The sequence below is a fragment of the Ursus maritimus genome, unplaced genomic scaffold, assembly GCF_017311325.1.
Source record: "Ursus maritimus isolate PB19 unplaced genomic scaffold, ASM1731132v1 scaffold_9, whole genome shotgun sequence".
Taxonomy (NCBI): Eukaryota; Metazoa; Chordata; class Mammalia; order Carnivora; family Ursidae; genus Ursus; species Ursus maritimus.
This window is the reverse complement of record NW_024427107.1, coordinates 52,739,440-52,876,965: the sequence shown is the minus strand read 5'-3', so window position 1 is coordinate 52,876,965 and position 137,526 is coordinate 52,739,440. Positions and strand designations below refer to the sequence as shown.

The window sequence follows — 137,526 nt, the reverse complement described above, 5'->3', positions numbered from 1 at the left end:
ACCTTGGAATTAACTTAACCAGAGACGTAAAGGACCTATATTCTAGAAACTATAAATCACTCTTGAAAGACATTGAGGAAGACATAAAAAGATGGAAAAATATTCCATGCTCGTGGATCGGAAGAATTAACATAGTTAAAATGTCCATGCTACCCAGAGCAATCTACACTTTCAGTGCTATCCCAATCAAAATACCGAGGACATTTTTCAAAGAACTGGAACAAATAGCCCTTAAATTTGTATGGAACCAGAAAAGGCCCCGAATCGCCAAGGAACTGTTGAAAAGGAAAAACAAAGCTGGGGGCATCACAATGCCGGATTTCAAACTGTACTACAAAGCTGTGATCACCAAGACAGCATGGTACTGGCACAAAAACAGATACATAGACCAATGGAACAGAATAGAGAACCCAGAAATGGACCCTCGGCTCTTTGGGCAACTGATCTTTGATAAAGCAGGAAAAAACATCCGGTGGAAAAAAGACAGTCTCTTCAATAAATTGTGCTGGGAAAATTGGACAGCTACATGCAAAAGAATGAAATTTGACCACTCTCTCACACCATACACAAAGATAAACTCCAAATGGACGAAAGACCTCGATGTGAGACAGGAATCCATCAAAATCCTAGAGGAGAACGTAGGCAGCAACCTCTATGACATCGGCCAAAGCAACTTTTTTCATGACACATCTCCAAAGGCAAGAGAAACAAAAGATAAAATGAACTTGTGGGACTTCATCAAGATAAAAAGCTTCTGCACAGCCAAGGAAACAATCAAAAAAACTAGGAGGCAGCCCACGGAATGGGAGAATATATTTGCAAATGGTGCTACAGATAAAAGACTGGTATCCAAGATCTACAAAGAACTTCTCAAACTCAATACGCTAGAAACAAATAAACAAATCATAAAATGGGCAGAAGATATGAACAGACACTTTTCCAATGATGACATACAAATGGCTAACAGACACATGAAAAAATGTTCAAAATCATTAGACATCAGCGAAATTCAAATCAAAACCACAAGTGGTAAGATACCACCTTACACCAGTTAGAATGGCAAAAATTGACAAGGTAAGAAACAACAATTGCTGGAGAGGATATGGAGAAAGGGGATCCCTCCTACATTGTTGGTGGGAATGCAAGTTGATACAGCCACTCTGGAAAACAGTGTGGAGGTCCCTTAAAAAGTTAAAAATTGAGCTACCCTATGACCCAGCCATTGCACTACTGGGTATTTACCCCAAAGATACAGACATAGTGCAGAAAAGGGCCATATGCACCCCAATGTTCATAGGAGCATTGTCCACAATAGCTAAATTGTGGAAGGAACCGAGATGCCCGTCAACAGATGACTGGATTAAGAAGTTGTGGTCCATATATACAATGAAATATTACTCAGCTATCAGAAAGAACGAATTCTCAGCATTTGCTGCAACATGGACAGCACTGGAGGAGATAATGCTAAGTGAAATAAGTCAAGCAGAGAAAGACAATTATCATATGATTTCTCTCATCTATGGAACATAAGAACTAGGAAGACCAGTAGGGAAAGAAAGGGATAAAGAAAGGGGGGTAATCAGAAGGGGGAATGAAGTATGAGAGACTATGGACTCTGAGAAACAAACTGAGGGCTTCAGAGGGGAGAGGGGTGGGGGAATGGGATAGGCTGGTGATGGGTAGTAAGGAGGGCACGTATTGCATGGTGCACTGGGTGTTATACGCAACTAATGAATCATCGAACTTTACATCGGAAACCAGGGATGTACTGTATGGTGACTAACATAATATAATAAAAAAAATTTTTTTAAAAAGAAAAAAAAAGAAAAGGTAAAAAAAAAAAAAGGTGCTTCCTCGATTGTCCTCTTCTAGCACCTGCTGAGTAGAAGAGTCTGAGAGCACTGTAACTGCACGCTTCTGTCCAAAACGCACTTGGTTCTTTTCCTTCCTGGATTAGAGGCCTTGGCGATTTAGTGGCTCCATGCAACATCCTCATTTTTTTTTTTTTTACCATTTTAGTTTCCCTTTCTCCTTTTAATCACTTTAGCTTCAGCCTTCTCCTGTTTTATCTTACAGTTCTTGGGATATGATGTTGAGAATTTTGTAATTATTCTCAGAGTAAGCCTCTATAGATTTGTATATGGATGGATCTATAGTCTCTATGTTTCCAAAATCTCCTTTGAGAATACCCAGAAATTCATGTCTTTTTCAGCTCCGCTCAATGTTAAATGAGTACCTCCCTTTTATTTATCAAAATTTAAAGTAGCGACAGAGTCAGAATTTCTCAATAAACATTTGCTCAGTGAGAAATAATTTGGAGATTAGAGTGAAATGATAATGTCAAAAATATTTACTAATCCTTGTCAGGTGAGTAGAAAATAATATCACTTAAAATGTCTTATTTTAGTTTTATTTAGATTATTGCTTTTATCTTATTTTTAATTTCTGTTTTTTCCTGTTGATCATTTTATTGTTTTCTTTAGCCTTGAATTAAAGGTTTTCCTACGCTTGGGCAGATAATCTCACAAATAGGCTGGCCATGCTACACTTGGAAATATATTCTCATTTGAGCCATAGAAAATAAACCTTAGCTTTGAAAAATGGTTAAGTGTGAATATTCAGATATCAGACAATAGCTGGGAACCTCAATTGGATTATTTGAAATAAGACACAATCTTTTTTTTTTTTTTTTAAAGATTTTATTTATTTATTTGACAGAGAGAGAGAGAGACAGCCAGCGAGAGAGGGAACACAGGCAGGGGGAGTGGGAGAGGAAGAAGCAGGCTCATAGCAGAAGAGCCTGATGTGGGGCTCGATCCCACAACGCCGGGATCACGCCCTGAGCCGAAGGCAGACACTTAACCGCTGTGCCACCCAGGCGCCCCTGAAATAAGACACAATCTTGACATAGTCAAGTACACAGTCCAGAAAGTGTCTGATATACTTATCTTTCCAATATATGTAAGTAATTAAACAGATGTTAAAATAACTTGTAACTTCTACCATAGTTCTGATGGAAGCCATTTATTATAACTGTCAATGGGAAAAAGTTAAAGAATTTATAAATAACTGTGGACCAGCTTTCTTCCTAGCCTATCAAGAAAAAGAACTTTTACTTTCTGATTTGCAAACAAAAATTATGGTTTTGATTTTACTTTAAACTCAAAATCAGTGTGGAAAGACATCTTTCTATATATTTCTTATTGAAATAAATGAAGCCAAATGGATATTGCCGCAAAATGGCTCAGAATTAGGTCTATTTTAGTCATTTCAGCAGAGCTATTTGGCTAATTGGCTAATTGGCTGCTTGATTCATAAACATGCAGGTTGATACAGGAGCAAAATTAACTTCTTTGTCCTTTCCATGCAGCATTTGTATTTTCACATGACAGATGTACTTAGGATCTTAGCAGCATAATTTTTAAAAAACTGACTTGTGAAACAGTTTTACAAGAACACCCACCTCTGTTTCTAAAACAAATTAATAATAGTAAATATATATTTCTCCCTTCTCCTACTGACAGTCACTAGATTGCACCTATTTACAGGATACTGCAAAAGGGCTATGAGATTTGGGAGAAGAAGTAAGTGAAGAACAGTAGAAGGGAATAACAGAATGGCACTTAGTATGGGAGGAGTTTAAACATGGCAGGCAGGAGTCAAGAGCCCCTGTGAACCTGGCAATGGAGCTATGGTTGGTAAAATGTATTGTTTTCTGTACAAAAGAAAAAATTCAGATTGAGCTACTGTGAAATACAGTGCTGCTTTTGTCAACAACATTCTGGGTTCCTCATTGAAAAAGACAGCGTAAGTAAGGACGTAGGCAGTGATTGCCACAAAGAGCTATCAGCTTTGAAAAGTCCCTACTCTGTTACACTGGAGAACTTCAGTTTGACAGTCATGAATAGAAGCCTTACAGGAGCTGGGGCAAACAAGAGGCAGCGATTGTCACGTTGTTTGCTATTGCCCATACAATAGCCCAACTGGAAATTCCCTTGGCTAATTTTCTCTCGTTGCCCAACTAGAAGTCCATCATGGAGCAAGCAGACTTGGGACAAGACTACCTTGCTGAAAGTAAACATAAGGCTCACCCACATTGTTGGAAAAGCCGTCAAACATGACCTAATGATCACTGTTCAGCAAACCCAGTACTTTTCCATCCTTATTAGTTGGTCTGAAAACACAAGGGCTAATGCCTTTGAAATGAAGTGTATGTTCTACATGGGTAAGACTCCCTTGCCAAATGTTAAATTACTGAGCTTAAAAGAGGCCAAGTAGATGAATACGGAAGGTTTGAAGAGTAATTCTTTTTTTTTTTTTTAAGATTTTATTTATTTATTCGACAGAGATAGAGACAGCCAGCGAGAGAGGGAACACAAGCAGGGGGAGTGGGAGAGGAAGAAGCAGGCTCATAGTGGAAGAGCCTGATGTGGGGCTCGATCCCATAACACCGGGATCACGCCCTGAGCCGAAGGCAGACACTTAACCGCTGTGCCACCCAGGCGCCCCTGAAGAGTAATTCTTAACACAGTTTCAGAACTTGGAGTAGATATAAAGACAAATGTATTAGTGTAATGGGTGACGCTATTAGCTCTAATTTCTAAATGAAGAGAGAAGTTTCTGACCTGCTCAAGTAGGAAATGCCATTCCTAGTTTCAATACTTTGTCTTTACCACTTAGAAAGCTAACAGCTGTGAACACATTGAAAACACTGGCTTTGTTGACATTTTTCCCACACTTCTCTTTATAACTTACATCAAATAGCCCCTGTTTGTCTTTGTACATTGAAGACTTCAGCAGAATTTGTGGAAGACTAATAACACTAAAAAAAGCAGATGGGATTCACTAGTTACAACATAGAAAAACAGAGCAGGCAAAGCCCTTATTTCCTGTGTTAGTGCCTCAGTTTATTTTTTTAAAGATTTATTCATTTATTTTGAGAAAGAATTCACACATGAGTGGGGAGAGAGGCAGAGAGAGAGAACCTTGAGCAGACTCTTCTCTGAGCACGGAGCCCGATGCAGGGCTTGATCTCATGACCCATGAGATCATGACCTGAGCTGAAACCAAGAGGTGCTTAACCAACAGAGCCACCCAGGTGCCCCAGTGCCTCAGTTTAAAATCATGGTCATTGAGATCACAAGTCCAGTCCTACAAGTGAGAATCCAGGGCTGCCTGAAGATATTGCCTAGTCTAAAATTTGTACAACATTTTCTACTTATCATTGAGATGTTAGACCTATTCTCCAAACAGAGCTGCCTTCCAGAGGGACAGTGTGATTGGCTCTTTGTCACATCATTTCTTGAGAAGTGCTGCCTTACCCTGAGGATCAAGAAAGGGATCTTATATGGTGCACTCATTGATTTACCGATGAATGCAGTTAAGAAACGCAAAAGTAGCATCTTTCAGTAGGATCAGACTAAATGGGGGATAGCATTGTGATTAAAACTTTTAGGGAAAGAGTNCTCATTTATACTAATGCAATTCAAAATTGTGTGTATCACGTTTTAGAGGGCTCCATGCAGGAAGCTGCATCTCAGTGTTTAAAATTATTGGATATAAAACTATGACCCACAAACGAGCAAGCAGTCAAAGATGTCAAAGTGTTTATTAATCCCTTTGAAGGGCTACTACAATTAAATCATGTGGATGCTTCCCAGTTGGCTAGAGAATGGGATTGCTCAAAGGTTTCAGGTTGAAAAGCTTCCCACAGCTCTCTAGGCCAGAAATTTGGCAGTGACAGTGAAAAACTACAAAGACAAATTCCCAAATATTTATCATATGATTTGTATTCTGCAGTCATTTCCAGTTTCAATGGCAACAGTGGAGAGGAAAGGATGAAGTCAGGTTACAGGAATAAAATGCTCGAGAAGGGCCTTGAATATCTAATGCCCATTTCTGCAGAAGGCCCAGCATCAGGACTATGTAACTGCAGACCTGCTGTCGACCTTTCCTTACTAACGCTCACCAGAACAAGCAAATGAACCTTTTGGCAAAAGACCCTCAGAAAACCTCAGTTTTGAAGGAGAACCATATTCTTCCAATAAAAAAAAAAAAAAAAAGCAAAATTTTCTACTCAAACTCCCTGTGTAAATCACCATTCTCCCTGGCTCTATTTGTAAATTGTGGAGAAGTGACTGGTTTGTAGTAAAGTGTAATAATAGAGCTACTCTAGCAAAATAGAATGAAGAAGTGAGTACATTTCTTATCATTAAGGGGTTGTTTTGTGTCTATTTAGTTTTTAATGTTTATAGAAACAGTAGCGCTTTCTGGAAAAGGAATTCAAGGGATTCAGCCAAGGGAAAGACTTGCTTGTTTGATTTTCACTTGACCACATTTCTTAATTATGAAGAAAAAAATACACATATGTCCTGTATTAATAAATAGCATTCTTTTGTCATGTTTATGTTTGCATTTTTTTCACGCTATCTTCAAATGTAGTTTAAAGGTAGAAATTGAAGTTATCAGCATTTTAAAAAGATTTTTAATTTATGTATTCGAGAGAGCGGAGTAGGAGGGGGAGCAGAGAGAGAGGGACAAGTGGACTTTGTGCTGAGCACAGAACCCAACGCAGGGCTCGATCTCAGAACCCTGAGATCATGACCTGAGCTGAAACCAAGAGTCAGATGTTTAACTGACTGAGCCACCCAGGAGCCCTTTGACGTAATTATATTAAGTAGGTGATGCCATTATCCTATAAGTGTTAAAATGATCATATTTTTATGTTATTATTTAGAAATTGCCCAAAAGGATGCAGCATGGCTTAATAGTTGGGTGGAGTTCATTATTCTGCTTTTATTCTCCATGGCCATAAAACATGTCCAAACACCGCTGAGGGCACAGAGTAAAATTTAAAAATCACACCTATTCCTACTACCAAGCCAAGCTACTTAAATGTCCCCTAATATTTACCAGAGTTCTTGGTACCTACCAAGGAAAGGCTCAGTTAATATTTGTTGAATAAATAAAATCGGTTAGTTGTAAATAGTCTGGAATTCACAGAATAGGATTTGTGGCAATGAAAGTATAATTCTGCAAGGCAGTTTTTAGTTGAGCACTACAGAAACTGCCTAATTATTATTTGCTTCACCTCCATTGTGATATTTAAAAAATATATCATTTCATATATCTATTATTGCATAATTAAAAGCCAAAAATGGAAAAACAGAAGATTCTTAAGTCTGTATTTATTCCCCATTTGCAACATTTCATAGTCCTTTCATAGAGATATTTCTGAATTTGGAACTCTATGCAGAGAACTATGGCCTTAACATATTGGTGTTAACAATCTCACACTTCTGTACTTAGCATCTCAAGAATTAGGAAATCGGCTGCTCTCAAGTGTATTTAAAAAGGGTTGGTAGTGGGGTGCCTGGATGGCTCAATCAGTTGAGCTCTTGCCTTCGGCTCATGTCATGATCTCGGGGTCCTGGGATCAAGCTCTGCGTGGGGCTCTCTGCTCAGCAGGGAGCCTGCTTCTCCTTCTCACTCTCCCTCTGTGTTCTCTCTTTCTCTCTCAAATAAATAAAATCTTTAAAAAAAATGGTAGTGTGGAGTGTTCTAATATTGTCTTGCCCCAGTAACTATTTATTATAAATTTTCCAAGTTTCAGAATAGATCTACTGAAGTAATGTATACAATTGAAAAAGTTAAACATTTTCTTGGTTTATTACAACAAAAAATACAGCAGTGCAACCATATGAGTATTTAAAAATATAAATGCCAGTGTCTTTTTAAAAATTAAATCCTCCTCTAGAGTTGTTTTCTATTTTAATACTAAAAGTCAAATAGGTGGTAGGGGAAAACAGGAGGAAAAACTATAACAAGGAGTCATGGGAATACTTTTTCAAAGAGCATTCTTTGAATTCTCACTCAAGAGAAGTGAGTCTATTAGAATAATGAAGCTAAGATTAATATTTTATAATAAATAGGATGAAACGTATGTATTTTCTCTGGCAGAAGCTTTTCAAGTTACACCAATTTGGAAGTCATTATTTCACTTGATCACTAAAAAATTCTTTTGAATTGCTCTTCAATTCATGTTATTAGCCCAAAAGCTAACACAGCTTCTGTGTTCATCTTATCTTTAATATCGCTTTATCTTTCCCTAATACTATACACCCCTACAGTTACAACAGAAAGCATTTTCAAAGTCAGAAATTTTTCTCTTCTAATTCACACTCGAAGACTGGAGTAAATTCATGACTCTTAGAAGTCATATTTTCCAGGGAGTCTGTCTGGAGGGCAGTAGGAACCAGATGGTGGTGGTGGGAGGTGGAGGTTGGAGATTAGGAAGTGTTCTAGGTAGAAGAAACAGCATTTGTGAAAGTCAAAGGTAGAAAGATCATGAGAGACCTTGTAAACCATATGTTAGTGTATGAATGTTATCTTCAAGGCAATGGTGAACATTGAAGGTCTTCCACTGGGGCAGGGAAGTGCAGCATGGGGTGGAGGGTGGACAAATTTGCACTTTAAAGAGATCATTCTGTCTACTGTACTGAAGGGGAACAAATCTGTAGGCCAGATTAGAAATCCAGGCAGCAAGATATGCAGAGAAATGAACATGTTTTAAAGATAATTAAGAGGTAGAACAGATATGACTTAGGTTCCAATTAGTTGTAAAGGTGAAGGAGAGCGATATCTCCAAGTGTCACCCAGCTTCCCAGATCTGTAAGACAGTAGCATTTATTAACTTAGAGAACACAGAAGGAATACGAGCTGTTAGAGGAACTATGATAGATTCAGTTTGGAATATAATGAGTTTGTGGACCCTACGGGTCGAGATATCTGGATGGATTATGGCATAATCAGGGAATAGAGATGATGTGAATTTGTAGAATTATGGAAGATCTGCCTATAGGTAGTAATTGAAGCAATTAAAAGAAAGATATTACCTAGGGAGGGAAGGTAAGATGAAGACATGAGAGGGTCAAGGCTAGAAACTGAGGAACATGAACATTTAAGGAATGTCCAGAAAAGATACAGAGAAGGAGGAAAAAAACAGGAAGGCTGAGTTAAAGAAGGAAAGCAATGTTCAGAAGTATGGGAATGTTTATCTTAAAGGTTGATGAGAGGTCGAGATTAAGATAAAAACTAGTCATTAGACTAAACCATATGGAGGTAATTTTTGACTTTGGGCCTGAGCTCTTGATAGAATTGTGGGTGCACGTACATCAGTGGATTGGGTTGGGTGAAGGGGCAGGAAGAGTGCGAGATATGTGAACATAGATTCCTTTTCAGAAGTTTGGTGATGAATGGGGAGAAGCCACTGGGTAGTACTAAAGAGATACGAGAGTTTGAGTCATTTATTTAGTTGGGAAAGGACTCAGCATGTTTAAATGATGGTGTGAACTCGCTGATAGAAAAGTAAGTTAAAGTTAACAACAATAACAACAAAGAAATAGCTAATAATCACAACGAACACTTCTTAAGTGTGTGATATACACTAGACAGTCTTCCAAGTTCTTCACATATATTAACTCTTCTGATGTTCACAATAACCTTATGAGATAGGTACTGTGATTATTCCATTTTACAGATAAAGAAATAGAAACCTGGAGTCTTAGAAGGACTAACTGATAGGACAACTTTCTTTAAGAGGTACAAAGGGTGGGATCCAAAGCCCAAGTAAAGGATTTACCTTTGTACAGAAGAGGGATAACTTCCATCCTAAAGGACCAGAAATAGGATGGGGTGGAAGCAGATAAATTTGTAGGTTTGGAGGCAAGAGATTGAGTTCTCTTAATAGCCTTTACTTCATCTGTCAATCAGGAGGTAAGGGCATGGCATAGCGTGACGGTGAAGGTGGTAGGCTAGTAGATTTGAAGTGTGGGAGTTTCAAGTAGACCCTGTGGAGAATAGGAGAGCAGGCTGACAAAGGGGCGTACAATGATTGCCAGGCAGTACTGAGGTCCCACTGCAGCTGGAGAGCAAGTGTCATCCACCTGCAGGTATGTGGGGCTTACCTGATGCTCGGCTTCAGGGCAGAGGAGAGGTAGTGCTGTTCAGACCAAGAAAGGTCCAGAAGTCTTGGCCTTGAGTCCACCATGAAGTTAAAAGATCTCGGAGGCAAACCAAACAGGTAGAGGGTATAGAGAAGGGCAGGGAAGAAGTAAGGGGTGTAGATCCATTTGATAGGCACTTACTTGCACTTTCTTCAGAACTGGTGTTTAATTAGGGATGGATTGTGTCCAAAGGAAGAAAAAAACAGGGAACGGGTTGTGTCCAAAATTATAAGATCTATTTTTTTATCTTTGAAAGAATGTATAGCAACTCTATACTTTCTGCTTAATTTTTTTTGTAAACCTAAAACTGCTAAAAAAATATAGTCTAATAATTTAAGAAATAGATCTGGAAATACAGACAGTAGGGACTATCTTAATATGGCTTACAAATATGACTTACTTTGCTTGTCTACTACAGTGGCTCAGGAGATAAAGAGAAGAAAAGCATTCTAAACCATTGTCTATCATACTACAAAGCGTGTACTTATTATCACACACCCACCGAATATTGAGTCTAGTCATTGGTATTCAGTTATGTGTAGCCTTAAACTTTGAAAATTTTCTGAAAGTGATGAGAGTTTGAATAAGGACACTGTTAAAGTTTTTTATGAATACTGACTGTTGTAAACCAAAAGAACAAACTTTACCTGTCAGGAGAAAAATTCACTACTGAACCAATAGGTGGCAGTATAACATGGTGTTCTTGAAATTTTAACTAATACTGCTAATTAAAATATTGATTGAAGCGTCAGGTATGTGCTTGATCCTGTATTAGGTAATCAAAACTCTGAGACAAACCCCTTTCTTCCAGAAGGTTACAGTCAAACAGTAAAGATTCAAGGGGAAGCCTAAAGCTTCTCTCTGTATCCATCATAGGCCAGTATGCAGGGCAGCAGGTCTCTCAAAGTAGAAAGAAGGGTTGCAGGATGTCAGGGAGAAGGTCAAGGAAAGGGAGGGAAGGGGGAGAGAGGAGACAGAAAAGGACAGGAGAGAAGAAGAGAAAGGAACTCTAAAGTCATCTGGGGAAAAACTTAATGTTTCCCTTTAATAAAAGTTAAAATAAAAATCTTCAGGATAAGGAGACTATGAAAAAAGCAAGCTGGAGGTAGAAATGTTGGTTGATCCTGAGGAAGAGAGGGTATCTATTAAGCTCTACCATGTGCCCAACATAAATGATAGGCTTTGCATATATTCTTATCTAATCCTTACAACAGTATTATGAAGTAATTACTGTTATTAAGTCCATTTTATAGGTGAGAAAGTGAGGATCAGAGAAGTTAATTTTCCCAAACACATTAATTGGTACAAAATAACCTTCCAACCAACCAACTTTTCTTCCTTCCTTTCTTCCTTCCTTCCTTCTTTCCTTCCATTTCTTCTTCCTTCCTTCTTTCAGTTAGCATGCACTTATCATATGCTGAGTCCTAGAGGGATTAGCAATTTGTCTAAGGCTGCCCAGTCAGAAAAAGGCAAAGAAGTACTCACCAGGCCCATGGGATATGAGAATCCATGTTCTTTATTAAACTACTTTTTTTTAGTACAGATATCTTTGCACACTTCTGGAAACTCGTTTCACTTTGCTGTGGTCCCTTGAATCAGCATCACATTATGGCAGGCCACTAGCTGGGCTTCTATTTGAAAGGGACACAGATGTTTTCTACCAGCCTCTGAGTTGAGGTCATTTCTCAAGCTTGAATTTGCTATTCTCTAACATACCACTGGCAGCTCTTCCTGAAACATTTGGCTGGTCCAGTAAACACTAGGGCCAGGAACCTGGGAAGCTACCCTTGAGCTTCTGAGTCTCTGGCTGCAGCCCCCAGCTGTTTGTCAACAGTGGTAAGGAGGACCAAGAGCCTCATATTCTTGCCCAATCAGAGGAAAAAAGAGGTAACTTCTGGGAAAACAATGGGCATGGGAGCTTACCACAGCCATCCAGAAATAGCCAGATGTGATGGCATCAAGAGGTCCCAAGTGAGAATTTTGTTCTCATTTTAACAGTCCTTTTTTTGATGCACAGTGGATAAGCCTGAAAACAAATACACAAAGATTCTAACAGAAGGAGTATGGATAATTGATGTTAAGGCCATGAGATGATGAGGAATATTTTTTTTTCCAAAATTTTGATGACATAGTTTTTGTATTCTTTAAAAAGAAAACATTAAAGCTATCTTTTTTTAAAAGTACTTTTTTTTCTTCTTTGATGAAACAGTATTCTAGAAATAGCTGAAGAATACACAGGCAGATGAAAGAACATCGGCTAGGTTCCCAAATTCTGGATTTATTTTTCTACAGATTTTTCTGCAGTGTATTGGAAATTTAACAGAGGCTAAATTTACTTATTAGGTCACAGGATTTCAGGTGATGAGGGAAGAGGGCTCACAGCAATGACCTAGAAAGTGGAAATAAAACAACTCCTCCACCTACCGCACTCCCTAAGTCCAACTGGCTTGGCGCTGCTTGGTTTCCCCTGGACTCCTGCAGCTGCCGTCATAGCAATTGGCCGCTAGGGGCGCTCTGCTCCATTTTGCAATACCGCTCTTGCCCCTTTAGAAGACAATCTCAAAATCCTCCCTCCTCCCATCTTTTAGTAGAAATAAAGGCAAAATTACAAAAAAATAAATAAGTAAGTAATAAGAAGAAGAACATTTACTGGAAAGTTGAGCAGAAAACAAATACAAAATCATGGAAATAAATATAAAATGGAGAACAGATTCTTTTATCTTCTTTTTTTTTAAAGATTTTATTTATTTATTTATTTATTTATTTATTTATTTGACAGAGAGACAGCGAGAGAGGGAACACAAGCAGGGGGAGTGGGAGAGGGAGAAGCAGGCTTCCCGCTGAGCAGGGAACCTGATGCAGGGTTGATTCCAGGACGCTGGGATCATGACCCCAGCCGAAGGCAGACCCTTAAGGACTGAGCCACCCAGGCGCCCCCAGATTCTTTTATCTTAATGTAACTCAAATCTAGTCACAGATCTCCTTTCTGGGAACACAGATTATAAATTTCTTTTCCAAACCGAGACCGATGTGGATGCTGAATGAATCCTTCAGAGCCTCTAACCTGGGCTACCTGCTCTGCCCCTGCTGCATGTGAAGAGGCTCAGCCTCATCTTCTCTTTAGGTAGCTATCCCACTGGGCTAAGGCAGCTTTCAACCACCACTTCTCGTGCTTCTGGTCTCTTGGTCTCCTAAGAATGGAAGGTGATTTTCTCTCAGCCCAGACTTCAGCCTCTGGATTTAGGCCTTCCTATGCCTACCTTACCGATAATTTTCTTTGCCCTTTCTACAAGTCCATAAGACCCACACATTTTGCTGTCTTGTCCAATCAGGTGAAGATTTTCATTAGGTAAATGTCAAGACTCAGTTTCTCCTATCCAGATGGCAACCTTTACACTCATACTTTCCAGAGCATCTTAGTTTCAGGCATTCTAACCTACTGACCCAGTAAGTATCCATGTACTTGTTCAACCACGTGTTCCCAATTAGTTCAATACAATCACCATCCTTATGTTTTAAGCTAGTATCTCCCCCTATTCTCAAAAATGGGCAAAAAGCCACAAATAGCAGATGGCATTTGGGGAGAACTACCTCATGTTTGCTCCCCCATCGGGCAAGTAGAAGACTGTATCCATATCATCCTTTAAAACTCCCAACCTTCAGCCTCTGCCTGTTTACCTGGACTTTCCCTTAATTCCTGTTCTTCATCTGAAAGATGGCTCTGACTGAAGACTCCTTTGCAGGGCAGAGATAACGGACACGCTCTGAACCCACTGGATGTTCTAGCTGGCCTTGCCTCAGGTTACCCACTCCCCTCTGTCCCAGGTACTCTCTGGGCCCCCTCCTCAGGAAGTGATCTTGCAGAATTCTACTCATTACAGTTTTACAACATCAAAATCCGTTAACCATATACTAACAATAACACACATTTAGTAAGAGGAGGATTGATCACTCACACACACTTCTAAGGGAAAATGGGCAGCTCTCTCCCTGGTAAGAAAAATATGGGTCTCCACCCCACCACAAAAAATCCCAGGATGCCCCAGAATGCAGTTTCTTCTCATGACGTGTTGTAAAGCACGTCAGCTGCTCCTTGTTGCTGTGCAGATCACCCAACATCGGGTCACTGAGACAGAAGGCAGCGCTAGCTCGCACAGCTGATAGGATTAGGAGATGGTGCTTTGTCAGCCTTGACTGAGTCGGGAGAAGCCCTCAGCATACGCAGGTGAGCTGTGAGAGACAGCGGGTGTGGGGGATTGCTGTGGGTCTTGGTTGTATGGTGCAGACGTTTTCTCTTTGCAGTACATTTGTATGTATTATCTTTTCTGTTAAGTTTGCAGTCTGGGGGGGGGGGGTTCCTATCCATAAAAACCTGTCCTTTATCACATCTGATTTCAGGGATTGGCCACATGCACCTCACAGGATTTTTGTGAGGCTGAAATGAGATTATATATGTGAAAGAGCTCTGAAAATACAAAGTTTTGTGTAAATGAGAGATATTATTCATTTAATTGTAAATTTCACATAAACAATTAGATAATATATCCTGAATTTGGGGGCATAATTACCTGTACACATTCGTTTTCCCCCAGTCTATAACACCCTATCTCTCATTCCTTCTAAGGCCCGGGCAGGGATATTATTTATAATTTTGAAGGGTTCTAGCCTTCTAAAGCAGTTGACATTCTCTAAAAACCAGCATTACATTCATTTCTAAAGGAAAAACCACAAAATTACAAAATGAGACAACAAAATAAGTAAGTAGAAATGGAAAATGATGCATGAGAATATTTTAAAACAGATGAAAGATGAATATAATATACTATATTAGATTATATCTCTTTGATGGTATAATCCAAACGTTATAAGACGTTATTCTTAATGACGTGAGAAACACTTGAGTGAAATTAAAGGCAGCGTAGATATTATCATTTGTAAAACTTGCCTTTTAGAACAGCAGAAAAACAGGCTTGGGTTCCAAAAGTACAGAGCTAAGAGACGTTAGAACACTAAATCATCAGCCTTTCCCTCGGCAGGGTTGCTATGGTGACAGCAGGGCTACCACACAGCCTCTCACTGCCTGCACTTCTGCAGTAAAAGCTTTCACTGAACACATGTTGGATTTTTTAGGCACACACCCCATCAGCAAATACAAAGACATATTGGAAGCAGCTTCGTGAGTCATTTGCAAAACAGAAGTTGTGTCTATTTTCTTTATCCTGTACTGATGGGCCCCTTATGGGGTTATAGAATTCAGTCATTCATGCATTCGTTCATTTGACTGTTGTATGTTGAGTGCCTACTGTATGACAGGACCTGTACTAGGTACTGTCTATGATCCCTGGTGGAGACAGATAAGTAGGGAATTCTGATACAAGATCATAACAGCTCTCCTGGGGTACATTAAAAACAGGTGTCCTGGAAATATGTAAGGACTGACCTTGGGGGTTCAGGAGAGGTTTCCTGGAAGAAGCTGTCTCTAAAATGAAACTTATGTATCTTTAGGAGTCGAATAGGATTAAGGAGAGTGAGGTGCAAGAAATGCTCTAGACAAAGGGACTAGCCTATGAACAGTCTAGAGGAAAAAGAAAACATGATACCTCCAAAGAACTGAAAGTGCTACAGTTTGAGTGTTATCCATGTGTATGGGGAGGCAGAGTAGCTAAGGGCGGGGGGTAGGGATGGGTGGACAAGGGTGGCAACAAATGAGATCAGAGAGGAAAACAAGACCAATCATGAAAAGCCTCTAGCCACATGCAGGAGTTTGAATACCACTTGGAGGACAACTGAGAAGTCATTAATGAGTTTTAATGAAGAAACATGGCTTGATTTAGCCATTCTGAAAGGCCTTGTGGAAAAAATTTAAAAACTGGCAAGAAAGGAAGAAGAGGCAAGATTGGAAGCAAGACAACTCCAGTCAGACCACTATTGCAATAATCTGGGATGTTTGTGGTTTAGACTCTAAATGAAGATCGTAGAGCTGAACAGTGGACAAAAGTAATCAGATTCAAGATATTATTACTACAGTAGCATGGAGATGACTTGGTGGTTTCTGCTATGTGGGGACCACATGAGGGAGATGAAAAAATCAAGAATGACTGAGGTTCTGATTGGGACAGCTCAGTGTGGGGTGTTTCTATTCTTAGGCCCCCAGACTCAATTCTCAGTTCTCAGCAGGGAACTCAGAAGGATCTTTTGTCCTTAGCAGTCCATTCCTGTGTCATAGTATGTGTCTTGGGCTCATAATTTTGGAAATAATAGATTGTAGGAATCATCCTGGACCATCGCTTTCCTGAAGTCCTTATCTAAAATAGCGTGGGTATACAAAGTATGAATTAATCACCCCCTCCCTCCAAATAAAGAATTCTAAGATTATCAAGCTCACTGCTTAAGAAATCTAAGTAGATTGAAAAGGCATGAAGATGTATGGGATAAAATTTCCTTAGGGCTTTAGGAAAAAGGCAAATTGATTTCACTAATCCTCTGATTTCAGGCTCTCTCTCAACTCATGCTGCTTATTCCTAGATTGAAATTTGAGGACTCAGAAAAATGCTGTTTGGAAGGCAGACAAATGGGGATGGTGGTGGTTCAAATACAATTTTCAAGGATTATAGTCCTCCCATGTACAATGTGGGATGTAAGTATCAGACTGTTGCCTGTCCACATTGCTGCTTAGAATATCCTACAATTCTGAATGAAGGGCATCTAAGTTATCATATATGTTGAGTTCCATCACTAGATAAGATTAACTATAGCAGGTGTCACAAGTAAGGCCCATGACCCAGCTGATGATCTCTATTTTAACTCCTCAGTTGGACAGGTTTTTGAGCTTTTTTGAACAAACTTGTCTGCCTCAGGAATGCTTTTTCTGCCTGTCACGTTAAGAGGCTTCAGCAAATATTGAAGGGGTGACCTGGACGTGACTTAACGACCCCTTGTAAAATTCTGTTCAATAAACTGGGTACAGCTGTTTTGTTTTCGCCATTTAATCCTCACAGCTACCCTTGAGGTAGATATTATTATTATTATCCCTCAATTTAACGAGCATACACTTGAAGTTCAGAGAGGTCAAGAACTTTAGGTAAAGGCACTCAGCTGGGAGGGAGTAGAGTGGTGACTTGAACCTGGGTTTCTGAGTTCACCTGTAGTGTCTTTCCCCTAGCAGTGTGCCTGGGACTCATTCCCAGCCGCTGCAGGGCAGAGATGGAGAAAAGGCTGCCCTGGAGCTTAAAACAGCCTGACTTCCCCAAGCCCTTGGGAAGCGGCCTCATCGCTCTTTCCCTGGTCCTTCTGATGCAAATCCCCGAAGGAGAATCGGCCGTTGAGATCCCTGAACGAGATGCTGTGTCAGTCCTGCAGCATTGGCTTGGCTGGGGTCCGGGTGCAGGGGGACCCGCCCCATCTCTCTCAGGCGAGGTAATTGTGGGGAGCCGTATGTTGACTTAAAACCGCAGGGATGGAAGGGAGGGGCCGCGGGGGAAAACTTTCTCCATTTTGGCCCTGAGTGACGTCGCAGCTTTTTTCCGCTCTCCCATCAGACGTGCATCCCCTTCAAACCAGACCCCAGGTGCCAAAGAGAGGGGGTCGGGCACTTCCCGGCTGGAGGAGCTTGCAGCCCCTGCCTGCCCCCTGGGGTCGGGCTCAGCGGAGAGGGAGGGGCGCGCGGCGCTAGGGGGAAGTGCCAGCGGCGAGACCGGGCGGGCGGGCCGGACGAGTCACCCGGGGGTCCGGCAGGTGAGGGAGGTGGCGGGGCGGCGGCGGCGCCCGGGGAGCGGCAGCGGGCAGCGGCGGCGGCACCACGTGTCCGGCCGGGGCGGGGCGGCCGGGCGCGCCCTAGGAGCCGAGAGAGCGGCGGCGGTGGCGGTGGCGGCGGCTTGTCGGCCCCGCAGCAGCCGCCGCCCGCAGCCCGCGCCGGCTCAGCGCAGTGTCCTCGCTCCCGTGCCCGCAGGTGCCTCCTCCTGGACGGCGGCAGCGGCGGCGCGGGGACCTGGCGGGCAGCAGAGCTATGGGACCCCTCCGAGAGACCAAGGTAAGGAGAGCACGTCGTGCGGGCGCCGGTGGCAGCGTCCGCGGGCGCCGGAGTAAGGGGGAAGGTGGGCACTGCGGGGCAATGGGCGAACCAGGTGAGGGCTGGAGGGGTGGCGTTCAGAGTCGCGGGGAATGGGGACAAGAGGTGGTGGGGACGCTGGGAGGGCAGAGGGCATTTGCTCAGATGATGAGACCCAGGAGATGGGAAGATGGTACTAGAGGAAAAGATTTGAGGGGTTGACATGAGGATTAAAAGATTGACTTTGGAGGGTTAATCCCATCTCCTGAAATTGAGGATTTGGGATCTGGCTCTCAAATGATGTCCGGTGTGTGATGTGAATAAAAAGGATTTGGTGTTCTGGTGACTGAGAAATAAGGTCCGCTACATGTCAGCGACCCAGCATTGGTTCAGGGTCTGCAGTGTGCCGAGAGTGGCTGACGTGGGATACCTGCTGGGTGACTGATGTGCAGCAGAAATCCCGAGGCTGGGTGCGGCTTTCGCCCTGGATGGGTGGATGCCTGAACGACCTCAGGAGTTCCCCGCGGCTGAGGCTTTCCCTTCAATTCCTGTACTGTGCAGACCTCCCGGAGGTGTTTACTTTGGCAGCGACCCTTCCTGGTAAGCCTCGTGGATATGGGCAGGAGGTCATGTTTCCAAATAGTGTTTGTTACCCAATCCAAAGGCCTTTTTCGATTGCAGAGGTTGGAGGGAGCAGTGAGTTTTTTGCAAAGAGCTCCTCCTAGGAATCCATTTTAACAAGACAGGGTAGTGGTGACCCCGAAAAACATGACTTAAGGCTCGTTCTGCTTCTAGATGATATATCTTGTTGCCTAAGCTTTTAGCCTCAGTTTCCTCATCTGTAAATGGTGATTTAAGTTAGTGTCTTCTCTATGGCCTGGGTTGTAAAGGTCAAATGGGATAATGGTTGGGGAAGCACTTTAAAAATTGGAAAACCTTGCCAAAATATTACTTTTTATGAATTTTTAAAACCAAGGCATCGCCCTCTGTGTTTAATGCTGTGTTCTTAAGGAGAGAGAGAAAACTCTCTTCTCTTGGGTGTCCTGTAAGGAAAACAAAAGCTAAACATGATGTAAAAGGTGGAGCCATCTTACTGGGTATTGGATTTTTGTTTGCTTTTCTGTTGTCAACAAGCCTTGTGTACCAGGATATTAATGAATAATTAAGATCCTGGCCGGAAGAGGAGGGATTTGAAAGATAAGTCTGCATGATCTATCAGGAAAGAATTGTTCCAGGTATAGGGGTCTACTCTGAGTAGATAGGAAAGCAGAAATCAGATTGTCACAGCTAATTCAGGGAAAGCAAAATGGAAGTCTAGAGGAAATCAAGTAATAAGCCAGAGTGTGCTGTGAGTAATAAAGAGGCTTTGAGAGAAGCAGAAGCTTGAATGTGATAGAAAAAGCCAGAGTGGGAAGGTGAGTTAGGAATTGCATGGGTGAATGGAATGGCTTTCCTGCTAATGGGTGTGTGTGTGTGTGTGTGTGTGTGTACACCCACGCTCAGGTATGTGCTCTTCGGTAGATTGAAAGGATTAGCTCAGTGGCAGAGTTTTGGAGTTCATTTAAGCAACTGAGATAAGGACTGCTCTGTGAAGATTCAATATTCAGAAATGTGATTTCTTAGACACTGAGCCCAGAAGGAACAAACAGGCGTTAAGAGGGGGAAACAAGTTTCGTTTTGTTTTCTTTTTAATGTCCAATTTTGAGAAGGAGCAGAGAGTGCAGCATCATGAGAAGGAGATTTCCCGAAGCCGAATTCCCCGTTTGATTCTTCGGCCCCATCTGCCCCAGCAACAGCACAAAGTGTCCCCAGCCTCTGAGTCTCCCTTCTCTGAGGAAGAGAGCAGAGAGTTCAATGCCAGCAGCTCTGGGCGCTCAGCGAGGACCATAAGCAGCAACAGCTTCTGCTCAGGTATTGTACCCATGGAAGCCACACAGTCACGAAGTGTGTGCTCTGCTGGTGCATTGTGAATGGACTGGGGTGTGCCCCTGAGAGCCTGGTTCCACACTTCTGTTAGTAGGATGAATTGTCTGAGGTTCCACCTTTTTGGCCCTTTTGACCTTCAATACAGCAGTTTCAGCACTAATGGAAATTTGCACCTGTTTTTATATGTTATTCTGGTTTATAATTTACCCCATGAAATCTAACTTTTGTTTCTATGACTGTTTAGAAAAACGATTCCTTTGTTAAATCTGGGAAATGTATTAGCTTGCATTTTTATAATAGCAGCCTTTATAAACCTGTGTACTTCTGATTATAGAATCTCCAAAGACAAAACAGCTCCTAATGAATGAGGTCAGGATCTAGGAGGTTTATATCCCAGGGCCAGCCTGACCTTGTAGTTTAGAGGAAAAGAGCACAGGCTTTGTAATCTGTCAGACCTGAGCTGGAATCCCTGACCTTTTCACCATTTACAAGCTGAATGACCTTGGGGAAGTGGCTTAACCTCCTCAAGCCTCAGTTGTTACATCCATAAAATGGGATGATAACACCTACCTTGTACAGTTGCTGTAACGTTGAATGAGACCTAAAGATACTCCTAGTACAGTGCCTGGCTTATAGAGGCGATTAATACTGATGGTTCTTAAAAAGATGAACTAGGGATGTCAATTTTGGCACACGATTAAGGAAGTTTTCTTAAAGTTGTGAGCACATTTGGTAAAGGCACGAATCTCTTCATAGCTTCTGAAGGTGCCGCCATTATCAACGACAGAGCCAATTACAACCCATTAAGGCACACGACTTGGAATGACTTGTATTCTTCGAGAAGTATTAGAAAATTGGGTAAAATTTAAAATTGGGTGAAATGTCTTGTGAATAATAAAGAATGTTTCATAGTGGATAATTTTTAGGGCTTATTTAGGGAAAATGTGATTTGAAGGTTAACATATGTTCGCGGAGGGACATGTGAACCAAGATGCTGTGATTAATGCCCTAATTTTGCAGGATTCAATATTCCATTATTTTTAGTGTCAATATATTTTTCAGAGTTCTTTTAAGTACAGCTTTGGATTTCTCATATAATTTCATGAAATAATTCTATCCCATGCATAAATTGTACATTAAAAATACTATGCTGCCAATTTTTTTTTTCTCTGTAAAGCCTCAGATTTTCTGCTTGATTCTTGAAAAAAAAATTCTATCAAAATAATATATTTTAAAGCTCCTTTCTTGCCATTTGGATTATATGAATCTAGTTTAAAATCAAGACCCACTGATGGTTGCTTGATACTCTTGCAAGAAAAAAACACAAAGATACCTAGAACCTGAAAGCATGTTTGCAGAAGGCAGTGCTGTTTACTTTAACTCCATTTGGAGCTCAGGAATTACTCTGTTTGAGTGTGGATGAACCCAGGGGATATCATTTCAAACTGACTTGCTTTGTTTACATAACTCCATTCCACATTTATTCCTGATATTGGCTCTCCATAATCGTTTTCTCTGCGACTGAGACTGACTTCAGGGTGAGTAGTGTTCGGAAAAAAAAAAAAAAAAGATGGTCAAACAAAAGAAAAACTCCACATATATTTTAGAAAATGTATTGGGCAAACCAATAAAATTATTAATTTTGGTTATGACTCATTCTCTCTAAGACCCGTTCCTGGATGATCTCTCCTTTCCTGGGGACCTGTCTCCCACTAAGGCCATAATGCTGTACATGAAAATCGAAAGTAGATATTGATCCTTCTGCCATTAACTAGCTGAGAATTGAGTGGCAGAAGCATCTTATTATGGGCGTCTGTAAATCTGTCTTTCCATCTTTAGCCTCGCATGCAGTCTCTGGGTAGCATTCCCTCTGTTCCTGGGCGTCATCTTTCCATGTTGGTACTTCCCCAAGGTTTGGGTCGGTGCCTTTCCTTCTTCACCTTCTTTTTCTACAGAGCCCCCATAGACCCCACGACAGCTTTGAGTGCTGCGGTGACTAAAATTGACAGGAACCCCCTTTGGGGGTGTGTTAATGATGCTTTAGGAGGTCAGTCTGTGGATGGGCAATAAATGGGTTTGGTATTATGGGGAGCATTAAAGCTGCAGGCAGGGAGGGAGAGAATGTACAACATGTCCAACCAGCAGGGGGAAATAGCTGGTTTTGATCCAGCCACTTCAACACTGAGGCCACAGTATGTGTTGGCTGTTTGATCATGGCATTTAAGTTAGAGACCAAGGTACATGGAAACATTAAAAATGCCATCCTCTGCTAGGATTAAACTAAAATAATTTAGAGATATGCTGTAGCTTCATGGCCTTGGAGTGATCATTCTGCATTAGCTTGTGTTCTTTATAAATCATCACATTCACTAATGCGAAAGGGGACATGCAGAGTTAGGGGGAGTCTTACAATCAGGTCGTGAAATCATGGAGGAACACAATGCAATTTAATTTGAAAATTACGTTTTCACAACTGCAAACTAGAGACTCTTTCTGCAAATTTGTATCAAAGGCATTAATTGTGAAGAGCATCATATGTTCTAAGATAACTCAGTTTTAAAAAGAAGGATGTGGTTTTACATGAAATTAAATTTACCTTATATAAAGAATTATCCTTTATTTTGAGAGTCTGGCTTTCCTATCCTTTATATATTATATTATATTATATTATATTATATTATATTATATTATATTATTTATTATATCATATCATATATCATATCATTATTTTATAATGTTATAACAAAAATCATGGTGGTGGATGGTGGTTAAGCTTGAGCAAAACAAATGACAACTCCACATTGGTGTGTTCTCCACATCTACCTTATGTTTTTCTTTTAATTTTACTAATCTGTGAAATTAAAAGACCAGGAACCGTGTATTTTCAAAGTGACCTGTCCATTTTTGCCTACTCTCTGCATTCCTTCCCCCACTCCACTGCCTTTCCCTTATCTTCCCCCCGGGAGTCCTGACAAGGAACAGTTAATGACTTGATATTCTATATGCTAATTTGCGTGTTGTATCTCTCTCATTTCAGAGAAAGGAGTTGTGTGTGACCTTTTGCAATTCATTTGGGGTGTAGCCCCAAAGAGCGTTTCTTTTAATAGCTTCTCATTAACAGAATTTCTTTGAAGATATGCCTGTGTTTTGTGCATTTCATCGGACATCATTCTCCCGATAAAACAGTCTATCCTTTACAGTTTGTATTTAGTCTTAGTCACTGGGACCTTAATTGGGCACAGTTAAGTTTATATGGTATTGGAGGCCAGGTCCTACCTATTCTGTGTGCATGGCAAGTAAAATATTATATATTCTTGGTAAATATTAACTAAAGTTTAAAAAAAGGAAGAATACATAAGGAAGTACAGTTAATAGTAAGTCAGTAGAAACAAAGCATGCTTTCATGTCCCCTCTTTTAATTTTTAAGATTTATCTATTTATTTATATTTAGAGAGAGGGAGACAGAGAGAGAGCGTGCAGGGGGAGGGGCCAAGGGAGGAAAGAATCTGAGCATGCTTTCATGTCCCCTCTTTTAATTTTTAAGATTTATCTATTTATTTATATTTAGAGAGAGGGAGACAGAGAGAGAGCGTGCAGGGGGAGGGGCCAAGGGAGGAGAGAATCTGAAGCAGACTCCCCACCGAGCGCAGAGCCCACTGCAGGGCTCCATCCCAAAACCCTGAGATCTTGACCTGAACCGAATTCAGAAAGTTGGACACTTACATGACTGAGCCACTCAGGTGCCCCCTACTTTTTTTTTAAACAGTTTTTGTGACCGGTGGTTCAGAATACCATCACCGCATCTTCCTTCCCCCAACCCCCGTACCCCCTTGTTTCTTGTTTTAACACGCCATGGGAAGTGATAAAATCCATGTTTGTGATTTGTGTCCTGGGTGTGGCCCATTGAATTAGTCCTCTGTCCATTCTTCTCCCCTCTCTTTGATAGTAGTGAATTCTGTTTGTCACCCTACCATGACTCCAGCCACTCTTGGAAAAGCCCAGGACCTGGATAAGTCAGTCATCACCCCCGTCAGTCACCTGACATGGTTAGCAGCACGCTGGGCATTCCTCCGTGCTTAGTTGAGGTAATAATTACCCCTTGCAGCTGGGAGGCAGATGGATTGCCGGGTTTTACTCTAGTTCTCCTTGGGGTGCCTTGTAAACATGGCAGGTGGAACAAATTATGTACAGAGAACACTGGTGGTTTTATGGGAGACCAGTGATTTCTCAGAGTTATTTCCATGCTGTTAATGTGCACACACAAATACATAGGCAAGCTTGGGACTTAACGCATTAAACACATGTACGGGGTCAATATACTCACTGGTTAGGTTCCAGGATTCTCTGCAGTTGAATCCTGAGTAAGGTGTTTGTGGAAAGTATTTTGGTTTTTACAGTGGCTGGGAAGAAATCCTTCTTCCAGTGCCAGTGACCTGGAGGTACTCATCGTTGCTGTTTGTGGGAAGAACAATTAAGGCAAATTACAACCTGACTAGTGCCCTGCTGTGACATGACAATACCTCCAAAAATTTGCCAGGCCTTGCCAAACAGAAATATTTCCACTTTGCTTTTGTCCAGTTGAGGAAACTTGGCATCTGGATAGAGTAAACCTTTGAACACATAATAATCAGAATGGAGATGAACTGCTTCAGCTAAAGTGAGCTGTTAATACCGAATTACACTATAATTGAATGACTGCCAACCTGCTGTGAAGAAAAAAACAAAGACCCTAAGATTTTAGTATCCTTTTAATGAGTAGGGGACCCAGGCACTGTTGTGTAATATATATTTCAGGTGCTTAGCTGCCTCAGCCGCAGAAATAAGTACCCTAATGATATAGGTTACAAATGAAGGGTACATGGGCAGTATTTCCTAGAGGGTGTGGTGACCGCAATTAGGAGGGCAAGAGCAAAATTTTTTGCCATTTAATAATAGTAATACTTAGCAGCGGGGACAGTAAATGATAATCATGATGGAATTGGACCAGGCCTGAGAGCAGATTATGGTATTTAATGTGAAAATCTTTTATGTTCTAACATACTAAGATTGTCCTAAAACAATCTGGGTTGTTTCTCAATTTCAGCGAATGGTGTTTGTCTACTTTTGAATCCTCAGGAAAGCTTGTTAAAAATGCAGATGCCTTGGCCCCACCCTAACCTATTATCCCAGAATGGGAGGACCCAGGAATCTGTATTTTATAGGCTTTCCAGATGACTCTTGTGCCTCATGAAGTGTGTTTGGGAATTTGAGATGAGGGATGTGAAGGGTATGCCCCAGTGGCATCACAAGATGAAGAGAGATCATAGATGATAGAAGTGGCCAGCTAAGCTGTTTAAACTCATGGCCTGGGGCAAGGAAATTGCCTCCACATTGCCTGGAAATGATAGCTTCTCACTCTGTATTTACAATTCCCATGTCATTAGTCTTAGCATTAATATTTTTTATACCTACATTATTGGTGTAACCTGTGTCCAAGTGGTAGACAAGTAAAGGGGAAGGAAAAGGTATTTTCTTCCGTTATTTTCCTGTATAATCCTGTCTCTCTCGATCCACCATCTCTAGCATACTTCTCTTTTGCACTTACTTTCTTTGGTATTAGGATGATTCGGGGTACACTGAAAGCAGGTATACTGGGTACACTCTTGGTGAAGACCCCGTGGATTCATGGAAAGAGGAAAAAGAGGAACTGTAGCCTGGGAGTAACAGGACATTGACCTTTTTTTGTAAGCTTCCACAAAAATGTAGTATCCAATATACATTTATTAAATGCCTGATGAGGAGCAGAATTGTGCTATAGCCATGATAGTGAATAAAACACAGAGACTGAAAAATCAATTACTGTCTTAAGCCTGGTGCCAAGAAATAAGTGGGATAACACGCCTTTAGATGCGATTCCCACATGACAGCCTTTACTCACCTGTTTGGTTTCCCTGTCCCTTTTATCTATGCCTACTCTACACACACTTCTTCCTTGTAAGTTGAGTTTATTGCTCCATTTATTATCAACCTTGGCCTCTCACATTTCATAAACCCAAGCATTCAAAGAAGTAACATTAATTAGTGTGGTGTAGTGGATAAACATGAGCATTGGCATCATAGACCTGAGTTAAAAGCATCAAACGAGATTAGCAAGGTAGGCCAGGCCACATCAGGAAAGGTTTTATATGTTGTGCTAACCCCGATCCATGAGATCAAGGATCTATACAGAAACTAGACAAGTAATGTAGAGAGTGAGTCCACTTGGATAGATGACAATAGAGGGGACTCCAGAACTGGACAGCATGTGCTCCTTCTAACAATATTCAAAATTTTAAAAATTCAGGTTTTTTACTAATTCTGCTAGCTAAGTACCATGTATAAATAGCCAAATGTGGCTCATGGGCTGCCATTTTGCAATTCCTAAAGATCTTGCAGAGTCATGGAAGGGTTTTCAGCAAGAAAGAGTTGTGACTAGATTTAGAATTTAGAAAAATCCTTCTGATTATGTGTTGGACAGTAGATGGCAAGGTGCCTGCCTCTTTGAAGGCCATTGTGGCAGTCTAGTTAAAGACCGTAAAATGATAAGGGAGAGGATTTGAGGGCTAGAGCATATGGGTCTTAGTCACCAATTGCAAGTGGAAGGGGCAGGAAAAAGTTGTATCTAAATTTCCACCGGATGAACACAAATGGAGCAGCAGGACTGGGAAGAAGGACACTGCGTCAAGTTAACGAGCTCAGATTAAGCTTTGTTGCATTTGAGATAAAGGGAAAGGTCTGGAACTCCGAAGAGAAGTCAGAGATATTGGTAGCTGAAGTCCAGGGAGTTGATAATATTACCCGAGGGCAGTGCATGGAGAAAGATTAGAGGCCCAAGGCTAGACCTCTGAGATAAAGCAGGAGTAGACAGAAAAAGGAAACCAAGGCACCCAAGAAAGAGTTCAGAGAAGAAGGAGGAGAGTCAAGAGTGACAGTGTCTCTTATCCTAACGGGAGAGTTTCAAGAAGAAAGTGGCCAACAGCTTCTGATGTCACAGCAAGATTAAAGAAGGGGTGCACTAAAAGGTGTTCAAGGATGAAATCACCAGGTTATTGGTGATCTTAGGCAGAAACAATCCCAGAAAATCGGAGGGAGGGAATCCAAACTGCATCATGCTGAGACGTGAATGGGAGGTGACAAATAGAGTGTAGACAGCCTTATAAAACAAACTTGGGTGGGAAAGAGGAAATAGAAAGGATGAATACTTACCATTTACATCAACATGGATGGAACTGGAGGGTATTATGCTAAGTGAAATAAGTCAATCAGAGAAAGACAATTATATGGTTTCACTCATATGTGAAATATAAGAAATAGAGCAGAAGATCATAGGGAAAGGGAGGAAAAACTGGGAACAAATCAGAGAGGGAGCCAAACCATTAGAGACTCTTGACTCTGGGAAACAAGCTGAGGGTTGTGGAAAGGGAGGTGGGTGGAGGGTTGGGGTAACTGGGCGATGGGCATTAAGGAGGGCACGTGATGTGATAAGCATTGGGTGTTATATGCAACTAATAAATCATTGAAAAATACACCAAAAAAAAAAAAACAAGTGTAGCATTTATAGTAAAGATAGAGTATTGTGATGAAGTTTTTAGGCTGAGGGGAAGTAGATAAGAAAAAAAGACACAGACACACACACATGGAGGGGGAGAAAGAGAGAGGGATTGAGAGAGAATAGAAAAGTGTTAACTTCGTTACAAGACTGGGGGTGAACCCAAAAAGACGTGTATAGGAAGAAAAGAAAGGCTGGATGTGAATATAGGTAAGTGTATTTACAGGTCAGGGTAGGTAGCTGAAGGATATATTTCATAGCTAGGTTACGTGCCCCTCGATGCTTCCTCTGTCATACCACATGACCAACCTGGTTTTTAAATTTCAAATTTAGTTACCTGAATCCCCAGTAGACTGTAAGCTCCATGAAGGCAGGGACAGCATTGTTCCCTGCACTATACCAGACATATAGCAGTTGCTTAATAAGTATTCATTGAAATTTGGTAGGAGGCATAATTATGAGAACAGGACAAGTATTTTCATTCATTTAATAAAATTTATTGAGAGTCTTAGTAGTTGGGAGAATAAAACAACTAGAACAGTACCCAATACTCAACTTAATGGGCTTATTAAATGAGAGAAACATTCCTGTCCTTGAGAGTTCAGCCTCTCTAAATGTCAAAAAGAGTAATCTCTGTATGAGAACCATGACTCCAGGGCTGTGGGTACCTAGAAGAGAGATCTCTTTGCTAGGAAAATCAGAAAATGCTCCACTCACAAACTGGCACTTGCAAGCCATGAGAAAAACCAGCAGCCCGGTTTGGAGTCAAGAAGGAAGTTAGCACAAAGCCACACACCCACATTTCCCAGAACTACAACTGGACGCGAACCACCACCCCACCCTACTGAGGTGCTTTTGAGAAAGCGCCAGTCTCCTCCCACTGACCCAGGGGAGACCTGGCGCACTCAGGTATGCAAGGCTGCTGATTGGCAGGGGGCTTTGCTGGCCCCCAGGCACAGCAACTGCTCCACACCCCCCCTGCCGCTCAGCTTGGCTGCCTCCTGCTCAGAGACACAGCGCACCCCTCTTCTGCTAGAGGGGAGAGAGACACCTGTCCCAGCTGCTGCTCACAGGGCTGGACAGTCTTAGTGCCCCAGGCTCCACTGCCTGGGGTTACACTCCTCTGGCTGACTGCTCTCTTTTTTTAAATTTTTTTTTTGAGTATAGTTGACATATCATGTTACATTAGTTTCAGGCGTAGAACATAGTTCAACAACTCTGTACCTTATGCTGTGCTCAGAGCGTAGCTACCGTCTGTCACCATGTGATGCTGAAACAGTGCCATTGATTATATTCCCTGTGCTGGACCTTTTATCCCCGTGACTTGTTCATTCTATAACTGGAAGGCTATAGCTCCACTCCCCTTCACCCATTTTCCCCATGCCCCATCCCCTCCCCTTCTGCAACCACCAGTTTGTTCTCTGTATTTCTAGGTCTGAATGCCTGCTCTCTCTTTTTAGGGAACCCAAACCAAGCTTTCCAGTGCATCCCAGTGCTTAGCGCATGGGCTCATCCACACTCACCCCCCTCCCTGCAGAAACTCATCCTCCAGGCTTTTCCCTGCTCAGTGTGAGTTTTCCTCGGGCTCCTCCTTTTTCCTGGCTGGCTCAGGCTTTACTCCGTCTTTTTGTGTGGGTGCCCTTACAGTTAGCCTTCCTCACAGACACTAACCTAACCCTTAGAATTCTTGAGTCTGTGGACCCTAACCCACCCTTCTATTTATTCTGAAGTGTTTGTGAGGATTCTATTGTTAACGCTAATTATTGTATCTTTTTAAACTCAAAAGTAATAAAAATGTGCAAACACATTGAGTGGAGGTAATCACATTTACAGGTTTTATTTTGTTTTGCTTTTTGCCAAAGTGAGATCATGCTTTGTTGATCTGTGATCCTTTCTGTTGATTTGTTAAGTGACTACTTACTGAACATTTGTTGTGGGCAAGGCGCTATCCCGGAGCCGCTCTAGAGTGATGGACAATTGTGACGGAACCCTTGCCCTCCAGGAATGCGTATCCAGGCAGTACCCATACGTGTCATTGCTTGTCAGAGAAGTCGCCTCACTCATTGTGATGACGGCACGTACTCCACCCTGGGGAAGGCCGTCCTTTATTCGGCCATTCTTCTGCAGACGGATGTTTTGTCTGTGGGGGTAAATTTCATAAAATTCAGAATCTTATTTTATTAATATCACTGGAATTAGACTGTTATATGAGCATATCTCTCTCTCTCTTTGTTCCCTTTTTTAAACAAAGTAAATACCACAATATCCATGTATTACCTAAAACAATTATTTTTTAAAACAATTTTTTTTCAAATAGAAAAAACCCAAATGTAACAATTGCAGGAACTGGGAGTATTGTTTTATCCTTCACTTTCTTCCATTGGTATCCCTTATGCCTTCTTGACTCACTATGTTCAGATTCTCAATGTGAGAAGAACAGAACAGAAGGAAAAATATTTACATTGCTGCAAGACAGCTAACTGTACTTCAGGTGTCCTTGGAGTGGTTTGCAGTGTCCTTGTTATAAAGTTTTCAAGAGATTACAAGATAGCTTCTTGGTCTGTGTCTTTGTCTCGCTCTCCACTTTCCTTCTGATCCTTCCATCTCCCCTTCCATCTCCCCATCTCCCTCTCTCCCATCTTCTCCCACAAAGGAACCTAAAAATAAATAAAATAAATAAATAACTATGTCTTTAAGAAGGCGTGGCTTGGAAGCTGCAGATAAACTCCTATTGCTAAGGAGAAGGAAGGTCAGATGTATTAGTAACATGCCTATTTTGGAAAGATAATAACCCTACAAAGGACAGAGCAGGAGAAATGGAAGCTTGCCGGATAGATTCCTTCCCCACAGTCCCTGCCAGGGACACCTGTCTTGGGACAGTGACACAGCCACCCTGCTCCCTAGTTTCCACACCAGCTCCTCCCTCACCAGAACTCCCCCAGAGATTCTTTCCTCACACTACATTCACTAGTTGGCCCAAGGTGTTTTCCTCTCCAAATTCCTTCCCCTCTGGCTGCTAACACAAATCAAACAACTTGAAGCTTGGTAAAAAAAAAAAACAAAAACAAGTAGAGGCCCTTGTTTCCAAGACAGCACAAGTCCTATGAAGAAATGGAGACTTGCCTCCCTTCACTTCATCTTCCTCTACTGCTGAGGGCCGCACCAGAATGACGTATGGGAGCACTTGAAGCTCCAGAATAGCTCAGAAATCCCGGGAATGTTTACATGTGAGATGATTATTTTGTGTCCAAGAAACCAGGGAGACATTCATTAAATAATTATTCCCTCTCCATCGTTATAGATGTAGGTGACAGGTCTTGGTGGAAGGGGTTCATCTGCATTCCTTCCTCAGCCCGTTTCCATCCGCTCACACATACAGTCGCTCGAGTATACACCCCCTTAAAAGAAAATAAGCTGCTTTTGACCCCTCATCTCCTTGTGCCTGCCATCATGTTTCTCTGCTTCTCTTCACAGCAAAACTCCATAATTTGCCCTTGTTAAGCATGTGGGTGACCATGCTGGCAGATCTTTCTCCTGTCCGCCCTCATTTTCCTTGACCTCCCAGCAGCACTCAACACAATTGAACAACCCCTTCTCTTAGGAAGGATTTTTCCTCCTCAGCTTCTGCGGTCCCAATACTCTGAGGTTCCTCCTACCTCTGGAGTCACTCCTTGGACCGCATAGCTGGCTCCCCACTCTCCCTGTCCCCGTAGTGTCACATTGCCCTCTTCTCCTCCTGTCCTCCCCAAGGGTGGCCATCTTTAAATTGCTCAGCTTTAGGTTGGTGATGTTCTTAGCCTGTCCCCTGAGCTTCAGTCTCTCATACCCAACTACCTACTTGATATCTTCAAGGTCATTGTTAATTTGTGCCTCAAATTTAACATATCAAAAACAGATTTTTTTTTTTTTTAGAGAGACAGCTTGAGGTGGGGGAGGGGCAGAGAGAGAGAGAAAGAGGGAGAGAGAATCTCAAACAGACTCCACACTCAGTACAGAGCCTGATGCAGGGCTTGGTCTTACCACCCTGAGATCAGGACCTGAGCTGAAGTCAAGAGTTAGTCTCTTAACTGACTGAGCTGCGCAGGTGCCCCTCAAAAACAGAATTCTTGGCTTCAGCCCCTACACACTCATAAACCCATTTTCTCCAACTCAGAAATGGCCACCACGGACCAGTTGCAAAAAAACCTCAAAGCCATCCTTGATCTCTTCCTATTTTTCAATATCATGAGTTAAATGCTTTGGATTATTTTTCCAAAATATATCCCAAATTCATCTACTTTCTTAAATTTTCCCTGCTACCAACTAGTCAAACCACTGTCATCTCTGATTTCCACGATGGCAGGGGCTTCTGCACATTTACTTGCTCTGGCTTGTTCATTCCTAAACCACAGCATAGTGGCTAAGAAGAAGGCTTTGGAGTCAGGCTGTTTGGATTCTTACCATGGCTCTACCACTTACTGAGTGCAACCCCGGGCAGGTGGCATAATCGCTAGTGCTAGTTTTATATGCCTCTGCAAAGCAGGATGATACTAGTGCCCGTCTCGAAGGGATATTAGACTCTGTTAGTTAAGACTTGTGTTAGGTGTCTAGAACATGCCTGGTACTTAGTAGGCACTCAGTAAATATTAGCCAGATACCCTATCACTACTACAGTCTGTTCTCCACAAACCAAATTGTTGTCATCTGCTTAATGCACGTTATGGCTTCCATCACACTTAACATAAATTTAGGATTCCTGGTCTACGGTCCTGCATGTGATCGGGCTTCTATGTCCCTCAACCTCGTCATCAGTCTTCTCTCCCTCTCTGCCTTCCCAGCTTCCTTTCAGTTTCCTCAATGCACCAAACTCCTTGTTGTTCCCTCTGCCTGAAGTTCTTTTCCTTGCCTTTTCCGTGATTAGTTCCTTCTCATTTTTTGGTCTCAGCTCAGATTACCTCCTCAGGGTCTACCATGACACCCTGTCTAATGAAGTGCCTTCCCACCCCCCACCTTGCTAGTCTATATAATATCACCCAGTTTGTTTCATTAATAGTACATCACAGTCACATATCTTCTCTATGGATTTCTTGTTCTACTTGTTTATTAACTGTCTCTTTCCACCACCAGAATGTAAACTTCAGGACAAGGCTCTTAGAGAGTCTTGATCATCATAACATCCCTAATACCTAGAAGGCTACCTGGCACCTAACAGGAAATCAGTAAATATTTGTGGAAAGAATGGATGGTTGGATGAATGGGTGGATGGATGGATGGATGGATGGATGGATGGATGGATGGATGGATAGATAGAATTCTTGCACTTCAACTTTGGCTATTGGGGAGTGTCACATTGCATAATACTGAAGCAGAATTAGTGTAGAGCCTTGTAGACTTGTGAATTCTCACTCCAAAAAGATGCTAAAATTAGGTAAAGGAATAGAAGTTCAAATTTTCCTGTTCAAAACCTAGAATGCAAAATTGTCTAAATGGCAAGCATTATATGGTTACTGTGTTGAAGCAAGAATATTGGAAAACTAGAACCAGCTAGAATTTCTTGCCTCAAATTTTTGTGGCCTGTTTATTATGGGATGGCTTCTTTCTAACAGCTTCCTTTGTCTGTTTTTAATTTGAGCCTTCCCAGAATTGCTGCTGTTTCCTCTTGGAACAAACATAGGTAGAAAATTTTAGAAAGAAACGAGCTTGCATTGGTGAAAAAAAAACAAGGACTTTAGAGTCAGGCAAACCTGAGTTTGAATCTTGAGTCAGTTACTTAGTAGCTGTGTGACTGTGGAATCCTTAACGTCTCTGAGCCTCAGTTGTTCCACCTATAAAATAAGATATTAAAAATTAGTGCTATGTGATAGCTACTTAATAAATATCACTTTTCTTATTTTACAGGCATCTTTCAGTGCGTTTGAATGGTTTGTTGTAAGAATTTCACAGGGTTCAGATTAACCATGAGTTTAGGCTGTGACATTTTATGTCTCCATCAGACTGTCTTGAGAAATGTCAGTATCTGAAGCAGGAAGAATACGAACACCTATGCCAGTGTTTGGCACATGGTAGATAATTAATTATTTGTTGAATGGTTGAATAAGTGGTCTGTCAATGCTTCGGTTATTCATGAGAATCAACTAGATTTCCCTATGGTTTAAAGTAATGTTTCCTTAGAATAGCAGTGATTTTGCCCTCCAAATTATGCAACTGAACATTGAACAACATCAAACCATAACTGAATGTTTCAAGACATTATGGCACAAAACCACGTTTTCTTCTGCCTGATGTTATTTTTAAATATGTCTTCTGGAATTGTTTATTTCAGCATTTTGGAAAACAAATGAGCTCTGAGATCTAAATTCAAAAATGAACCAGAAGTTTTAGCAGTGTTTCTTGGACTTTGAAGAAATATTTTATTTATAATCTTTAGAACCCCTTGTTTTATTCTTGTATGTAATTGGTACAAAGATGTTGAAGTAGAGACGTGGTCATCATAATTGCCACCAAAAGTTTGAGGACACTGGTTGGTAGGCACTTCAGTTCAATATCAAGAAATTATGTGATACACACACACACACACACACACACATGCACACTTTGGACAATCTTAATATTTTAAAATGTGGATTTTAAGTGTATATACATACAAAAGCATATATATATATTGACTTTGCAAAAACTATTCATTACTTTCAAACTTTAATCAAAAAAGCATTGCAAAGTAATGTAGAAAGGATAGATTTCCTAAACCTTTTAAAAATAATAATAAAGTTAGTATCTAACCTCACACTGCATTTTAAAATGAATTCCAGATGGATTAAATTTATTTATTTATGTTTTTTTAGATTTTGTCTATTCATTTGAGAGAGGGAAAGACAGAGACAGAGCACAAGCAGGGGGAGCAGCTGGCAAGAGGGAGAGGGAGAAACAGACTCCCTACTGAGCTGGGAGCCTGATGTGGGGCTCCATCTCCAGGATCTGGAGATCATGACCTGAGCCAAAGGCAGACGCTTAACCATTTGAGCCACCCAGGCGCCTGAGATGGATTAAATTTATATGAAGAGTGAAACTATAAGTATCTAGAAGAAAGTATAAGTAAATATTTAATTGATTTTGGAGTGAAGGATAGTCTAAGTATTAAAACATTGGAAGAAATCACAGAGGAAAATATGGAGAGATTTGACAACTAGAAATAGAAAAAGGTTTAAATGTCAAAACATAAATTAAAAATTAATAACAAACTCAGTGAACTATAATGCTTTTCATGTAAAAGGATTTCTTACAGATCGATAAGAAATCCTTAACATCTTAGTAAAAAAGTTGTCAAACTAACAATTCATAGAATAAGTAAAAAAGACCAGCAAACATATGAAAGACATTAAGCCTCACTGATAATTAAATATGTACAAACTAAAAAATCAAAAATACTTTTTTTATTATTAACTTGGCAAAAATGCAAACAAATAGTATTCAGTATTGGCAGGACTTTTGTAAGTGGGATACTCTCATTCAATAATAAGAATTTAAGTTGTCCCAAACTTTTTTGAAGGCTTAGTAATTTCACTTTGGATATACATTCTATGAGATAATAAAAAATTTGACCAAAGATTTATTTTTTTATTTTTTATTTTTATTTTTTGGGAGAGAGAGCTCACATGCATGTGAGCAGGGGGGAGGGGCAGTGGGAGAGGAAGAGAGAATCTTAAGCAGGCTTCACGCCATGCATGCGAGTCCAATGTGGGACCCCGAGATCATGACCTGAGCCGAAATCAAGAGTCAGACACTTAACTGACTGAGCCACCCAGGTGCCCCCAAAGATTTATTTTGTTATTAAAACAATTTCAATAATAGTGACAAAATTGGAGACACCCTAAATAACACTACAAGATGGAATTGATTTTTAAGTGATATGTTTATATCTATTTTAAATAAGAACTCATTTAAAATAATGTTTTTTGAGAAATTAAATAAAACATTTTGAACCTTTTTAAAACATACTCAAAACCAGAATATTATAATGAATCCCCATATACTGCTTATCTACTTTGTCCAGATTAAGTAATGACAAGATATTGTCATATTTGCTACATCTATTCCTTTTTTCTTTTTTTACTTTGCTGAAACATTTTAAAAAGCAAATCTCCAGACATCATGTCATTTTGTGTCTACCTACACACCTCAGCCTGCATTTCTTTAAAAACTGGACATTTTCTTACATAATCATAGTGCCATTTTCATTACTACACAATTAACATAATTCCTTGGTATGATAGAGAACATTGAAATAACCCCCGTTGTCTTGAAGGTGTTTGTTTGCTTCCTCATAGCATTTAATCCAGAGGCCAAGAAACTTTTTCTGTAAAAAACAAAATAGTAAATATTTATGACTTTGCTAGCCAAATGATCTGTCTCACAATTATTCAACTCTGCCATTGTAGCTTGAAAGCCACAGTAGACACTATCTAAAGGATTCAGCATGGCTGTGTTCCAGTAACATTCTATTTACAAAAGCGGGCAGCAAGCAGAATTTGCCTACAGCTTGCAGCTTGCCAGCTCCTGATTTGACTCATTACTCTCTGTTCTCCATATATTTTATAAGATGGACATTAGCTCTAAAGCTTGGTTAGACGCAGGGGAAATTTTTATGGCAAGAATACTTCATGGGGAATGCTGTGTGTTTCATCTGCCATCCCATCCGAAGGTACCCAATGTCTGTTATCCCACCATTGGTGATGCTGAGAATAGGTGCAGATGGGTAAGGCCTGATTCCTTCACTGTAAATTCTCTATCAGACTATTGTCTAATGGTTTCATCCATTATGTGTGTTATCTAAATCAATTATTTCATTAGAAGTAATTACAAAATAACTTTCTGTTTCTATTACTCCATCTATTTTCATTAACCAGATGCTTCTGTATGGAAGAACTTTGTGACATCAGTGAGGGGTTTCAGTTATACTGAAATATAGTTTGTATAGGAATGGTTTTTCAATTAGGATTTATACTAGTTCTTTCTTTCCTTTTAATTGCCAAATTTAAATACAAAGAATTGGTCCCTGGGTCGCTGCCAATAATTTCCAGGGGGTTGGGATTCTTTTAGGTAGAAAGGGTCTTTCTTTCCTTCTATAGTTTTATTTTTTTGGATGACCATGAGCTCACAGATTTTTTTTTTTTTTTTGTATATTCAATGGGTATCAGTCAGTTGCATTAATTATTTGTTCTTTCTGATGCTCAAATTATTCCATCTTTGGCCAACGTGGGCCCTTTTGTATTGGCTCCTGTCAGTGTTTAATAGCTTCTTTCTTTATAGCCTAACAAGTTCCAGGGGAAAGTGCTCAGTAACAGAGTAATGAAACTGAATATACTATATGTTGAAACAAAGCACAAAGCAAGTGAGCAAGTAAACCATATGCATAATTAAAAGATCAACAAGAAATAAGCCAGATTGTTCACTATTTTTTCTGGGTACTACAGTTATAAGAAACCATTATCCGTTTATTTTCTCTCTCCTTCTTTATACTCTTCTGCACTCTATCTAGATCCTATGCATTAAGAATTACTAATTTGATAATGCCAAAGATTAAGTTAAAATTTTAACAACCCCAACAGATTTCCTTTAACTTAAGCAAGTTCCTTTAATGCATTTAAAATAAGATACAAATTATTTTAAAAGATACTTAGACACACCTTTTTTTCAGAATTGTAAGTAGAGTAATTGTCCAATTATTAATTATATCCCATATTCTCAAAGAGCTTGTAACATAAAGAGAGAGGAAAAACAGATTAAAAAACACTTTTTAACAACCTCCAGGCTGCAAAATTATAATAGATGCCAGTTTCTCTCATCTGCCCTTGCAGACCTTAACCTTTTTTTTTCCTTAACAACAATTAGGAAACTATTTAGTAGGTACATTTCTTATAGCACTTTAGATGGGCCACAACTTCTGGGACTTCCTGCATCTGTGAGTATTCTTTCTCTATCCTTCATCCTATGTGTTGACAGATTCAAAGCAAATGAACAACAAGAACAAAATTAACCTATTGCTTAGTGTAAATCAAGGAGGAAATGTAAATTAATCTCCTTCACTATAGACGGTGATCAGAAGTAGCCTTAATAAGGGTCAGTTTTACCCGTGTTCCACCAGGGACCATCCTGGGCCCATTGAAGTGGGATTTAGAATTATTGATCCCAGAAGGAAGTCATCCTATATTTTCAGATGGATCACAATGTGTAAAACAAGAAACGTGGCCCTGTTTTATTTTATTTATTTGTTTGTTTATTTATTTATTTATATTTATTTATATTTTTTATTTTTTAAAAGATTTTATTTTATTTATTTGAGAGAGACAGAGAGAGAGAGAGAGAGAGATCACAAGCAGGGGGAGGGGCAGAGGGAGAAGAAGACTGCCCCCTGAGCAGGGCCTCAAGATCATAACCTGAGCCCAAGGCAGATGCTTAACCAACTGAGCCACCAAGGCGCCCCTGTTTTATGTTTTTTTTAATGAAGTTATACTTACCATGAATAACGAAGAACTGTAGAAGCTCCATTATGTAAGCGCTGAGGGAGGGAGGGAGGGTGTGTGTGTGTATTTTAAAAGAAAAACTCCTCCCTCTCCAGAGACTGACAGTCTTCCTCATGCTCTTCCTAAAGCCTTGCAGCAAAAGTTCCCTCTGCCAAAACCAGGCTGAAACGTTCTTGTTTTTCTCAGGCATTTTTCTGGAAATGTGAAACACTCCACACTTTTTTGGGTAGATCATTCAGGATTTCTGTCATTTCCTGCCCTGAAATAGTTTCCCCATGGTGTCGTATTAGAATTTTTTGTCATTGATCATTTCTTTATACTAACATAATTAATAAAAGCCATAATTATAAATCTATGGATTCCACAGGACAAATTCAGCTAGTAGCAGCAGGAAACGGAAGGCATACTCAAAGGGTTGAACCGAAGTGGGTTTAATAAATGAATCTGTTCAATATGTGCTTGATCCACATGTACTTGAGCACATCGTAAGATTCGACATGAATAACCAAGGAGCATCAACTTGACTTTAGTTTTCTTAGAATCCTGGAGTAAATGTGAAGGAAAAATATTTTACATAGAATTTTGGGAAGGAGTATTACTTTCATCTGGACTAGCAGTCTGCTTCCAACTGTGACCATGAAGTTAAAAAAGAGGAGGAGAAGAGAAGGGAAGGGGAGGGAAAAGGGAAAAGGAGCCTTAAACAAGACTTGTTGAAAAAAATGCCCACTTCTTCAGTGCTGCACAGAGGAAAAAACCTCAGGTGTGGCCGGTTACCAGATGACTTCCTGGTACATGAACCTTTGTTGCCTTTGCTCGGGTCTTACTTTGCATAACTTAAAGTTTGTTCTCTCTAGTAGGAAAATCAATGGCCCTGCCCTTTCCAAACTAGATACCTTTGTTAGTGTTGATCTCTTCAGACAAAACAGGTGAATACCCCAAACTTCTCTGACAACTCACCGATTTTCTTGAGTATGGCTTTGCCTTAACAGGCTTGCGGGTTTATAGGAACTGTGCATTGTAGGTGATATTTACCCAGCTCCTTTTGCTGATTTATAAGCTCCATCGGTATGGGCCTGGGTATAATGCCTGTGGGCTGGTTCAGTGCCAAGACGTAGTTTAACCAATGAAAGATCATGTCTGTATTCCCATTGTTTCTCCCTCAATATGAAGCGCAATACTAGAGATGTTGGGTGGACACCAGTTTACGTAGTGATTCAGATGCTGTAGCAGGTACCGAAAGTTAAAGATTTATTTAGGTCTTCACCTTCTCAATCCCTTCCCCTGGAGATATTAGCTGTAAATATTGATGACTTGTGAAGCACACATTCCAGGTAAAAAAACAATTGCTGCTGCCTTCCCTAAACTGCCCCATTCTAAATAATTTCAGGTCCCATTTTTTTTTTTTAGATTTTATTTTATTTATTTGACAGAAAGAAAGACAGCCAGCAAGAGAGGGAACACAAGCAGGGGGAGTGGGAGAGGAAGAAGCAGGCTTCCAGCAGAGGAGCCTGATGCGGGGCTTGATCCCAGGACCCGGTGGACCACGCCCTGAACCAAAGGCAGATGCTTAATGACTGAGCCACCCAGGCGCCCCTCAGGTCCTAGTTTTTAACCAGACCCTAGCGCTTAATCCTTGACATTATTAGTACTGAAAACATGGTTTATACATATTCCTTCTCATTTAACTCTGGCAAAATGATAATAGAACCAACAAAGCACATTTGCTTTCTATTTACTTAAATTATAATCTTGACAGTGTTTCTCAGTATTGGAAATTGTTTGATTTTGTCCCCATGGGTCTGAGTGTTTTCAAGAAAAATTGCTTTTTAGGTTAGAGACTCTGAAGCACATACTTTTATTTATTTGGGCCATCTCTCCTTCAAAAGAAGTGATTTATGGAAGTGACTCATAAGGAAATAATTTTAAAGGCAATGGATAATTTTGAATGATTAGACCTCATTTGCTTGGGTTTATCTGCTTTGGGATCGGAATCAAGAAGGTGGACCTCCTGAGGCGATGTGCAGGCCTGTTGAGCCTTGTAAGAGTGCTGGAATCTGTCTGAGTAATTAGCAGCTTTGCAGCTTGAGAGGGGAGCTGGGCTTTCTTTGGGTTGTAGCATGGGACATGCAAATGTCACAGAAAGGCAGGGACAATAAGCAATGAAAGAGCTGAGCAGTTGCAGCCAGGAGGGGCTCGGCACCCTCCTTCACGGCCAAAGTTTCTGCCGGAATTTGGTAAGAACAGGGTACTCGTAAGAGAGCAAAACTACTTGCTTCCAGAAATGGACCGTTGAGGTCCTGTGGATACTAATATGTCCAACAGTCAAAAAAAAAAAAAAAAAAAAAAAAAGAATATTCAGAGAAATGAATTATTTTACCAGTGCCAAGGTCACTTTGTTCCAGAAACTGGGGCTATTTCATAATAGAATCTGAAATAAAAGCCAAAAATGAAGGAATGGCCATGATTTTTTTAGATGGATTCTAGTCATCTTTATTCAGGCAACCAATATATTTTTTTCATGCCTGTTTCTATCTTTATTAAAGCTGTGGAGTTTAAAGCTGTGGAGTTTAAGGGGACGCCTGGGTGGCTCAGTCGTTGAAGCATCTGCCTTCCGCTCAGGGTGTGATCCCAGGGTCCTGGGATCGAGCCCCACATCAGGCTCCTCCGCTGAGAGCCTGCTTCTTCCTCTCCCACTCCCCCTGTTGTGTTTCCTCTCTCTCTGGCTGTCTCTCTCTCTGTCAAATAAATAAATAAAATCTTAAAAAAAAAAAAAAGCTGTGGCGCTTAAGGGAGCCTTTCGCAGATGGCAAATGATTTTTGTTGTTTTACTATTTATAAAAATGTAATACTCCTGAAAGTTATTAGTATTGAAAGTCTCTATTCGGTTTTTGTTTTTTGGTTTTTTTTTTTTTTTTTGGTCTAATGAGTTACTTAAGTAGCTCTGCCATCAAAATATTTCTGTATAATAAGGAATTATTTAGTAATGAATATATACCACATTGGGAGGAGATATATTTTTAAGTAATATTGATTTACTTTAAATTCCCGTACAATTCTCTTCACCAAAGTATAAATGAATTAACCAACCCTCATGAATATTTAATAAATCTGGAAAGCATTTATAGGAGTCAGCAGTATGACTTTCCTGTTTGCCTCATAAGCATCTAGGCAGGTCACTTCATATCATGCATATTCGCTTATAATAATAATCATAGTAATAACCTATAACTTGAAAGTTAAGGGGATATTTCTAATTTGAATATCATTTTCACTTTACCAGTTTATCCCAGACAGCAAGGTGCTGGATTGATATATTTTGGGGTGGGTATGTATGCTAATAATACAGGATAGGTAATTTAAAAAAAAACAAAAACTTTTTTCTGCTCCCTTGAACTCCAAAAGCCAGATCTCTTGCCTATTAAACTCTGTTAACCAGTTGATAGGCCAAGTGATCGAAAACTGGGTGTGGTCAATAATATGCAAGTAACTTTTTTTTCCCTAACACAGACAACTCTGAAGAGTTCACAGTAATGCCCCCAAGTTGTTGTGGGGAACTTTTTATTACTTAACTGCGTCAAAAAATCTATGGACAGTTTTTGACCCAAAAGTATACTACCAAAAGTGTTAAAATGAACAAATCTTTAAGCATTTGCAATGTGAAAGTTACAGAAATATTTGTGGTCCAAAAAGCTTAGAAGGTTTTGCCTTAAGATATGTTCCATGATAGCTGCTATTTTCTTTGTTAACAAAATTGGCCAAAATATGGAAAATAAAAGGAGAGTCATCCTCAGGCATCAGCCCAGGTCTCATAAACAGAGTACGTGCGCACGGCTTCTCTTTGCCATCGATTTCCTCCTCCTCATTAAACACTTATTGATTCCTGTCTTCCAGATGATACAGGCTGTCCCAGCAGCCAGTCAGTGTCTCCTGTGAAGACGCCCTCAGATACTGGAAACAGCCCTGTTGGCTTTTGCCCTGGAAGTGATGAAGACTTTTCCAGAAAGAAATGCACAGTTGGAATGGTTGGTGAAGGAAGCATCCAGTCATCTCGATATAAGAAGGAACCAAAGTCAGGCCTTGTAAAGCCAGGTAAACACACTTACTCTTCGTGTTTTTCTCAGAATGATAAGATGAGTGATTTCACATTTGAAATGAAACACCTGTATATCAGGACAGGGGGTACGGTACTGACACTGTATCAGTACCCAGAAACATCTCCCTTTTTTTAAGGAGGTAAGGCAGAGAGTGGAATATTTTCTGTATTGATTGTTAATAATTGAGTAAGTATAGGGACGTGTGTGCATTATAGAGACATAGAAGAAGGAGCAAAGTTGGAGACATGTAAACTGGATGGTCTAACAGACATTTAAACTATGTAATTCTAGCATAAATTTTACTAAGAAATTACTTGGTACCGTCTAAAGTATGCACAGACTATGAAAAGAACGGGTTATCTTGATGGAAATCTATAGGGCTGGGCAAACTGACTAACCTAGTTATTTTATTTGCTTTTAAAGAATTAACTATGAGTACGATGTCATATGTATACATGTCGATGTTCAACAGTTACAAAATATGAGATGAAATGGAGATTTTTATTGCAATGGATAAGATACCATGAACACCAGAAAAGGTCAATTCTCAGAATTTGCAATATATAAATAAATGTTTTATATCCCAGAACTATATGCAGTGTATGAACAAGTATCATTCTAATAAAACTAAAGTTATAACTTTAAAGTAAAAAGCCCTGAGCATTGGCATTGAAAGACAGCCTGTATATTGCATTATTTTCTCCAACACCCACAGGTAATTCTGTACATATTTATGAGCCTGAAAAGACAGATTACTGACTTGCATGAGTCCTCATCCCTTACGTTTGTCTTCTCATTTTTGTTTGGTGGTGGCATTATTGTGCAAGGACTTATTGACAGGTTTTTTCAGTGGAGCCAAGGCTTGGTCCCATGTCCTCTTCCATCTCTGTCTGCTTTTGTTCTTTCTGAATAATTGATTTGCACAGCGTATCTTAATGGATTATTCTTCATCTTGCGTTTGGTCAACCAAAGACAGTATTGTCTAGTCTCAGGGTAAAACTTAAATGGTGTGAAAAAGAAATCTCCTCTTTCCAAGGCTCTTGATAAATGGTAGTCATGATGAATTTGTGAACAGTCCTTTACTTTGAAATAATATGAAAAAGAAAGAGAATGATACACAGGGGAGAAGACAGCATATAAAAGAGAAAAATGGTTATTGTAAAAAGGGTGTTGGATACCTTCAATACTTAAGACAGAGACAGTGAGTTTAAGAATGTCATGTGATTAGAGCCAACAAATAAACCATTACCTTGTGTACCGAAGGATGAGAACTGCCTCCCTCCCTCCTCCAGCTCAGTGGTTCTTTTTAAATTGAGATACAATTCACATACCATAAAATCCACCCTTTTAAAGTATACAATTCACTGGTTTGTAGTATATTCAAAAGGTAATGTAAACATCAGCACTATCCAATTTCAGAACATTTTTATCATCCGCCAAAAGAAACCCCCTGCCCACTGGCCCCTGTCCACTCTCCTTCCCCCCAGCCCCTGGCAACCACTAACCTGCTGTGTCCCTGTGGACCTGCCCATTCTGGACATCCTATAAACATGTAATCACATAGTGTGTGACCTTCCGTGTTTGGCTTCTTTCACTTAGCATAATGTTTTCAGAGTTCATCAATGTAGCATGCATTAGAATTTCATTCATTTTTATGGCTCAATAATATTTCATTGTATGGCCATACCACACATTAAAATGGACTTTTTTTTTTTTCGAGCAATTTTAGGTTTACAGGAAAACTGAATGGAGAGTACAGAGAGTTCTCACATACCTCTCCACCACTGCCACTCCTTGTCTTAGTGTGGTTATACACCCCCATTTTGTTTATCCACTCACAGATCATGGACATTTGTGTTGTTTCTGCTTCTTGGACATTTGTGCTGTTTCTGCTTCTTGGCTCTTATGAATAATGATGCTATGAGCAACCATGGAAAAGTTTTTTGTGAATATGCTCTCAGTTCTCTTGGATATGTGCCTAGGAAAGAGATTGCTGAGTCATATGGTAGCCACGTTGAACTCTTTGAGGAACTGCCAAACTTTTCCAAAATGACTGCACCATTTTACATTCCCACCAGCAATGTATGAAGGTTCCACTTTCTCCACATCCTTGTTGATGGCTGTTATTGTCTTTTTTATTGTGCTTATTCTCCTGAGTGTGAAGTGGTATTTCGTAGTGCATTTGATTTACATTTCCTCGAGGGCTGATGACAATGAGCTTCCTTTTGTGTGCTTATGGGCCATTTGTACTTGTTCTTTGGAAAAATCTTCTCAATTCTCTTTTAACCGGAGAGTACTCATCCGTAGAAGCTGTTTCTCTAACATATGGGATGTAAGTTTCAGAGCAGGAACCTTGTCATCCTCTTTTTCTATTCCTAACGCACAGAGTCCGGTGCATCGTGGGGGCTCGACAGCAAAGGTAGGCTATGGGATTGAAAAGATGAAATGGTGCAGGAAAGAATGTCGGCTTCATGAATTTCAAAGAAAAAGTGATTTCACTGTGCAGGTATTGTCAGATTTGAATGCAACTTAAAATTATTTCATTTTGGTTTCCAATCCCCTCCCACCTCCCGCCTTATTTCAAAAACATTTTACAGTGGTGACAGTGCAAGGAAACAGGGACACAGGAGACAGGTATGGTCCAACAAGAACAAACTAAGATTAAATGGGAGTTAAGACTATCATTGCCCTTCCTTGTTTCAGTAATCATAATAAGAATAATCATATGTTAACCTAAGACTTAAAACCCTATGTGTGTGTGCAGAATTCACACGGGGCAAGTCCTTAATCCTACAGTAAGTACTCAACTTGCTCTAAGGATCAGCCACTTGTCTTGCTGAGAATGTTTAAGACCTTAGGTCATTCCTGAAGAAAATGTAGACAAAAAAAGAAAAAAAAAATGGAAGGAGGGAGGGAGGAAAGATGGAAGAAAGAAGGAAGGAAGAATGGAAAAATGGAAGAAAACGAGAACATTTCTTCATGTTGCTTTAATTCATGGATCCTTTGAGAATCATGAAGGCCGTGAACCCATACTCCGGAAAAATACCCATATGCACAAAATATCACTTACCATGTCTGAGGTTTCTTGGACCTCCTTTATTAGAAATCATGAATCCTAACTTAATGACCCTTGCCTAGAGGTGAAGCCCGAAACACCACTTTTGTCAAATACCAACTTTTGTCACCAGAATTCTGATTTCCTTGCTCATAGGCATACGTATCACCGAAGCAGTCTTTACCTTGTGGTGTTTTTATTTATTTGCATTTAACCAAGGTCAAAGGGACCCCTAAAGCTTCTTTCTTAGGTGCCTCAAATTCCTAATGTCATCAATGAAAAAGTTGCTCGAGCTTTTGGGGGAGGCCCAATTCTGCATAGTAAGCTCTTTGTAGGAAAATCTGCACGGTGACCTACAGTTCTCTGAACTTTCGGCAGAATAAAGCTGTCAGTCTCATGAATATGAAGAGAGGAAATCCTGGAAACAAGGCCTCTGGATGACTCTACAGTTTATAAAATGCAGAGACATCATCTGCTAAATCACAAGAAGATACTGCTCTCGGGTTAAAGTGTTCTCCCTCCTCCCCAGCCCCAAGTGACCGGCTCCCCTCAGCCCAAACCCATCTTCAGCTCTCGAAGTGTGCTCTACTTTTTTAAAATAAATCAACTCATTAGAACCAATACCAGTTTATTAAAATAGCAAGCAATTAGTGCCTCTCGTATGGACGTTCTGGGCCTCTTTTACATTAAATAACCCAAGCCCATTTAATTTTAGGTCCGTTGTTCTAGATTCTGGAAAACTGCTCTTCACCTCAAAAAGGAGTTCTTGAAATGCCCCTTTAGTCATTCAGATAAAGAGCTAAGAATGCTCACCGAGTATCTGATGCAGAAGGAGAAGGGAAATCTGTCACAGGATGCTGGGGAAAGCTTAGAAAGGTGAGCTGAGCGAGCCTGCCCCTTGCCAACTGGGCACCGTGGCACACCCAGCATGACGGCCCTTCCTTCCTCAGGCAGGGCTTGCTCAGGAACTTCTTGGAAGCAGTGAGCCTTCTGTCATGTTGGCTTCCATCACTTAATGCCTATGCAGTTTTAATTAAAAATTGCCACCAAAGAGCAAAAGAAAACATCCCTCCAGTCCAGCTGGATAATGGCTTTGCATTTTCATGGTTTCCTTTTACCTACAAGTCAATTCAGCAAACACTCAAGATTGAATTTCCAGAGCCTAATACTGCACCCGTCATAAAGTAGGTGTCTGATAAATACTTAAATGAGAAACACAGTGTACACTCTGTGCAGGGAATTACATTTGGCATGGGAAGAGCATCAGGGAGACAGGGCAAAGAAGACCTCAGTGTCATCCCTGCGTTTAGGGAGCTTATAACTGTAGGCAGAGTACCTTGTGATAATCTGGCCTGTGGTCCGATCAGAAGGAAAGGAGCGAAGGCATTCCATCCGGGAGCTCTGAGGAGTCTGCAGACAGGGCAGGGCGAGCAGGGCAACCCTGCTCCCAGGGGCTCCTCTCAAGTCTGATCTGCAGTCTTTCTGACATTCCCACCCAGAACAGCATTGCATTACTGCTCCAGTACATTAAATGACCTTCCTGGGCCTCCTTTAACACATGTTTACTACTTGGTGTAGCTTAGTCCAAGGAAGAAAAAGATCTGGTGTCATTACTTTACAAAAACAAATACTAAATCCTTCTCCACAAGGCTTGATGTAGAGCTGGGGAAACAATTACACGATTTAAAGAAATAATCAGAAGACAAGAAAGGGAGAAAAAAACACCAGCTAATCGAGGAGATAGATAAAGAGCAAATGGTTAGGGTCACTGTAATTTAAAAGAAATCCACGTTTAGAAACTGAAACGTTGAAATCTGCATTTGAAAGATGTCACTGTGTGCCATCAGCATTCAAACCAAGGTAGTATTCCCTGGTCATCTGACTCCACCGATCTATGGAAATTGGAGACCTGGCCAGGTGAACTGTAATAACCTCACAACAATAACAGAGGCCTGGTTACTTTAAAAAGACTATTTCCCACATTCAGAGGCATATGCTAGAAAACTCAGAAGGCACCAACTAGGTTGGCGATTAATCGACACTGGTTCCCATCGTAGATAGAGGCTCTTTCTTTCTCCCACGGCGGATCGCTACAGATGTTCCTGCGCTTATCACCAGTATGCTTTCGCTTCCAAGTTCGTCCAGTGAGATAAAAGAGAGCTAGACAACTTACCTGGGAGAAGCCGTTCTTAAAATAACGTGAGCTACCGAGAGCGGAGTTACTGCTTCTTCCCCAGCTTACTCAACTCAGCTTGTCCTTGGGGAAAAGAATGTGTGTCGGGGTTGGGAGCCCTTTCTAACCACCAGCTTCTATGTCCAACATACTAGGTTCAAATCTTCATGCTGCCACTTTATAACCATGCGTTCTTCAGGTGCTTGTTATCTTCCTGAAACCTCATAGGCAGCATCTGTAAAATGGGTTGTTTGGAAGATCAAATAGACTAAGGAATGTAAAGTGCCCATTGTTAAACCTGCCACAAAATAATTCTTCAGTAAATGTTCATAGTGGTCATTTGTAGCTCCTAAAATATACGTCACAAATTCCATGCACTTTCTTTACAAGAAAACCCTTTAAAACTCTCATACAGAACCTGTGGCTGTTTGGAACAGCATTCTAGCATGTCCTGGGCTCCCAGATCCCATAAAATGGGAGCAGTGTTTGCTCCAGGAGGACACTCTGAAGACAGTACGAAGTGATAGCTGATGCCTTGACAACGAGGAGATGGGAAAATATGAATGAACAGACAGAAGACCGCTAAAAAGCACAGTGGCCTCTTAAGTGTTTAAGTGCTTTGTAGCGCTTTGTGGAGTAATTAATGTTCTAGAAACAGACTGAGTCATTGTGATGATGGACTCAGCAGAAAATGATGTGTCTGAGGGCAGAAAAATGTCTCAAGTGTTTTAGAAATATTTTCATAGAGTGGAAAAAATTAAAATTTTAGTGCTAAAAGATTTTGGCTCTATGGAAACTTCCAGTCTTCTTGGCAAGGTGTTATTTTTCTAATAGCTTATAGTTACAAAGTTCTTATAGCAGCAAAGCCCAGGCTCAAATAAAGGCTGTAATCTATTTTAGATACTGAAAACCTTATGAAAATATCTGGAAGGGTATATTAGATGTAACTGTGGGGCTTGGATAACTCTCTGAAATTGGATTTTAAAATTTTTTAGCTAGAGGCCACTGGCTGGCTCATTCGATAGAGCATGCAACTCTTGATCCCAGGGTTGTGAGTTCAAGTCCCACGTTGGCTGTAGAGATTACTTAGAAAAATAAAATCTTTTTTTTTTTTAAATTTTTAGCAAACATTTATGGAACACTGACTGTCCCCAGCAAAAGTCCAAGCATGTTACTCTTTAATCCTAACATCCATGGGAGAAAAGGGTATTGTTGTTCCCTGTGTTACAGATGGAGAAACTGAGGCACAGAGAAGTTAAGTAACTTATTCAAGGTGGCACAGCTTATAAGTAGATTTCAAACAGAGCTACTACTCTTAACCAGTGCACTGGTTGTAAGATCTGCCTTCAAATGAATAATTTTAATTACAATAAGGGAGTGTGACAATTGAGAAAGATGTGTTGAATATGACAAATTATTTTTCTTTAATGTCTGTAGAGCCCTAAAAATTCTTACTAATCTTCATAAATTAGCTGATACAGTCCCTCTGTAGGTGGTGCTCCTGTTGCTGATAACAAAATCAATGAACTCAGTGTAACTTCAATAAAGTCCGCAGAATTGGACACAGAAGACTGTTTGGGTGGCGATCAATAAACTCTGAGGATATGAACATCAGAGGAATGTTAAGGTCTTCAGTGCTCTCCACTTAATCATACACTGGTCCTTTCCTACTTGTCAAGAAGTTTATTGTGCTGCCCTGCATATCATGAATACTTTCCTAAGCAGACATCATTAAGCTTTGTCAATTTAAACAAGAGCTTTTACTTTTCTACTGAAATGGGTCTCTGAACCTTTCTTTCACCCTGAGAGAAAGAATGCTCACCCAGGATACAGTAGAGAATGTTTTGTGGTGGACTGTTGTTCAATCTACGACTTCTCCCCCACAGAGACCAGACCACTAAAATAAAGCTTAAATGTGTTGGGGGACTGAAGTGTTTATCTTCATGGCCAGGTTACATATTTACTCTGTGCCTTTCTCCCTTCTGTGCTTTTGATGGTGCACCCCATCAACATAATGGTGCCAAATGGTCCATTAATGGTTTTCCCCTAAGAATTAGTGAATTATAATCCTCTTCTTTCCAGAGGTGAGTGCCATCCAAATCCTGGGTCTGCTAGGATTTATTGCATGTATGGGTTCTAGCCACTGGTTTGGGGGCCTGCCAGATGCTTCCTAAGTGCTCTAACGTGTTGAGAACGAAGCATTGTTGGTCTCCCATACATGGCAGACATTCCAGCAGACCACACACCCACCGTGAAACATATTTATCGACTGCCAACATAAGAGAAATAAACCTAGAAACTTATTTTATACATAAACTTGGAAACCAAGAGTTATAAATCATGTAGATATATGCTTCAGATTGGACCTTCTTTTTGTACTAATTGAGGTGAGTTTATTGAAGAGCGTGTCTGCATGAGTGGGCATGATTAAGGGGATCCAACAGGGCATGGTGAAATGTTTGGCCCCCGCAGCAGCTTGGAGCGATTCCCACACCCAAAGGGCCGAGGGGAGGGTAGAGTTGCCCAGAGCCCAGAGGAAGAGAACTCTGAGGCCACATGTGAAGCAGCTGTGCACTTTGGTGGAGGAATGAAGCCCCGGACCGGAAAAGAGCCAGAAGGGTAAATACCCTGATCTCGTTGTCGTCTTCGCTGGTATAATTTGTTGTGTGGTGTTTTGGTGCACAGCAGGGTTATTGACAAAAAGTTCTGTGTTGAACCACATAGTATGTTTGGGTAATTCCCTGCGTCAACATTTTCTACCCCCTAAGCTTGTATCTGATAGCAGCCAAGGATGCAGGTTGTGGTTAACCTAGGTAACGCTTTAGGAACCTGGCAGCAGTGGGCTTATACTTGGATGCATGGACTAGAATGTTTATGGCTTTGCAGAAAGGTGATGTCGGAGTCTAAGGAAAGGAAAGGAAGGAAACCCTCACTTTATCACATATAAGAGGTTTGTGCTACGCTTAGGTTTGAATCCTGGCTGTACATTGACTAGCTTTCATTCATTCATTCATTCATTCATTCATTCAACTAACAGTTATTAAGCATTTACTCTGTGCTGACACTGTCGCTGTAGGCATTAAGGATAGAGGGAAGAAATAGACAAGATACCTGTTTTCATGGAGTCTGCCTTTAACACGGGGAGACGGCTGATACACAAGCAGACAAACAAGAGGAGTTCAGATAGTGACAAGCAAAGCAAGGTAATTCTACATAGACAGTCCTAGGGATGAGGCAAGGGAGTGTCTGGGGCGATGGCGTTTGAGCTGAGAACTTAGCCATATTCCTTCATGTTTCGGGAGAGTTGAAGGGCGGGTAGGGCAGTGAGTTAGGAAGGTAAAGAGCCGTAGCAGGTGAGGTCTGTATTGTTCAAGTACTGGAAAGCCACTGGAGGGTTTTTAAGAAGACATAATTTAAGATAAATATTTGAGATCCTTCTGGCTACTCCGTGGAGCTTGGATTATCAAGAGGTGAAACAGGAAGCAGGTCCACTGCCCTCAGATGGCTTAGCCTAGGAAAGAATCAGCGGAAACAGAGAAAAGTATTGGGATACAGTGTATATGACCGCATATAATGTCACCCCATTTCCCTAATGAGAATAAAAAAGTGTTATGTCATTTGCTAGCTCGAGTAAATCTTTGGAGATCTAGATGAAATCGTATCTGATGGTTTTTTAAATTTGTTATCTTAGTTAAATGTTCTTATTTATACTATATTATTCATTTAGAAACATTGATTTTTTTTAAATATTTGAGAGAAAGAGAGAGAGCGCGAGTGGAGGGAGAAGGGGCAGAGGGAAAGGAGAGGATCCCATGCAGACTCCCCAAGTGCAGAGCCCAATTGCGGGGCTCCATCCCACACCTGTATCAGGTCCTGAGCCAAAATCAAGAGTCGGATGCTTAACTGACTGAGCCACCCAGGCGCCCCTAGAAACATTGATTTTTTTATTCAAGGTTAATATAAAATTTTCTGTTCAGTTGTTCTTATCCATAGAGCTGCTTTTCAACTCATCTGACTTTTCTAGAGCACATCATTTTCACTTTCATCCAATTTGTTTGATATGAAACAATTTTGAATCCATGTCTGGTGCTGTCGTTGGACATTTTTTTAAGCCTACAAGTATTGTGAGGGTATCAGTTAAGTTACTGTAAAAAAAAAAAAAAAAAAGACTCTAAAATACAGAGGTTAAAACCAGACAGAAGTTTGTTTCTTGCTAAACAAAACCTAGGTATTTGGGTGACCCAGGCTGGTAGGCAGCTATGTGAGGTTGGCTGTCATCCACCAGGCAGCAGGAAGGGGGAAAGGGACCAAGGGCCACTCAGTCATTTTAAGGTGGACACGGAAGTCATTTGCAATTATATCCCAGGACATTTAGTCAAATAGGCACCTGTTATGGAGGAAGAAGGGGAGGATGAAGGTAGACATTGGAGGTTAACCTACAGGTTGTCACAACATCTGCTGGACAGCAAGGGGGCAGCTGATTTTCTGTTTTCCTGTAGATCTGTAAGCATATCCTTCACTATCCAAAGCTACTTGGTTCTTGAGTTCAGTTAGCAAGGGATATGGGTTTTTGTGATCTGTCCGATTTAACCATTGACTACATTGCTATTTAAAGTGTTCTTTTAAAGGCTGGAAGAGTCTGAGGAATTACAAAATCTGTTTTTTTTTAATTTCTTGGCCTCCTTCATTTTAAACAATCGCATCAGTTGACCTCCAAAGGCAGCCCAAACTAGCACAGATTGAGATTGATTCAGACTGATGTGCCTTTTCAAATGGCACTTTTTATTCAAAGAAGGTAATTATGAGCAAGAGCTCTGTAATAAGAGGCTTTGGAAAGACTCTAATATATGGGGTTTCTTCTTTTCTGAGAGGTGATTGTGGGAGGAGGGTTACATCACCTTATATTTAGACACTGAATAGGGTGGACCAGGCCACCTGCAGAGCTGTGGGGGAAGGGAAGTTAGTGGGCAGAAGAATTTTTTTTGGAACATTAAAAAATGTCTTTTCTTTTTCTTTGTAATATGAAGGAATAGTTAATACTCAGCTTTTGCAGGTTCCTGTGAGAATCATAAAATGTGGGGTATATAACAACATATGCACACTGCACATACTCAGAGGTCACCATGCACATCATGTATCTTTGCAAAAATCATTGTTAGTACTATGTAATGATGGTGTTTGCCTGGTATACAGTAGGTGTTCAATAAATGATCACTGGCATCATTGCTATTAAATAAGAAGTGGGAAAAGTTAACAGCACAGTATTAAGGCATTTGAATGTCCACTCACCATCTCCTCTGCATTGGTCTGGTTTTATCACAGATGCCTCTTTTGTAAGAATTATTCTGATATAATAGAGGGGTTTGGTGGGAGCTTACTAAATGTGTTTACTCTAAGCAAACCCATCTGGAAGGACTATGCTGAGGGTTGTCCCAGAGAGTCTTCGGTTCCCTTTTCTCCCTTCAGAACAACAACAGATCTCTCCTGTCTCTCTCTCTCTCTCTCTCTCTCTCTCTCTCTCTCTCTCGGGAAGCACTGTGAAGTGCCTTGCATATTTAAATAGCTGGAATTCAAGGAGTACACCAAGCATTTTTTTCAAAGCTTCGCATGCTTGCCATTAAATTTAGGAATGTGTGGGGTTTTGATGTAATTTCTTCCTTACCCATTGGGATGTAATCATTGAGGCAAGACTAAGTGTTTTGCTCCAACATTGTGAGAGGATTAGCCCTGACTGTTGTGCAGGCATTTCCTCCTATTTGTCAATTTGGTATTTCTTTAAATGCTTTGTGTCCATTCATGAGGGCGATGGTTTCATTTGAAATGCTGCAGTCACCAGGGAGAAGCTCCTCTGCTCTTCCCTGATAGGCCAGCCATCCCTCTGCCTCCTGTTGCTATGGTGCCCAGCAGAGTAACTTCCTTGCCCTGCACATGGAGGAGGCTCTGTCTCCATGGATACCCCACTCTGAGACTGTACTCCACGGAGAGATGAACTGCTCACACTGTATTTCTGCACAAGACATACCCCAGCCTGTGGCGGGAGGCTGTTTGCAGAGGCAGTGTTTGCCATGAAAGTCTACGGAGCGTACCTTCTAAGTAAGTAGTATGAGTCACAGTAAGTAAATAATTATATCGAATCACAGAGGATATGCTCTTTGTGTTTGGGTGTGTGTGTGTAAAGTTAGTTGTGGCAGGCTAGAAATGTAGACTGAAAGCAAATTTTCAGCTCTGCCTCTCAGATATTCTGAATGCAGAGTCTGTAACTAAACTTTTAAACACGCACACATCTATTGTCTTAAGTACCCCTTGTCATCTGTGAGTCTGTTTGTGCAATTTGAAGCCAAAACGAGAAAAATTGACGGTGGACTTTTACATTTTAGAATGCTCATCTAACTCTGAGCATTGCATGCTGCATTTGTAAATGCAAAGCCTGGCCTTACTCAGTCGTGTGCTATGGGAATAGACGAGCACAACCACAATTAATGCTAATTGGCACCGCGCATAGTTGCAGTGGGCCTCTGTGTAGGCCGAGACGCGATGTACTTATTACCAAGAGAGAGCTTGCTCCTGTGCTCATGTCTGCCAGTTCATGGAAATTATTCAGAGCACATCTCTGACCAGTTTTAATTTACTTTTCTCACGTGGCATCCAGTAGAAATTCTGAAACTCTCCATGTTCATGGAATTGGGATATGGAAGAGTGTCCTTTTTTTTTTGTTAACTGATTTGATCTAACACTTCCTCTTTACTCTACATTCCAAGAACATACGGGTTGGGTTTGCAATTTTGTAAAACACATGAGTCATCTTAAAGCGATTTTCATCTGGTGGGCAAATGATTAATGCCTGCGGTGTTAAAATTAATTAGTAGAAACAAAGGAAGACTATACATATGGTAAGCCTAACTATAGTTCAATAGCTTTGAAATTGTGTAAAATGAAGATTTTTGGGCTATCCACGGTAGTTAGCAGCATCTAGCAGCTGTAAAAAAACACAGCACGTGTTATATGGTACAAGAGAAATTCAGTTTCAGTCACATAAAAGAGGGAGCACAGAATATTATGCTAGATTGTAAGTTTCTCTTATTTTCTGTACTTATGACCGACCATTCAGCAAAGGACAACTGTTAGTCATGCCTCAATTTTAACTGCCCAAAATGGTGAAAAGGTACCACCCTTCGAGAATGTGAAATGGACTGTGTGTGACTAGTCAGCATCTGACTTTGTCATTGAGGTCAGTCTTTAGGTCATTGCCTTAATATTTTATAAATATAATTTCCACCCTTCAGAGGAGCAACAGACAAATAAGGGGGCATGATGAACTCTTGCGATCATGGTTTTGGAGACATGGAAACAATGTTGATGATACTTATCCCAATGTTTTTCAGCCAATTGGTAGCGTAAGGCCCCATTTCCCCATCTCGATGTGTCTGTGATAAATTCTCCTGCCCATCTCTGCAAACCAGCATAATGTAGGATTTTTTCAACCTCAAAATGTGTGAATCTCCTCTCTAATACTGTTTCCTCATCTGTAGAGTGGACTAATAATAGTACATATGCCATAAAGCTGCTTTGAAAATTGCTGTCATCAGTGGCACACGGCATACAATCAGCAGTAGCTGTTGCATTACAGTTACCGCGAGCAGCATTGTCCCCGTTTTTGCGATGCTCTGTGGTCAAGGAAGGCTGTAGTTCAGAGCTTGCATAATTCTTTGGTTTGGTTCCAGGCAGCCTATCCGATTTTCTATCAAATACTTACTACTAAGAACCTAACTATGTGCTTGGTATTCTGATGGGAATTACGGCGTTCAGTGTACGTAATGATGTGCCTAACAAAATGTGAGATGTATACACTAGTTTTCTCTTTTCCAATGCGTGCCTTTCTCTTTTTGTTAAATGGCCACACATACGTATAATCAAATGTTTGCTTATTCATTTTGCTGCCGCTAATGGGTATATAGCATTCCACAGTGGAGATGTAAGATAAAAGGGACTAGGCCGTAGCATGAGTTGTTAATATTTATAATAAATTAAAAATGTGACAGTTAAAATCTAGGTTCAAAGTTTAAACTCACTTCCCTTCCTGAAAGAATTTCCGTTCAGAGTGCAGTAAATGACATATTCTGAAAAGAGACCGGTTTCATTAAGTTGAAAGTTTGGGGAGTGATGGGAGAGGAAGAGACAGGAAATGATTGATTAATCTGTACAAAAATAGGCCCCATGCTGGGATTTTTCCTTTTGCACTAATCCTGTGTGACATCTGAGCCAAAAATAAATAAATAAAGCCAATGCCCTGCGCACAGAGGCTGCTGGTGCTGGTTTTAAAAACGCCTGAGGAGTTGACCCAGATTGCATTTTGCAACTTTATTTTTATTTTTATGTCATTTTCATTTTCCATTTCTTCTCTGCCATATCCTCCCTTTCCATCTGTTTGCCCTGGAAAGAACGTGGCGTGTGGAACAAGGACTATACCAACTCACTTGAATGGAAAAAAGGGGAAGACATTTTTACGATGTGATTTAAAATGAGCTCTCTGGAGTTGGGGAACTTGGGAATCAACATATGTCCAAATAGATAGCTAACTCTATCATGCTAAACATGATTTCATGTGCAGTACCACTCAGATCATGCAGCCCGAGTACGCCTTCGGTTGTAATGCTTCAAGGCAAACAGTAAATCCGTAGCAACATCCCCACCAACATGGTGACCTTTTATCTGGGCTCTGCTGGTCTGTGACCAAAATAATGCCCCACTTTCTTTTCCATTGTTATCGGTCATCCAGTCACATGCTCTCATGATGCAGTTGGTTGAGCGTTCGGAGGCACTTGGTGCTGCAGGCGTGAGTCGTGGGCCCCGTCCTTTCCGTGGCATCTGAGGAACATTTTGAGCTGTCAGCTCTCTTTGCCGAGTCCTTTTTCAGCAGAGGGAGTTTGTGGCAGTTTCAGAGGGAGGGATGCTTCCTTGTCTTGCGGGGTAGCGACACTATTCAGGGAAACTGGATCTTCCTGAGTGTTTGGCTGCTTGTCCTCACCCCTGCGGCTGAGATAGGCAGGCTCTGCACGCCTCTGCCCGGCAGATCTGATTTCTGCGAGACTGTGGGCGGCCCTGACTGTTCTTGAGAGGTGGAGGCCGAACCTGATCCTGCCTGACATCCAATGCTTCCCCTGCAGTTCATGGAAGAAGGGAAGGATCCCGGCCACAGGCTGAGAAGCTCTGGGGCACACGGAGCAAGGGGTTAGGATCTGTAAGTGGTGCCCTTGTGTCGAACCCTGCCAAGCCTCGCGTACCAGGGACAGTAAAGCAGTTTTGTCTGTATGAAGCCGGAGCACCCTTGAATTTTGGACGGGGGTCTCCAACTTCACATCTCCACGCTTCCCTTTTCTCTTCACTGTCAGCCACCACTTAACAGAACCGAACCAGTAATGCTACTCATTGTTTTATCAACAAGGAGTTATTGATAAGCCAGGAAGTGAGTCAGGTACTGGGATGTGAGAGTAAACATGGGGCCCTGTAACAAGTGTAACATGTTTCTGGGGGAAGTGCAGAGTCCCATGAGTGCGTAGCGGAGGACCATGGAACCCAGACTTTGGGAGTCTGGAAAGCATCCCAGGGGAAGTAATGCCGTAGTGACGCTTACAAAGGGTTAAACCAAGCTCTTATTTTTATTTTTTTTTTTAAAGATTTTATTTATTTATTTGACAGAGAGAGCAAGAGAGCACAAGCAGGTGGAACAGTAGAGGGAGAGGGAGAAGTAGGCTTGCTGCCGAGCAGGGAGCTAGATTTGGGACTTGATCCCAAGACCCTGGGATCATGACCCGAACAGAAGGCAGACGCTCAACCATCTGAGCCACCCAGGCTCTTAAATGCAAAGACACTTTGGTATCTGAACTTCAGATGCCATTGCTCTTAATTTAAATACTATATACTCCCTGAGAGTTTTTTTTAAATTCTATTGTTATGGTTACCGTGTTATATTTAATAATTATTTCTTAGATGGCTCTCTCTTCTGCTGGGGTGAGAGCCTTTCTAGGACGTGGACAATGTTTTCTTCCTTTCTTTATCCTTTTATTATCTTTTATTTTAAATTCATTTTAGCTGTTTCCCCATTTCTTTTTAATATTATGTAACAAATGTGATGCATAACCAGAATATATATATATAATGCACATGTAAGCCGTTCACTATAATAATAATAAGGCAAATATTTGTGACCCACCTTCCACTTTTAGAATTACCACCCCCAAGGCTGCCTGTGTGATCTCCCAGATCCCATTCTCTGCGTCCCCCAGAGGTGACCACTATGTTGAAATATGTGTTTTATCATTTCCTTGCACTTTAAAAACAATCTTATTTACCATCTTAAGTATGTGTCCCTAAAAATATGTTGGAGCCACAAGGGTAAAATTTAAAAGTCCTGGAGCCATGTTTTCTTTGCTGTTATGTCCTCTATAATTAGCACAGTGCCTAGAACTTAGTAGGTCCTCTCTAGATGTTTGTGAATGAGTGGCTATGCCCCAGAGCCCAGAGGATATTCGTGTAGTGCTGATGTCAGGGAGACACTGGAATTCAACTTTTGTGCTTATTTCTTTTGAGCCTTGTTAGTCATGCCTCTTTGGGGTGCTTATAGATACAGTCTACAGAAATTAATTACATACTATTTTAATTGTTTGGGGATGTTTTCAAACTACCATTTCCTACTTATCATACTCTCCGCTTTCCCGCCAAGCAGTTGTTCTCCAGTGGTCCCGAAGAGAGTGGCCTCAGTATTTTTGTAATGGTCTGCTTGGCTTTTCCATTCCATTTTGGTTTTACAAAGAACATTGTGGGGTGAGGAGGAAAGGGACGGAGAGAAGAGAGAACGCCGAGTACACTCGACTTTAAAAGTTAACTTGTGGAGGGCTGGGGGTGCGGCAGAATAGCAGGGCAAGCAAAGTGTTGGCCTAGGAATGTGTGCTCCGTGCCAGATGTCACATTGAGTTGAGATCCTGGGGAAGGTTCCATTAAACAAGTCCATGGAAATTCAGAGCATAATTTGTGTGCAGAGCATAATCTAATTGTGAGTGCACTTCATTTTTTTTAAGAGCTTAAAAAACCACACAAGAATCAGTACAGAACTTTCTCAGGGTGACATTCGAAAGCATTTTGTTCAGAAGCTTGAGAGTTCAGATCGTTTTTAAATGATAAACAATGGTGTAAGGTGCAATGCTGGAGCTTGCGGCTGCAAGCTGAGCTGGTTTGCAGAATGCCTTGTCTCTCTCCCCAACCTGCACCCAGCTCTGAAAGGTCACAGTGGGAGCACTGCCTCCAGGGTGAAGTCCCCTCCCTAGGCGGGGGTGGGGTGGGGGGGGTGGGTCTCTGCTCAGCGGGGAGCCTTGGACAGCCCTCTCTGGGCGGAGTCCGGGAGCTCCCCACCTACCCTGCACCTGCTGCCCTCCAAGTCAGTCCCCTGATCCAGAATTCTCTCTGTTGTGCTGCCAGGCTTTCTCCTGGAAACATTTCCATGTGACTTTATTATCCCCTCTCCTCGATTCTCACTGTAGTTCCTTCAACACATGTCTGAATTAAAACAAACCCCTCCAGGCCCTCCATTTTTCCATTTGCTTTTGTTTCAACACTGTGCAGATGCCAGAAATGGCCAGAATTTACCTAGCTTATTTGTTCTATTTTATTGATATTCGTGCTTGCAAATAAGAGATATTTGCCTTAAAGATTGATTGCACAGTGCTAGATTAAAATCTAGCTTGATCTTGGAGCATCTCAATCCATTCTGATTAGATTATTTTTCACATAGTCCTCAGGCAATATGAGAGACATTTTTTCCTTTCATTTGACTGAGATAATTCCTGTTTGGTTTGTTTTTCCACTCTGTGCAGAAAACATACATATCCTCATTCAGTTGTTCTTTCGCTTAAGTGGCACTGCAGTCAAGCACGGAACACAGCGTGAAGGTATTTGTTAGTATTTCACTTACTTTCTGCTTTTCCTGTTTTAAATTTTCTTATATTCACCTGGAGTTTTAAATGATTTTGACCCAATGCAGCTAATTTTCCGGACCTAAGAACTAGGTTCGGAACTAGACAGGGTCCCTGCTGTCTAGGCTCTCTCCCTGTGACCGTATGACCCACCTCTTAACTGTAGTAGTCACCTGCCCTGCCTTCCAGCCTCCAGTCTGCCCTCCAGACACCGCTGCCACAATAGCCCCATAAAACGTCACTTTGTTCCTGTCACCACCCCGTTGCAAACTCCTCATGGCTCCCTCTTGCCTCCAGAGTAAGTGCCCTTAGCATGGCGTTCACATTCTTCCGCTCTCCAGGTACAGTTCACCTTTGTGGCTGCTTTATCTCATCCGATCACTGTACTCCAGCCAAACAAGGGATTCAGTATATTCTGAATGTTCCTTGTGTTTTCCTTCCTCCGTGTTTCAGTTCACACTGTCCCTTTCACCTGACGTCTGCTCCTTCTGCACCCCTGACCCTTCTTCATATCCCGCGCAGCGTTCAGGGAATCTTAAGTGGCATCTCGTCCATGACATATCCTCTCCCTGCTTCCCCTCGCAGCCGGGCTGGGAGTGTTTCTTCTTCCTCAGTGTTCCCTCAGGACCCCTCTGTCTGTTTTGCACTCATCGTGTCCCCTCATATCCTAGTTGCCCGTGTAGCTCGTCTCCTCCTGAAAGGATCTTTGAGCAGTGGACTTCTCCTTCTCCAGGCCCTCCTCCCCAGCCCCACCCCCAGGGCCTTAGCACGGGCAAGGTGTATTGCATATTCAAAACGGACTAAATTGAATGTTATCGTCTTGGTTTCCAGTTCTTAGATCTTTGGGAATTCTGATCACGAGGTACCAAGCAGAGCGGGTGAAAAAGAAAACACTCTGGAGTCAGACAAGCCAGCTCTGGTGTTCACTGGCTCGTGGCTTGGGACAAATCTCATCACACTCAGGACACAAGTGTGGACTTGTGGACACCCTGTGTGTTTTTGAGAGGAGGAATTAAACGAAATAGCAGGCATAGAGTTTTTAACACATTCTGCTTTGGGCATGTATCAGCTTGTAACATTAGTATCCGAATCTGTCCTTTGTTGTATTAGTTATCTCCTCAAGGCCTGTGGAATCCGCAGTCTGTCGTCAGCGCCATACCTTTCATGTTTTCATTTATATCATTAATAAAGTATGTTAAATAGGTTAAGGACAGGGACGGAGTCAGGTGACACATTACTGGAGATTTCCCTCGAGCTTGACAGGCGATCCATTAGGCAACATCCTCTGGGTACTGGACTGTGCCATCATCCAGTGCGCATGTCAGCCTTGTTTGTAAGACAATCCTAAGTGTTTGACGACATGCCTACCGAATTCCACGTCTGTGATTTATGTGGCAGTCTGCAATCCAAGCTCTGTCAGAAAAGGAAGGGAGAACTGTTTTTTCATACCTGGTTCTTCGTGAACTCTTGCTGGCTCCTCCTTGCCTCTACAATTTACTGCAGATCTACACCCAACTTGGAAGTTTGTGATTTTCAGAATTTATCTTTTTCTCTGCTTTGAATCACGTGTGTACTTTTTGTCCATCTCCAGCCTGCTACTTCTCTTCCTTTGAGCTCTCTCAAAAACTAGTAGGGTTATTTCCGCAGTCAAATCTATAAGTTCATTCAGTACCTTTTTTCTCCTCATTCAGTAAATACTCTTCTGAGCCTACTCTGTGTCAGGCACTGTGCTTCGCCTTGGGGAGACAGGGATGAATAAGACAGAGGGCTTCCCAGGCTGCATGATTTTTGCATACCAAGTTTTGGGCCGAAACCTTGAGTTTTAAGAGCTTTGGGCATGTAGGATGGAGATAGGAGTGGAGGGAATATTTTTCCTACCTATAAATAATGCTAGTCCCTCAATCCAGCTAGGAAGGTAACTCAGAGAGCCTTTCCAGGAGCCGTTGCTGAATGATGAGTGGAGGACCTTTAACAGTGTGAATTCTGTCAAGGCCACAGCACCTACTGTGTGCTAAAGGCTGCATTAGCCACTGGGATGCAGGGATGAACAAGCAGTCAAGGAGCTGACGACGTGCTGGGAAATGGCAAGCAGGCGTTGCATGGCAATGTGATGAATGCTGCTTAAATTCAGGGGCGGGCGAGAGCATAAAGGAGGGGCTCCAAATTCCCTTCCTGTAGGAATTAAAGGTCGAGGCTGGAGACCTGGAAAACAGGTAGTAGCTAGCCAGGCCCAGAGGACAGGAGAATAATCCAGGCGGAGGGAGTCTGCACTGTGCCATGCTGCCTTCAGGAAACGGTGGTGGTTGCACCGGGCGGGCGGGGATACAGCGGCCGCTGAAGAGATTCTGAAGGGCTTGTAAATCGTGCCAGGGAGTTTGGACTTGATCTTAAGGACGTGGGTGCCATTAGAGGGTTTCAACAGGGGGGTCACCTCATGAGATTTATGCTCTGGAGCAGTGTGGAAGATGGAGTGCTCAGGGCCACACCAGCAGCTGGGACACAGTGTGTGGCTGTTCCAGTTAATTCCAGGGTAGAAATGCTGATGGCCTGGTCTGGAACATTCCGGATGGGAAGATGCAGACAGCAGGTGGAGTTACTAAACACTAAACAGCTCTGAGCAGGTGGCTTGCAGTTTATAGTTAAATATTAAAAATGAGCCATTTATGATAGTGTTTCTCATACCTTAGTGTGTGTAAATGATCACCTGGGGACAGTTGATAAAAATGTGGATTATGGGAATGATGTGAAGAAATTTCAGTCCGCAAGTCTGGAGTATGAGTCGTTGTGTATTTCCAGCAAACAGCCCAGGTGCCGCCGATGCAGGTGTCCTCAGACCACGCCATGAAAAGCCCCTTTCTATTAGCTGTTTTCAAATGGCAATACTTCTTTTAAGTGCATTCACCGTATGTTCACTTTTCATTTAAGAATGAAAATTCGATCCTGTTATCTCTGTTGAAAATACGTGAATGGCTCAGCCCCAAGGGTTAATGTGTTAAAAGAAAAAATAAAAAGAGCAGTCTCCTTGCTCATGTGGTCTGTGTTCACTAATTGTTTGCTCTCTGTGAGGGACGCAGAGCAGAGCAGAATGGTGATAATCTTGTTAAAACCTCAGCGGCAGATTGCCTGTAAATGAATTTTCAAAGGTTTCAGCATGCCCTTTGCAAGAGCAAGCAAGCAAGCATTTATGGAGAAATTCGTATTTCCCTGCTCTTGAAGTTCCTTGCAGGTGTGCATTCTTAGTGTTTAAGGCCTATTTTGATGCATTTATTATTGTGATATTTCTCAAGCCAATATGCCTGGTTGCAGATCCCAGCTGCACCATTTATGAGCTGTGTGGCCACAAGCAAGTTACCTGTGCTTTCCTTCTCTCATCTGTAAAATGAGAATAAAACTGTACCTGTCTCATGGGCTTGAGGTGAGGATTAACATGTAAACCACTTTGCATAGCATGTGAACTTGGTAAGCCATTTCTGACCATTACTGACAGAAGCCCAGTAGTCTGTAAAAACCTTATGTCACCTGTATTAGAGGTTAGTCGTGTAATAAACACCTTGCCTTCTTATTTAAGTCACAGTCCTTTAAAAAAACACACACCACATTTATAGCGCTCATATACAAGAATTCTTGGAGAAGCATAAGTGTTTAGCAATACATACCAAACACATGGATAAGAGCAGTCGTAACAACGATGAGTATTTCTTGCGCACTTACAGTCATCCTCAGTTGGTCCTTTAATTCTCGCAGTGATCCCGTCAGCTAGGCATGCTTGATGCCTTCTTGGAGTGAGGAACCCAGGTGCAGAGAGATTAAGAGATCGCCTGTGGTTGTATTGTCATTAGAGAAAAATATCAGATATTTGAACTCAGAAGCTCGCAATGCTAGACCCTGCTCTTACCTCCCGCTCTTAGACATTGTCACTTATGTGAAGCGTGGTTAGCAACACTCGGATTTATGCCAAGCAAATTAAGAAATCGACTCATCTTGAACATGAAATGTGTGAAAATGATTCCCAGAATGTATACTGTGGTGTACTGCTCTGTTTTAAGTCAAGTCGAGCCCGATGCTCGGTTTCTCTGAGGTGGCCATGCGGGGACTGTGCTGTATACTCCACGAGGGGTCTCGGTCGGGGTGTCTTAGAGCAGGGCCTCTCAAACCTGAGTGTACAGATACCTCGAGGGCTTGTGAAAAACCCAGATTACTGGGCTCCGCCCCTGCCTCGAAGAGGCTAACTCAGTAGTAGGTCTGGGGTGTGGTCTGCGAATCTGCCTTCCTAACAAGGTCCCAGGGGATGCCGATGCTGGTGATTTGGGACCACACTTTGCGAACCCATCTTGGAGGCCTGAGAAGATGATTGGTGAATTTGGGAGCAGAGGGTGGTTTAAAATCTACCCTATAATCGCCTGACCTGCTTCACAGACCTAGTTACTCACTTCACAGAGACGCTTGGAAGTGACAAATCGTCAGCTCTAACTTGGAGATACTTAGATGAAAATCCAAAGATAGAAATGTTTACTTTAGCTTTTAACATTTCTGAAGTAGGGCAGTTGCTTTCTGATTTAGAAACTTTTTTATACAGTCTCTTTCCCTTCTCCAGAACAGTGGGGCCTTTAAAAAACCCAGCTATTTCCCTTACCTATGACTCAAACCCAGCATTGGGCTTTAGAACTAGGTACTTTACCAAGTTCTGGGCTGCGTTAAGGAAGCCACTTGTGTCCTCTTCTCCCCACCCTGGAGCAAGGATTTTCTCCCTCAGTGAGGTTGTATTCATAATCCAGTAACTCTGGGCCAGCTTCTCATGTTCATGGGCTGGTCTCATTGCTGAGGCTAAGGGGCAAAGTCATGTAGTAACGTAAGCAAAACCCAAAATAACATCATGTAATTCCTGATCTTTTAGGGCTACTCAGGGTCAGAATGACCCAAGAATGAAGGATCATGTTGGATCCTAAATTGGGATAAGATAAAGCAGAGATTCTAGGTTTACTTTTAGCTTTTGATTCTCCATGACAATGAGAGGGAAGGGTATGGAAAGACAAATGGTCCATAGAGCATTTCTTTTCGTCTATGGAAGATATTGCATAAAAGTGGATTTACTCCTTTAGTTTTTTTCCTTAGGGAGACCTGTGCCTCTGGAAATACAAATAGTTGTTTGTTGGAATGGAAACTCTGGCTAGATGAGTAACTGGAATAAACCCAATTCATTTTCTCATCATCAGGAGAATGGTCTAAGTCGTACAATGGAATATTATATAGCAGTCAAATGAACGCACTGCAGGTATATGGAGATTCTTAGCAATATGATTTTGAATGTAAGTCATCGCAAAAGATTGTAGATATCATGGTGACTTGTTTATTAAAAAGTGAAAGACAAAACAGAAACCAAAATAGAATCTACTTTTTAGGAATACTTATAGATGTGATCATTCTTTATAAAAACGAAAACAAAGAAATGGTAAATGGGATAGAACGAGGAGGTAGATATGAGTTAATGTTGACATTTTAGTTTGTGTGATGGGTGGTGGTTTCTTCATTTACTATAATATTAAATGTAAGGAAATAAAAACATAAGTACAAAAAATAATAAATAAATGTGAATACTGGTTTATACAAACCACTCAGTAAGGAACTGAAATAAAGGTACTCTTGCAAGGACTGATGATAAGAGTGTGTCAAGAACCAAGGAATTTGACTAATCCAATTCTGTGCACCTGCAACTCATAGATTTTCTGCAGAGAAAATAATGAAGTCACTGTCTGGTCCCATGCTTGGTTCCCACACAGCACTGTGACCTGACGTCTTTGCCGGTTTCTCCCATCTCTCATTTCCATTGGTCTGGTTGGTTCTTTATACACAAAGATCACTGAGGAAGGGTATCAGGAGGCCACTGAAGATCGCCAGCAGAGTCACTTCAGACAAAACCATGGCTGTGGTATCACTGGGGTAGGAGAAGCGTGGGGTTCCTCTTCTCTGATCTCCACCTCTCTGAGGAAAGAAACATGTTGACATGTTTTCTCAAAGAAGCAAAGGTAGGAATTCTAGAAAATAGACTGTGTCCAGTATGAGAAACTTGTTGCCAGACACAAACTTTGGGGCCCGTGGCTTAGAAGGATGTTCAGCTAGGGGCGCCTGGGTGGCACAGTCCGGCAAGCATCCCGCTCTCGGTTTTGGCTCAGGTCATGATCTGAGGGTCCTGAGAGCAAGTCCCGAGTCAGGCTCCACACTCAGCGGGGAATCTGCTTGAGACTCTCTCTCCCTCTTCCTCTTTCCCTCCCCACCACGCTCACATTCTTTCTCTCAAAGAAATCTTAAAAAAAAACCAAAAACGAAAAAAACAAAAAAATACAAGGAAGCTCGACTAATTGGCCCCTGAACTGCCTTCATCACCCCATTCCAGGCTGTTGCTTCTCCCTCCAGGGCTACTCCCTTCACACTGGATGACTGTCTCCACCGCTCCTCGTGCTATGGGCTTGAACACTCATGGGTAATTTTGAAAGCTAGCTAGCTCCATGAGCTGCTTCCATGGAATCTTAATCCTTCCAGCAGGAAATAGTATTTCCCTTTGTTGACCTCTTTTAGAACCCAAGTTGTGTCCCTCCTAGGGCATTTGTCCCCTTCTCACAGTAGGATCAGTGTCTCAACTGGACATGTGCTAGGTGTGCAAAGAGCTGCAGGGCATTCAAATAGGAACGGACGAAATCTTGCCCTTGTGGAGATTGTCTCCCACCGTGCATGTGACCCACAGCCTCTACGAGAAGGTTCGGTAGTTAGCTCTCTGTGATGTAGTGTGCTTCAGGCTTTCATGTGAAACTGGAGAGTTCAGTGAACACAGCCCAGAGCTGAGGATTTACTCTTTGATTTATAATCTCAAGGGAGGAGGAAGAACCCTTACCACCCTCTTTCAGAGCCATCTTCTGTCTATGTTCATGCTGGTTTTGTTACTCACACCCCAGATGACAGCCTCCCCTCACTCCTCGTTCTGGCTCCAAGTCCTTTTCCCTGATTTTGGCTGCACATGTGTTGGAACCCAGATGTGGTTTAGAGAGGGTGATCATAAGAAGAAAAATAAAAATAAAGGCAGTATTCTAAAGTGTTTACTGAGTGCTAGGCACTACTTTTTCATATATTAACTTATATAATCTTTTCAACAACTCTATGAGATAGATACTATTATCTTTTCCCTTTTATAGAAGAAAGCGAGGCACAGAGAGGTTATGTGCCTTTGCCAAGGTCACAGAGCTGGTAATTGAGGCTACGAAACCATATCACCTCATGAAAAGCAAAGAGAACTTCACAGAGATTGAAAATTCAAGAGAGAAATGGAGAGGGGATACATCATTCATGAACCAAGGGGAAAGGACATCAAGATATTAGAAGTGGAGCATGGCTGAGTGCTGACAAGGGCCAGTGATGTAACTTCCTGGTTCCAGTGCAGGAAAGGGGGAGGTCAGTGCTACTGCAAAAGTCAAGGGAGAGGGTTGAGTGCGAGAGGCTGCTTCAGTGTAGATGTGGATTGTGGCACCCCCCCCTTCAGCACCACAGTCCCGGATGGGAGGGGCCTGTGGGTGGAGAATACAGACCCTGTGGTGTGCCCTGGAGGCTGACACACAGGGTGGGGAGGACGAGGGGAGTCACCCAAGGCTGTTCGGTCTTAGAGTCAATTAGGAAAATGGTGCTTCCGACAGAAGTGAGGTTAAAAAAACAAAACAAGGGGCACCTGGGTGGCTCAGTTGGTAAGCGTCTGACTCTTGATTTCGTCTCAGGTCATGATCTCAGGGTCCTGGGATCAAGCACAGAGTCTGCTTGAGAGTCTCTCCCTCTGCCCTTCGCACCATTCAAGCTCTCTCTCTCTGTCTTTCTCAAATAAATGAATAAAATCTTAAAAAAAAAAACCCAACGAAAGGAAAACCCGTGTTGTTTTAGCGTGCTGTTGCAGGTCTCTGCAGCAAGTAGTTGATAAAGGTCATCTCTTCCTAGCATGGGGGTGTTTTTGTTGCATTCATGGTCTGGAACTGCCACTTCACTGGGAGTGGAAGATGAGGTGACTTCAAAAAAGACTCATCCTTTCTCTTATACTCTGGTCTTAAAGTCACAGACCTCAGTCCTAGCCCTGCTCTGACTTTTCAGTGTTGGTGGCTTGTCAGTTCCCGTTTCTCTCTCCCACTCCTTCATCACCTTCATCCTCCCCTGTTAACTCCCCTCACAATGACACCCCTGCTCTGATCCCACTCCGCCACCTCGAGGACTGCTTTTCCCTGATTTAAGTTTTCCTGCCAGACACAGAGGGCAGGCACTTCATTTTGGTAAACACTGGATAAACACTTCTCCTTAAATAGAAGCGGCAGGCTCTCCCGCTAGCTTTTTTAAAGGGGCAGAAAGTCAGTTCAGTTCAGTGAACTTGACAAGAAATTAAAGATAAGGAACATGTAAGAGTCTGGAAAATTCTTCAGGGAGGATTTGCATTTGTTATTACCAGGCTCCCAAAATAATCAATTAGGATGAAGTTCACGGCCACAATGGATGTAACCCTCCCCAGACCTGTTGAGTGGAAGGCAATGGGAGACGGTTGCCCCTGAGCCCACCTGCCAGAGGGTTGGTGCCCGATGCTGATTCAACATGGGGGGGATGGTGCATGCCTGTGTGGTTTGTTTGGTGCCATTTAGCATGTCAGCCATGGATACGTCGACCACACTGAGGCAGCAAGTTAGGGCTGATGAGATAACCCAGACGGGGAGTATGCTAGATAGTGAGGTGATTCCCTCTGCTGAATGGTATTGACGCCCCCAGCTCCAAACTGGTCAGTCCCTCCTCTTTATTTTTTTAAATATTTTTTTAAGATTTTATTTATTTGAGAGAGAGGGCACAAGCTGGGGAGAGGGGGAGAGGGAGAGGGAGAAGCAGACTCCCCACTGAGCAGGGAGCTCAATGTGGGGCTTGATCCCAGGACCTGATGATCATGACCTGAGCCGAAAGCAGACCCTTAACTGACAGCCACCCAGGTGCTCCAGTCCCTCTTCTTTACAACGGGATTATGAGCACTTCAAACCATGGACCACCTGCTAAGTATCCCACTAGCTTTACAAACCAACATGTGTGCATGAGTTTGGCTGGACCTGGGCCAGTTTTTCAAACAACTTGTGTCTCCTCTCTGTAACTGTCTCCCCTTCCAACCCTTTGAAGATGAATTTAGTCCAGGAAGGGACTTCTGGAGAGCTGTGAGGGGGCAAGCCAGTCTGGAAGTTAGACTCTTCTCTTCTGGCGCTTGGTCCTTGACAAAGTTGACAGCTGGTCCACCTCAACTTCTGCTCACTCACCTTCAACTTCCCTTTGAAGTAAGTCCTTGCAATCTGACTGGACCTGGAGAAAGATTCCATGTGCTCTTTATCTTTGGAGCTCTCCTCCTCAGTGCGGTCTGTGACCGCTGGCTGCACAGTCATCTGTGATATTAGTGCAAATACAGATTCCTGGATTCCTCCTACACCTTCTGAACTGGAATTTTTGTGTTACCCAGAAATCTGCACTAGTACATAACTTTCCTGATGATCTTTAGGCACAATAAGGTTTAGGAATCATTGCATTATTAATAGTAATTATAAAATGAGTATTTATGAGCCTGCCAAGCCCTCCCCATGCATTTCACTTTTCATTTATTTCAGCTTCACAACAACCCTCCAAGATAGGAACTGCTAGCCGCCTAGAGTGGGGCCTGACACATAACACATGGCAGATGCTCAATAAATTTTTGTTAAACAAATTAATTATTTAAAAATATATATACACACACACACATATATACATGTACATACATACATACATACATACATACATACATACATACATAAGAAAACTAAGGCTTAGTGAGGTTAAAATCACTTGGACGAGAACACATAGCTGCGGAGAGATGGAGCCAAAGTTTATAGCGCCTTCTTTAGGCGGAGCTCGTTGGTGTGTGACTGCAGGCTGGCGCCTCCTTCTGATGGTGCTGGGTAGTGCGTGGCAGTGATGATAGGAGATCCCAGAGGCACCTGATTGGCCTTGGGTTGAATTGATGGATCTCTTACTAGCGTTCTTTTCTTGGCCATCTCTGGTAAATTAACACGGATACATATTTATTTATTTATTACTAATCAAGAGAGCAGGCCCAGGGAACTTGGGTGGTCACTCACAAAACCAAACAGCCCCTGTTGTCTTTCCTGTACTCTACTCAGGTTGGCCAAAGCATAGTCTTAATTTTCCATGGAGGTGATGCAAAGGGAGACTAGATGTATCCTGGGTTCCTGTCAGAAATGTTCACTTCCGGGGAGCCTGGGTGGCACAGCGGTTAAGCGTCTGCCTTCAGCTCAGGGCGTGATCCCGGCGTTGTGGGATCGAGCCCCACATCAGGCTCTTCCACTATGAGTCTGCTTCTTCCTTTCCCACTCCCCCTGCTTGTGTTCCCTCTCTCGCTGACTGTCTGTCTCTTTCAAATAAATAAATAAAATCTTTAAAAAAAAAAAAAAAAAGAAATGTTCACTTCCCCCTGCTTTCTTGAAGTTTCTTTACACCTGCTTTGTTTATCATTTCTTTCATCAGGTGTATTCCCTGAATTTCTACCAAGATAGGTAGTTGAGCCAGCCCAAGATAAAGGAGTGAACAGATGGAGTTGTCTTTGACCCTCTCAGTGCTCTTGGGCCTCCTCTCCAATGCTCCTTCACTTCCTTTCTCAGACTTTCGAAGCTAGGCTCAGGGGCCTGGCCTTTGGTAAGAAGAGGTCAGTAAACCTATGTGCATTTTCGCTGGGGCTTCCTGAAGGTGGGGTTCTATCCCAGGAGCACCTCTAGACATTTTTGGAGGAGGCCAGAGAGACCATGTTTGGGGACCACAGATTTTTTAGACATACTCTGTTGTACATGCACACATACACCACAGAGTAAACACCAGAAACATACTCTCCACTGACGAATGACTGGAGGAAAACCACCTTTTGTAAAGAGTGTTTGTAAAAATGTTTGACTTAAGTAGGATAAGGCATTTTGTATTATGGGGCTTTTTAAGTGAAAGAGGTTTAAAAGCTCTTTCTGGCCTTCAAGCCACTGTACCAGTACTTCTAAGTAGAAATTACAACAGCTAACATAGATTGAGTGCTTGTGTCCTAACTTATTTGCACGTTTCACCTAATTCCTGCAATCCTTTAACGATACTTACCATTAATATCTTCATCTCCATTTCACAGATAAGGAAACTAAGGCAGAGTGAGGGTAAATAATTTGCCTAAGGCTTTACAGAGTTAGTAGAAGAGGTATGATCAAACCCAAGGGGCTGGACTCCAAAGCCCTCTAAGTCCTACATTAAATGGTGTGATTGCTTTTACTATAAAATGCTTTTTCTTTAAAAAAAATTTAGATCTTTTTCAAAGGAAAAATCAATTGTCCATAATTTTAGTGTATCTTATTATTTTTTTATAAGAAGAGTAAAATGTGCATGGTTAGAAAAACCAAATGGCTCAGAAAGATATAAAATGAAGATGAGGGTCTCTTTAGATCCCCACTGCCCCACTCCCAAGGGAAACCACTATTAACAGATCTTTTTTTTTTTATCCCTCAAGAAAAATGTTCTATGCATGTAGCCAGTTATATATTATTTGAAGATTTATTTATGAAGAAGCAGACGTGCCACACCCACCGTTCTGCATCTTGTTTTTCTTATCTAGCAACAGGGCTTCGAGATGTGTTCACTCCAGCACGCACAGGTTCATGTCACTCCTTTTCGCGAAGGCAGAGTATGCTCCTAGGCGGCTGTACCACCCGAGTTCACCAGTCCTTGTTGGCAGGCATTTAGGTTGTTTGTTCGAAGCTTACGTGCAGGAGAAATTTTGGGGGCAAGTCACACCAACTCACACTCTTGCTGACTCTTATCAGAGTGTTTTTCTCAAACCTTCAACAGAACTAGTATTCTCAAACTTAAATTTTTTAATTTTTTGCCAATCTGGTAACTGAAAAAAATCTCCTTGTTTATCTTTACATTGTTAATGTTATATATGAGATTGAATGGCTGTTCATATGTTCATTGGTCACTTATTTTTCTTTATCTGCCACCTGCCTGTTCATGTCCTTTGCCCATTTTTCTGTTAGTTTTTTTTTTTTTCTAAAGCGTATGAGTTTTTGATAAATTAGGGAGATTGGCCCTTTGTGTGTCATATGTTGTAAATATTTTCTTTCAGTTTATGATTTGACTTTGACTGTTATTTTCCCATAAGCTGTTTTGCTGTTATGTAGTCAGATTTTTCAATACAAAACTATTCTCCAAATACTTTAAATTTGAACTTCCTTTTGTTTCTAATTGTGTGTGTGTGTGTGTGTGTGTGTGTGTGTGTGTGTGTGCGCTTTTAAGCTTATGGTGGCTCCATCCATTGAACATCAATCATAATGGAGATAAATCCTTTCTGAAATTAAGAAACAAATGAAAATGGTATTTACAATTTTTCAGAAAGACCTCTATTCTGAAATGCAAGAAAACCTGTGTGTATATCTTCAGTCAGTTTATTGATCTTTTGATCAAATATTCCTTTTCTAAGATAAATACCTCTAGGAGTTTTAGAGAATAGTTTGCAGAAACTAAAACAAAAATCCTGTTTAGTTTGTGAAGCATTTCTTGGATTCACTGGCTGGGTGCCCCAGAGCTTCACAGTTAAGAGTCTGTTCTACCAAATCTACTTTAGAGAAGCTTTATTTTTATTTATTTAATTTTTTTGTAAATAGTGTCTTCTGTAATTACATGTGTCCACTGCCCCAGCTGCTCCGTAATAGCTCAGTGGAAATGGCTCCTCTCCTCCCTCGAGACCTTTAAATAAAAGATCTGTGTATCTGTGTGTGTGTTGGGGGAGGGGGGAAGGATGAAGGGATGGGGAACTATTTTTTTTGTTTTTGTTTTTTCCTTTTTAATTTGCTGCCTCTATTTGAGGTGGGGATGTCGGTGGCCAACCTGAATTAATTTGATAGCTTTGTGGTGACAAAGGATAAAGAAAGGCTTGGGGTTGCTTCAGTCAGTGGTTTAGAATGGCTTAACGCAGCTTAGTAGACTCAGTTTTCAGAGGCTTGTGATGTTCTGATGTCTGAGGACTCCATAGTCTCCTGAAAGCAAAAATAATAATGTCCTAAGAGACCAGATCGCAGGCAGTGTTTCAAAAAAATAAGTCTAGTTATCAGTTTTTGCACATACTCTTTTTGTTTCCATTTTTCCTTCCTTCTCTAATTCCTGGCCTTACCATCACATGCACAGAATGCTTAATACCCTAGCCTTGTGAAAAAGAGGCATGCGTCTCAAGAGACTCCAGCAGTACGAGCAAACAAAAGCCCCCGGAGCCTCTGGAGGCCTGTGAGCAGAGCTCACTAGTTGGAGAATGCCTTTTGCTGCAGGACGTGTAGTCACCAAGACATTGGCATCATGAGGTAAAGGTCATCAAGTTCATCCACCCCTTTCAGTCCTGGAATCCTACTCCACCAACGCCAGCAGCTGATCAGAGACAATACTGATGAGGATAACTTAGATATGCATTTAAAACTCCCTTCAGCTGCTCAAACACAAGTCTACAATGGCCAAATATTGTGTCCTGTGCTCTTTCAGAGTATCCTCTGTGGCATCAGAGACTGACATCCGGGTATCTACACACAGGCACATGGAGGCAAACACGTTCTTGACCCCAAAAACCACTTTAGGCTAATGCCATCCAAAAATACATATGATGCAAGATATATTAATTTTCCTGAAATTGAGCATATCCTTTGGCTTAAAAATTCTTTCAGACATTTATTCTAAAGAATAGCAGACAAGGGGGCACCTGGGTGGCTCAGTTGGTTAAGCGTCTGCCTTCGGCTCAGGTCGTGATCTGCATCGAGCCCTGCACTGTGCTCCCAGCTCAGCAGGGAGTCTTCTTGGCCTTCTTGGACTAGGTACAAGTATTGCCTCCACTTCTTGATAGTTGTGTCCCCTTGTCCGTGTTACTCAACTTCTCTGCCTCGTCTATAACAGGGACTGATAATTGTCCCTACCTCATAGGGTCTGTACTATCATGAGAAATAAATGAGTAATGTGTAAATATGCTTAGGATGGTTTCTGGCACGTAGTATTTGTTACTAATAATAGAAAAATTGGACATAGCCTATATACTCATTGATTTAATAAAACACAACATGGGGCACCTGGGTGGCTCAGTCAGTTAAGCATCCGACTCTTGGTTTCCACCCAGGTCATGATCTCAGGGTGGTGAGATCGAGCCCCACTTCATGCTCCACACTCAACGCAGAGTCTGCTTGAGTTTCTCTCTCCCTCTCCCTCTGCCCCTCCCCCTGCTCACTCACTCTTTCTCAAACAAATAAATCTTAAAAACATATATCTAAAAAAAAAAACCCCAAATGTATATTTTGAAGATATTCACATATTAAAAGAAAAGCACTTATGTTACATAGTAATGTATTAACTAGGAATGCTGAGTAATTATATACCAAAAGGTTAACTATAGTTATTTTTTGGTGATGGAATTATGGACTACATTTTGTCCCATGGGTTATTGCTATTTTCTACATTTTCTACGAAGGAAATGTGTAATAAAAGTTGTCTTTTTAACCCCTGCAGAAGATGAATAATGGCTAACATTTATTAAGACCTTACAAGGGATCAGGTGCTATATATATATGCATGTGTTTGTACACACACACACACACACACACACACACACACATACACGTTCCTTGCTTACAATAACCTTAAGGGGCAGAATCCATGATTATCATCCCCTTGGAACAGATTTAGAAACTGAAGGGCAGAAAGGTGAAGTAACTTGCCTGAAGACTCCCATCTAGTGAGCAGCGGTGGTCAGATTCGAACCCGGGCTGTCTGACTCAGGGCCTGTGTGAGGTTAGGTACTCTCTTTGTATGGTTTGAATAATACAGATGAGCGTTGAGCTACGGCCCCCACAGCAATAACCTAGTTGCATATGCTGTTTAAAGGAAATGGAAAGAGAGTGCCTCTCCTTCCTGGAGTGTTTGTTGCAGGTGATGGATAAACGGGGCGGGGCGGGGAGGGGGCTTTCAAGTCTCCAGTCTTCCTCTACTTAGTAAATGGAAAGAATATTTATATCAGAGGAGGATGTAGTGCTATTGACCTTTCTGTGTATCCCTTAAAAAAGAGTGAATGGACCTTACCTTGCATTAACCGAACTGGAAATATATTTTAAAACATAGCAAAGTGAAATGGCATAAGTAGCACAGACGTTTTTCTCTATCCTATTACACAGTCCTGAATGCAGCTGCTGGGTACCCTGAATGAGTCCTCTAACCTCTTTCAGAAAGTAAGTTAGAGGAGTATAGGAACAAACTTGGGCCCTTCTCATACATAAGAGTCAACATGTCGAGTTCCAATAGCAATAAAGTGCAGAGCAAACTTGTCCCTTCAGTTCAAAGTAAATCATTACTGCAGATCCAAGGCATCCTGAGGAAACACTGGATTCTCAGCAGTTGTCTGTTTCTGTTCTAGAATTTCTGTTTTTATTCAGGCAGTTAAGTTATAATTGATGGGGTTTTGTGTTTCTTTTAAGGAATGAAAATTGGGTGTTTCAGAGTCATAACCTTACGTTAGAAAATAATATCTCAAACCTGGTGGCTACAACCACAGGATCTATTTTTTGAAAATCATCTGCCTTTATCACTTAATAACCCACCTGATAAATTACTAGCAGACAAGACTGGAAGAATTAGGCTGTCAGGTCTAGCATATTGCTGGATAGCACTACCAATTGTGAATCCTTGAGATTGTAAAATACTACGGTTTAGCCAGTGCATTACTCAGAGGCAACTAATTACATTTGGGGAGCTCATTACAACATTAGACAAAGTCTCTGAAATCCGGAAGGAATAGACACTCTCAGTCCTGATAAATTGCCACCCTAATTCTCCCGGAATTCTGCTGGGAATTAGGATCCACTGCTGTCATCTGTGCTAAGGGGTCATTCTTGGTGTCTTTCCCAGAAGAGGCTGAACTTCCAGAGAGGTCCTGGGAGTCGGGAAAAGGATTCTTCTGTCTCTGCCTCGCCATTGCCTCGCCATTTCCTCCTAGCAAAACTAATACAACCTGTCAGTGAGAGGATCTGTTCAGCAGTGGGCCAGTCTGGCCACATCTTGTACCAATGGGTCATCTTGGCCGTTAGGGAGATGGAAGTATATAGTGTATGCGGGAACCTCCCAGGTGGCCCCCTCCTTCCCACTGCCTTCCTGAGGACGCAGCATGGTATGGGGAGAAGTGGCATGGAGACTTGGTCCTGACCAGGGTTTATCCCCCACAAGCCCTGGACAAATCAATTTCCATTTCTTCAGTAGTAGAATAACGAGATTAATATCTGCCTTACAGAGTTGTCAAGATGAACAGATACAAAGAGTAGAAAATATATCCTAGAGGGCCTGGTGCCTCATAGGCACTCAATAAATAGTTATTATTGTGATGATAATTATTCTTCACTGCTTGTTAAAAACTCAAAGGACTTAGATTATTCCTATCTTCCTCAACCCAGAAATGTGAGCTGGCTCTGGGTTCTAGACCGGAAGAGTCACCAACTGTTGTAGGAGTTGAGGGATCCGGTCAAATAAAATTGTATACCTAGACTTATTTTCCGAAAGCGTATGGAATTTTACCTATTTTAAAAATCCTCTCTCCCTTCTTCCCACTTGTTCTCTTTTGCCTCTTCCACTCTCCTTCACTCCCCAGGCAATCCATGGAATAGTTCTATTATTACTATTTCAGAACTATGCATTGTTTTGTTAGAAATGATTTATATTAATTATTCTGCCACACAGCATGTTTCTAATTACATAACGATCTGTAGTCTGTACTCAAAATGTAATGTGATTTTTGTAAACTAATGAACAATAATCTCCCTACCCCTCCCCCAACTAAAATTTCACGTATCAGTATAATCTGCAGTTTCCATCACTGTCGCTGTGAACTTTCTTCATTCTGTTTGGAAATGTTCAATCCCGGCTATTCATGAGGGTTGTGTTCTTACTAGAAAAACAGCAGCCGCAGTCAGAGAGAGTCACTCATCAGATAGTGCCGGTCCAAGCAGTTTTCTGGAGCCCAGGCTCTCTTCCCAACTGCTTCTCACTGGCTGATTCTCTCCAGACCCTAACGTGCCAGATTCAAGTATGGCTAGCTAACTGCAAAAGCCCAAAGATACACTCTCCTGGAAAAAGGACTTTGGGACAGACAAGCCTGCTTTGCCTTCTGCCTGAAGTTTGGGCCTTCGCGCTCCTGTTGTCGAGGGAGCTCCGACGACGCACAGGAAGAGGCATGCCATTCTGCCCCCCTCGGGTCACTGTGGATTGTCTGCTGGAAGATCGGTCTTTATGAAACCAGCCTGGCTGTGCATCTAAGCTGGGTTTATGAAATGATGTCCTTCTCGCCCCTTCTCTTGTTTGCTTTGAGGAAAGAGCTGAGAGCCGGGACACTCTGGAATCCTGCCACTTGCTGAGCCAGAGTGTGCAGGGAGCTGGGGGCCTGGTGAGTCAGGGAAGTGACCAGCGTGTTCTCAGGTTTCCTTCCTTCATGCCGCTCTCTCTCCCCCCCTGTTGTTTTGCAGGTAGTGAAGCAGATTTTAGCTCCTCGAGCAGCACGGGCAGCATTTCGGCGCCTGAGGTCCATATGTCTGCTGCGGGAAGCAAGCGGTCCTCTTTTTCACGCAAGTAGGCACTGTTTCCTGCTCTGTAATCATTCAGACGCTACACACAGGTGACTTACCTGTACTTTATGTTTCTGTGGAACCACCTGGATGACTGTCAGTTCACATTGTGTTATTATTCAGTGAACAGTTTTTGGGGTTTATAATGATTTGAAATGGGACCCTTTTGCTGTCTTACCAACTGTGGTCGCAGCGCCTGACCAGTGTGTGTCTGCCCGGGGCTGTCTCTCACCCACTCATCTCCCTTCCCTCCGCTTCCCTCACTCACCTGTGCGCTCACCTGCTATCAAGCTAGTCGTCTCCACTTCCTACCTGCCTTCCCTTCATGAATCTCTCATCTCTTAGCTGTGAAGCCTCTGACTTCACCATTTCTTTCCTCTGGCTGAGGTTGCCTTTTATCCTCGTGAAAGAGACATAGTGACCCCTGACTACTCCCAGCATTCACTTGGGGAAGGGGTGAAAGAGAACAAAGTTCATAGACTTGGCTGGCCACCACCATAAGAGGCATTAAAGCACAACAGCTACGGATGTGGGCTCTGGAGCCAGGCTGCCTGGGTGTGAATGTCAGCTCCAGCATCTACACGCTGTGTGGCCCTGAGCAAGTTGCTTAACTTCTCTGTGCCTCAGTTTCCTCATCTGTAAAATAGGGCTGTAGTCATACCGATTTCGTAGGGTTTATTGTTAGGATTAAATTAGTTAATACACATAAGGTGTGGGTCAGAGCTTAGAACGTAGCAAGCATCAGCAGGTGTTCACCACGGACGCTATTTTGGTTGGGGAAGAGAGGGACTGTGGGAAGTCATGAGCTACCATTCACAACTGATGGGAAAGGTTGTAAGCCCAGGATGTTCTCCTACTATCAGTGACTTTATTCATTCGACAGGTATTTATTGAGCATCTACTATGAGGTTCTGGAGATACGGCGATAAACCAAATTTCATGGAAATTATATTCTTTCTAGTAGGAAAAGAAAGACAATAAATGCATAGTAATATAATTATTTTTTAAAAACACACACAGAGAAAGGATATTGAGAGTAATGGGATTTATGGTATGTTTTGGATAGCCTGGTTCCAGGAGACCTCTGTGACACGGTGAGCTCTCAGCCAGGGACCCGAACACTTCAGGGGAGTGAGGAACAAGTACCTCTAGGATCACAATATGAGTATAAACATTTTCTGTATAAATCAGTTGTGGCTTGCTCTGAGAAAAAGCCATTTATCTAACCCATTCAAGAAAATTAGCCCATACCTATGGTACAAGGTATCAAAGAGCGGAGAGCAAGAGAAAAAGAAATGGCCTGTCAAAGAAGCCAATTATATTAAGCATTTCAAAAGAATTTGTATTTGTGGTTAAATTCCAAGGTAATGTCAACAATACTGAGTGACCTAGAGAAAACTTGTCTAGTCTGAAATCCCTGGTTTCTCCAAGTGACTAAAAACTGATATGTTAAACATAAAATAGTTACATAGGATTATGTGTAAATCAGATACATGCTTAATAGATGGAAGATTGGAATTGGCAATGTTCTATCCATTATCCTCACTTTTTTTTTTTTTTTTAATCTGACCCAGGCACAGAGCACAGTCAGTAGATTTCTGTGATGTGATATCTCGGGCATTTCACGTAATTTTTGTGTTCTGCAGGACCGTGCACTGAGGGCGACTCCTCTAGACGGGTCGGGTATCCTTGCCAAACTTTATAATAGTTTATGATCCCATTTTAAATGGCTTGCTCCTCCTATAATAAATGAAATTTCTCTGTGGAGGATTAGCTTCTGGGAGGAAAGCGAGCAGGAACATTCAGTGAAGGGGGTGGGAAAAATGAGTGATAGGTGGAGCTGGTGAGAATATTTTTGATGGGATTTTAAAAACAAAACGTTAAGATTTACAAATGATCTCCTCTTACAGAAGGCCAACTCTGCTGACATTTCTGAGGAATTCTCTCTCTTTTTTGTAAAACTATTTATTTATTTTAGAGAAAGAGCGAGAGCACGAGGGAGGGGAGGGACAGAGGAAGAAGGAGAGTCTTAAGAAGACTCTGGGTTGAGCTCGGGGCTCGATCCCATGACCCTGAGATCATGACCTGAGCCAAAACCAAGAGTTGGATACTTAACTGAGTGCGCCATCCAGGCACCTCTGAGGAATTCTCTTTCTTAAACTAAAATCCTAATCTGACCAAGAGCAGATAAAAGTGAGAAGAAAAAAAAAAGTTTGGAATTTGGAGTCAGAGAGACTTGGGCTTGAGTTACCGTCCATTATTTATTAGGTACATGAGCCAGAGCCCCAAGCCTTACTGTCCTGGAAAATGGGGTAGTAATGGCACCTACTTCACTGAGTTAAATGAGCTCATGTATGAGCGCTTAACACGGTACCCAGATTTTTGTGAAAGGGTCATAAATGGATATTTTTGTTGGTAGTGATAAAAATAGTACTGATGGACATGACAATGAAGATGACGGTGGTGATGATGGTATCAGTTTGCTCTGGCTGCTGTGACAAATATCACAGACTGGGGGGCTCACACAACAGGAATTTGCCTTCTCACAATTCTGGAGGCTAGAAGTCCAGGTGTCAGCAGGATAGGCTTCTTTGAAAGACTGTCTCCTTGGCTTAGAGATGGCCATCTTGTCTCTGCTTCTTCAACGGAAACTTTCTGTGCCTATGTCCAAGTTTCCTTTTCTTATAAGGACACTAGTCAAATTGGAATAGATTTAATTGGATTTAATTACCTTTTTTATTTTTTTAAAACAATTTTTATTTTATTTTATTTATTTGTCAGGTAGAGAGAACACAAGCAGGGGGAGCAGCAGGCAGAGGGAGAAGTAGGCTCCCCACTGATCAGGGAGCCCAATGCAGGACTCGATCCCAGGACCCTGGGATCATGACCTGAGCCAGAGGCAGACGCTTAACCAACTGAACCACACAAGCATCCCTTAATTACCTTTTTTAAAAGCCATGTTTCCAAATACAGTTACATTCTTAGGTCCTGGGGATTGGGAGTTCAACATTATGAACTGGCGGGGGGGTGTGCACAGTTCAGCCCATAATTGTGATCATGGTGATGACAATGATGATAGTAATGTTGCCCTGAGGTAAAGAACAACATCGGGGGGTAGAAAGTCACCTGTGCCCCTTTCGAGGTTCCCTTCTTCTCTTTCTCTTCATTTCCACTTACTGTATTCAGGTGTTCAGGAAGGAGCAGGGTCAGCAGAATTCTGTCTTCTCTTTGTGGACTGCATTCTTCTTGTCCACCACACCGAGGGACTTAGGGTGGGCTGAGGAAGGTAGCATCGGGTTTGCCTGTTCATGGCCATGGCAAACACGGAACGTTGGCCTCTCCTTGAAAATGTTTTTTAATGACTCTGTACCCATATGTGTTAGCATTTGAACTGAACTAGATGTAAGGAAAACAACTGATATTTTTAAGTATGTAGTTTCTTTTTTAAATTTTTTTAAAGATTTTATTTATTTGAGAGAGAGAGAGAGAAAGCACAGAGAGGGAGTGAGAGGGAGAAGCAGGCTCCCCGCTGAGCAGGGAACCCGACATGGACTCGATCCCAGGGCCCTGAGACCATGATGTGAGCCGAAGGCAGACGCTTAACCGACTGAGCCACCCAGGTGCCCTAAGCATGTAGTTTCTTTTTTAAAAGTCAGCTATTATTGCCTAACCACTCATTTCCTAAAATATATTTGAAGATTTGATTGTACTTTAGTAATGTTTAATACTTAAAGAGATTTTGTTTTATTCAGTAGAGCAGATGAGTTCTTAAAAATCGCCATCTGATTTCATCTGTGTCTTAGTGACTGCACCGCAAAGTCAGTGGTGAATTCTTCAGGCAATAACCACACACATAGCCCGTACCTAACATGCCTGTTTCCAAGCCCCAAACAGTATATTCTATTTGTGTATAGTAGGAAGGAGACATTTCTGTAGGGTTAAAAAATCCGTATTTAAATCTTAGCTCGGCTGTGTGTTCTTGGACCAGATTTCTCTCTGAACCTCAGTTATTTCACGTAACCAAATACTTCATGTACTTTATGTAATGTAAATGAGAGGTAATAATTGTACCAGCTTTACAGCGTGATGGTCAAAATTAAGTAAAATTGTGCTCCTGGAACAGAGCTAGGCTAGGGTCTCAGAAGGTCATTGGTGAAGGTTGGCTCAGAAGAGAATTCCCCAGGTCACAATTAGGGCTAGCTCTTTACTTTCTGTCGTGACTTGTAGTGGTTACTCCTGCATATTTCTCAGTGTCACATTCAGAAATAGGCCGGTTGGAGTAGACACAGAAGTGAAGTGTGCAGAAGCAGATCAAAGCCAGAGCCCGTGTTCTTTTCTGCTGCTCAGCCCAGCACCACTGGGCTGCTGAAGGGGTTTGTCACAAAGCCATCAACCCATCTGTTCCATATAAAGTGTCCCCTTCTCACGAAAAGGAGGCAGAGTCTATCTGGATGATTTCAAAAGGAAAGAACTTTTTAACTTTAGAATTTGGTGATGTTTCATTTATATGGGATTTACTGGGTTGACAGCTAGTTGAAATTATATTTGATTTTACATACGTGCGGTTTCAGAGCCAAGTATACCCACACGCACACTCACATTACACACGTTTCTCATTGAGATGTGTCCACTGGGTGCAGCTGTAATCAAAATTGCAAAGAGGGGATTGTCAGAGAGCAGTACTTCCGTATGAAATGTATCGTGTTCTCTTTTGTTTTCTTCTAATGTCATCAAGAAATATTCCCGACACCGAACTGTTATCCTATTTAAGTAATTTCAACATTCTCAAGCTGCTTCCTTACACAGTGGGTGTCAAATCTCTGGAACTAGATTAATAGGGAAGTCCAAACAAGTTGATCCTGTAATAATATCCCACAGCTGAATTGCCCTTCCCATCTTATGAAATGCACTCACATGCATTCTTTGATTCACATCAACTCTGCGAGGAAGGCAAGGAAGGTTATTATAGACCCCATGTATTAAGTAGCTTACTTGCCTAAGTTCCTAGTAAGTGACAGTGCCAAGGCTCAAACCCAGTTTATTCATTTAGCTGTCATTTCAGGAGCTCCTAGCATGTGCCAGGAAGTAGTGGGGACAGAACAGACTGTGTTCCTGCCCTCAGAATGCCCTCATCTAGCAGGAAGGATACACTGTGTAGTTGTGATGCCATGTGATAAATCCCAGGATGTATGTCTGCACAGAGTACTAGGGACCATCAAGGAGCCACACGTACACAAGCCTAGAGAAGGAAGAATCCAGAGAAGGCTGCTTGGAGTAGGTTCCCATTGGTCTTGAAGTTGGAAATATCCCAAGGCTTAGGATAGGGAGCAGGAGGAATTCTAGGCAGAGAAAATTATAAATTCAAAAACATAAAGGTGATGGAGAACATGGATCGTCAGGAAACTGTAAGTTTGGAATTCTGGAATGCAGAGGGAGGAGGGAGGAGTGGCAGAGGATGGCTTGGATGGGGAGGTGGGATTGGACCTCGTGAGGCACTGGAGAGCTATTGAATCGCTTTGAGGACAGTGATACCCAGTTTCATCTTAGAAGGGCCACTCCAGCCAGAAAATCAGCCTCCTTGCCGAGGGGGCAAGATAACAGGCCAGGGAGCCAAGAGAGGGCTGTTAGAGCATTTCAGCAGTTAAATGATGAAGGTTGTGTTAGCTCATTGGGGGGTGGAAAGAAAAGGAGAGAAAACAGGCAGTTAAAACTTGAGACATTTATGTGGACTGTGTTCATCTGTCCTCCTTTCTCCTCTTCCTTTGCGGGCAACCCCCTTTTTCCTCATACTCCGAATGAACCACCCTAGTTTTCTTACCCCACCGTGAACCAAACCCAAACAGGTTTAAGCTGAAACAGGTGTACTGGAACAAAACCACATCTTCAAAACAGCCTCCAAAGGGAACCTCAACCAAATCAATATTTGACGTGGTTTGTGCTCTTAACAGGCATTTGGGATTAATCCAAAACAATTTTATGGTCAGAAACTATTTGCGAGAACGACAGAGGGTGAGGTTGCCTGTGCTAACAGCAGAAGGAAGGAGATCTCAGGCAGGTAGGAAGAAGGTGGCTCATAAGGACGGTTTGCACTAGTAATTATATTGCCCTTTCAACTCTGTACGTTGGATTTCCTTAGTAGTAACTAGCCCTAAGCAGGAGTAAAGCAGTAGCATTTGAGCACTGGTCGCCCCAAGCATGTGAACATTTGACACGCTTTTCTCCCAGCCGAGGTCCCCATGGGCGGAGTAATGGAGCTTCGTCATACAAGTCTGGCAACAGCCCACCCTCCCCCCGGGAGAAGGACTTTCTGTCCATGCTGTGCAGGAATCAGCTGAGTCCCGTTCACATCCACCCCAGCTACGCACCTTCCTCCCCAAGCAGCAGCAACTCTGGCTCCTACAAAGGAAGCGACGGCAGCCCGGTCATGAGGTGAGTGCGGTTCAGCTCCGGCTCCGGCTTCGGACTTTGCCTCCCCGGTAAGTTTTCTTTCAAGACCTTCAAAAAAAGAAAAAAAAAGAGAAAGAAAAAGAAAAAGGTATGCAACTCCTGAGCTTCTCCCTCATTCTGTAGGAAGTCACCTCTCTTTCCTTTCCCACACTCAGCTAATCCTTCAAGGGCAGTGGCAGAAGGAACCCAAACCACAGTATCTGCTAAGGCTCAGCAGCCCGAGGAGTGACTGGCCAGGGAGGAAAAATGGCACAGGGCCAGGAGGGGGACCTGGGCCTTTCCCTCAGAACAGGAAAGAATCCTTCACGTGTTCGTTCGTTCCCTCACACATCAGATAGGTGTTGAGTACCACGTTGTGCCAGGCACCATGTAGAGTCCTGGGGATGGGACAGTGACAGCAGAGAGGGTCCCTGTGCTTACTGCCCAGAGGATGCCAAAGACATTGCTCATCTCATGACAAAAACACATTTAAGGTTATTCTGCAAGTACCTGTTGCTGTACGTGTGTTTAAGATGTCAGGAGGGGATCCAGCTCAGTCTGGAGGGATCAGAGGAGGCCTCCCTGAGGAAATGACACTGAATTGAAATCTGAAGGTCGAGCAAGGAATTAATTAGTCCCGGGAGGGGGAGGGAGGCAGGGCAGGAGGTTGTAGAAAAAAGGACATGCGCAACCAAAGGGGCCACAAAAGGAGCACCAGAAGGTTGGGAGCTGGACACAGGCCATCTTGGACAGAGCACAGGCTCAGGGGGAGCAGGGCGAGTGCAGCGGCCTGGACTGGCTCCAGAGACAGGGAGGAAGCTGCCAGCCCTCCTCCCTCAGTCTTCTTCCTTCTAGGTGGCCATTCTCGTTCATCAGCTCTCTTACAGCAGGGGTGCCCAGCGCTCGGCCAGGCCTGAGAGGGGCCAACATTGCAGCTCAGGAAGTCTTCTGGAACCCTGGGCATCTCCCTTAGAACACACACTCTGGTGACAGTGGAGTAGCCTTTTCCCTTCGGAAGAAGGACACTTTCCACCAGATCGGCACACTCACACCAGGCATTGATCTCGGAACAATCTGAATCCAGCTCCTGACAATCAGGATGTTTAGGCAGTGGAACACTGTGTGGAAAGTCAGGACATCTCGCTCCCCGCCTTCCCTCCCGCCTGCCCCACTCATTGTCCTCTGATCTAACAGTGTGTTACTCTGAACCCACAGGCAGGCCCGTGCACAATTGTGCATTATTTTGTATGAGGTCATTCCAGAGCCATAGAAAATCCTCCCTCTCTCCTGTCTTCCACCCTCTCCACAAACACCCTCCCCACAGTCTCCCAAGTAATGAGCAGGCCTAAGATTGGCGGGTAGATTCCAGTCCCCCTTCCCAAGGGAAGCATACCTTACTGAGGCTTAAGACCCCAGTGCAGAGCTGCGTTCCTTCTCAAGCTGTTTGCTCTGCCGTAATTTTTCTTTTTACAGAAGACATAACATTTCATTGCTTGTGTTGTTTCAGGCGCTCTGGCAGGTACATGTCCTGTGGTGAAAATCATGGTGTCAAGCCCCCAAATCCAGAGCAATATCTGACGCCTCTGCAGCAGAAAGAGGTCACAGTGAGGCACCTAAAGACCAAGCTGAAGGAATCTGAGCGCCGACTTCATGAAAGGTGAATCTGCACCCCTTTCTCCCTGATGTAGGACAGTTTCTTTTTCCATAAAATGAAACACAAACCCACACTCTAGAGAAATAGAAAAGAAGAAAAATTATTTCATTGAATGTTTGCCAAATTCCTTAAACCAGTCTTTCAAAAGAGCCCTTTCATATTCCTGCGTGATTTGCTGTTTCGGGAGTTCAGGGGACGCTCTCAGTTTAGAGGGGACCCCCTGCTTCCTCTGGGTGTGTACGGCTTTGACGTGAAGTGTTGGGTGTGTGCGTGGCTATTTTTAAATGGCAGGAACACTCGCAGGAACAATCTCATACTTCCAGCAAAAAGGGTCACACACGGGGGCTCCTATTGAGCCCTGTTTATCTCTCTGAGAGCGTGGATGGCCGTGTGTATTGTGATTCCTGCAAGCTATTTCTGTGCTGAAGGAAGAGGTTCATTATTCTTGGCTAAGTGTTAAGGCAAAAAACAAAAACCAAAAAACAGTCCATGTTTAAGAGATCTTATCTTGGAGAGAAAAGACCTTTGACATCTTGGGGCAGGCCAGATTTTCTGCTTAATGATTTTCCCCTGGAACATTCTGGGATAGCTGAACAGAGCTCCCACCAGGGTTGCTGTGAACTCAGGGTGAGGGTAGCCTGAGTCAGACCTTACATTCTGGAAGTCTTTGTTTGTGATTTGAGGAATCTGCGGGAGGGTTTGAGCAGTCATAGCAGGGAAGCATGGGAAGGCAATGAAACTGAATACTCAGGTCTAGACTAAGGGAAGGAAAACTGACACCATCCCTTCATATATATCAGGATCCTGACTACCTAGTCTTCATAACCACTGAGAATATGAGGACTTGTATTTACATCGACTATGAAGAAATGATATGTCAGGAAGTATTTTTTTGAGAAAGATCTTGAGATAGGGTCCCATGAAGGATCTAAAACAATGGGATGGATTTTCTTCAGTGTAGGGTGGATGCCATATCATCTCACCTTGAGAAGAGACAGAATAATCAACTTTTCACAAAGTCCTTGCAACATGCAGCATTTTTTATTTAAAAATTTTTCAAATTATAATATGCTCAGAACAATGCTGCAGGGCTGAAATTTAACCAGTCTGCCTTCTGACTGTGACGGGTAATTAAAAGTGAAATGAACTTTCCTTCCACAAAGCGTAGACATAGGAAAGGGTAGGCTATGGATGGACAAGCAGGCAAAGCATGCTCTAATGCGTTCTCGTCACGAAACTTCAAATATCAAGTACTGAATAGAGGACAATGCTTATACTTAGCGCGCTGCCTGGCAACACTCAGAAAAAAACAACAGTCGCATTTTTTATTCTGATTCTGGTTATTATCATTTTTGCTACTTTACAATTAAGGAGAGGACAGTTCCTGGCTAATACCTGTGAGAAAAAAATTCAAAACTGATTTATTTAACCTCTGCGTTTCAAGGCAGAGCGTGGGCTCGTGGCCGTGCGTCAGAACGGCCGTCCGCACGGCCGAAGGCCGCCCTTGCCCTTAGCCGGGCTTGTCTTCTCCCCGCAGGGAAGGCGAGATCGTGGAGCTCAAGTCCCAGCTGGCCCGCATGAGGGAAGACTGGATCGAGGAAGAGTGCCACCGCGTGGAGGCGCAGCTGGCCCTGAAGGAAGCCAGGAAGGAGATCAAGCAGCTCCGACAGGTCATCGAAACGATGAGGAGCAGCTTGGCTGATAAAGATAAAGGCATTCAGAAATACTTTGTGGACATAAACATCCAGAACAAGAAGCTGGAGTCTCTACTTCAGAGCATGGAGATGGCGCACAGCGGCTCTCTGAGGGATGAGCTGTGTCTGGACTTCCCGTGCGATTCCCCGGAGAAAAGCTTGCCCCTGAACAGCCGCTTTGGCAAGATGGCGGATGGGCTGGCTCTGGAGGAGCAGGTCATGGAGGAGGCGGCTGACAGCGAGCTGCTGGGCGGAGACAGTATGGCCGACGGCGCAGATCTGTTTGATGGGATGGTGACAGCCACCAGCCCCGAGGCCCACGACCTGGAGCTTCTTCGCTCCGCCCCGGGGGCGGAGGTGCTCGAGGTCCTCCCGCTGGCGCTGGCGGAGGCTCCGGCGGAGGGCGGTGCGCTGGTGGAGCAGGCCGTGCAGACCGACGTGGTGCCCTACAGCCCGGCGGTCTCGGAGCTCATTCAGCACGTGCTCAAGCTCCAGGACCCCTGTCCCTCGAGCTCAGCCTCTCCTGATGAGTCCGGGGCGGACTCGACGGAAAGCTTCGCCGAGTCCCTCTCTGCTTTCATGGTTGATCTCACGCCCAGAAATCCCAACTCCGCCATCCTCTTGTCTCCCGTGGAGACCCCATACGCCGCGGTGGGTATGGCCGCTCCTGCGAACCGCCTCATGCGAGAGCTGGATTTTGCAGGCTCCACGGAGGAGAGACTGGACGGCGTCCTCCCGCTGCCTCGGGGGGCCGTCGGGAGGCAGTACTGGAGCAGCAGCTTCCTGGTGGATCTCCTGGCCGTGGCCGCCCCCGTGGTCCCCACGGTCCTGTGGGCATTCAGTACTCAGAGAGGGGGGACAGATCCCGTCTACAACATCGGAGCGCTGCTGCGGGGCTGCTGTGTGGTCGCCCTGCACTCGCTCCGCCGCAGCGCCTTCCACATGAAAACCTGAAGAGAAGTCGTCTCCGTGTGCCAGTCTGTCCCGTGTGGCGCGGTGCCCGGTGGGGAAACAGCGGGTCCACCTGTGGCGGTCTCTGTCTGTCGTTTTGCTCCTCGGTATTTGATTTGCACTATATTTCGTTGAAACCTGTTCACTGTCTAAAACCAGAGGTATCTTCAAAGGCATGGAGACGTGGTTCAAGTTAAATGTCACACCAGTGGTATAGAAAGCATGCTCCTGACCCTGCCGTGTCGTCTGAGGTACCCGTGCTTATCCTAGTGGTTCAGGAAGAGAAAATGCAGAGTTTGCACTTTCAAGACAGCTTCTGTAAGGCTGGCATGTTAGCTCCTTGCTTTGCTTTGTGCCGTTTTAAAAATGTGTAATTGTTACAGCATTCCAATGGTCTTGTGCACAGCAGGGGACTGTAACCAAAAATAAAACTGTATTGGTGTAATTGCTTTGAAGAAGTCTTGAATAGCTCCTTAGTGTCTTACTGGGGGTTGATAAGGTTTGAGTGTTTGCAGTTTTTTACTAAATGTAGCTCCAGAGTCGTAAAATGGCTTGTTTGTTCCTAAACCTGTTAATTGATGAAACTGTATGTAAGTTTACAATGTAGTAACTTATTTTTTGCTTATTATATAGTGTTTTATTGGAGATTGTTTGTAACCACACACTTCAGCATGATGAAAGTAAAGATTAGTGTTTCCATTTAAATAAATGTCTTATCCTCCTATAAAATAATTATCTGTTTCACTCCTATATATGGTAAGAAGGACTAAATGGATAGATCCTTTCTTCTTTATCAAAGGGGATCTATAAAAATGGAATTAAGAAATGAGAAAGAGGGGAAAAATTATTAAAGGTGAGGGTTTCCTACTGTCTTTAAAAAAGCATTGCCTCTGAATAAAAGTAGCTTTGATTGTTTGCTCTGAAATTACCCATACACTTGTTTGTTCATATATTTATTCACTAAGGATGTGTTGAGTATTTGCAAAAAAAAAAAAAGTTGGGTTGATTTTTTAAAGCATATTAGGGATACAGAGAGGGAGAACATGGTACTACCGTATGCTTCCTCCCCTTGGAATAATAGGGTGAGGGTGGGTGGCTGGGAAGGACGAGATAATATTTGATATATATTACCTTATTTATTCCTCACACCAACCTTTCGAGGTGAGTAGTATTCTATTTTACAGATAAGGGAGCTAAACCTCAAAGAGGTAAACCACTCATAATTTCATGGTTCACCTTAGAAGCCAGGATTTCAAGTGTCTGCAAAGCAAATGTTGTTTCCACTGTAAAGGGAAAAAGAGATGAGAATATCTTAAGTTTGCACCCAGAAACTCTCCTTCTATAGAACTTAACACCTTTAAACATACTGTATTTTTACCTGATTTACTTGTCTTGATTATTGCCCATCTCTCCCACTAAAGTATTAGGTTTCTGAGGGCAGGGATCTGTATTCTGTTTTGTTCACAGATGTATGTCAAGAACTTAGAACAGTATGTGGCACATAGTAGGGGTTGTAAAAATAACCTTGAATGAATTAATTCATCCAACAAATACTTACTGGGTGCTAGGCACTTTACCAAATCAGCCATCAATACTGAAGGAGGCAGACAAGGTTTCTGCCCTCAGGGAGCTTAGGTTCTGTCTGTAAAAGACACAGAACATGCCTACAAATGAAGAAAATCATTTTAGATAATGGTAAATACTTCTAAGCAAATAAAGTGTTTTGACTAAGAGTGACAGGGGTAAAGGTAAGGAACAAATCCCTGAAGAAATAACATTATTTCTGGTGGATTAAAAAGCCAGGTATGTGAAGATGCAGGAGTAAAATGTTGCAAAAAGAACAAACGCAAAGCCCCTGAGTCAGAGAAGGGTGGGGCTTTAAACAGGACAATGATATGATCTGTGTTTTTTTTTTAATTTTTTTTTTTAGCTGTGGCTGCTGTGTGCAGAATGAATCATAAGCGGGCAGGAGTGGGAGCAGGGAGACCACTGTAATAGTCTGCATGAGTGGTTATGACAACTTGGAGGTCGAAGTGGACCTAGAGATAAAGTTGAATAAAGATAAAACGTGAGGATCAAACTGAGGTGATTTGCGGAGAGACTGGATGTGGGGAGGCGATGCAGTAGAGTTTAAGGAAGAGAGAAATTAAGGATGACTCTCAGGTTTTTACTTGAGCACCTGGGTCCATAGTGGTACCATTTACAGAGAATGGAAAGAGAGACACGTTTGGGAGAATACGTTTGAGATGTTGAGTAAATATCTATCTGGAAACGTCAAGTGAGTAATTGCATATATGAATGTGAAAACTATAGGTACTGTCAGGGCTGGAGTCGTAAAATTCGGGTTCTTCAGCATTTACATACTCTTTAAAAGCATGGATTGGATGAAATCATCCAGAGGGTGGAAAGAAGGAAAGAAGGCCAAAGACTGAGACCTAGGGCACTTTTACATTCAAATAGAGATAGAGGCCAGAGAACCAACCAAACAGGCTGAGAAGAGGCAGTCCAGAGGTAGGAGAAGAACCAGGGGAAGGTGGTACTGTGAAAACCGAGAGGACTGTGATTTAAGAATGGAGTGGTCAACTGTGTGGAAATCCAACCTAGAAGCTGAGTAACATGAGAACAGATATGCCCACTGGCTTTGACCAAGTCTTAGTGACTGTCAAAATCCTTCTCTTTGGAGAAGTAGAGATGAAAGCCAAATTGAAGTGGGTTGGAGAGTGAATGGAGGAGAAAAAGCAGGAATCAATGTGTATGCTAATTGTTTATAAGTTTTAGTGTGAAAGGGAGCAGAGACATGGGTGGTAATTACAAGGGGATATGAGTTACACCTGTTTGTTTTATTTTTCTATATGGCAAGGAGATAGAACATGTTTGTATGTTTTTGTAGTTGAGCAATAGAGAAAAAGAAGTTGTTAACCCAGGGAAGGAAGGATTCATTGAAGGAGAGAAGCCCTTGAGAAGATGAGAAGGGATAGGACGTCGGGCACGAGGATGTAGGTGTGGAGAGAGATGGTTTGTCTCTGATAGGGCATTTCTTCTCCTGGAGTGCCTCAGGACACACATGGCCACTTAGCATGCTGTAGAGCAATTCGGCTGAAATGGAAGGGAAACTATTTCTGGAGGTGAATAATCGGAAGTGTCCTAAAATAATGAGCCATGCTGACTCAGGCCCCCTCCTTTAGTCCAGCCCCAGCCTCGACCAATACCTAGACACCATTATCTTCCTTGCAGTCCCTCCTTGTGTCTATTTTTGGTCGTTGCTAAATTAAAGCATTTTTACCTTAAGAAAAAGTGTAAGCTTGTTTTCAGTATCCCGTTGCTACAGAAACGAATGTAACACACAAACTCAGTGCTGTTCTTCATCAGTTCGAGATGGATGGAAAGATGGGCTCCGGTGAGGAATTCTCCGTGAACCACAACTATTTATGTTGATTATCAAATTGGAGGCAGTTGATCACGAACAGTGACTTGCTTTGCCATAATGATCTGTATCCCTCTTTAAACCAGAAGTTTCAAACAAAATGACCTCATCTGAGACATGGGACACTGAGTGTCCTAGCCACACTGAAACAAATGTGTGCAAAGGTGAAGCAGGAGATCCTGGACCCCTTGTTCTGTTTTCCTTTTCCTCACCCTCTGCCTCCCCGCCCTTCCTCCTCCTTCTTCAGGGTTTCAGTATGTAAAGTCTGTGGAAAATTACTGCTTTTATTTAGAGCAGTCTCTCACAAATGAGTCCCTTGGAGTAAATAAAAGATGGAACAGGCCTTTCGGAAGCCCAAGGCGTTGGCCGGTTTTGTGGACAGGATGATCTGATCTCATAGAAGCGCTCAAAGCTGCATTCAGTAATCTGTGTGCCTGTGATGTACAAACAGGCAGGAAAATGGAAAAAGAAGAACAATTCCACCCTATTGAACAAATTGCTGTCCCATCAAAGCAAATGTTAAACATTTCCTACAGTTATGTGTGCAAACATTCCAATTTATAAGAAAAGATTTTTTCCCAAAGGGATATGCTGACCTTTCCAAGTTGAGCTGTTATGCATTGCACTCAGATGCCAAGCGTTTCTGACATTTGTGGCAGGAGAAAAAGGAAGTCTGTGATTTGCATCTATCATAGGCTCTGCCTAAGTAGTGGTTAGGTCTGATATGTTTTTTTCTTGAGCACTTTTCATTTAAAAATGTTTAGGGGCAGTTTCCAATTTCCATTTTGGCTCAGTGAGCACTTCTACAAAATTCATCTATTCCCAGTCTTACTGGGCAAAGTGTGCAAAATGAAGCAGTAACCTAGGAAATTAAAAATAATGGTTTTTAGCAATCAAATCTTGAAAGAATGTCAACTCCCAGTTGTCCCAAACAATTAGAAAGTCCACATAGAATAAAACAGGTGGATATCAGGTAATATTTTTAAACCACCGGAAGGCATGCTGTCCTGTGACTACTGCTTCTCTTGCAGTCACAATGGCTGTGGTAACTAATGGTTACAACAGTAATTCCAAACAATTTTTAAAATCTCAAAAAGATTTGAATGCTATTCAGAAGAGTTTGTATGAAAAGATCGGAATACTTCAGTACTGTTTAAGTTTTGTAAAAAGTGTATCTCTTTTAAAAGATGTTTTCAACTTAAAAATTCCCATACACAAGTCACATAAAAGTGAAGTTTGGGCACGGGGGCACCGGGCCTGGAGCCCTGCCATTCGCCTCCCTCTCATCCCCTGCAGTGGTCTTAGCATCACCTCTGAGAACAGCTAGGAAACCAGTTCACTAAACATCGGCTGCTTTGAAAACCACCAGTCACCTGCGGGGTGACTCCCAGTCCCCTGGACTAGTATTCTGGGCAATGCTAAAGGGCTCGATCCTCTGCATCCTAAACAGATGAATGTTTCGTGGAGATGTTTTCTAATCTTTCCTCACATAAGTTTGTTTGCCAGTGCTCTGCTGGCTTAACTGGGAAGAGGATCTCTCGCTCCCCAGCTCACGTAACCGCCTGGGACTCTGATGATGCAGAAAGATGCTGGCTGGGAACCCCACCCCCCCACGCCCCGCCCCATCAGTCTCCCTTGTAAATGCTTTTAAAGGCAGGTATCCTACCCACTGCCCCTCACTGCCCTAGAGTCTGCCCTGGAGTTCCTCCCCATGGTGATCTTTTTTTTTTTTTTTTTTTTTTAAAGATTTTATTTGTTTGGAGAGAGAGAGAGAGAGCGCACACACAAGCAGAGAGAGGCAGAGGGAGAAGCAGGCTTCCCGCTGAGCAAGCAGCCCGATGCGGGACTCGATCCCAGGACTCTGGGATCATGACCTGCGCTGAAGGCAGATGTTCAACTGACTGAGCCGCCCAGGCACCCCTCCCCCGTGGTGATCTTATCTGACCCACAGTCAGGGATAGTTTCACTCTCATTCCCTGAAGGTGTTTGATCAAAGTGATTTTGAGTAACTTTGAAAAATTACATTTTTGCCAGCCTGGAGCTGTAATGAACTGGACTATGAAAACCATTAACAACTGCAGTGTTTCTCCAATCCCATGGTGCAGTAAGGCCCTCCCTCCCCTTCCTGGCAATCAAACAGCTCACAGTGTTTGAAATGGTCTGCCAGCCTTACTTTCTACAGTAAACAATAGGTGCTGGCATTTTAAACTGACCTTTAATTCTTCTGAACCAGCACATTTATTTCTGGCTTGTTGGTTATATAGAGAAAACAAATAACGAAAGCAGTCGTCATAATTTTCACATCTCCCACTGAAAGCAGTCCATGGAAAAAAGTTTTAAAAATGATGACCCATGTAATTATCTTACTCCACGAGGGTTCCTTCTAATCAAGACAGATTGGCAGTTATGAGGTTCGGGTGTGCTGTGAAGCTTCAAAAAGAAATAAAAATCACCTGTATTCCTGTGTACTTTAAACTTGAATGAACCAGGTTAAATATATCTGTAGCCTTAATGTACATCTTCCTTCATTTACCACTAAAAAAAATTCAAAAAACTTTTAAAAAATTTATTTCATAAGCCAATATATCTAATGATGATGACATTTTTCTCCATAAAGTAGGTAAGCACTGATCTTATTTAGGAATAATCAACAGGTTTGGAAACTGCCTTGATGTATAAATTCAGGATTGACTATTTTAACAAATGAAATGGATTTGGGACAGACATTAATATCTTATAATGACCCAAAATTGACATGAGTAAGAAACCATAATGATTTCCCTCAACATACCTCCAACTTAGAGTATGTCCTTTGAATTTCCTATTCATGGAAATGATTTTTTTCTGTGCCATTTACAATCTCAATCAGATCCTAGAGACACATGTTCAGAAGATAACCGGACAAGGTCAGGGACAGAGTTTGTGGCAGGATGGTCTCTGGGTACAGCTGTGGTCCACACATGCATAAAACCTGTGACCTTGGCCTCATTAGAACAATGATCCAAGTGAGCTAATTGGCCTATTTTTGCAACTGTGTGAATATAAACCACATATCATTTCACCTTGATTATAATATCTGACCCAAGTAAACTGGGAATACAGTTACAGTGGCATTGACATTCAACTACAGTTGTTATTTATAGGACAATAAAAGCCAAGCTAATTTCCTTATTTATTAAGTTCTTAGAAAACTCAAATAGGTGTTATCTACTATAATTTGTAACATCATTTTCACTGAGTTAAGAACTAGAAAGGAAATTCTAACGGTGAACTTTTGGCAGCTGGCAGTTTCTAGCAGAGAGGCCTTTGGAATCATAGTCCACGTTGAACGCTGATTAACCACTACGGTGACCTGCTCTCAAAACTTGCTATTTTCTTGTTCATCAAGCACACAACTGCCTTTCTAAGCTTTGGTTTCTTTATATGTGAAATGGGGTAACGGCTACCTCACTGGATTGGGAAGAGTCATTGAAAGAATTAGATTCTCATACTGCTGAACACAGAATGCTTTCCCTTTCGTAATTAAACTTGCAGTTCACCAGGAAGGTGTATGAAGAGTAAAATGGCAACATCAGCCAACTTCTCCCATTGTGCACAGGGAGGGGGCTGCCAAGAGTGCACAGCAAAGGGGAATCATAACTACTATCATTTGCTGAGTGTTCATGCATGTGCCACAGGCACTAACATGAACACTTAACAGTCTCAGGCACCATTTAATACCGCACCATTTCTACAGCTCCGAGAAATCTGAGCTCTCAGAATTGATGCAATCAGATCAATATGTAGGCAAAGCACCTGTATTAATACCCATGGAAGTTCCCAGAAGGGAAGGCTGCAATTACCCTGGTTGGCCACAGACTTCTAGCCTAAGTTTCTATGCAAAAGCTCCTGCTTGGTGAATTTGTGAATTACAGGTGTCCGTAGCAGGTGTTCAGGGTAGAAATGGGGGGCGGGATGTGCCTAAGAGGGTGTTCTCAGCATAGTGTCTATTTCTGGCTCTGGAAGATCAAGGCTTTTGGTGAAAAGAATCTTATTACTCTCAAAACTCACCCTGGTTCCTTACGGAGCATGCCCAATGGCCGTGACCAAGGGGCATGGAAAATAAAGGTGGTGGGAAGCCAAGTTAAAGAAATGGTTGAGCACAACAGGAGTCACAAGCTAATCCTATTAACCTTGGAACACTGTTGGTTATACCAAAGTGAAGTAAATTACATGAAGATAAAAAGAGCTCCCTTTTGATATCAGGAGAGAGTACCTCAAATTTTAAAAATCTACGTAAACAGTAAACACAAGTTATTCACTATTAAAATAAGCTCTTCACGGACCCACCATCTTCCTCATCCCTCCAATTCATCTGAGGAGAAACTTCTTCCCATAAACAATTTGCAAGCCCCAGCGCACCCCCCCGCCAGAGCGGCTTCAGCCAAAACTACTCACCACAGTAACTCGCTTACACACGTTATGAAAGACTTCTTTTGAACAAGGGGCTACAAGCTGTGGAAATCATGGCAGTAGGTTAGTTTAAAGCTGAACTACGCAGGATTAAACAAGACATGTGTTAGCTATACCTGGCCCAGACCCTCCCTTTAGTATAATTACATCATTAGTGACAAAACAGGCTTTTCGGAACACTGGCCATGGTTAGATCTGCACTACACTGGAAGCATACAGCGTGGTGTTGGAAGCTCCATCCAGATGCCCGTTTCTGCAGCTCTCACCTTCGCAACCACGAATCTTCATCTAAAAGAACAGTCGCCATCCTGGCCAGAGGTGAGTGCATTGTCAAAACTAAGGAATTTAGATGCTGCATTTTAAATTCTCAGTTCTAAAATGTTGAATCGATTAAATATGCTACTAAAAAAAGAGCCAAAAGTCAACTAGAAGATATCTGCAGCTACAGCTAAGTAAGAGTGGAAACCATACGTAAGGACACAAAACGCGAAGTTTCACATTCTGCACATCACTTGGCAGCTCAATACAGGAAATGCACAATTCAGATAATGGCAGCACTTCACTAATTCTATCTATGCCTACCTATATTTCTTCTTTACTTTTACTAATAGGCTTCAAGACTGGTAATGTTAATTAAAATTAAAACAAAAGCAAACTATACATTTCAAAGCTAAAAGTCAGTTTGTTACCATGAAGTGTTTATCATAGGTATTTAACTTCACAACTTCTTCTGGGACCACATTACACCCAACTTAACACAGGAATTCAGTTTACATATCAACAGAGGTAAAAAAAAGAAAAAAAAAATCCCCAAATTGCTATTTACTATTTTCATTAAAAAAATATTTCTAATTAATCATACAAACAAAAATTTCTAACCAGTCTTTACTTCTAATCAAACAAAAAGAAAAAAGTTAACAAAAAACAAAATCCCACATTATGAAAGTCATGACCAAAGTAGACTTCGATACTTGTCAACTACTGGGGAAAAGCAGTAAACTTGATTGTACTAAAGGAGAGGTTATCCTTTACGAACCCCAAATTTAGAGAAATCATGTAGCAGTCCCATAACTAAAAATAAATAAATACAAATAAGGGAAGGGAATACATTATTACTAAAAATTTGAGTCTAATTCTATTTAATCAGATGTTTATTAGCAGAAACTAATAAACATGATAACTGAAAATGTGGCTTGGGACTGTAAAAAGCAGATCTTTACCAAAGTTAAATTTCAAGTAGATTCTACAATCATATTTAGTCTAGGAGCTTAGGCTTAGGACTTAGGGTGATCTCACTATACAGGCTGTGATTTTACTATGAAATATCATTTTAATTCAAACATATTAGCAGTAGTTAGCGTTGTAGTGTATCTAGGACACTTAAAAAACCCACAGAATGTTAACTTTGGGCAACAACTTTTATGAAAGTAAAAATCTTTAAAAATTCAAAAGCCATAGAAAATCAGTCTGAATGTATTTTAATCATGGAGAAAAAATTAATGGGATTTAAACTATAAATCTATTTCTTTCCTGTGAACACAGTATGTACCTATTTCCTTGAAACTATTTTAGAGCCAGTCAACACCCAAAAATAAAAATATTATTCCTATCTCTGTTCAAAATTTAATGAATCAATATTATCTTAGCCAAGAACACAGTAAACTGCATTATGTCAGATATATAAAATTGATACAGAAATCATTTGAAAGCTTTGAAATATTAGAATCGAAGGCTTTCTGCATTTATAAATTAATGGCTTTTGTGGGGGGAGGGACTAAGTTACTTAAAACTCTGTAACATCTTAAAATCTACAACAAAAGGAAAAAACTACTAATACTAGTCTTTAAAACTCACAAGTTACAATAATGCAAAACAAATTTGTCATTTTTGCTGATTTTCAATGTTTATACATGCAGTATAAATTACAAATATGTATACCATTACAACACCATCTAAAAGAAAACAATGATGTATAAAAACTTTATGATAAATAAAATTATTGCATTTAATGTCATTTTCTTGAAAACCAAAGTCATCAAGTCCCTTAACGTCATATTAAACATAAACAATACCAGTTCAAACTAGAAGAAATGTATTCCAATATCAGCTTCTGACAACAAAAATAAAGAGGTTAAAGCCCTGCAGTCTGTCTGAGTTAGGTCAGATAATCATGGAAACAAAGGAATATTTAAAATTATTTATTTTATCATTATGCACAATGAAGGAAAGCATTATAGAGAGCAGAGTTCTTTCCCACCATAAAATTATTTACACCCATTTATTTAGCTAGAAACACTAGCTAGAGGAGGTACTGGTATATTCCATTTGTGATAATTTCTCTACAGCAAACAATTGTCTTACACTTGGAGCATGTTGAAAAAAATATTGCCTCGTAGGTCTTTTTTGCTTTTTTGAGTCTCAATCACTAAGAGCTCAAGGTACTTTGAAAGAATCCTGGTCTCCTAGATGGTCTGATGAATGCATTAAAATCAAGCAATGTGTTTGTATTCTGAAAATATTCTCAAATCCATATAAATGTTGCTTGACTTGTAGCGCTCACATCTCTCTTACTGGCACTATGACATGTGAAGAACATTTGTTATGAAAGCTTCACGCCAATTTTGTTCTGTTCCTTTTTCATTAGCCGCTGTGCCTCCTTCTCCATTTTCTTCCTTTGTTGTTCTGCTGCTCTCTTTTCTCTGTCTGCTATCTTCTGCTGCCTGAAAAGAAACATATTCTTATTTTTACTTTTAGAAAATACCACACAGGTAAAATGGCAAATTCCAGAAAGAAACAGCGGTGTCTTTTTACTAACATCAAATGTAAGTATGAAAAATCTTTCTCCTCAGTGTTTTGAAAATTTCAAAGATTTTCAAAAACAGTATTTCTTTTAATCCTTGGAACACGACTTGCAAAATAAGAGTATTGTCTCTATGTTACAAATAAGTAAAATGAGGCCCAAAGGCTAAGTGACTTGCACAAAGGCTAAGTGACTTGCACAAAGGCTAAGTGACTTGCCCAAAGTCATAAGATTAAGTACAAGAAGAACCCACATCTTCTCATCCCTCTTCTTCAGATTATTTTCACTAAAACACTACCTCCATTGGACCACACCTTCTTTTTGATACCATTCTGAAAAGCCTGATGTTAAGGATTAAATCTCCTGTTATGACAATAGTTAGAAACACTCTGCTAAAGGAAGTTAAGAACACAGATGTGCAGAACACAATGCACAAAGAAAAGAGAAACGTAACACAAGCCTTCCAACTGGAAGCTAGAAGTCTATTTAAGGATTAGCATTTGGCCAGCTCTACTGAGGAAGGAGCAGAATGGTAGGCACTTGCTGATTATACCTTATGAGATACCTCCGTCCTCCGCGGCCCCTCCCTGCCTCCACTGAGTTAGAACCACTAGCCTCTCCTTCGTTACTGACTGACTTGTGTGGGGAGTGGGAGTAGCAGGGGGTGACGAGATAGGACAAAGAGCAGAAGCTGGTCCTGGATCTACAGTTTACGGCATGAGAAACCAGTGAAAAAGCATGCAAGGTTGAGGAAGGAAGCGGAGGCCACAGTTGTGCATGGGATGGGCAACACGAGGTTATAAAACAGAAAAATCCACAGTGGACTACCTATGTATGGGACGGCTCAAAGCGGACTCTGGTGAGCAGAACGTATATACCATTCTCATCATATTTGTAAGTGGGAGTGAGCAGACTTGTGTATGACCAAAAGTTGAGAAAGTAGACTTTAGGCAATAGTTTGACCTTCGTCAGTTAAGTAAAGTTTCAGAGGAACAGTTTAAAAGAAATCTACTTTTTTTTTTTTTTTTTTTGGGAGTGGGAGAGGAAGAAGCAGGCTCTCAGTGGAGGAGCCTGATATGGGGCTCGATCCCAGAACGCCGGGATCACGCCCTGAGCCGAAGGCAGACGCTTAACGACTGCGCTACCCAGGCGCCCCAAAAGAAATCTACTTTTCACTAGCTCTGATCACTTCCCAGCATAACTGATAATCTGCCCTAAAAAAAAGTCAAAATGCAAGTGGCAAAAAGGGAGCTAGGAAAAGGAATATAAAGAGCTGGCTAGCTTACAAACAAGTAAGATCATCAAGCTTTCACTGGGTAACTAGTTAAAGTGTTAACATCAACGGTTTATGTTCCTGGAAAATGAGGCAATTTAGAGATGACTGCAGACAAATCTGTTTTCCCTCTCCAGATACACACCTGGAATTACTGAAGTATCAGAATCTCCTTCCTTAACTTTACCGATTCCGGTACTGGCAATATTAAAGTGGCAATGGGACACAGACGGAGTGAGAGGACATGCAGTGTGAATACACTTCCAAAGTTCGCAGTGTTTCTCTGGGGACAGTGACAGCACAGGAGTCCTCCGTGTCTCTCTGACTCTAACTGAGGCAACTTGTAGCAGGAAGCATGAGTACTACCGACTGATAGGCTCCCTCTCCTAAGCTGTCAGATAACATAAAACACTAGGTTTGGGGTTTTGTTTTTTGTTTTTATCTTGTTTTGTTCAGAGTGCAAGAGGGTAGCGTAGAAAAAAGGTTTTGGTACAGTTCATTGTTAAGATACTTGTGAACTCATAAACTCTACATTGCTGTCATTAAGATTACTGGATTCAGAATGAACAGACCCCTCCTTTATCCTGCAGTTACTGACACAAAAATCACTAGAACCCCCGAAAATGTTCTAAAACACTTAGACTTCTATATCTATGATTTATCCAAAAAAGAGTAAAAGAAATAGATAACTTATCTTTTTTTGATGATCCTTGCAACATAAATGTTGTTTACAATTTTAAAAGTACTTCTTTTACAGTGAATAATGACTAAATAAAAACTAAATATTTAAAACTCTCATAATTTTACTGACTTTTAAAAAGTGACACATCCCTGTTAAAAAAAAATGCTGAAAATAGGAAAGACAAGACAAAAAAAAGTCAGCCTTAACTCAACTGCACCCTCTGCTGGCTGTTCAAGGTAATTGTAGTTAATTAAAGAAGACAGGAGGGAAAATAAAACGAAATCAGTTGTTTTGTTATTTTCTATCCCTATTACAAAAACAATCTTTTAAATTAAAAAAAAAAACTTACATCACTGTGTTTTACTATATCATCTTTAGAAATAAAAATGACTCATATACATTTAAACATCTGAGCTTTTCACCAGCGATGATGATCATAAACTTTTTTAGGGTCAATATTCTGTTTACTCTTTGACCTAACGCAAGAATTAAGTTTATTGCTCACAAAAACAAGAAATAAGAACATAAACACCAAAAAAACAAACTTGAAGACCTGAGGAATGATTTTCTTCTCTGTAGAACAGATAGTACCTGACAGAATTATTTACCTCACAAGGCTTTTGGTACATCAGCTGAGCTATCTATACAAATGTGGAGCGCTCTGCGTAAGTTACTTCCATTTGAATGTGCTGGGCACACGGGGAAACAAAAATAAAGGCATAATTTCCGACCTAGAGGAATATAAAGTGGTGGCTCACATTTCAAGAGATAACTATGGGGAATGTAATATAAAGCAAATAGTATAATATGATGTATATATACAGAAGATCCCATTTGCCATTAATAACAGTATCTCTTTTGTTCCTATAATGCTTTAAATTCTTGTTTTCTGTGAGGTTTTAATCATATAAAACTAGTATATGCAGTCTGAAATTAAAAAGAAAAATCCTGTATTACCTCAGCTTAAGGAAGAAAGAATGAAGAAAAATACAACTTTTAGCAGAATAAGCTTTCTCGACCTCAAATGCAACATGAACAAATGGAGTTCTTCTACTGAAGCTGCAATGTAAGTATGACTAAAATACCTCAGAACTTCTTCTGCTTGCCAGGCCGCATCTTCTTCTTCTTCCCACGCGTTGGTATTTTCCTGCCAGGTATCTAAGTCACCTAATTCAGGCTACGACAAAGTACAAAACAAAATTACGATAGTTAAAGAGCTCCTCTTTCTCCACTTAGCAGTCAAAAAGAGTATCTTTTATAACATGACTCAGACCTTGTCACTCCTGTGTCTTCTTCATGTCCTATACAAGGCCCAGATGACCGGGCCCCTGGTGGGCCTGGAACTGAGCTGTTTCCTGTGACAAATGACTTTATTTCGGTACCCAACGGTCCTGGGCAGGTACAGCTTTCTTCCTATTTTATGTTTTATATGGATTTTTTTTTCCGCCTACTTTAAGTTGGAATGGACAAGAATAGAACATTCCTTCTTTCTGTTTCTCTCTTTTCAGTGAGAGGACAGGGTGGTGGTGGGGGCAAGAGAAGAGACTGACTGGAGACGGAATTAGAGATGCCTAACTACTCTGTGCTAAGGTGAACCGGAGGACCCAAAGCTTCCAAACCAGCAGAGTCATTTTCATTTAAGCACAAGTAATTTATAGATTTTTCAGTGGTTCTTCCTAGGTGGGTCCAAGCAAAAACAACGAATCAGGCAAAATTTACTCTTTACCAGAGTACTTCCATATTGTGCTTTGTTTTGCCTGTGCTACTTACCTGATCCCAGTAAGCTAGGCTTCCACTATTTCTTCCATTATACTTTCCACTATTCCCCAGGCTAGACCTCTGAAAGTTCACTTCTTCTTCCACAAACCAATAAAAATGCTCATTCTGGAATGTTTAGTTAGGTGCGGAAGTGACTATGATCATAAAATAACTGGCACCCTATCATATGATTTCTCTCATCTATGGAACATAAGAACTAGGATGATCGGTAGGAGAAGAAAGGGATAAAGAAAGGGGGGTAATCAGAAGGGGGAATGAAACATGAGAGACTATGGACTATGAGAAACAAACTGAGGGCCTCAGAGGGGAGGGGGGTGGGGGAATGGGATAGACCGGTGATGGGTAGTAAGGAGGGCACGTATTGCATGGTGCACTGGGTGTTACATGCAACTAATGAGTCATTGAACTTTATATCGGACACCGGGGATGTACTGTATGGTGACTAACATAATATAATAAAAAATCATTAAAAAAAAAAGAAAAAGAAAAACAACAGAATTTAAGAAAAAAATAAAATAACTGGCACCAATCTATGAATAGATTTATTATACTTTCTTTTGAGCACTTACACTTAAAACTCATGAAAAATGTGTGGTTTTCTCCTCCTAACCATAAACGTAATACCATCCTCTGTTAAAACTTTTTAGTGTATTTCTGATTATCTGTTTAATGTAAGTCTCTAAAAGTAGAACACTTAAATCAAATAAAAAAATTTTTTTCAAGCCACTGAACCAAAATACAAATGACCCTCTTGAAAATTTATACCAACTTATCCTACTGACAGCAACAGGTGGAAGTCTTGTTTCCCTGTACCTTTGTCAATACTGATAATAGCCTTCTTTCCTCTTTGGTTAAGATTTGAGAATGCTGGGGTGCCGGGGTGGTTCAGTCGTTAAGCGTCTGCCTTCGGCTCAGGGCATGATCCCGGCTTTCTGGGATCGAGCCCCACATCAGGCTCCTCCACTGGGAGCCTGCTTCTTCCTCTCCCACTCCCCCTGCTTGTGTTCCCTCTCTCGCTGACTGTCTCTTTCTCTGTCAAATAAATAAATAAAATCTTAAAAAAAAAAAAAAAAGATTTGAGAATGGCGTCTTGTTATTTTACTTTGGATTTCTTTGAGAACTAATAAGATCAAACTTTTCTTCATGTAATCAGGCTAATGTCTATTTCTTATTTGTAAATGTATCCATTTTTCCACTGAGGTGTTTGACTTTCTGTACATAAAACATTTAGACATAAAAAAAAGTGAACTAAAACCACAAAAATGGAGTGATCTCTGATCCTTTAGTAGAGATGGCCTCCCAAGGTAAAAAGTTTTAAAGTATAAGATGGATAGATTTGCTACCTAAAGACTAAACACAGGGTGCATGAGTGGCTTAGTTGGTTAAGTGTCCAACTCTTTTTTTTTTAATATTTTATTTATGTATGTATGTATGTATGTATTTATTTATTTGACAGAGAGAGATAGTGAGAGGAGCAGGCAAAGTGAGAGGGTGAAGCTGACTCCCCACCGAGCAGGGAGTCCGACGCAGGGTCTGACCCCAGGATCATGACCCAAGCCGAAGGCAGACGCCCAACCTACTGAGCCACCCAGGCACCCCAAAGTGTCCAACTCTTAATCTCAGCTCAGGTCTTGATCTCTGGGTTATGAGTTCAAGCCCAGCACTGGGCTCCACGCTAGGCATGGAGCCTACTTTTAAAAAACAAACAAACAAACAAACCTAAACACATCTGCCCATCAAAAATATCCAAAACAAATTATAAAGCCAACAAACCAAAAAATTGTAAAAGATGACAGAAAAATGTTAATATCCTTAGTATAAAAAGCTATCACAATAATATAAACGATGAAACTCCAGAAAAAAAAATAGAATGTGGAATTTAAAAGAAGAACCTAATTGGTAGAATGGGTGGTAAGATATTTTTGGAGTAGAGAACAAAGTGCAGTAGTTACCATTCTCTCCTAAGTGATGCCCCCTTATTGCAACTGCTGGGAGGAAACTATGTGGAAATAGCACCGGAGACATTCTCCATCTACCCTATTTACCCTTTCCAACTCTGTGGGGAGGTATGTATTTACAACTTCATAATGAGCTATATTAGTATTGTTAAAACTTATAATTACAAGTAAGTGACATTTACTAATTCCCTGGAAAAGTCTGAACCACTTTACCAATATGGATCAAACATATATAAATAAAGTATAAAATTTAGAAATATAAAATAAAAAATTAAACATGCTGAGCTGTTTTAGAGAAATATCTTTGGTGCTCTTGTGCTCTCATAGCATGATGTAAATGCACAGGAGTAGGGGCGCCTGGGTGGCTCAGTTGGTTAAGTGTCTCCCTTTGGCTCAGGTCATGATCTCAGGGTCCTGGGATCGGCCCCACAGTGAGCAGGGAGTCTGCTTCTCCCTCTCTCCACTCATGCTCTCTCTGACTCTTTCAAATAAGTAAATAAAATCTTAAAAAAAATAAAAATAGAAAAATAAATGCATAGGAGTTATCAAAATTTGCATTATTTATGTCTGATCACTTATTTAATACTGCACCTTCCCCACTAGAATGCATTCAAAAGAAGCAAGGACTCTGCCTGTTTTTCTTACTTTCCACTACAGTACTAGCCCCAAGCACCCTGTCTTGCATTAGTAGGATTATTTTTGACCAATGAATTAAAAACATACATAAACATGGGTCTCCTGGCAAGAGGGGGTCTCTGAAGCACCCGTGAAGTTTAAACAAACGAAGATAGACAGATGTGGTGGTTTAAAAATATGTCTGCAAATTCTTTGGCACTGTTTCCTTCAAGAGGTAGAGCTTAATTCCTCTCCCCAGCATATGGGCTGGATTTAGTGACCAACATCCAATGAATAAAATAATGTGGAGGTGAGTGTGTCACTTACAGGATTAGGTCATAAACAAGCATTGTGGCTTCACCTCTGCATGCCTTCTCTTTCTCGGGGATTGCTTGTTCTGGGACCATTGGTGATTATGTTGTATGGAAACTCAAGCAGCCCTATGGAGAGGTCCATGGCAAGGAACTGAGGTTTCATGCAACCAACCAGCGTTAATCTGCGAGGCATGGAAAGTGAGCCCCTTTGAAATGAATCCTCCAATTCCAGTCAAGCCTTCAGATGACTACAACCCCAGCTAATGATCTGTCTGGAAACTCATGAGAAAGCCTGAGCCACAACCACTCAGTTGAGTCACTCCTGGATTCCTGATCCATAGAAACTATATGAGATAAAGAATGTTTATTGTTTTAAGCCACTAACAGTGGGGTTGTTATATAATAGTGTCATATAATAATAACATAATAAATTAATCAATAATTAGTAGTCAATAATTAGTCAATCAAAACATGCTTAAGCTTAGATCTGGGGAGAAGTCTGGACATTTTTTTTTAAATTATGGAGAGTTCTTTGATGATAATTATAACCACCCTAGAGTGTCAGACTGAAAGTTGGGTTTTTTTTTTAAATATTTTATTTATTTATTTATTTGAGAAAGAGACACAGAGAGAGAGAGCGTGCAAGCACGAGCAGTGGGGAGGAACACAGGGAGAAACAGACTCCCCGCTGAGCAGGAAGCCCGATGCAGGGCTCCATCCCAGGACCCTGAGATCATGACCTGAGCTTAAGGCAGACACTCAACCAACTGAGCCACCCAGGTGCCTCTGGACATTGGTGTTTTTGAAAAAATTCAAAGCTGATTCTGAGATACTTCCAAGGTTGAGAACCACAGGTATATACTTCCCTCACTACTCTTGTCCTTCAAAGTGATGCATTTAAGTCACACCTACTACAAGTCAAATTATACTTTAAATGTAAATATACTCTACTAAGGAAACAATTCATGACTCATTTAAAAATAACCTGCTTTTAAGTTTAAATTTCAGTGGTAATCTCTTTAAAAGTCACTTTTTTTTTTTAATTTTTTTTTTTTTTTAGCAAGGGAGAAGAGAGAAAGTGCATATGTGCATGCACGTAGGGGTAAGGGGCAGAGGGAGAGACAGGATCTTCAGCAGGCTCCACACAGAGCCCAAAGCGGGGCTCAATCTCACAATCCTGAGGTTACAACCTGAGCCAAAATCTAGAGTCGGACACTTGACCAAATGAGCCTCCCAGGCACCTCTAAGGTCACATTTGTAAGTAACATACTATATTTATCTTTTATGTGTACAGTGGGACTCTGATCTTAGTAGCTGATGTAATTTACAATCTCATAAAAGGATAAGATTGGCAAAACTCCAGATTAACGTCTCTCATCTGCTAAGCCTGTTTCAAAGCACAGAAATACAAATATTATGTTCAACTCATTTTGGTTTTCTTTAAGAAAACAAGTAAAAACAAACCCTTGCCTATATATCATTAACATACTTACAGATTGATGAATAAAAGGCATATCCTGTGTAGCTGCTAATCTACTAGAGAAACCCGTGCTACCATCTGCTATGCCAAAATTTAATGGTTCTCTCTTCTTAATAATGATCTGAAAGATTAATTGAAACAGAATTATAGGAATATTTTATGCATCATATAAAAACAGACAAGATAAATAAGTGACCAAAGTATTCTATAATTATTTCAAACATGCCCTACCTTTCTTCTTTTAAAATTAATAATGTAAAGATTTTTTTAAGTCTGTAAAGAGTATCAAAATTTCTAAGCAAATGTCAAACAAATCACTTACATACTAAGAAAAACTCCATTTTATTTTTTCTAAAAAAACAAATTTTCCTCTTCTTCTCTCTCTAGACCCACAAAATATAAGTTGTTTTAGTCACCGTATTAAATAAGAACATGTGTCACATCCTACTAAAGGATAATCATCTCTCTTCGTGTGGTTATCTATGAATGCATTAACTTTCTAAAGGCAGTAATGTTAGCTTTGTAGCTTAAACATTTTCAGTCTAACTAATTTATTAATGTACTATCGTAATATTCTAGGTTCCTCTTTCAGCAGCAATATACTTTCAAAATATAAGGTATTCATCTACTAAGACACTCAAATTCCTTGAAAAATACACAACTTTATGCTCTTCAGGATTGAGACATTTGGACAACTTAACAAAAACAATCCTGATTACAGAATGTAAATGTTACCAGCCTTGAAACTGTAAAAATAAATTTATAGCTGAAATTGGCTGGGAGGTAGAAGAGGGTGAGAAACCCTATTAGGGAAGGTGGAATAAATAATGTCATTTTATAAAGTCCATTTTAAGAAATATTTTCTATACATGACTGAACAAGAAATGGAACTCTAAGTATGTTGTGTTTTTTTTTTTTTTTTTTAAATAGCTGAGTGATTAGTACGGTAGACTGGAATAGCATCATAATATTTGGAAGAGGGGGAAGAGCAGTGAGGGTGGTATGAAATAAACCCTCATCTACCACAGTATGAAGTCAGTGGACAATGTCTATGATTGGTAAATCAAGGCACAGCAACATAAGCATATTATATATAGATATGATTTAAAAAAAAAACCAACTATAAGCCTAAACAGGAAAAATTATCAGTGGTTGCTTCTGAGAAGTAGAACTGGCTATGGGGAATGATGGGGCAGAAGTCTGTTGCTTTTCATTATAAGCTCTTCTATATTCTTTGACTTAAATTTTTTTTTTAAAAGTACACGTACTATTTTTGATTAAAAAAAAAAAAAAGGAAAATATTCAGCAACTGTTCTTTTTCCAAAAATTCCCTCTACCTTTAAGTGATCTTACATATCCAACTCAAAAGGGATTAAGTAAAGTGTGGATGACTAACATAAGCCCACAACAATTATTCTGTTCTGAGAGTCCTGCATCAGTTTTACAATGGTTATAAACAATGGAAACCATACCTATCAGTTTGTAGGCATCACGAAACTGTGAACTCTTTCAAGGTCAGAACTTTATCTTAATCAGCTTAGCCTCTATAGCAGAGACTGCAGTCTAGAATCTGGTCTACAGCTGGATTTCAGTAAATACATAAATAACTTTAAAAGATTTGGGGGTGCAACTTACTAGATCTATGTCTAGGTCACTTGAATATATAAGCTTGTTTAATATGTTAGAAAACACAACAAACTGATCATTAGAAATAGGCTTTCTGACAAATACTAATTATACTGTCTGATTTAAATATAGGAATCTGAAAAGCAGTTTATTTAACCTCCCAAAGCATAAATCTTTTACATACTTTCTGAGTTTTCCTTATAGTTGGTGTCATGTCCTTAAAATAGTCAGGTTCCAGTTGTTCCAAAGCATTTTGTTGTGTTGCTACATTCCCATTGCCTCCTTCAATCTTTACACTTGTGGGGGCGTCTTCATCCCAGGAAGTCCACTCTTCAACATCGGTCTACATTGAATCCATCAGGAGTGTTAGCCACAAAGGGGTAACCTAATCAACATCTCACTCACCATTTATTAGAAAAACAGGCTTTCTAAAACATTGGTTTTCAAACTTTTTGACCAACAGAAAAAATATAAATTTTATAACACATACCAAAACTAGATCAAAGTTTAAAAAAACAGTTACTTTTACTAGAAGTTAGACAATTGGCTCTATCCATTAAAAAACAGAAAACGAAACAAAAGCAAATGCTTTAAAACCTGAACTGACATTTAGAACTACAGTCCACAGAAAGAATATTCAAACTTGCATCCTAAGCCTAACCACGTTGATGGCCTGATTTAAAAAACAAAACAAAACAAAACAAAAACACTTGTGACAGGATTTATATAAGACAAGAGTCTCAAATATAATATTCAAAATCTCCATGAAACCCAAAATTATTCAGTAAATAATCAGCAAATTTCAACCTGCATGGAAGGCTAATATAAATGTTACATTTATCTGACTAAGACTTTAAAACAGTTATAAAAATACTTTAACAAGCAAAAGCAAACACTCTTGAAACCTATGGAAAAATAAAATAGAAAATCTCAGCAAAGTAACAGAAAACACTATGAGGAACCAAACAAAAATTTTACAATTAAAAAATATAACAACAACAAAAAGGCTGACCTGACTATCAAATTAACTTCATAACATACTAATTAATGATCTGCAGGCCAGTTCGAAAACCATGGTTCTGGAGCACTTAGTCAAACTTAAAAACAAATTACCTGTTTAGGAACTGATGAATAATCAACTGTAGTTGGCAAAGTTATTTGGTCTCCACTTAATTTCCGTCCTCTGCCAGATCTAAAATAAAATATTTCCATAATTACCAAAAATTCCATAATTACCAAATCATGGGTAAAAGCACTATAGATAGTAACTGAAGGCTTATAAAAGATCTTTTATAATTTCACAATTATTTATTTTAATAATTAAGAGTTGCTCATTAAAATATGAAAAAAAGGCATGCATCAAATATCTTTTAAACGTGTTTAAAATCTTAGGACAACAAAACTGCTTTTTGGCTTAGGACTCAGGATTATAGATAAACTCAGGAGAAATATAAAGATAAAAAAAAAAAGGCAAAGTGATTTCAAACCATATTCCTTCAAACCATGCTCTGTTGGTGAAGCTCTGGGACACCTAGCCTGTTTTTGTTTTTTAAGATTATTTGAGAGAGAGAGAGAGAGAACACACGTGCACATGAGCAGGGGCAGGAGCAGAGGGAGAGAGTCTTCAAGCAGACTCCCCACGGAGCTCAGCCCCATGACCCTGAGATCATGACCTGAGCCAGAGCAAGAGTTGGATGTTCAGCCAACTGAGCCACCCAGGCACCGCCCACCTATGCCGTTTAGCCTGGATGGCTTGGCTTTTGTCTATTTTACTGATTTGGTTTTTTGGTAAGATTACCTATCAAACTATTAAAAAGTTTGAAATCACCTGGTTGAACTAAACTGTAATTGATAAGGATTAGTAGGAGAAGCGCTATATTAAACAAAATAGGTATCATAACTCAGTTGCTAAGAGCATGGGCTATGGAAACTATGTAAACCATAGTTTTAAATGTTACTTCTATTAACTATGAGTCTAATTAGAATCAACGGGCCTCTCAGCTTCAATATCCTCATCTGCAAAATGTAGGTATTCAAACCTACTTTTGAGGGTTGTTGTAAGGATTTAATTAAGTGACATATTTAAAGCAGCTAGACATTAGACAGTGCCCAGTATATAATATGACACTAAAAAAAAGGTAGCTATTATAACTGATTAATCACTTGCTTCATTTCAAATAATCTATAATGCATCTACTTAGAGCAAACTGGTAAAGTTAGTTATTTTTACTACGAGATTAGAAATCATATTTTGTTTAAAGGATGAACAGAAAATACGGTCTACTACTAAATTTAATGTGGACCTGGTACTTTAGAACACATGATCTAGGTTCCTTCTGACACGTCAGAGAAGCTTATTCTAATAACAAGTCAGTTTTCTTTAAAAGTGAACATACAATCAATCCTAAATATACTTACATTCATAATTATTGTGAAATTTATAGTGGCAACAACCATCCTTAATATTTTTTAAATCAAATGCATTTTCTTTTACTGAAAGTATTTTAGTTTTAGAAAATACATATGCAAAGAGAAAAACACTTATAACTTATCTTCTGTTAAGCTCTAGCCTTCTGGCAACTAAAACCCATTCTTATCCTACTTTACCTCTTGAATTTCTGGCCATTCCTAATGCTCAGACAATCTGAGCACTTGGTTCACTATTTTCCCTATTTCCCAAATCCTGTCCTCTTCCTGGGTAAGTTCAATAGTCACCTAAATTTTCCATTTCTTTCTTGATCTTTCTTCCTCCAGTGATCATCTTCACTCTATTTCATCCACTCATTCCCATTGCCATACTATGGACCCATTTTTTTTTTTAAATCCAAAATCACTTTACTTCTAACAATAAATGTCCTTAATCCTCAGAGTTTTAATCGTTATAAATGGCCACTTAGCCAGAGAATATATTTCCTGGCCTCCTTTGAAGCTAGGTGGCCATATGACTAAGCTCTGGACAATAAGGTAAGAAAAGAAGTGTTGTGCACAACTTCTAAATCAAGTCTGCTAAAAAAGAGAGCTGACAGCCTTCTACTTCCTGTTTTACTATACCCTACCTCTGTGTGTCAGTACTTTTTTTTTTCACAGTACCCCTGGCCAAAACAAATACCTAACAGTTCCCCTGATTAAGTAGTTAGACCCAAACAATTTAATACTTATTTATGTCCTAACTACACAATAGCCATTTGCAAAAATACTACATATAAAGAAAAATAACATTTTGATTTCACTCTTAAAAAACCACAATCACTAATGGAATATATGTGTGGGGCTACTGGATAGGGCAAAGCTTCTCAAAACTCGAAATCAGACTGGATACTACCGTTCTCATTTTCTGTTCCATATTAATTTTTGGTTCAGTACTTGCTTTAATTACAGACTAAATTCTAGCTTTGCAAAGATAAGTCCCCAAAAATACAAGTAAACAAACGCTTATCTCAAACATTCAAGAATATCTGCAAAAGTAATGCTGCACGATCTAATGCTACAATGTGAACCACCTTGAGCTAGTAGTTTGTGCAGCATTTAACAAATATTGACTATCCCATTGACTATGTTTTGCTACATATTTAACAATATCCTGATGATACCCCTGTGAGTTTAATGTGAAGCCCTCAAGTGCTTCAGCACATAGCTCTAGGGTACAGTACAGAAGTACACAACTATAACTCTAGGGTATAGTTGTGTGATAAAATAGAAGGAATTCAAATCTTCGGATGACTTAACTGAAGCAGAATGACTTATCTGACTAGGACTAAGTAGTCCACATTCCACATTCTGGAATACTATCTAAGAGACAAAACAAAACAAAACAAAACAAAACTATTTTGTGTGGGGTTTTTCTGTTCAAGTTTTTAATATAAAAACAACATTCATATTATAGTATATAAATAAATACTTATTCCTAATTCCACCTAACCATCTTAAAACATTCTGGTAATGAAATAATTATGTACACAAACACTGTCTTATTACAGTGAAAATCGGTTTGCTTTTTTCTGAAATTCTATAGGAATAAGAATATGATTTTTATTAAAGATGTAAGAATTTGAAAGAATGAAAAGTGAAACTCTTTCTAGATCTGAAAGAGAAAAAAAATATATAAAAAAATACCAGACAGTAATGAATGAATGCTATAATCAAGTTATTTAGCTTAAATATAGTCTGTCCTGTCTTTTTGTAATTATGAAGGCATCCAAAACCAGCAAGAAGATAAACAAGTCAATTTGGACATAAAATTTGTTTACCTGCATATTAATCTCTTTAGGAATGAGAATACTGTTGCTAGGCAGGTGCAAACTTTAAATAACCGAAACTGTGTGATAGCCATGGTGGGAATCAAAACCTGTGGAAAAAGCACAAAAATAAATGCACTTATCTGATTTCATAAGCTATATTCCCATTCTAAAGTCAAGTTGAAAGGTCCTATTATGAGCTGTGAAAATCAGACATTTTTTACTTCTCTTTAGAAACCACAAATATAACACAGTAAATTTTATTTTATTTTAAGGATTTTATTTATTTGAGAGAGCGAGAGCACACGTGAAAAGGGGGTGGGGAGACAGAGGGAAAGAAAAAATCTTAAACAGACTCTGTGCTAAGCGTGGAGCCCAACACAGGGCTTGATCTCACAACCCTGACATTATGACTGAGCCAAAATCAAGAGTCAGGCACTCAACCAACTGAGTCACCCAGGCGCCCCATACACAGTAAACTTTAAAATTAAAGCGTAAATCATACTGACAATTCAAGAAACAAGATTTTTAAGTTTTCAATAGTTGAGAGGAAAAAAAACCTTTTTGAAATATTCTCAGAATATTTAACTGAACTTCAATTACCTGTTTATGACTTATTTTCTACCAAAAAGCAAAAAGCATAAAACAGTATATACTGAGTCTTTTGTACCTTTTGAAGTTTGAACCACATGAATGTAACAGTACTTTTCAAAATCTTTTTAAACATTTTTAACTTTTAGATAGATACATTTTATTATGCCCACTTTATAGATGAGGAAATTGAATTAAGAGAGGTCAAATAACTTGCCCAAAGTCACATAGCTAATAACATGAAAATAACAATAGAGTTCATCTAGTCCAGTGGTTCGCATATCTGGGGATCCTTTAAAGAAATAATGATACCTGGGTCTAACTCCAGTAAATCAATTAAATCATATTCTCTAAGGGGAAAATTCCAGTTAAACTAATAAGATAACAAGGGAAACAAAATATAGTCAACAGAAAAGGGAGGGGAAAAAAAGTGGGGGAGAGCAGAAAACAAGAGAAAGGGGAACAAACAACAGACAGGAAAAGAACAGGGAAAATATACCACACTAACACTAATCAAAAAGAAGCTGAAGTGACTATTTCAATGTCAAAGAGCAGATTTCAGAGAAAATAATATTAGCAGGCATAAAAATGGTCCTTTCATAATGATAAAAGGGTCAGTAAATCAAAAGCACACAACAATCCAAAATATATAAGTCCCTAAAACAGAGTTAAGCCAATACCATAAATAAGAGGTGATATTACCAGAGAGTCTGCAGATATTAAAAGGCTATTGAGAAAATATTACAAACAACTTTATGCCTATATAGGCATACAGATCTATACTCCAATCTGAGTAGTAGCAACACCAGTATACTACATATACTGTTTGTACGTTATGCCTTATATAAACGTTCAAAACAAAAATATAAAAACAACACAGTAACAGAAAGCAAGGAAACATAGTTAACTTTTGTGATACCTGATCCTAATTACTCTGTAGAGCCACTACTGCCATTCCCTTCAAAGAAGGGCAAAACACACAGCTCAATCTTTTTATTTCTAGAATTACAAATGTAGAAAGGCCAAGCAGACTTTTTACAGTAACAAAGTTCCAAAAGGCTCCCTTAGCAATGCTCATACATTGAGGTTATATCTCCACATGAGCTCAATGATTTACTGAATGCCTATATTTGGAGTTGACTTACTAATTGAGGATGGAAAAGACAGTGACTCCAAGAGTATAAACCAAAAAAATTAAGAATTTCACTATTCAAGTAACTTAAATACTTCTGACAAAAAAAACCCCGATTAGTGGTTTACTAGGTTTCGAAAAATGCAACAATTTTGACTTCTCCTTTCTCTTAGCCCCTTATGTCCAAACTGCCAAAAGGCCTTATTCCATTTCCTAATACAGCCCATATTCTTCCCTATTTCCACTGTAATCTCCCTAGCATAAGCCTTTATTATTTGTTGGTGCGGTATTATAAAATCTTTTTTTTTTAAAGACTGATTTGAGAAAGAGTGAGTGAGTGTGGGGAGGGTCAGAGGGAGAGAATCTTCAAGCAGAGTCCCCGCCCACCACAGAGCCCTACGCAGAGCCTGATCCCATGACCCAAGCATGAGATCTTGACCTGAACCAAAACTAAGAGTTGGACACTTAATCGACTAAGTCACCCAGGTGCCCCTATTATAAAGTCTTCCTAATTCCAGTATTTTTCTCTTACCACACTTAACATTCTCTACTTCGTACTATAGTTATTTCTATATACCTTATTTGCCCTGTACCATCCTTCCCCAAAGGACCTCGTTTATCTTGTACCTTCAGTTATCAGCTGCAAAGTAAGACTTGAAAGGTTTAACTTCTTCATTTTGACTAGAATGATCTGAACAGTTAAGATGATGAATAAAAGCTCTACTTAAAAGCTGATTTGTCAAGAATAAAACTCTTAACCAAACAAAGGCAAATGTCCCTAAATGAAAATTTAGGCTAAATTTTTATAAAAATTATAAACAAAACAAGATAGCCAGAAAGAGATTTATGGAATGTAGCACTTGGGGAAAAAGGGAACAGAACTGAGAAGATACTCTATCAGGAAGTTTTGAAGGGAGAAGACCTTTAATATTTAAGGACTGGGGAGAGTAGTGGGTCTCAGGATATATACATGAATGCAGAGTTGAAAATTGATTTCATACAGAGCCTTGGTAACCACTGCCATCACCTTGCCACAAATAGTATTGTGCGTCATTTCAGTATTTGTCAACTTGAGTGACTGCAATGGTAACTGGAAAAAATATTTAAAATTTTGTCCAAAAGAAAAACAGAAAATGGGACTATTATTGACAACAAATAGAATTATCTTCCTAGCAATTAAGAATATCCTCGTTCTGCAGAAAATTTGCTTTTGTGATTATCAAAAGAAAGGATCTAATATTTATTGACCAGCTCCTATATGCCAAGCATTATTTAAAAATTAGGTCTCTTAACCCATAAGACCATCTTATGAGATGGATATTACTGCTCTCATTTCATAGAACTGAAGCACAGAGAGTAAGCACATGTTTCCAAGTTCCCACACCCAATGACTCAGATTTAAACCTAGGTCTGTTTAATTCAAAAGCCAAGAACATCTCACTAACAATAAACATTCTTACTAATTCAGTGATGATATTATAATTTCCAGAGTAAATTTTTCAACTAGTTGCAATGAAATGGGGAAAATGCAATCAAGTTAACTAACAACACTTTTGATTTTATCAATTACATTGATTTGCAGGCTGGAATATTCTTTGGGACCCACAGTTACTTAATGCTTCAATTCAACAAACATATATATATTCAGCACCTACTATCTTAACAGATGCTACCATGAGTAATGGGAAAAATTACTGACCCAGTACAGAGAAACCCTGTATTTGTTGCTCAACTGTCACAGGCCAGTGACAATGTAAGGGACTAAGGAGACAGGGCCCCAATCAGTCTTGCTCAGTTTGGTATTTCTAAGTCTTAGCCAACGCCAAGCACATAGTAGGTACTCAAATATTTGTAGAAGGGATATTAACGTTCCTTGAGCACTCAATATGGTCAAGACATAGTTCTAAACAATGTATCTTCTATCACATCACTGGAATCCTAAGGACAAAGGAGGTAAGTTCCACTACAACCATTTAACAGATGAGGCTGATCGTGAGGCTCCAGAGGATTTACTCACCCAAGATTTAAAGAGATTGACCCCAAAGCCCAGGTTCTCTCCACACCATATCCCATTTGATAAACCTTTTAATTTTATACTCATTGCCTCAGTTTGATTTTTGAAATGCCCTCTAGGTAGCCAATTTAAGTATGCATCTTAGGCTACTGTGCACTTTGGTTACTTCAAAATACTTTCTAAAACTGAGAATGGCTAATATAACCTAATTTTCAAATTAAAATTTCCTTTAAAATTAGGAGGAAGATACAAAAACTTGAGATATAGCAGGAAAAGGATCAGAATTATGAAGCAACCTATTCTCAGAGCTTTTGGAGAAATGACATCTCTAGGAAATCAACAGGAATGAGAGCTCTGCTAGATCAAGTGAGGAAGATTCACCTACAATTTTAAAAAACACTACAAGTTGCAATTTTAAATGTATCTTTCCTTCTTGTAAATTCCCTGTAAACTGCGGCAAGATCCTTGCAGTAGAGTCACTATATTACAATTCATTAAACAAGCCAAGCCAAAATCTTTTAGTACACACTAAATAAGTTTTCAATTGTTGTAATCTAAAAATACGTATTTGAAATTTTTCAATACCAAAATTTTAAAAACCGTATTAGTTTTTAGTACAGTACAGAACAGCCTCAAATTCAGTTTGTAACTCTCAAGCTGATTAAGGACTATCACAAGCCTCCAAAAATAAAATCTACCTGAACTCATGTGAAAAAACAAGGAGAAAGGGAACTAAAAGAATGTGGGAGCGGGTTGTAAAGTGGACTGCACCATCTCTGGCCACTCAAAGTCAGGCCCTCAAATATGTGACACCGAGACTCTTAACGAAAGCAGAGTTAAGATCTCCTGAATGACTCAAAAGGCAAGAGTTCCATAACTAAAATGCTTTAACTTCTGATTACCCACCTGAAATTGGCTGATGAAAAATAAAATCATACCCACTGTACAGATGAGAAAAAAGGCAAAGTGTTCTCAGGTTACACAATCCGACGCCATGCACTCGGCGCTCTGTGAAACGTTCTAAATCGCTGGAGGTGGGTGCAGGGTAGGTTGAAATTTGGATTTTGGAAAAATCTGGGAAGGAGCAAGGCCTGTACCGAAGGGGCAGGAAGAACGGGCAAATTTCCCTGCTGGAGGCCCGTTCCGGGACTGGAGGGTTTCTGCGCCCGCGTCCCGCAGGCGTGTCTCCCACGCGTGAGCGCGGCATGGTGAGGGCTGCACGCCCGGGGCCCGCTCCCAGTCGCAGTTCCTTCACCCGAGAGGTCACCCCGACCCGGAAACAGTACCCCAGAGTGGCAGTCGGCCGTGGAAGGGAGAAACCGGGTGGAGGGGCGAAAAGGTGGGAGGGCGGGAAGTGTGGGGCGAAGAGGAGGGCTGACCAGGGAAAGGCAGAAGACCCCCATCCCACCCAAGGACCAGGTTGGGTTCGGGGGGCAGTGGGGGAGGGAAGCCCCTCGCGGGCACGCGCGAGTCGCACACACTCACCTGCCCCTCCCCCTCCCCGCCCGCCCGGCGGAGGCTCCGAGCTGCCGCGGGCCGCGCGCGCACACAAGGCGCGCGCACGCGCACTGCCGGTCGCTTCCTCGAGTTCGCGCTCCGCCCGTTCAGTCCCAGCCCCGCTCATTCAAAGCCGGGCGCGCGCTCCGTCGCAGCCGCCGTTGCCTCCGCGCAGCTGCCATGGCCGCCCCCTCCTCGGGAAACCCTCCCCTAGCCCCTCCCACTTCGCCCTCCTGAAAGGCGGGTCTCGGTGGTCTCCAGGCCCTCACTTCCGCACCCCGCCCAGGTCCTGTCTGGCCCAATAGACGAGAGGCTGCTGGTCCGGCGACTGGGCTAAGCCAATGAGATCCGGGGGGCGGGGCGAGAGGCAGCTGGCGTGGCTGTGGCGGAGGCTCGGTCGCGGTTAGATTTTCTATGACCGTTGCTGGCTGTACGAGTTGTTCTGTTGCAAAGTGCCTGAGCACATGCCGTGTTGCCCTACTTTCTGTGGAGTGTACCTCCGCTCCAACCATGCCCCTTTTCGTTCTACCTACAGACTCCCCCTACCTGCTGGGAGCTAGGGAAAGCAGTGTTTAGATTGAAAAAGTGAGGGAGCTGCGGCTCTCAGTGATTTGGCTGGCGGTAGGCGAGATCTCAATCATTTCTCCGCTTAAGGGGTGCGAAACGCTGAGTTCAATTCGGGACTTTGCTTCCTCCAAGTAACTTTTGATTGAATTTCCTTTGGAATTCGTCACTTACCCTCGTCCATGTCTTTGTTCCTCCCTCGCAGCGCAGGCTAGCCATTCTCCCAAACTAAGATTTTCTTTATCTTATGCTTCTCTCTTTGAAGTCTGTTTCTTTTTTTCTTCTTTTTATCCTATATGCTATGAAAAGGCCAGGGTTCTTTGCTTGTGGGCGAGGGGCACTCAGAAAACTGCTCCACTGTAAGCGACAGTTTGTGTGGTCAGAGGCTGAAAACAGTTCTTGTTTTTGTACCACTTTTTGACTACCACGATCGTCGTCCTGTCACCCTGACCAGCCTCCATCTACCCACTTACTTTCTAGTATCCACCCACCCATGCACTCCAATCTGTACCACATTTCTATTCTTTGACCTTGTTTATCCCCAAGAGGGGAAGAAGGAGAATGTTTATAACTCTTGCTCTAAAATGTTTCTATATAACTTTGGATACATTATTTCATCTCTAAAGCTCAGCTCCCTCATCGGTAAAATGACCATAATAGCGCCTACTTCATAGGATGGCTAACCCTTTCAAAGCTTTTAGGGCAGAGCCTGGCACATAGCAAACACATATGGATTAATAGCTGTTACTGCAGCAGCAGTTGTTGCTGCTGCTACTACTACTGCTACTAGTATTAGTAATAGTACTACTAGTACTACTACCACCACCGCACTATCGCATCATCATTCCCAGTTACTACGCCTCCCTAAATCCGTTAAACCCTCTGCAGTCTTTTAAACACCTGTTCTAACCTTAATCTCTTCAAATGCCTAAATTCTAAGAATTCAAAGTCTCCAATTTCTTTTTTTGGATTCCCCTAATTAATAATCCAGAATAGGCTACATCTTGACATAAACGTTTTCAAAATGTTTTTTCTTAGACACATATCTTTGCTTCAAATTATTATATCCCTATGACATTTTTTCTTCTTTATTCTTCAGTTTTCCTTATTAAATTTGCCATTTCCAAATGAAATAAAACAAAAGGTATATATATATTTCTTGAAACAACTAGTTAGTGAATATTTGTTTCCAACACGGTAAAAAACAAAACTTGTCAAAGATTGCGAACTTAGTTTACGTTAAAAACATCTATGAAATAATAGTTTAAAATCATCTTTAGTCCTGGTAGTAATTCCGTAATTGGGGATCATAAGTGCCAGTAAGTTGGCATCTTGCATGGGGACCACCTCTTGGGAGTGTGCAATTTGAAGTCCAGTCCTCTGCCCAAGGCTTGGGTGGGGTGGGGATGGGGACCACCAAATGTCAAGTGGGAGGAGCACAGGGCATAAAGGATAGACTTGGTATATGAAAGATTTCTTTCTGAATTGCCTGTACTCCATGTGTTATGGTTAATTCTACCTGTTCTTCGTTCAGACCATTTTGCCCACTTTAAGGTCTCTGATTTGCCTCTGCCCAATCCCTAATCACTAACTTGGTTTATTCACTTTTATCAGCTTCCAACTCGCCATTTAATCTCCCAAGTCAAAGCCTTTATCAGCTTTGCTGTTCTGAGTTCTCCCCATGGTTCTGAGTAGTGTTTTGTCAACTGACCTCCCATCCCTGCCCAATAGTTCAGGCAGACCTTGCAAACGCAGCCCAGTGCTTCCCAATCTCCCTAACCCAGTTCTCTGGCTTTTTACCAAAGGGATGTTTTTTTCCTCAAGCATAATTTTAGACCTGCTGTTCTGACTCGGACTTTAATGGCTTTTTATTAATGAGCAGCTGTCTACGGTTGAATACAGGTTATAAAGTCATATTCATTTCTTGATCAAGCAAAACAAAGCCTTGGAGCTCACAGTGACAGTTTTGAATAGATACATTTGAGAGCAAAAGATATTCTGATGATAATTTTAATGGATTGTTTTATTGATCTTTCTATTCTAGAGAATTATGCTTGCTTTCAAGATCATACATTCTAATATTCTGGAAAATCATAACTTATTTTTTAATATCCATTGTCACCATTTAATAGTTAGGATCAGTTGCTTAATAAAGAAACCAACAAGTCTGACGCAGCTTTTTAAGTTTTCTTTCTATTAAAATAAAATTGACTCTCTGTGAAGCATTTAAATGTTTTCCATCATAAATATTACTATAGTGTATCTTTATAGTGATTTTTATTGCTAAACACAGGAAGACCCAAGGTCTAAGAACAATTTAGAATTAACCAAGTTAATTTTTGGAAGAGGCCTAGATAGGAATAGAGAAAAATAATCCATGTCCTTTATTAGAAATGGATTCAAATGAAGATACCATGAATTCTTCACTTCTGTGTTTCAGTAGTGAAGTGCAACCATGTAATAGCTCTTGGCTAATGTCCATGGTGTTATTAGAGCTATAATATAGTTCAGCTATATTATGAGTTAAGTAGACTTGATCTGAGCAGATCTGGCAATGTAGGGCCATTTATTATTTCTAAGGGTAAATGTGTTGAGATTCACACAAGTAACAGCTTGTCATACATACAACACGATCTGTCTTGTACATGAATTGAAAACTTAAAAATGAAACAACACTGAATCAACAAAGCCCAATTCATTCAGCTATAACATGAACTATAGCTATAGCTTGAACACATTTGAGCCTTAGTTTTCTCATCTGCAAAATTAGATTAATAATTCCTGCCTTATAGGTTTATTTTGCAAAGTAAGTGGCATAATGTATGTGGAAATGTGTTGGAAACAAAGCAGATCAGTGAAAGTTTTATCATCTTCAAGTCCAATAGAATCTTCTTTTAGCTCACAGCAGAGAATAGTGCTTCCAGGAAAACAGGAGTGAATTTTCTATCACCAGCAACCAGAAATAGACATGTTTGTTAGTTACACATAAAAAAAAGGGGGGGAAAGAAGAGTTTTAAAGTTTCACTCTAGTACATCTATTTCCTTTGCCCCTTTGATTTTAAGGACAGAGGGTAAAAAAACAGCTGTTACAAGGAAAGCACCCCAAACCCTACCCTCTCTGTGCTTTTTCTCACTACTTATGGGATATTTTGCTCATAACGGTGTCTGTTGCCAAGTTCTGTCCATTCCTCAGTGTCCACCATTTTAGCACACCAGAATTCTCATAATGTTATATCTCCTAACTAGTCTTTTGTATTTTACTTTTACCTTCCTCTAAGTCAGCTTGGTACTTTGCTGTATGATTAATATAAGTATTATTAAAACTTCTTTACGATAAATGTCCTGTTCAAAATAAAGAGAGATTTGCTGTTGTCCATCAATTCAAATTCACTTGGGTGGTCATGTGTCTTGATTATTGCTTTTTAATCTTTTAATTTCAAACTGCTGCTCCTGAATCCCCCTGTGACCACCTCTGGCCCTTTAAAATATTAGACATGCCAGCAATTCTTGTTAAAAACATTTGTCTATATATACTGTACATTTCATTACTCACCTCCTCACCATGAAATATATATTTCTCGCTGTGGTTTTTATCTGAAATTAAATCCTTTATAAGTGAGAATTAAATCCATGTTATAACCATACTAGATATTTTCAGTATAAAAACTTCACATGTTAATTTACTTTCTCTCTTCGTAGGGAAACTTATATGCATACAGGATCATCTGCCTGAATATATAAATTACTCTAAAGAAAAGCCAAAGGAAAATGCTCTTGCCATGTAACCAGACACATTCATAAATATCTTACCCAAAAGGAATTATTTTTTTCTGCTCATAGGCTCTGAGCCCATTACCATAGCAACCATGACTAGTGTTGTCTAACTGGATGTGAATTTTATACACTTGTTATATGAAATGTTAAGGCAGTAAGTCAGGATAAAGTGCAATTTCTACAATATTTTGGAAGGACTTCTTTATGTCAGAAATCTGGTAGAGGAAAAGTTTCATGGTGCAGCTTATTCATTTGTTTAATGAAACCATTTCTTCAACACTTACCATGGGCACAGAGTGTGCAAAGCATGTTAGAGAAGTCAGAAGCATATACAACGCTTAACCTGAAGGAACTTCCCTGATAAAATCAGCTTGTCATGGGTGAACAGAATTCCTGAAAGAGCAGTTTTTTCACAGGGAGTTTTATTTTATTTCTAGAATAAAAAATATTTTAGAATAATCTGATCATAATAACTAGAGTAGTATATTAGGACCTGTAAGTAGGACGGCAAGAGGCTTACAGCTGGTCAGATTGCCCCCAGGTATTCAAGCACCTACTGTAACCCCTACGGCAGGTCCTTTTCTTCTTAGTCTTACACATTGTGTCTGTAGCTACTCTCTGGAGAAATGTTTCTTTCATTGGAGGTTGAACACTTCTTAGCAGCTGGTGCCAACCTGCGGAAGCTGAGAATGCCCACAATGAGCACAGAAGAAAGTTGTGACCCTTCACCTGCTTCAGATAGGTTTCCCAAACCAAATACGTAATGGATTCAGATCAAGGTTTAAGCATTTCTGTTTTGAAGGATACAGGTAAAATAGCTTCAAAGATGTATGTGGTATTTGACACTATTTTCTTGCCCTGGTATTGTCCCTGCCCACCTCCCTGGATAGGAAGGATTAATTCCCTGTTCTCTTGTTCCTTTCAAATTTTGCTTACCTCAAGCATCTAATGAAATGAGGAGATACATCATTTAGTTAAAACCGCTTCCCTGGGACCTACGGAGTAAATCCAAGCCCCTCTGATGGCATGGCACAGAAGACTTGCCTCATGCCTTTCCTCATGTCACATTGGTGCTCCAGGAACATCAGACTGTTGCTGATTGCCGCACACTCCATACTTCATTTGCCCACCAAAAAGTGTATCGGGATCTACTAGTGCTAGATGTTTTGTTAGATGGTAGGAGGACATGCTGAAAAAGGGAGTGCCCTGCCTTCAAGGAACCCACTATCTACGGGTGCTCCGGCCTTCATTCTTGCCACCACACCTTCTTCCAGGACTCTCTTCCTGGCTCTTCCTTGGCTCATCTCATGCTTTATTCCTCACACTCATCTCGGGCATCATCTTTGGAAGCTGGCCGTCATGGATCTCCATTCTCACAGGATGGCCCCTCTCCCCAGCCAAGTGCCGCTCGAGCACCCTCTGTCTATGGCCTGCACATACCATATCGTATCAACGTGATCTTTGTCCACCACTATTTCCCCAATTACCTCAGGAACTGTTAGAAGGTAGAGACAGAATCTTATTCTCTAGTCTTCTCACTAGAATGCCTGGTATCTAGTAAATGGTAAATAGATGTTTCTTTGACTGAACAAAATGCCAAATATATGCACAGATATTCGGATTTGCTACCTGCTAAGTGTTTATAATTTTTCTTAAGCAAGATTAACAATGATGTGGGGGTGAATATATTAGGAAATGGCATACAGAAGAGAAAGGTCTGGGCTTTGTAGAATTTTCTCAGCTGTTCCCAAATGCTTTCTTAGTGTCACTTGTTGAAAGGTACCAGGTACTTTCTGAGTACCAGCTGTTCTTGCTCTGAATATAGCTACAATGCCTTTATTGAGAATTCTTCCTCAAAATTAAGTAGTTCCTTTAGAATTTTCTGAGTACAAAGTACAATTTTTACAGTATGGGAACTTTGGTTAATTTACCTGCATGAATTGTCACTTTTCTTGCATTCCCTTATTTTATTCCGTCATTTTATTTATTTTCTGGCTTTCCCTTAGTATTCTCTTGAAAATAAGTATTTCTTGTGGTATAGCATGGGGGTGAGGGAAGTCACCCTCTTCATAGAGGCAGTTTTGAGTGGAAGGAGGGTAAGCAGAGAAAGTTTGGCCTTGTTCCAAAGGTTGTTCCAGAGGCAACAACAAAAACTCTTCTTAGAATAGTGGCCGGGGTTTGGCAGTCCCAGAAATCCAGGACAATCTAGAAATTCTGGGATTACTATGGATCTGAAAATCAGCAATTTAGTCTGAAAGAGGTCTATAACAATCTCATTTCTTCAAAATCCTCAAAAATTAGAATGACTGAGATCATTGGAAACCAGAGTTTCATGAATGGGTAGAGGAAGTCAGATCCCCCAGTACAAATTCAAAATGCTTCCAATCTGATCTAAGGGTGGGTAAGTCAAAACTATACAAGCTCTTTCAACAATATAAATGATTCTAAGATTTGGAGGTACAGCAACTTGGAGGTGGCATATCTGTTTCCACATCAAAGACTTGCCAAAGTTGTTTTTTTTTTTTTAATGAAATAAGAACATACAAATATAAGGAATCAAAAGAAAATTTATATTCTGAAGAAATCTGATTTTTTTGATTAAAGGTAATTCGTACATTTTATATATTATAAAAAATATGTTCATCTTATTTTCTTGAAAATGCTATAGACTTTATCTTCTGCAACAAAATAGCTGATAAAAAGCAGCTCTTGTATTTTTGTTTTCAGCCTGTTCTTCAGGACAGCATTTTAGTTGTATCCTGGAAAGTGAAAACAATACAAATATCTTTTTTAAGTAGTAGTAACATCCAGTGTGGTTTAAAATATGTTTCATTCATTTTAACGTGTCTAATATTTCATGGTATGGTTATTCTGGCAAAAGTAGTATTTAAAAATTAGTATTTCAAAGTTTACCAGTGTACTTTTAGAATCGGAAATGCACTCTTTTTGTAGGACTAGGGAGAGAGAATAGTGGTGCTTAAACTTTGTATTTTTCACACTCATCATTTTATTTAGTGGAACTTTGTGACTGTCTTACAAATACAATATTGTTAATTCAGAATGCAAAGTTATGAAAATCCCAGCATTGCATTTCATTAATAGTAGGTGTGAATGCATTCCCCCCAAATTCCTATGCTGAAAACCTGATACCCAAGGAGATGGTACTTGGAGGTGGGGACTTTGGGAGGTGCTTAGGTTCTGAGGGTGGAGCCGTCATGATGGGATTAGTGCTCTCACAAGAAACCCACAGAACTCCCCAGGCTCTTCCACCCTGTGAGGACATGGTCTGTGACCTTGGAATTGGGCCCTCACCTGACCGTAATGGCACCCTGGTCTCAGACTGCCAGTCTTCAGAACTGTGAGAAATACATTGCTGTTGTTATCAAGCCACTCAGTCTGTGGCATTTTGTTACAGCAACCCAAATGGATTAGGACAATGGTGTTTAAATCACCTTATGTTTTAACTGAAGAATGACAGATTATTTAGGAGCAAAGGAGAAGACGTTGATTGACTTTTCTATCTGGGGAAAAAAGCCCTAAAGAAAATGCCAGGAACAATATCATTTACTAATGATTTTTCTGGGGCGCCTGGGTGGCTCAGTCGTTGGGCGTCTGCCTTCGGCTCAGGTCATGATCCCAGGGTCCTGGGATGGAGCCCCGCATCGGGCTCCCTGCTCTGCTGGGAGCCTGCTTCTTCCTCTCCCACTCCCCCTGCTTGTGTTCCCTCTCCCACTGGCTGTCTCTCTCTCTGTCAAATAAATAAATAAAAATTTAGAAAAAAGAAAATAGAATTTTCTGAATTTTATAAAATCCCAAGGTTGTCAGGAACAAGGAGGCCAAAAGTCAGTGAAGACAATTAGAAAACAATGCATTTAACAAGGAAATACAAAAAGCACAAAGATATAGTAAGCAGTGCTTACATTTTATATTTTAATGCTTCTGAAAAGAAACAAATTTAAGCAATGCCTGTCATGCTATGATAAAATGGACAACTGGTTTTACTTTTATTAGAATTCTGAAGATAAGAAAACTTGGATAAAAATACAATTACTTTATGGGGTGCCTGGGTAGCGCAGTGGTTAAGCATCTGCCTTCGGCTCAGGGCGTGATCCCAGCGTTCTGGGTTCGAGCCCCACATCAGGCTCCTCCACTAAGAGCCTGCTTCTTCCTCTCCCACTCTCCCTGCTGTGTTCCCTCTCTTGCTGGCTGTCTCTATCTCTGTCAAATAAATAAATAAAATCTTTAAAAAAAAATACAATTACTTTGTGTGCTGGTCATTTACTTATGGTCCCTTAGCTCCAAACCCACCCTTCCATGTTCAGCTATAAGAGGCCAGGACTGAGTCTCTTCCAACCACACTTCGCCCTCGACAGCTGGCTCCTAATTAACTTCCAGCGTTAAGAGGAAAGAAAGGATTATTCCTTTCTGTTTGATCACGGTTCTTGAAACCCCAACCTCCACCTTGTCCTGCCACTCCCAGAACGAGCCTTATTGTGTCCCTTCATCCTGACCTTACCTATATTTAAATTTAAAATCTAGTCTTGGCTTTTATGCCTTGAAATTCTTCAGTATCCTTTTAAAGTACTACTCCATCTCAAATTCTTCTTATATTCTTCTTTTAATTTTGATTTTTACTCAAATATAAGAATCTAACTAGGTATCTTATAACTTGAATATTTATCATTTTTTGATATTTAGAGATCTCTATTGGTTCTATGTAGATCCATACTGATTTTTTTCAATTTTATTTTTAATCGGGGTGAAATCCATACAACATAAGATTTTAATCATTTTTAAAGTGGACGGCTCAGTAGTGTTAAGTATGTTCACACTGCTGTGCAGTCTCCAGAACGGTTTTCAACTTCTTAAATCTTAGCAGTATTTTTTATGTCATGCTTTCATTTCATTAATCTGTCAGAAACTCTCCATCATTCCCCCCATTAGATCAACTGCAAGCTCATTAGAATCTACCAATCAAAGCTTTTTACCATTTACTTATAATGCCGCTACTCATCATTTCCCCCCAACTAGCAGGGAGGCCTTATCCCCCTTCTGAGAGTTAAAATCAATTAAAGCACCTATAATAAATATGGCTTCTGAGTGCTCACAATTTAGTAAGGAAATAGATTTGAATATGTCTAAGCCTAATAAATGTATACCACCGGAAAGGCCATAAGAATGGTATAAACAAAGCACAACTGGAGAACAAGGGAAAGGAGCATTAAATGTACCACAGAGTGGGAAGGAAGAAGGGGAACCTGACGGAGGAAGGAGATTTCGCGCAGGGTCGGGCAGCGTGCCATGAGCCGATCTGGTGAGTAGAGGAGAGCCCAGATGGAGGGAATATGTGGGACGGCAAGCATCTTCTCTAGGAATGATCTGGCACAGGAGGCAGGCTGCAAGACTGGTTTCAGGGACTCTGGGGTTGATTGTAATTTGCATGTAGTAAGGCATCTTCGAGGATTTGACATGACACATTACTACATGACCCTGTGCTTTGGGAAGAGGAGTGTGACAGCAGTAAGGAAGAAAGGCCGAATGCGACGAGTTAGAAGCAGGGAATTCAGAAGGCTATAGTAGTGGAGGCAGTACAAGCAGAAAAAAAGGGAAACGTTGTCAAGTGGAGCAACAAGGCTTTAAAGGGCATTACGGACGGAGACAGATGTCCAGAGCACCTGGAAGGGATGCAGCGCTTGAAGGGAAGAGGGAAGTCTACGAAGTATCAGCCTGAGAGATGAGAAAGGCGACCCTCGCATTAACTGGGATGGGGCAGCAGGAAGAACAGCACCTTTGGAAGGGAGAGATGAGAAATTCCATGCTGAACATGGATAGGTGGAGGGGTCTTTTTTCACCCCCACTTTTTGCTTTGCTCCTATCATGTCCCTGTTCTGGAGTACCTTTCCCTCCATTTCCACATTTTATTCATCTTTTATAATCCTGTCTGTGAAGTACTGCTATGGGGTGATGCCAACAGTCATCCCAATCACTGTCGCCCACAGGGACCTCTCCCTCCTTTGAAACTCCCTAACAGTCAGTGTCTTTGTCTGTCTGCCAGTCCTGGCACTAGCCCTTGGATTCCCTTTGTGGGACCACACCTCTGCCATTCCTGGCCCTTCCCTCCATGTGGGCCAGGCCAGGCTAATGAGAACACAGTATCTGCGGCCCCAGTGATTGGCCCAAAGATGGACATGTGACCCAAGCTAGGTCAATGATATTGCTTTGGGGTTTTGCTGAAAGAGTTGAGAAAGAGGTTTGCTCTTCCTGCATTGGCTGCTGGGCTGGTCGAATGTACATGAAGACACAGGTGGTACCCTTGCCGAGAGGTCTGACGTGCGGGGTGGTGAGTAGAGAGTCTGCCTGCGAGTGAATCTACCACAAGGAGCATGGAGCCAAGAGACGGAGAGACACAAGTTTTGGATCATATCACATGAGTCCGCAGGTCTAGCTACAGCAGAAATCACACTACAACTAGACTTCCCAGTCAAGAGAGATTCACTTTACCACCTAAACCAATTCGAGCTGAGCTTCTGCCCCTTGTGACTGAAAAAGGGTCCAACATTGCCTTCCCATTCCCCATGTTCTCATGTGCCACTGTGTAATGTGAATGACATTTCCTGTAGGGTCATCTTCTCTCTACCACTGAAGCAACTGCTTTCTCAATGGCCGAGACCATGTCTCTGTGTTCCCAGGGTGCCACTCATAGTGGTCTCTGTTCAGTAAATATTTACTGGGACCTCGGTATGTGGAGACATACATTACATAAAAAATTAACTATGCTTACCTAGATTTATGTTCAAAATCAAAACCGTGGCCATAAATACTTCCAAGAGCAACACTCTTCCCATCAGACCACTAATCACTAGAATCATCATCTGGGCAGCCGTGCCCACCGTGGATGCTCTGCCGCCACTGCTGTCACTGCTGCCACCGCCACCACTGGTGCCGCCACCACTAGACACAGACTGTGCTTCGAGGCTCAGAGTCCCGGATTCCGCCCGGACAACATCCTCCAGTATAAATTCAATCTTATAATTTTTTCCTAGGAAGGAAAAACCATCAGAGAATTTGACTTCCTCTTATGATTTGTTTTCACACAGTCCCAGTTGGGTTTTCACTGACTTAAAAACGCTATCTAACTCCTCATGAAGTATTTTTGTGAATTGAGCCCAAACAGATTAGTTTAAGCACAAACACATGTAAAGAAGGTCTCAGAGTGAAGAGTTTCATTTGCCCATCAACCATGGGCAGGCGGAGTCTGGGTAGACTTTTCATTCTGTAGCATCAGTACGTGCTTCTTAGTGCGCAGGACTAGAGAGAAGTTGCTTGAAATGAGGGAGGGTAGGGAAGGGAAATGAAGATGTTAAGCATCTGTTCCATCCCTGGATACTTGACCTAGAAGTAGAGAAGCCCCAGCCTCAGTTGGGGGATATTGGGATGGATCCTGAACTTTTAATATTTTGAAAAGTTTCAAACATACGGAAGAGTTGAAAGAATAGTACAACAAACACCCACATGCCCTCCATTGCGAATCAGCAATTTTACTGTTTTCCACAATTCCTTTAAGTCAGTTGCTGTTTTTGTGTTGCACAATCGTGACCCTTTCTTCTTAACCTCAGGTAGACAAATTTGAGGAAACCTGTTAGACATTTTCAGAGTGTGAAACATAAAAACCTCATCCAAATGCTTTTTAATCTGTATGTTAAATCTTCCCAGTTTTGAACATGAGATAACCAATATATTTTTCCTCGATATAATTTCTTCTAGGGCTATTGCTGTCATCAATAGTGACAGACAAAGACACTGACTATTAGGGAGTTTCAAAGGAGGGAGAGGTCCCTGTGGGCGACAGTGATTGGGATGACTGTTGGCGTCACCCCATAGCAGCACTTCACAGACAGGATTATAAAAGATGAATAAAATGTGGAAATAGTACCACAGACTTTGCGATCCTTGTCACAACCCTGAGGTTTCCATTCCTCTTTCTATTACCTTAAACAACATCATTTGTTTTCTTTTTTCCATCCCTCCCCCTCCCTCCCTCCCTTCCCTCTCTTTTTCTTTCTTTCTTTCTTTCTTTCTTTCTTTCTTTCTTTCTTTCTTTCTTTCTTTTTCTTTCTTTCTCATTTCTTTCCTTCCTTCCTTCCCTCCTTCCTTCCTTCTCAGCAAATATAATTAGATCTTGACTGCATCGTGCTTTCACCAAACAACAGAAATGCATTCTGTAACTTTCAAGATGGATGGTCTGGTCATTGTTCTATAGAATTTTCTGCCACCATTACAATCCATTACAATCCATGACAGTGACATATTTAGGTCTTTCCTTTTTTGTGTTTGAAAAAAACTGAATTTTTGCAGCAGGTGTATGTATTTTTTTTTTAATGACTTTTCTGTGTAAAGAATTTAGGTTTTTTTTTTTTTTTTTTTTTTTTTTGTTTGTTTGTTTGTTTTTTCTCCTGCAGTACTGTGAGGAGCCCAAGATAACCTTGTGGAGATGCCACTCCATGCAGGAGAACCAAGAACCCAGCTAAAATCCAGAATCCAAACCTTGCGGATATGACTTCAATCAAGCTAATCCGGCAGAAAATCCAGACATCATTGAGCAGACAGGAGCCACCCCTGCCCAAATTCCTGGCCCAAACTACTGTGAGAAAGTACAATGGTTGTTTGAGTCATTAGATTTGGGGCTGGTTTGTTATGGAGCAATAAGAACAGAAACAAGCACCGGGTATCATACAGATTGCTCAGTAAACATGTCCCAAATGTGGATTATCCAGTAGTAATACTATTTTTATTCAGGTTGCCCAAAGATGCAGCCTCAGCTGTTTACTACTTTCTTCCTCTTCTACCCTTCTCTCACCTCGTTCTCACATCCCCATTTTCTGTGTTAGAAACCACACCCCATACCTCCTCTATCCGGGTGGGCCCTGCTTTGCTTTCTATCGAGCTATAAGTAGAAGAGGGTGTGGGACCACACTGTCAGGCTCCAGTCTAATCTGCAAGGGGATTTCGCACATACAGTAACTGGCGGGGGGAGGGGGGTGCTGCCTACTAGAAAGAGTTACAAAAATGATGCTTTGTTCATTTTTTCTCACATGCTTTGTTGTTATTACAATTTTATAGTAGTTAATCTACAAATTGGCTAACTGATCTAAAGATAATGAAGAGATGACTATATTTGGTCTTCCTTACTATACACAACCAGGGAACTGAGACCCTACACTTGATGACAGTAAGAAAGTAAGACAGCGGGCAAGCAAGCAAGCAAGAGATTAGAAGCAATGGCCGTGCGCCACAGCAGATCAGATAGACACTCTAGGAAGCTTTGAACTATGAAGGAAAATTTACTGTATAAAAGGAGAACGATATTTTGTTATAACAATAAAACACCTAAGTCTATACTATTGCTTCAGCACTCCAGTGATCTTGGTTGTTTTGGAACATTACTATTTGGAAGCGGTAGTTTGAAGAACATGGTCTCCAGGTCGGGTCTTTGCCACTGGGCACCTTTTGGGTCCATCTTCATGGGGAGGAGGGCAACTTTCTTCTCACCTAGGGTTCTTGATAAGTGCCTCAATTCCCAGAAGAGGATCCCAGTTCTACCACCATTTAGGCTGACTCTCAAAGAATTTGGCTCTGCCCTTAACCAGCCAGTGTATAGGACACTCTAAATACTTGTCTAGGAGCACAATGTTGGACTCATTGCCATTTGTATCCCATCAAACACTAGGTTGAGATACTGCTGCCTAGCAGGCAGACCAAGCTTGTGTGGTTTAGGGCATCATCAAAGCAAGAAAAAAACAAAAAATAGGGAAAAAATACTTAAGGGAATGATTTTAGCTTCTGATATTTACTTAATATGAAAAAATCAGACTATTATTGGAATTTCTTTTACTTATTTTTTTTTTTTTTACTTTTATTTTGACTTTTAGTATGTATATATGTATGAGAAAACAGTGGTAAGAAGTGGGGAGTACCAATATAACTTTTCAGAAGTTACCACAGATTAGTGGTAAACAGATTAATGGAAGCCTGTCTCAGGTAAAAGCAGTTTATCCATTTCTCTCTTTTAGATACTCTACAATCTATCACTAATAGATACTCTACAACCTATCTGTCTTGGGCTCAGTAGTAAGGCTTATAACCAATTGAAGTTATGCCATCAACCCGTATGAAGACAATATAAGAAACAGCACAGTGGAAGTTATGACTATTTACTGTCATGGTGAAGATATCACTTCATACAGATTCATTGGGTATACATTATGAGAACTCACAGGAGACATTTGTTCTGACCTCAGAGCAAGTTGTTAGTCTCCACAACAACTGGTTTCTCTCCCTGATGGGCATTGTGGACTCATGACAATGTTTACGTTTTCTCCTTTGCATTGTCTTTCAGAAAGACTAGAACCCACTTTTCAGTCCAACTCTGAACTCCTGCATGGGGCATTCAAGTTACATGAGCCTATCTCATCCTCCCTTTTCTTTAACTTGAAAAGCTATGTATTAACTGTTTTCATTTTAAATGTAATGCATATTTAGTGAAAATTTACAACAGTGCACAAATGGATAAAAAATATGAATCATGATGTAATTTTGATGTGTAGCCTCAGATTATGTTTAATTTCCTTAATTGCTTATTTTAATTCTCTTTTGTTTTGCATATTAAAAATAGTTTTGTAAGCTAGATGGTATCTGACATGTTTTCTGAAACAAGATATAGTGTTCCAATTTTTTTTTTAAAGATTTACTTATTCATTTGATGGAAAGAGAGAGAGAGCACAAGCAGGAGGGGCAGAGGGAGAGGGAGAGAGAATCTCAAGCAGACTCCATGCTGAGCTCCAAGCCTGATGCAGAGCTCGATCTCACAACCATGAGATCACGACCTGAGCCAAAACCGGGAGTCAGAGGCTTAACCAACTGCACCACCCAGGTGCCCCTACAGTGTTCCAATCTGTCTAGTTTATTAACCAGAGTATTTAGAATGCTTTGCTCAATTATAATTGTCCCTGTTTATGGATATATATGTGAAGATCCAAAATAGTGCACTCACCTGTTCTAAGTAGAGTAAGGTCTGTGTAGTTGGCCCAGCAGCTGCTAAATGGAATTGTTGTATTTCCACTCAGACCACTGATTTGGTTATTATTGGAGTCCTTTAGTCGGGCCTTCAAAGTCAGTGAAGTAATCCCAACTGACACACAGTTACCCTAACGAAAAAAGTAGTAGAGAATTTTAATTGTCCTGTTCCCATACCCCCCCTTTTTCTTTAAGATGTGTGACACTTCCTTTTTTAAAATGCCTCATTACAAATTTAAAGTCTGCAGGAGCTTCTTTCCCTACACAAGGAGTTCACACATATGGGTGGGCACTGGAACAAGTTCACTGAAAAGGAACACTTTCAAAACAGGGAAAGATTATATCCATAGGTATTAGTCCAGGTTTTAAGGGGCAGTGTCATTCTCAGGTTGCCAGTGGACCAGGGTTACTGAAGCTGGCTCACTCTCCAAAATTTATAGCTTCATTTCTTCACTCAACTAAAGCTTTGAGTTGGAACTTACATCAGAATCTACTGCCTTTACTGAAGGCTGCTGAGAAAATGGCTGTCCTGGTTGAGCTGCCACTGGCTGAGTGATCACTGACAGCGAGGACACAAAGGCCACATGATGAACAGGAAATGCAAACCTTTCAACTGGTTGGGCGGTCACCTGTAAATAAATGGTCACGAGTGATGAAGTGGTTTTCACATGACAAATGGCAGTCAGGAACAAATTCATCTTAGCTAGGCTAAGTGTAATAGGGAATAATAAGCGTAAAAATACGTTCAATATGTGAAGTTAATTTTATTACAGTATTCCCTCTGGATCGAATTCATGAAGCATTGTTATAAATATTCAAAGCAAAGCACATTTTATACCAATAAATAATTTTTTTAGAAGATAAGCTCCTTTTTCAACTACTTTATCATTTTAGTTATACCATTAAAAAAATAGCCAACATTGATTGGGAAGACGTGCCGTCTAAATTATTGTATTGAACTATAAAGAGTTAAAGGAAGAAATAAGCAACAACTTTTAAATAGCTAAGATGCATTTTTCTAGCTGCCTTTTCTTACCTTAATCCAGGCAGAATCACTTGGGCTGGGGATAGGGTCGGTAATAGACATGGAAGAGATATTAAATCCAAGGATACTACTGGTTTTTCCTGAAATTATAGCTTGTCCAAGAGAATCAGCAATTTTTTGGAGTTCAGATAACTGCATCTGACCTATAGGGAAACAGTAATATGACATATGGGTTATAAGAATATAGGACTGTGAGTTTTTCATTTTGCTTTTTGTTTTTTTGTGGGTTTTTTTTTTTTTTTTTTTGCGCACAACTCCATCCACAATTCTGGAATTCTGTAGCTTTTTCACCACCCATGAGCTCAACATGACGAAGTCCTATGAATGAGCCTAGGAAAACGGAGCACTCAGTAGAACATGTTTTTAAGCTGCAAACAAAGAAAAACCAAAGGCAGATAAAATAGATACAAGAAAAGTGAATGACAGCACAGTGGAAAAAGATACGCGTCTTAATTTAGTCCTTTCCCATGCCATTCTTTACTGAGAAGTGAAACGATATCACGCAAGTTTGTCACCATGTGCCATTTTTTAAAAAGAGACTTTTAATTTTGTCATGTAAGGATAATTAGCATGATTGAATTTACACAATGTACATTAGTAAATTCTGAAGTTAACCCTACATGACTCACAAATTGTTGCTTGCTCTAGATGTTGATGATTTTCAAGGTTAATTTTAACACTACAGGCAGTTTCTATTGTCTTGTCTAGCTTGGCAGGCCTTCTTACACTTACTGGCCCCACGGTGCTCCGTACCTAAGAAGTGGTCCCTCTATTCATCATACTCATTTGTCAGAGCCTGGTACTTTTGCCTGATCCCTTCTTCTACTTCATCTGTCGCCCACACCATATAATCAAAGTTACCAGTTTCCAGATTTCTCTGTCTGCACTGTCTAAATCCTAGTCAAAGCCATCATTTACTAAAACAGCTTTTAAACTGGTTTTCTCGCACCCATTCCATCCTTCTTCCACTCCATTGTATACAATGTAGTCTGACTGATCTTTTAAAAAACAGCTGTATCCAGGATCTTTCTGATGCACTGTAAGCCTTGACAACAGTTCTTGTGTAGTTATCCAGCACCTTCTATATCCAGAGTCCTGCCTTGAGGACTATGAGCATTGCATTTCCTCCTTTAAGGCTAACCCATGAAGCTCAGTGTGCTCAGGAAGAGGAGGCAGCTGACCTCACATAACACATCGAGGGTCTTAGGGAATTTCAGTCCTGTCGGTCTAACACGTTTCTTTGGGTTGACTCAGACCCTCTGGATAAATGCTTAATCTTTCAGATTTCTTCTTCTTCCCCCCGACCCCCACTCCTTCCATATACTCCTCTCCAAATGGCTTCCCAGGTATGAGGGCTCCTGTGGCCAAGCGGTAGCAGGTACAAAGGGGCTTCATCTCCACCGACTACTGCTACCACTTGTCCTCACTGATTTTTGGTGCAACGTGGCAGGTCTGACCTGCCTGCACTGTTAACAGGTTTTCTCTGACCACTTGACATGTGAAAGCATCCATTTCTGGTGACTGCCACCTTAAGAAACCAAAGTCCTTAAGCTGAAGAGCTTTTATTCCTGACCAATCTCTGTTTACGCAGAGATCCCCTCAATACTTCAGTAACCCCTTTCGATGACATCTGGGAACTCCTGGACATCCTGACACCACCTGAAGGCCGTGGAGAGCCAGCAGTATTACTACCTTCCTTGCCACTGCCCAATATTTTGCTGTGAATTCCCTCTATGCCACATTGTAGGGTTTTCCTTGAGACTTGAAAGCCTATCTCAGAATATGTCTGAGAAACATGCCATTAGCCTGTCCCTCTGACTGCCCCCATCTCCATGTTCTTAGACTGTCTTATACCTGTCTGGATAAATCTAACAAAATAAAACTGCTTAAAGGGGATAAGGGGACGGAAGAGGTTGTATGTGAAGAAATTTAGATCACATAGAGGAAATAAGTCAGTTTCTCTGGACATTTGAGTGGCTACATGGGCTTACAATGACCCCACTACATGTAAGGGCTTCCCAGGAATTTCTAAGAGTTGGTGAGCAATCTATATATGTACCATGGAACCACTACAAGTCTTAGAATAAATGAACCGACTGTGTTGAGTCAAAAGCCCTGACAGGGCTGATGAAGGAAAAGTAACCTATGACTGGGTAAAGAACATTATGGAAGATTCTGTTACAACACAAGCCTCACTTCCTGTTTCCTTCAGCAAAGAGAGTTGATCAGCACCTCCCTCTGCTCCAGATAGCCTTTCCACAGGCTTACCTCTACAAGGGAAGAACCTCTGTCTGCCTAGCTGGTAGAATTCCAAAACAGTATGTGTTAGGCGCATCGGGTCAATCCTTCAAAGCAAACCCCCTGGGGTAATGAGTGATGACCCCTAAAGGCAGGAGGTGAGAACTTCACCCAGTACCCAGGCTGACATGAAAGAGAGCCCTGGGGGTTAAGGAAAAAGATGCTGGACAGAGATAAGGCAGCTGCAGATTTTCTGAATCTGAAATTTATAGTTTGGAGGCTCTCTTTAAGAAAAAGAATGAGGTAAAGTCTTACTTCTGCGATTTGATAGTAACAATGATTGGGGTCGCATTATTAAATGGACCCTTCTCCCAGGTCCCTCCTATGACTTGTACAAGTGAAAGGCCTTGAAGCTTCAACTTCATTAGCTGGATGGTAATCTTCCTCTGACGGGGATCTAGGTCTCATTTTTTTGGAGATGGGTGTGCCTAGTTGAGACTTGTGCTTGACTACCGGACACAATGGCACGGTTGGGAACGCATGCTGGGGATGGATGCCAAGAGGCCAAGAAAGTTCAGCTGCACCTCAAGACAAGCTTGAGTGTAGTGCAGAGCAGAGAAGATCTACCGGTAGCAGAGACTATGAAGACAAGAGGCAACGTGGGGGTCCGAAGACAGGAAAGCCCCCTTGGTATTCTGATACCAACTTAAGCGGGTGGAAAGGAAAAAATCTGAAGGGCTGAACCTACCCAAATGCCCAAACTGAGTCACTCTAAGGAAATAATATAAAGCAGCAAAGATACCTCTGGGGGGACAGGTGAGCTTATTTTTATCTCTGATACCTACAAAACGGGGATGTGGAGAGCGAGGGACAGAGGAAAGTGTGACAGCTGGTGATTGGCTCAGTCATAGGAATTAAAGATAGAACATATTCCTGCACATTTGCATTTGTTAGGGTACATTTGTGACTTTACTACAGCTCAGAATCTCCAAAGGTTTACTCTTTTCCCTGGGAAAATATCCACAATCTTTTTAGCTCAGGAAGAAAAGAGCTGCTTTTTGTTTCCATGATTTAGCGCCCGCCTACCTCTCAATTTCACCTCCAGCAACTTGCCCTTCCTAGCTCCTGCCCCCACACACCACTCAGACCTTCTCCAGTTCTTCCAATGCACCCCCTTCACCAACTGCTTCCTTAGACTTGAACGT

General features: G+C 41.1%; 3 protein-coding genes across 8 annotated transcripts in view; 1 reads left to right on the top strand and 2 right to left on the bottom strand.

Annotated features, from left to right (window-relative positions):
- Positions 1-17,886: 17,886 nt before the first annotated feature.
- Positions 17,887-88,689, top strand: SYBU (syntabulin). Of its 5 annotated transcripts, none has more exons than XM_040626077.1 (7): positions 17,887-18,033; positions 19,758-19,962; positions 41,935-42,132; positions 76,932-77,034; positions 83,256-83,459; positions 84,964-85,113; positions 86,648-88,689. In XM_040626077.1, the coding sequence occupies exons 1-7, from the start codon at positions 18,010-18,012 to the stop codon at positions 87,756-87,758; spliced, it is 1,995 nt and encodes a 664-aa protein (XP_040482011.1). In that variant the 5' UTR covers positions 17,887-18,009; the 3' UTR covers positions 87,759-88,689. The 5 variants fall into 5 exon arrangements, with proteins under 5 accessions (XP_040482011.1, XP_040482014.1, XP_040482010.1 ...); XM_040626076.1 differs by having other exon boundaries at positions 17,933-18,033; positions 19,761-19,962; XM_040626078.1 differs by lacking the exon at positions 17,887-18,033 and adding an exon at positions 18,614-18,651.
- A 9,124-nt stretch (positions 88,690-97,813) lies between these two features.
- Positions 97,814-117,850, bottom strand: EBAG9 (estrogen receptor binding site associated antigen 9). Of its 2 annotated transcripts, none has more exons than XM_008689269.2 (7): positions 117,616-117,850; positions 112,406-112,503; positions 109,272-109,350; positions 108,343-108,501; positions 106,546-106,653; positions 101,472-101,563; positions 97,814-98,351 (listed from the first exon to the last, which is right to left on the bottom strand). In XM_008689269.2, the coding sequence occupies exons 2-7, from the start codon at positions 112,486-112,488 to the stop codon at positions 98,231-98,233; spliced, it is 642 nt and encodes a 213-aa protein (XP_008687491.1). In that variant the 5' UTR covers positions 112,489-112,503; positions 117,616-117,850; the 3' UTR covers positions 97,814-98,230. The 2 variants fall into 2 exon arrangements, with proteins under 2 accessions (XP_008687491.1, XP_008687489.1); XM_008689267.2 differs by lacking the exon at positions 117,616-117,850 and adding an exon at positions 117,037-117,349.
- Positions 117,851-124,559: 6,709 nt separating this feature from the next.
- Positions 124,560-137,526, bottom strand: part of PKHD1L1 (PKHD1 like 1) — a 148,927-nt gene continuing 135,960 nt past the window's right edge. Inside the window, exons 74-78 of the mRNA XM_040626062.1 lie at positions 134,075-134,226; positions 133,521-133,667; positions 133,016-133,169; positions 128,747-129,004; positions 124,560-124,724 (exon numbers count right to left, since the gene is read on the bottom strand). Coding sequence (XP_040481996.1) covers positions 124,714-124,724; positions 128,747-129,004; positions 133,016-133,169; positions 133,521-133,667; positions 134,075-134,226 — 722 coding nt within the window. The 3' untranslated portion in view covers positions 124,560-124,713. The remainder of the gene's footprint in view (positions 124,725-128,746; positions 129,005-133,015; positions 133,170-133,520; positions 133,668-134,074; positions 134,227-137,526) is intronic.

Excerpts from the sequence above, each read along its gene's own strand:
- SYBU (XM_040626077.1), top strand. The coding sequence starts at position 18,010 with ATGGGACCCCTCCGAGAGACCAAG. Across the intron at positions 18,034-19,757 it reads GACCCCTCCGAGAGACCAAG|AAGGAGCAGAGAGTGCAGCA; the intron begins GTAAGGAGAGCA and ends TCCAATTTTGAG. Across the intron at positions 19,963-41,934 it reads CAGCAACAGCTTCTGCTCAG|ATGATACAGGCTGTCCCAGC; the intron begins GTATTGTACCCA and ends CCTGTCTTCCAG.
- EBAG9 (XM_008689267.2), bottom strand. The coding sequence starts at position 117,066 with ATGATTTTATTTTTCATCAGCCAATTTCAG. Across the intron at positions 108,502-109,271 it reads ATTCATCAGTTCCTAAACAG|ACCGATGTTGAAGAGTGGAC; the intron begins GTAATTTGTTTT and ends GATTCAATGTAG. Across the intron at positions 101,564-106,545 it reads TGCCTTTTATTCATCAATCT|CCTGAATTAGGTGACTTAGA; the intron begins GTAAGTATGTTA and ends ACTTTGTCGTAG.